This window comes from Anser brachyrhynchus (genome assembly GCF_964034855.1).
Source record: "Anser brachyrhynchus genome assembly, chromosome: 4".
Classification (NCBI taxonomy): domain Eukaryota; kingdom Metazoa; phylum Chordata; class Aves; order Anseriformes; family Anatidae; genus Anser; species Anser brachyrhynchus.
The window spans coordinates 25,641,555-25,780,469 of NC_137698.1; the positions used below are offsets into that span (position 1 = coordinate 25,641,555).

A 138,915-nucleotide genomic window follows, 5' to 3' on the forward strand; every position below is an offset into this window, starting at 1 on the left:
TGTGGATACCACAGTTACATTTTCCTGACTTCTTTCTAATTTGGTATGAGAATCACAGAATCGCAGAATCATCTAGGTTGGAAGAGACCGCCAAGATCACCGAGTCCAACCTCTGACCTAACACTAACAAGTCCTCCAGTAAACCATATCACTAAGCTCTACATATAAACGTCTTTTAAAGATCTCCAGGGATGGTGACTCAACCACTTCCCTGGGCAGCCCATTCCAATGCCTAACAACCCTTTCAGTAAAGAAGTTCTTCCTAATATCCAACCTAAACCTCCCCTGGTGCAACTTTCGCCCATTCCCCCTCGTCCTGTCACCAGGCACATGGGAAAATAGACCAATCCCCACCTCGCTACAGCCTCCTTTAAGGTACCTATAGAGAGCGATAAGGTCGCCCCTGAGCCTCCTCTTCTCCAGGCTGAACAAGCCCAGCTCCCTCAGCCACTCTTCGTAAGACTTGTTCTCCAGACCCCTCACCAGCTTCGTTGCCCTTCTCTGGACATGCTTGAGCACCTCAATGTCCTTCTTGAGCAAGGGGCCCAAAACTGAACACAGTACTCGAGGTGCGGCCTCACCAGGGCCGAGTACAGGGGGACAATCACTTCCCTAGACCTGCTGGCCACACTGTTCCTTATATAAGCCAGGATGCTGCTGGCCTTCTTGGCCACCTGAGCACACTGCTGGCTCATATTCAGCCGACTATCAACCAATACTCCCAGGTCCTTCTCGGCCAGGCAGCTTTCCAACCACTCATCTCCCAGCCTGTAGCGCAGCTTGGGGTTGTTGTGCCCCAGTGCAGGACCCGGCACTTGGCCTTGTTGAACTTCATACAGTTGACCTCAGCCCATTGGTCCAGCCTATCCAGATCCTCCTGCAGAGCCTTCCTACCCTCGAGCAGATTGACACACGTACCTATCTTGGTGTCATCTGCAAACTTACTGAGGGTGCACTCGATCCCCTCATCCAGATCAACAATAAAGATATTAAAGAGAACTGGTCCTAGTACTGAGCCCTGGGGGACTCCACTAGTGACTGGCCTCCAACTGGATTTAACTCCATTCACCACGACTCTTTGGGCCCGGATACCCAACCAGTTTCTAACCCAATGAAGTGTATGCCAGTCCAAGCCAAGAGCAACCAGTTTCTTGAGGAGAATGCTGTGGGAAACGGTGTCAAAAGCCTTACTGAAGTCAAGGTAGACCACATCCACAGCCTTTCCCTCATCCACCAAGCATGGCAATCTGCATTTATGGTTTTCATTGCAAAGGTAAAATGTGACCTCATATAAAGTTATAAATTGAAGAAAGATCACGCCTAGCAAAGATCTAAGATGACCTCAGTGTTATTTCTGTCATTTGCAGTATTTCATCATATCCTTTTCTTTTGATTTTTTTTATTAATTGCACTACATTTAGTCCAGAAATACTCCAGTTTATTGTAGTAATATGCCGTTGTCTTTCTCCCATAATCAAGATTTTTTACAGAAGTCACCCTATAAAAATCATCCAGTTAATTACAATACGGTGATCTCTATCTCATAAGCTATATGTTAGTTTTAACTAGCAACACAGTGACACTCATATTTGAATTGTTAATTTCAGAACCAAAAAGCAAAAACTATCAAAAAGGATACTTTAGACACTATAACAAATATTTCATCTTCATCTTAAAATCTAAAACCGTCTAGACCAAAAGGACCAAGAGTTTTCAGTCTTGCTACCTGATTGCTGGCTTATAACCCATAAAAACATATGATGCTTTTTCATGAAGTTCAGTAATTCATCAAGGAGCTATGTGCAATTATTACATTTCTAACAATTACTTGTCTTGATTGCACTCTAAAATCTGTTTTTCCTATCAGAGCTAACAGCAGGGTTTTGTTTATCATCTAGCTGATCATACTGATATAACACATCTCTTTTAATACTGTCTGTATGTGTATTGATATCAAGTACTAGCCAGCCAAGAAACAATTAGGGACCCTATACTGTAAGCACCCTAGTCCCATTAACCTCAGTGGAAGCCATTTGTGTCTGAATAGAAGGAGAGACTTTGGCCCTGAATTTATCACACAGCTGGAGTGTATTTTTATCTTATTCCTATGGTGTCAGTAGACATAACATAGCAATCTGCATGTTTTCACATAAATCCATCTAGAAATGAACATATTACTCTCTGCAAATATCTTTTTCTTTCTTTCTTTTTCTTTCTTTCTTTTTCTTTCTTTCTTTCTTTCTTTCTTTTCATTTCTTTGGCTATTAAAGTGTTTTGCAAAGACAACGTTAAACTGATATAAGCCAAAAAAAGGGATTAAAAGTTAACTGTACACCAGGCAGGTCAGTATGCACAAGCAAGCTCAGTTTGCACACCAAGTTGCCCAGATGTGACACCCAAGACAAGAAGAAGCTGTAATGGGGTTCATCCAACACTCATGGACATCTCTAATAAACCTGGTTGAGGGGCAGGGCTATTTGCTAATATCAGAAAGAAATTATACCTAGTTCAATTTGTTGTAGCAAGAGTGAAATCAGTGAAATAGACCTATCCCTGTGATGAACCACATGAAGGCCAGGATTCACAATATCGCATAATGTATATTTAATGTGATGTGAATCACCCTCAAATGCATCATATTATTTTGTATTTGAATGTGAAGTGTAAAGATAAATTTTATGTGTCCAGCTTTATCTACCAAAAAGAGTTCCTCCTAATGGTCACTTTTTATAGAAATCCTAAACATTAAGTTTCTTGTGCTACAAGTGAAAGCTTGTAGGAACAGCTGTGACAGTTCCCCCCTTTATCTGGCTGACATGCACACTGTGAGAGGCTGTGAGAAAGGGACTAGAAACAGTTTTCTCAGGGTGGAGTGCCTGTTGCCAGCCCTGAGGATGAGGTAGGCAGTCAAAAAGCTTTGGCAGCTTGACATTTTTGTTGTATTTTACTTTTTTTTTTTTCAGATTAAATACTTCTCTTTATTCATGTGCAGAATTTTTATTGGCCTCTTGGCTACAGGATAAGACCTAATATATCACTATATGCATTTGGTCTCAATAAGTGTTAGTGAATATTTTCTTCTCTTAACTTGTTCTTCATAAATGACTCCATTTTTTCCATTGTGATTATCTAGTTAGCTGTCTCCTTAAGGACATTAATTGTTAGTCTTATTTACTTATCCAATGAAATAAATACATATGTATAAAAAAAAATGTTTGTTATGAGTGACTAGGCAGTTAAATTTCATTAGAAAACATGTTTTTAATCAAATCTCCCTGGAAAAAAATTGAGGTCTCATCCGTTAGGGAAATATTTCAGAAAACTCAAGTGTTCTTTGTTAGTATCCAACATATTTAACTCAAATTTTTCTTTGTTCACATAGCCCTATTTTCAAGAAAATAAGATGTCTTACAAAACACTTTATATCTTAATTTTTCCTTATATTATTGATCTTCTTAAACATTTTTGTTAGATTCGTAATATTATGTTTTTCCTGCTTGTTATAAATCCTACTGTAGTCTCTGTGTTGAGCACAGCCTGTGATACAATAAAACACTCATTTTTTTAAGGAAAAGAAAAATAATCTGTAAACTGTGTTTAAACTGCTTCGGATATTTGATGCACTGTTGCATGCTAACATTTCAGGAGCACTACTGAAATAGTTCTCATCCTCCAATAGTGTTGTTGTTCCAGAGCTCTTATTAATACCGGATTCAAACCTATTACCAAATTGTTTCGTCTTGAACAATTAAACCATATTAGACGAGATGCAGAATTCACACATATATTCACTTAAACTGTGGTATATACAAAGTACTCTTATTGCTACCAGTCCTACCAAGTCTACTGTCCTTCAGCAATAATTACATATCACCAGCAACCTGTCACACCAGTACTCGGCCATCTTCCTAACCATGCTACCAGTATGGGGCTCAATACAGATCCTGGAGGGAGAATCTTTCCAAAATTCTTCCCAGGAAAATATGACCACTTTTTTTTGTCACTTTGACACAGTTTTTTGTCATTTAAGCAGTTGTCATTACATGACACGACCTTCCCTACTCCTCCATAAGGGCACAGCTTCTGTAAGAACATCTGGCAAAGGAGACTGAAAGTCCAGCTATGCTATACCAGCTGTGTTTACCCTGATAAACATGGTAAATCATTCTTTCAAAGAGCCATATTAAGTTTGCAAGTTATGCCTACATCTGCAAAACTTGCTGACTCTTTGCCAAAGCATTGTATCTATGTATGATATTCTATGTTCTCCATTAATTTTTCTAGACTTAGGTAAAGACAGTCTGGAAACAAAATTCTGGATTATTAGCTGATGGAATATCAAAGATCTGTGTCATATTGCCTTATTATCAAGGCCAACTTAAGCACTAGTCAACGCATCCCAGTTACCAGTAGAGGATTTTCCTATCTGGGTACTTTTGGAACTCCTGGAAATATCATTTAGGTCCTGAAAATTTTTCTTCCTTAATTTATCACTTCAGAACAAATCTCCTCTGTTTATGTTTCGGTTGGAAATACTTTTTCAGACTCTTCTCCAATAAAGCATGCTTTTAGTCTATTCTCTCCTCTGTAATGAATACCACTGCAAGGAATTCATCTTGCTTCACTTTTGCAATGATCTGAATTTTCCTTGACAGGCCCTTTTATATCAAGATCATCCCATGCTCCCAACTTCTCTTTGAAAGTCTTTTTTCTTTTGATTCACTAGAAGGAGTTTTTTATTATTAACATTTATTCTTTCAGTCAGTTGCTCAACAATTTTTGGCCTGTCTAACTGTGGTTTTACATTTAAGACTGTGGTTTCACTTTAAAGAGATTATAGGCCAATAACTACACGTGAAGATTTTGAAATAAAATATATTATGTATAAGAATGAGGGAGTTCTGTATCATTTAAACAAGAATTAATCCAATAAAAAGATAGTGCTAGGAAGTTTTAAGGGAAGAATTTCTGCTTATATAGTACATCTCTCAAAGTGCTGGAAATTATTGAAGTATAGGTGCTTTGCTGCCTTATTGAAGAAAGGCTAATGACACTTGAGCAGCAGCACTCAAAACTTACTCCATGAAGGTTTAGGCCTTCAGAGGGCAGCCATTCTGCTTCTTGAATGAAGCTGTTTAAAATGTGTGTCTGTCCTCAGCCCTTTCCTATTCTCTGTGCTTTGAGCAGCTGCACTTTCAGCCTGTGCATTGAGGTCCATTTGTTTTATTTTTTCATGCAAGACTTTTAGATAGTTCAGTACCTTGAACAGGATTCTGGATTCTAATTTAATACTCTCTAAAACATGTATTTTAGGTGCATTTGTCTTTTACTCGGTTATTTTTGCTGCCACATTTTTCCTCAGAAATACACTACATTTTTAGACGAATAGAATTTTTCCACTACCATGCTGTTAAAATAATTATTAAAAAAAAAAAAATCCTAGATTATTTTTAATACTTTGACAATCTTAATAAAGATTAAAAATAAGATATAGAACTATTTATTTATCACTGCTTTCTATAATTATGAAAAAATCAGAATATTACATCCATCACCAGCTCTATTAAGCTCATCATAACTTGAGTTTAACATTTACCTCTATCCTTTGAGCATCCTAGTATCTTTTCAAGTCATGAGGCTGAACAGTCTTCTATTTTAATCACCAAATATGTCTAAAATTCTAGATTTTAATTTATACAGACAAACTTGTTTTTAAATTGTCTATGTTTTGGTGTGGTTTTATTTGCAAAAATGTTCTTAGGTGATGTATTTTAACAGTTGTCCCTCACACTGGAGCAAGAGGCACTTTACATGAAAAAAAAGCGCTCAAATTCATTTCATTTATACAAAGACTTACAAATATTTTAGCAGAACTAGACAAAACCAACTACTTGCATAGATGTTTTTGGTGATAATTGGTGGTGGTTTTGAGGGAAGAATGAATCAGAAATTTAGGCTACTTGGAAAAAAAGAGGAGGTGGTTGTTTGAATAAGTAGAGAGAGTGAGCAGTGGAAAACTGAGGCAGAGCCCTAAATTTTCAACAGCACGGTGTCAAAGCTCAGCCTTAATTAGAAACAGCATTATCTTGCACATATTACTTCAGTGTTAGGTACATTTTGCATTCTAATCCCCTTACTACAATTTACGATATCAATAGCAGTCCACCTCAGTTTTCCAATCAAATTAAATGATGATAATAATATTTAATAACCTCCAGATATTAAATGGATTAAATATATTTCCTGAGCTTTTCTGAGATGCAGCATGCTGTGCAAGTGAAAAAAGGTTTTACAACCAGGTAGCATAGCAAAGAAGCATAATTCATGCTCTTAGAGTTTTGTATGTAATTATCACCTTTCCCAGCCCTCCAACTTTTATTGATAGTTATAGATTATATTTTATAGCATATTGAACATAGATTATTTACAGATGTAAATATAAGCACATTAAATTTAGTATTTAAAAAATGTTATGTGGATCCCTAATGTCCACAAAATTGAGTTTGCTCTAAGATTCAGCCACAAAGCTCAGCTTCTCTAGGCAATTCTTGAACTAGGAGAACATGATCTAAGCCAGAAACAGAGGATATTTCTGACTTCTGTCAGCATCTGCCATATCTTTGCACAACAACAGCTCAATAACAGCCATTTTGCCAGGAGACCTTCAAAATAAACTTTCCTTATATCTTAGTGTAGTTGCTTCCTTGGAAATTCGCATAGGTTAATGTTTCAGTCACAGCGCCTACAAGTAAAGGTTATGTCTGTGTACCACTGTGAAATCAGATATTTTATCATGAACCTCACATTTTTTGTTTGTTTTAATGCACCAACTCCAAAATTATATGAAGTAAAAGCAAACCATTTTTTCTTCAGTCTCTGGAAGCAAAAACAGAAAAAAAAGAAAAAAAAAAGAAAAGAAAAGAAAAGAAAGAAAAAAAAAAAGAGCAGCATGATATTTTTCCCTATCCCTTCCTCCCACTAAAAGCCTTAAAATGCAAACCTTAATGCTTCCAAAAGCAGAAGAAACACAGCACTCCCTACTTTTAAAATGTGGTGCTTTTGAAAACTTGCAATAATGACGATGAGACAGTTTTCTCACAAGTTTTGAATAATTTAAACTAGCAACATCACGTAGACATTTCATCTTTTCTTTGAAATTCATTGCAAATATTCTATAGATTTTTAATGGTGCAAGACTATGGTCAGAGAAAGAATCTCTTTCCTTTGCACCTGACATGGTAGAGACAGCCCAAATAGAACAACTCCTTATATCTGATATCTGATCTTGCTAAAACCACAAATCTAACTTGATTTTGGCATCAGCCAAAGAACTTGCCCAGTGCTATTGCTTTCTCTCCCATGTATATGCTATCATTTTTACTAAATGTTTAGCTTGCATTTTCTTCCAGGTTGAGGGCTTACTTTCCTTGCCATATTTTTTTAACCTCTCTGACCCTTCGTATTTTTTCTGGCTTTAGTTTTGGCAAGATCTTTCAGTGCGACATCATCAGCAAATTTATTTAATATGATCTTTATTCCTTTTTCCAAACCACTAAGATGTTAATTAAAAGCAGCTCTTACACTGATCCTTCTATTGGCTTGAACAGTTAGATACTTTGCCATTTATCATTATCCTGTTTTCTAATCTCTGTGGCCCCATTTACATAAAAGGTTGCATTATATTTTCAAATTATGGTTCATGACACTCTATTAAATACTTGAACTAAGACAATGTATGTTATGCTACTGTGTTCCATTTGTTCAATAATTTTGAAATTCTTCTACTAAAGAGCACAAAATTGCATTGACAAAAATTATTTTATTCACCCAATATTGAATATTCCATATGGCTCTAGTAATATTTTTTTTTGTTTTTCTTTCTTTTCCCCACCAAAACTTAAAACTGAACAAGTATTAATAGCCTTCGTATCATGTTAAAATGAGTATTTTATCCTGTTCTATGGCTGAGAGGAGATAAAATGACTTGCCTGGGGAGGTACGCCTAGACTGGGATGCAAAGAACTGCAGAACTCAAAGACCTTATCATTACAACTGTAACACAATAGTAGTGTTAGGACCAAATTCACCCTTGTGTCCTTCTATTTTTCTCTGTTTTCCATTGTTTAAGTATTTAGCTTGGAGCTGAGATTAATGGCCAGATTTGCCTCCTCATCCAATCAGCCAGTCTAGTCTTTGTTTATTTTTAAATTAATAGTGCATACCCTTACATATCTTTCCCTTGCTTTACCCTGAGAAATATCTATTATTTATTTGCATTATTTTTGCTAAGTATTTGAGAACATCCACATTTTAAAATTTTAGATGAAATACACAAACATGTAATTGAAAACATCAACAAATCATTGATGGTTCAGGAAAAAGATTATTTCCTGAACAGACTAGTATTCCATTTTTTTGATCTCTTTTGGCACTTTTAAAATGTTTTTTTTGTGTTGTTTTTTTTTTTTTTTTCAGCTTAAATTGGTTCTTTTATTGAAGATGTATCAAGTCCTGTGAGAATGTATTATGTCTGAAGTCAGGTAGTGTGTTCTGAGACACAACACGTGAACATGGAAAGAATGCCAGGTTTTCTACTCACCATTTCACTGCAAAGTTCTGAGTACAAACATACAAACTAAAAAACAAAACAAAACAAAACAAACAAAAAAGCCTTCCCTTGTAAGATGCACATACCTATAAAACCAGTATTTCTTGCCTGATGTATCATGTTCAATCAACACTGCAAAAGTTAACAGGCTATAATTATCATCCTGTAGGTGCTCCTTTTCCAGAACAACCCCTGTGCTATCAGACAGGATGCCAAGTGGTTAAAGGACCAGTTGTTGTACTGTATGCAGTCTGCAAGCTAGGGAATGCTAGGGAAAAGTTGGAGGAGAAGGTAGAGGGAGGTGCCTGTCTGATAGAGAGTTGGGATCAAGCAGAGGGAGAAGAATTAGAATTAAAGTTTAGGAAAAACTATTTTGCAGAGAAAGCACAGCAGGGGAAACTTTCAAGTCTTAACTTGCAGACCTCTCCTTACTTTAGGTCAGGGTCCAACAAGGGACTTGAAAAAAAGGAGAAATAGAAGAAGAATTCGAACTGTTCACTACTGTCCTGCTAGACTTGGCACTGAATAGCTCTGCTTTTCACAGCTGTTTGCTTTACTCTTTCTTTCCAATGGACTGTGACATGAAGTGAGTATGCCCTTCCTGACTGTGCTTCTGTTTAGGCTTGCTTTTTTTCCCCTCATGCAGTTTCCCAATCTATGCAGTTGTTCTGATAGCAAAAACTGTGCAAAGAGGTTGTGTATGTGCCATGCAGTAATTAAAATCCTGTGTCTGCCAGAGACCTCTTTATGCCAGCATTTCTGTAGTTCTTTGCACTGCTGGCAACAGTGGTCTACAGAGTGCTACTTTTACTACAATTTCACTACAATTTCCACTGTTAACAGCAGAGCTGGAATGTTATAGGGCAAAATTGCATGTCTTTTCTGTAAGAGAAAGGAGTGTTTTGCAGAGAATAAGCTTCACTAGTATTAGCAGTGATTTTGTCTACCTAATGCATTTTATTGAATTATTTGGAATTTTTATAGCTTTCGGAAATGTGGAATGCATTTCTTTAAATGACTTTAAAATTCTCCAGTGGAGCACATGGCATTACATGCTTTAGAAGCTAGCCAGAGCAGCGGTATTTATGTAGCAAAGTTTGCCCACAGTATATAATCAACAAGCCTGGATATTGGGAAAAAAACAAGCAATGTGGTTTCTTAATATTAATGAGATTATTTGAAGGGAAAAAGGCAAAATGGGAAGAGCCAACAAGACTCTGTAAGAGGAAGTAGAAACTGGAGACAGTAGTTCTGCTCCAGATTTCTTATCATAACAGTCTTAAATACATTTTTGTCTTCCAGTATGGTAATGTGCAAGCAGTACAGCTGACCTCCCTGATCACAAGGAGGAAGTGAGCAAGAAGCACACCTTTCCAGTTCCTGCTAACACTTCCTGATTTTGTCTTGCCAGAGTTGTACCAGAGACAGACTCAGTTAACAGGACTGACTTCAGAAACAGGTAGCTGTGAGTTAGAAACACCATTAACAGCAGGGTCTTTTCTGAAGTGGTGCATAAAAGAAACTCTTTGCTGTAGATTTAAAGGCATGGAAATTTTTCATTCAAAAATAGTTGTCTGGGACACAGTAAGCTACAGGACATTAAATGGGATGTGAATTACTGAGAAAAAAAGTTTTCAAAATATGTTAAAAGAAGTAAAATACAATACAAAGAGATTACATTTCAAAGTTGACTGCTTGAATCCTTTATTTATATGTAATGCATATCTTTTGCTGTTAACCTGGAAGGCATGTATTTATTTTCTAAGAAAAAAAAAAGACATAATAAACTTCATAAAAGTAGAACACCACTAACTAGGAAATGAATAAATAAATAAAAATTTAAAAGATTTTTCAGATAAGGCCAAAAAAACTGAATTTCAAGCATTGTAGTTTATATCAAAACATTATACATTAAATAAGTCAGAAATTAAAGTGGGATGTATTTTGTACATCAGGATAATTTTCTGAAATTCTCTGTAGAGTAGGCATGCTGCGATGATCTGGAAGGAGACATTTAATTCAAGAAATCCCCAATATTTCCTAGTGGTTATAACTGCTCAGCAAAAGTTCAAGTGTTAACAAAACATGTAAATAATTTAGCACAGAAATTATGAAAGCATGCAAATATGTTGAACAGAACATGGAATTTTAAATACTCTTGAATTGTTTTTTCAGAGTTGTGCTCAGGTTGTCTAATACAAATAAACCCTCACAGGTTTTACACTGAAGTCAGCAGATGTTGGGATCACGCTTTAAAATTGTCCTTGCAATGATGAGATCTTCTGGCTTCCTACAGCCTCTTGTAAACTGTTCAGCAAAACACTCCTACAAAAATTCTGGGAAGAATGGGATTGACTTCTCTGCCCTCAAAGATTGTTTTAGTCACTTTTTTAGGATGTTCATGAATACCCTTCTTTTACCTTTGGTGTGAATGGCTTCAGCCAACCTCAATGATTGTCCATGTCTATCTCCAGATAGCCTTGCAGCAGACTCAAGAGGTCTCCCTATCAATAAGCCCTTGAAGAGCCGATTAGGAAAAATATCCTGACAGCATGTACTTCGGAATATGCTGACAAGTCAAGAAAAAACTCCTTGTTCGCTGATGGTAAAACTGGCAGTAGAGCAGATAGCTTTCACAGTATGCATTTTCAACATTGACTTTCTGCGACACACCATTATTTTGCTATGATTTCACTTGAAAAGTGACCACAGTGACTGAAACCAGAACAAGAGTCTCTGAATAGAACAACTTGGATTTTCACTGAGGACTCCTATCTGTCTTTTTTTTTTTAATTAATTAATCTTTTGTTCTTTCTGATCACACTTGCCAATACATACACACCCAACTATATATCCATACGATGGCAATAAAATGGAACATTTCCGATTGTTGGTTTTTTACAAGTGGATCACTGTAGAAGCTAATGGTCATTTAATTTTCAGTAAATTCATCTTGGTTTATGTCATGTTTTGATGTGTACCTGGATTTAAATAAGTCCACCATTTAAACTGCTCATCAGTTCTTGTTTTGTATATGCATGTGTGGTTTTACATAAAAGATGGGGAAAAAAAAGATCTTGCATAGTCATAGCAAGTGACTATCTTAAGATAGTCCCCGGGGAACTATAGGCTTGTCAGTTTGACCTCAGTGCCAGGAAAGCTCATGGAGCAGATTATCTTGAGGGTCATCACGTGGCACTTGCAGGGCAAGCAGGCGATCAGGCCCAGTCAGCATGGGTTTATGAAAGGCAGGTCCTGCTTGACGAACCTGATCTCCTTCTATGACAAAGTGACGCGCTTGGTGGATGAGGGAAAGGCTGTGGATGTGGTTTACCTTGACCTCAGTAAGGCTTTTGACACAGTTCCCCACAACATTCTCCTCAAGAAACTGGCTGCTCGGGGCTTGGACTGGCGTACGCTTCGCTGGGTTAGAAACTGGCTGGATAGCCGGGCCCAGAGAGTTGTGGTGAATGGAGTCAAATCTGGTTGGAGGCCGGTCACTAGTGGTGTCCCCCAGGGCTCGGTACTGGGGCGGGTCCTCTTTAATATCTTTATCGATGATCTGGATGAGGGCGTCCAGTGCACCCTCAGTAAGTTTGCAGATGACACCAAGCTAAGTGCGTGTGTCGATCTGCTCGAGGGCAGGAAGGCTCTGCAGGAGGATCTGGATAGGCTGGAGCGATGGGCTGAGGTCAACTGTATGAAGTTCAACAAGGCCAAGTGCCGGGTCCTGCACCTGGGGCACAACAACCCCAAGCAGAGCTACAGGCTGGGAGATGAGTGGCTGGAAAGCTGCCTGGCCGAGAAGGACCTGGGAGTATTGGTTGATAGTCGGCTGAATATGAGCCAGCAGTGTGCTCAGGTGGCCAAGAAGGCCAACAGCATCCTGGCCTGTATAAGAAGCAGTGTGGCCAGCAGGTCTAGGGAAGTGATTGTGCCCCTGTACTCGGCTCTGGTGAGGCCACACCTCGAGTACTGTGTTCAGTTTTGGGCCCCTCGCTACAGGAAGGACATGGACGTGCTCGAGCGAGTCCAGAGAAGGGCGACCAAGCTGGTGAGGGGTCTGGAGAACAAGTCTTACGAGGAGCGGCTGAGGGAGCTGGGCTTGTTCAGCCTGGAGAAGAGGAGGCTCAGGGGCGACCTTATCGCTCTCTACAGTTACCTTAAAGGAGGCTGTAAAGAGGTGGGGGTTGGTCTGTTCTCCTACGTGCCTGGTGACAGGACGAGGGGGAATGGGCGAAAGTTGCGACAGGGGAGGTTTAGGTTGGATGTTAGGAAGTACTTCTTTACCGAAAGGGTTATTAAGCATTGGAACGGGCTGCCCAGGGAGGTGGTGGAGTCACCATCCCTGGAGGTCTTTAAAAGACGTTTAGATGTAGAGCTTAGCGATATGGTTTAGTGGAGTACTTAGCGTTAGGTCGGAGGTTGGACTCGATGATCTTGAGGTCTCTTCCAACCTAGGAATCTGTGATACTGTGATACTGTGTGATACTGTGAAGATATAGGCCTCTTTAGGAAATCACTTTATGTGGAATAATTAGGATAGATTAGTAAGCAATGCTTTCATCTTGTGTATTTTTTTTTTTGCCTATGTTGCATTTTAAAATAATTAAGAATCCAGATTGTTTCTGTTTTTCACCTTCGTTTACTGGCACCCAGCAAAGAGGCCTACACTTTGATTTTAATCATGGCCAGACGGTATAAGACCTTGGTCTTAAAGGCAAGCAGAGCAACAAGCAGAAACCCTGCTGTGTAATTTCAAAGCAATGTACTTCATGCTGCTAACCCTACAGTATGATTTCTGTTCTGCCAATGGCTCCAATAGCAGACAACTTCCAATTTGCACCTCTTGCATAAATCCACATTATGCCAATAGGTTTAGAAGCAAACCACAAGTTGCCCAGTTCAGCAGTCAGAGGTCTGTTAACAGATCTTTAACTATGATCTATTGTGTAGGAAAGTCTGAAATTATGGATGCAGAGTTTCTCTTTATAGAGCACTCACTTGTGCTATGCAGGTTTTCTTGAGATAATTATAAGTGTTTATTTTGGCTTTTAACAAGTTTAATCACATTATTTAGCATGTTCTGATTTTGTCACTGAGGCAACCATTACTCTTGCACACAAGTTGTGCTTAATTGGCAGCAGGGAGAGAAAATGGAGTTTAAAGCGACTAATTGCACTAGACCTCACAGAGACCAAGAAGTAGCTGTTTTAATTAAACTTTTTACAAGACAGTTTACAAATACAAAAGCACTATCTTTTGTAGGTAGCTGGTATAGCATCCTGCTTTCGGGTTTGTTCCCATTTTAAGTGGCTAAATATTCTGGAAGTTGAAATAAAGGACTGGTGCAAAAAGTATTTCAAAGCACAGAAGATGAAGGGAATATAAAAGTACAGAGTTCAGTAGGGCACTTCACTTACTTATCTGAATTCCAATATATAAATAACCTTGGCTGCCTGTAGAGGGTAATTCAGTCTGTTAATTTCAGGCCACCACTTAAGTATCATGCTGTGCCAAATTGCATTTGATGGTTTTATAATGGCATGACTATAATATACTAAAATGAGATCTATAAAGGTATCCCCTAGTGGGAATTTCAGTCCATGTCTCTGGTGGTAAAAAAGACATTGATATCTATCAGCTCTGCATCTCAGGTATGAGTAACCACCCCATGTTACACAAAAATATATATATATTTTGCATTGTAAATTAAATTGCTTAGAGTTCCAAATATAAATGTTTGTAATTTCTAACCAAGGCTTGTAATGCAATATTTCAAAATCACAGAGTATGCTTCTTGACACACTTCATCCCACTTTAAATCACTGAAGTACGGTACTACAACTCTATATCAGAAGTGATTGAACAAGTAGCACTTGATGGATGATAATAGTTTCCCCAAAGGAAGTGTTACTTCTTGATCTCTGGCATGAAATAACATAGGTATATCTCAGAAAGGTAAATGCTTGCATCAGGATATTGTCTCACGCAAGACTTCTTTGGTCATGGTGGCATTTTCCAGTGAACAAGATATCTTCACCCCTCCTCCAGTGACCCAATGAAGTTGAATGCCTTTTGGAAGGTTAAGCTCTGTACGCAGGGGTCATGGGACAGGGCTGAAGCTGGAGGGTCTGTTTATTTTCTACGTGTGTTGAACTATGTTGTTCTCTGGGTGTGAACAGAAGTTTCTAACCTTCACAAATGATTCCCCAGGAAGAGACTTTGCTGACTAAGACTGGGTTTGTCACTAAGCCATTCCAACAATTCACAACTTTCCAGATGATGTATAGCAGCCAAAGAGAATACTTATTTAAACACTGAATTGTATTTTAAACTCCAGTAACCAGAAGCAATGCCTTTACTGGAGTAATGGTGCAATTACTCAGATACTTTTTCAAACATATCTTGGGGGAAAAAAATGCCATGGATATATCCTTCTAACATCCAGGGAGCACAGCAGTCCTATAAAGAACTTCTTCTCTTCACTTGCTTATAATGCCCTGAATTATACCATGCGAAACAAAACACTGAGAATGTTTTAATAAACTTCCTGGCTCATGTCATGACTCCCACATATTGAAACAGTCACACTATGCCAAATTGCTTGAAAGCAGAGAGATTCATGGAGCACTGCTTTTGTGAAAATGGTAGCTATACAGATTTAACTGTTTCTGAGTCCATGTATGTTAAAACTACCAGTAGGTTTTAAGTAATGTAAGTGAATATCTCCACTTACAGGAGGAGAGGGGAGAAGTGTCCATAGTAGGTAGATACTCTTATTGCATATCTTCTTCAGACAATTTTGAGGACATTACCAGTATCCTATTTTTCTCTCCTTATAATTCCAAGTCTGTTATCACTATAACTCTGTATGGTTTAAAAGCTGTTTTAAAAGTAAACAAAATTTTCCATTAAACAAGTTGGTGATAGATAAATAATGAATATTTGTGTTAGGTTCTTTCACTAGGTTAGTGTGCTGCTTATTGTTTTTGCTATGAAGCTCCAAAGTTATCCTACGTCATATTCATTAATTTCAGCAATGATTTTGTTTGGGATTGTTTTACTTACTTCCCTAGGGAGAAATCTTCACTTAGATATGACACCAGAATGAGCACACTATGATTGAGACTAGATTGAGTAACTTCTGGTTTCAGGTCAGAAAATATCTTCAGGAAGCGTGTACATCTTCTCCCACAAGTCTGACAGTGCAATATGTCTATCCTTTCTAGTAGTCATAATATTTACAATGTATTATTAATAATGAATTTCATAATAATCCTGTTGCTGACCAGACAGTGAACTTCAATAACTCATCGAACACTTATTTTGATAGTTGCTGGAAACTAAGACATTATAACATAATGACTACTATATTTTTGTCAGATTTTTTAGTGTTAGTCTTTAGATGATACAATATGTATTTCATTGTGGAGGTTGTGATGTTCTTGATTTGTTCATGGGAGTAGAGAATCTAACTTCTGAGTATTAATTAAAATATGCCATTAATAATTTAATAAAGTGAAGACATTCAAAACTAAATTCAAAACCAATGATTAAGATAATCTTTCATGTCAAGAGATTGCACTGGTATGAAACTTAATTTATTATATTGTGTTAATCAACTTTAAAAACAAAAAAGTTTTTAAAAAATCAGTTAAAAAAAAAGTTTAAAAAAAATTGTTTTTCCTGATCTTTCTTCTCTTTTGAAGGTTTGTGCAAGTTTAAGATACTCGCTTAAGAAAACATTTTGGAACAAGTGAAAGAGTAAAACATCAAGTCATTTTTGCACCTATATTTCACCCAAATTGCCTACAATTGTTTGATGTTTTACAAAACAAATGGCAATATTATCCTGTTTTCTGGTAAGTGTCAATGTCAAGCCTAACAGCTGATACAATTCTTCTATTAGAAATTGGAAAAGGACACATAAATTATGCTGACAATTCCAGTGGTAGACTTTTCCCCAGAAGGACTTTTTCAAGTCAGGCATAGGCATTCTAATGATGATGTCAGTTTTTAGATAAGATGTCAGACCAGTGTTCAGAGTTCATTTCCAGTTATTTGGAACTTCCTGGCCATTTGGTTTTTTTGTTAGAGGGAAAATATTCATTGTGCCAACTCTGCTAAGTCCAGTTATCTGGAAACCTCATTTGAAAATTTGAGTTGCTTGTTCTTATTACTTATCTTTAACAATAAGTTTTTTCCAGTGGTGACTGAAGCAATTATTTTATATAGATCACATCATTGGAATTGGTTCATGATATTAAGACAGTGTCCACTGGAATAAAACAAGAACCTTAAAGGATTCGTTTCATTTCTCTGATGATGAATTTGAATGCAAAATTTGATTTTGAACTCCTCCACATTCCTTAATTTGGGTCTAAAGAAGGAAGTTTTAAAATTCCACACTCATCAACCCATAGATGTAAACAAAGTGTTATATTATTTTAATAAACGTTCTTATATGCATGACTGTTAGATAGCAGTCAGAAATGGAGTGTACATAGCCTGCCACTGACAAATTAGTATTATGCCTTAATAATTAGTATTATGCCTTAATAATTAGTATTATGCCTCTTGCAAAACAGCTGGGATTGTGAAGCCAGGGCAGTACACACGGATATGAATCATGTATGTTGAACATTGGCAAAAAATGAGACATCCATTATGCCAGAAGCAGGCCATGTGTCAGATTACTCACCAACTATCTTTTTTAAAGCTAGCAACCTTATTTTTTTTTATTTTTTTTTAAGACCTGTACAGGCATGTTTGACAACATAAACATGCATTGCTTGACTTGGGAAAAATATCATGGCTTCTAAAGCCTTTGGGGAGACATATGAACACCAGGAGCATAAAAATGATTTTTCTAGTCTATCTATCTATTTCATATAGAATGAACAGGAAAACCTACACTGCCATTTCTACAAGTCCTGTGAGGTACTATAGGCTTTGGGTAAATGAAATGTAATGCAAAACTGACTTTAGAAAGAAATAGAGATTTTTTTCTAGCAAACCAAAAAGGTATATTTAGTTTTAGTTTTGCAAGTAGGAATGTTTCTAATGGCACTCTAGATTTCCTTTGGGAAAAAAACTTTCATTTTACAGAAGTCCTTTTCTTCAATCCAATTATTCTGAAAACAAATTTCCAAACAGCTTTCAGTTTAAAATGGGGCTGTACATTTTACAAAAGTTACAAGTAGTTCTCAGTGCCTTCTTAAGGGTATGTCTGCTTCAAACTTCATTCTTTTTGTGGTTGCTGTTGTTTCTATTTCTTACTCTCTTGTATTATAAGAAGTTCATTACTTTACCTTTGAACACTGAGAAAAAAGAATGAATTCTTCATTGCCTCCTACTAACTCGGCATCTCATATTTTTCATATGAGTTTGGAACATTCCCTTTTTCTTCACTAAAACCATAAACCTTAGCTTTTGTCGTAGGGTAATTTTAGTTATATCCCTATCTTGACTTTTAACCTCTTGTCACTATGATCTTTATCTTTTGTGGCACTGATCTGAAGTCAGTCACTTTTATTTATTATTTGTAGAAAATTGTAAGTTTTTCAAATTTCTGCCATGACACGTAATAAAGAGCAAAGATACCGCTGCTGCATAAAATTGTGTATTCTGCTAAATGTGCTGGAGAAGTTCAATAACAACAAAAGGGAAATATTCTTTTGTATGGACCCCCATTGGAAGTTTGTTAACTTTCTCTTTATAAATGCACAAATTAAACTTGTCTTTCCCTTTCCAGTTTTCCTTGTGCTCATTCTGAAATCCTTGTATCTGAATCTTTGTTTTAGTTCTTTAAGTAATTTATTGGCTTCTGAACATTTACACTCTATGTGTGAATTTTCTAACCTATTTCAGCCCCCCTTGCTGCTCCCATTCTTCCTGCATCATTAAAATTCTGATGTATGGAGAAAGTATTTTGTAATACATCTTAGTTACACTCTGGAATTGTCCAAGTGAATTATTTTCATGTTGTGTTACATTATAATGATTTTTGTGAATATTGTGATTAAATTAAGAAAATGTATTCAAATATTTGTGTACATACATCCACACAGGCATCCATATTCATAACAGAGTGAGATATAAACAAATGCACAGTTATTACATATAAAAAAGGTGAAAGACATTTTTAAAAATAAATATAAATATTTATATTGTAATAAGTAATTAACTTTTTAGATTTTATTTATCACATTTTTCATCTTTAGGCATCTTTAGACAGTACATTGTCTATTATCCTTGGGAATATCACAGGATCGTGTCAAAAAAAAAAAAATCAAAGTTAGTATTTTGTTTTATCATCAATGGCTACAGCCATTGTAAGAGAAAGTATTAGATTGTATAAGTGCAGTTACTTTGTAAAAAGAAGAAAAACTTCACTAGTATTTTCAGTGCAATGGGAAGGGAGAAGAAAGTTTAATGTACAAGTTTAGCTGCGTCTATACTAGCAATGCTTTGCAAACAGTCTTCTGTTAGTACAGGCTTGTCCTTAGCAATTAACAATTCAGTAAATCATTGTGTATAGAAAAGTAGAGATTTTGCTTGTGAAAAGGACTAATGAGATTCAGCTCAAAGAGCAAACCTAATCTTCATCTACTGAGCATTGATGGAAGAGAAAATAGGGTCTGGAAGTGGCTGAATGGCAGCAGTGGGCATAGGAGATGCAACAGGAACAGTTAACACTATGGACATCCAGAAGGAAAAGTGGCCACAGAGTAATCTAACTGCAAAAATCCCCAGAAATTACAAGGCTATGGATGTGATTTACCTTGACTTCAATAAGGCTTTTGACATGGTTTCCCACAGCATTCTCCTGAAGAAACTGGCTGCTCATGGCTTGGACTGGCGTACGCTTTGTTGAGTTAAAAACTGGTTGGGTAACCGAGCCCAAAGAGTCATGGTTAATGGAGTTAAATCCAGTTGGAGGCCAGTCACTAGTGGAGTCCCCCAGGGCTCAGTATTAGGGCTAGTTCTCTTTAATATATTTATCGGTGATCTGAATGAGGGGATCGAGTGCACCCTCAGTAAGTTTGCAGACAACACCAAGTTAGGTGCGTAAGTCGGTCTGCTCGAGGGTAGGAAGGCTCTGCAGGAGGATCTGGATAGGCTGGACGGATGGGCTGAGGCTGCAGTGGAGACAACATGATCAGGCAGGTGGTTTTCGCAGGGCAAGGCTCATCCCCTACACTAGGGGTGTGCTGACCCCTGTGATTTCCGCAAATGCGGGAAACTCAACTGCATAATTTGTGGTAGTGGGGGCTGTGTTTGCGCTCTCCCCTGGTTTTTCAGGGAAGTGGTTGAGTCACCATCCCTGGAGGTCTTTAAAAGACGTTTAAATGTAGAGGTTAGTGATATGGTTTAGTGGAGGACTTGTTAGTGTTAGATCACAGGTTGGACTAGGAGATCTTGGAGGTCTCTTCCAACCTAGATGATTCTGTGATTCTGTAAGTAAACAATATAGACAATAGTATGCTTTTCCACTTGTTAAATTACTTAGACTGAGTGAACTCCTTTATTTTATTACATATAAAATGCAAATATTTACCTTTTCAATTTTAAATTTATATCATTGGTAGAAGAACACTAGGTAAACATCAGAAAAAGGTTTCGCTTTATGATTTTTGTCACATCTATCTTAAAAAGCAAGAAATGAGGAAGTAATATATCACTAAATCAAAACCTGCTCCCCTTTGCTAATACCTTACACTTCTGAATACTCTGCTTTATAAAAGCAAGGTTCAAATTTGAAATTTTAAGCTTAGAGCATAAGAGAATCATAAGCCTCATACGTCAGATACTGAATGTAAGTATTGTATTTGTTGTAGTAAATATCTGTCTTCACATTATAACAAGCATAGTTTATTTCCACCATTAGCACAAACTGGTGTTGAATTAATGTTTGCTTTATTTAACTATTTTAAAATGTTATAGATGGTACTGTTCAAGAGATCTGTGGTTGGATGCACTGCTTCTACTCACATTACCTGGGAGAGTTCTGCCCTGAAGTTGCATTTGCAGTATAAGTTTAATAACTTATTCCATATTACAGTTGAAACAATGGCATTATTATCAGGAGAAAAAAATCATAGAAGAAAACCAGCAGTACAGTTCTGGATTACAAGTATTATCTAGATCACATCTATAAGCTGAACATGGCAAGCTTTGGGGTGTCTGTTTAATTATCATTCATGTATAATTATTTTTAACGATTTTGTTTTTCCACAAAAGCACAGGGTGTGTGAAACATGCCAAAAGGGCACCTTGACCCCTTTAAGCTCATCTATTAACCTAATAAGGATCTTGTACTGGACAGCTGATGATTGCATAGTGTAATTATAGAAACAGGGATAATTGCAATATATATAGGCAGTAGGGAATCAGTTACTCAACAGCAAGGGCCTGAGCATGATGATCCCACAGTCTTTAGCGCCGCTGGCTTCAGCTTTTAATTGACTTCAAAGAGGGTTAAAACTGAACAGGAACTTTTAGGATAAACCATTCAACAAGCACAAATATGAACAGGAAAGTTGATCTGACCCATTTGACAACCAAATAATTTTCTTTCCCTGTATGCCTTCTACTCTGATTTTTCTACTCAGTCTCCAGCCTGAGGAAGGTTTATTGTTGTTTGGTTTGGTTTGTTGTTTTTTTTGGTTTGTTTCTTTGTTGTAGTTGTTGTTGTTGTCATCATCGTTGTTTGTTTGTTTGTTTTTAATAGAATTACGAACAAGAAAATTTCCATTTTGGTACCACAGTTTAGTAATGCCAGCTTCCATCACTGATGAACTGGGAATTGGCATGAGTAATAAGCTGTGAGGAACAAAAAAAGCAAGACATCTGGGCTGTGTCATGGATGATGAACTTTGGTATTATAAAATCACCTGCTGAAGAAAGGACATGTTGAAGCCAACAGCTACTTACATCAGAAAAATCATTCATTATGTACCAATCTTACCAAATTTGTGCACAAATTAGAGAAAAATATCCTATGTTGTGATTTTAACAGGCACACAAAATGTAAAAAGTCTCGATGTTATTACTGGGACCAAATGTATTGAACAAATATGTATGAATAAGCTAAATATCCATGATCTTCAAAATTCTTTAGCCACTCCTTTGGGGCAGTGTACCAAACAATTTAAATAGTCAGATACATCTGTTCTGTGTTCAGAAATTTGGGGATAAAGCCTGTTCCCAAGGCTTCAAAATAAAAAAGTGGCTATACATTGTGTTACACCTTATTAGATTATAATTAAAAGTGCACAAGTGTGTAAGATAGCAAAGCACACGACATGAGAGTCTGAGGCTGTTTTCATTAGCATCTTGTGTGGCCTGGTAGGAGCAGATGTATAGAGAGAAAGAAGCGGTGCTGATAACACAGCATGAGCAGTACATACCCTTCGGGGTCCCTCTGACTCATGCTAGTCAGATCTTGGGGCTGAATCTCCATCACTGCTGTCAGCGGTGGACCCTCTAAGGACACATCTTCCACTTTCTACTTTCAGAATCTAGTTCTTTGCACTCCAAGACTGCACCACAGTGTAAATTGAAGCCCTGTTGAGTGGAAATGGGAGATTTGCTTCAAAAGTGCACTCCTGACCCAAACTAGGTGACAGGCACCTTTGAATGATGTGCCAAAGTTGTTCAGTCCCATTAAAAGTTAGGAAAACAAAACTATCCAAGCCTTTTGGGTGTTCTTGCCAGTATTAGCTTTGTCAATTGTACAGGTTTCCAATGAATAACTTCTCTGTATAAGAATAGTAACTGTGCCTCAAATTATTTTTTACTGTGTGTTCAATATACAGTTTTCTATGCCATTCTATGTTTCCACAGAGATGTACCATGTTTGGAAGAAGAGACTGCCAAGAGTTAATCTGATTAGTAATATTAAAATGATTAAAACTGAGGAAAGATTAAGTGTGTTTTGCTGACATCTCAGGGAAGGCTACTTTTTTATCTCACCTGGATATGGAGTAAAAAGGAGAGACTCTGGCAAGTCACTGGGGAAGTCTGAGATACAAACCTGAGAGGCAGCCAGCCTTGAGGAAATTCTAAAGCTGAATTCTGCTTATGTTATCATGAGCCTTGCCAGCAAAGTCAGGCCTTGAGAAAAGCTGAGTAGTCTTGAAGCTGGAACAAATTTTGAAGACCACTGAGGAACATTTAAGGAACCAGACCTTGTAGGGGACCTTCCCTCCATTCATCAGGTCCTGCTCCCAGCAAGCACACAAAAAAATGTAAAAAAGAAAAAATGAGAGGTGAAAAGAAGATGCAGCAAAGATATTGAAAGTAAAGAAGCCAACTTGCTTCTTCAAGATTTCACTACAGAGAACGGTGATGAATGTGGGAGCAAGATCAGAACATCTGAATGGGAACAAGGACACCAAAGTAGAAGAAAATCTATAGCAGCGAGGCAAAAAGCCCAGAGAGGTCAACTGCTGGAAACTTCAAATTATTCCTTTAGCAGGAAGGTGAAGACCAGAGAAAGAAGATTATTCTGATGAAGGAATACAATTACAATAATATCTTATGAACATTAATCATGAATATAATGAGGCTTTCTGCTAAGAAGTTTGTAGCAGAAAAGGATTACTATCCAAATAGGGTTATTACGAGCAAAAAAAAAAAAAAAAAAAAAAACCAACATGTTTTAAGATGAAGCTTGATTAATTTATGAGGAGAAATATGAAGAATCATGACTACCTGTGACAGCAGAGGCTGATTTTAAATCACAGAAAATTCAGGCCAGTGTTTCTGTATTCTTGATCCTTTAGTAGCAGACTAAAACTTGTCTCAACAAGTAAATTTAGTACTGAAATTATGTTGTATTTTCATATAAGGAATCGTTTGTTTGTGGTTTTTTTCCATTTTTCCATTTTTTTAATTTAAATTATCAAATTTACTTCTTTTTTTTTACGCATCTTGAGTCCTTTTCACTCTCCAGTAACTCAAAGAGTTGGAAATGTTTTCACCTCCCTCTCCATACATAAGTACACTAATTCCCATTACATTTTTAATTGAAAAAAAAAAAAATGGCAGCAAAACCACTGAGTACAATGCACAGATATTATTGACTTTGAATAATTTTATTGTTTTATAGAAGCTACAAGCTATTTTCTCGTTGCTGGGAACAGAAAAGATCCCACAGGAAAAAAACAGTATTTCAAAATGATTTTCCTTCAGAAAAGGAACAAAAAGTTGAAATATCACAATTTTGTCTTGGAATGAAATGTTCCAAAATAATTCAATTTGGAAATGTCTATGTTTAGTTTTGACTTACTAAATCAAAGTGTTTTATTTTCTTGAACTGAACCCAAACACTGTGTTTCAAGTCAGTTCAACATTAATCTGTATTGGGCTATTGTGCCTCATGGGAATTTGAGTGGTGCCCCCTGGTTCCCATGCTTTCATATGGGCTAAGCTTTTTGGCAAACTTTTCCCCATTGCAGCACAGCATGTGACTCTAATGATGAACCATATGGCTTGGTCAGAGGGGAGCTCATGATGCATAACGGAGCATAGAGTTTTGCAAAGAGAAACTGTTTTTTTCTCTTGAAAAGCATTTGACAGGATTCCCAAACAAACATCTTCAAAAACAATGTGACTGGAAAAGCTAGAAAGGGAGGAATTGGTTTGCAGGTACCCTGTTGAAAATGGTTTGTATGTGAAAAGTGATGGTATTTCAAGAGTTAAGAAACAGGACCGCATTCATGTCTGTCATAACTCCTTTTAGATGGAGAGGAAATTGGCCCCTACATATCTAGACAACATAGTAGAGAGGACTGCAATCTACAGAAGTCAAGGGGAAAAAATGTGATAATACAGCAGATGGGGAATGTGTTCCTATGGTGACTAGATACACTATGTTTTCTCTTAAGATATACAACTGAAAAGCAACATGGACTGCAGTAATGGAAGACCGAGTACTAATTCTTCCTAAGTTAATTATGGTCAGACTGCTGTTAATAGTGATAGCCAATACTAAAACCTACACACCAATTGCTTGTGTAATGTGTAGTATATTGTGATTATCATAAACTTAAAACTAGAGAAAAGAAAGGATAAAAATTAAAGCTTTTTTTTTTTAGCATTTTCCTTTCAGCACACACACACACAAAAAAAAAAAAAAAAGCAGCAATAAATACCAGAACTGTAGTACATTGGGTTACCTGCTCAAGCAGATGGGAATAGCTGGACTGAGAAAGCAAAGAGGGTGTGCTCTGAAGATTTTTTTCATTATATTATGGGGAGATACCTTGTCAAATGAATAATGAGTCTGCAGAGGCAAGGTTTAAGATTAGGAAAAGCCAGCATTAAGGTTGCCTGTAACTTGCTTTTGTTCCTTGAGTGATAATTGAATGGTACATGTTTTCCCCTTTTTATGCAAAATCATCTACAAAAGCAGAAAAGCAGCAGTTCTGTAAAAAAAATTCTGCAGCAAGTTTTTTCAATATTGTCAAATCAAAGCTTAGACAGAAGCATCTATTCTGACATAAACCAAATCCAAAATGCACTTGAATGATAGCCCACTGTTTTTTCAAAAGGTCCTCAGCTACAAGTAGGTATCTGCTTCTCAGTCTTTATTTCAGGAGAGACGAGTTCCTTCTTCTGTCCTGAACAGGATGTCTGTTTCTGACTTTGGCATCACATACAACACAAGTTTCACAGAAACCGGACAGCTAATGCTCAAGACTCTCTGAAGAACTGAGCTGCTTTTTCATGCATATCATGTGACTAGACTTGGCACTGTCTTAATGGCATTAGTAATGTTTTGATATATGATATGTGGCAATATACTTCCTATATAGTAGAAATAATAATGACGATATAATAAAGTGGGGAAAGATCTGTTTGGCAAGTGAAGCTAACTAAAATAATCTTACAAGCACTAAGAAGCCTCTGCAGGGTTATAGTGGAAACATGAATAAAATTAAAAGACACACTCAGTGATATTTTCCTGGATGAGTCACTGAGAATGTGTGTAAATAGTAAGGGACTGCGATTATTGGTGAATATCCAGCTATTCATTTTGCCATGTCTTGAGACGGCTCACTCAACGTAAATGAAAGGCATATTTGCCTCTATGATGGTCTGTTACTGGCTAGATTGCAAAAAGAGCTATAAATTATGTTGAAGAATGCCAAATGTATAGTTTTGTGATGTTAATGGTACATGAGGGAAAGAAGGGGAATGCAAGTCATTTAATTGAAAAAAAAAACCAAAAAAAAAAACAAAAAAAAACTTTTTGTCTGGTTTTCAGTTAGGAAAATATAGATGTAGTACACTCTTGAGTTCTTCTGCTCAAAAATGCAAATGATTTTATATGGCTGCCAAAGAAGGTTCCAATTACCAACTCAGATTGAAAAAAAAAAATGTCACATTTCCTATTGCACAACCCATTATGCTTGCATTTCTCCAAAGCTGCCTCAGCTGCACTTGCTGGGTAGTAGTAAAGGAGCTTGTCTGTAATTACAAAGGTGTTAATTTCAGCATTGCGTGTACTTTTTCTTTTTACTAGATTGGCATGAACATTTCACACTCTAGTGTGTGCTGTAATTGGAACAAACTGCAACACCTACTACTAAAAACTGAGCTCTTTGTAGCCATTGCTTGTCCCTTCCATTTAAAATTCCCTAGCCACACTTCTGCCTCCCAAGCTGCCTTTGAAGGCAGATTTATGTGTTTTAAGTACAATTCAAGCATATTGCAGGCACAGCAGGAGATTGTAAACAATCAGAAACTGAATTGGGGAAGTCCTCAGCATCTCAGTGTGGTAGAACCCAAAAAACACCTGCCGCTTAATGGCTTACACGTACGTTATTGGAAGATTGAGCTTCACTAGTAAACATTATTAAGGAACATCAGGTAAAACACTGAACAATGTAACCATCTTATACGGATGCTCTCTGTGTACATGAATCTTTGCTGTGTTGAAGACAGCTTGTAGAGCTGTTTACTGACAGCTTGTTTACTAGCTTGTAAAGGTCTCATCTACTTCTTTATCATAATCTTTATTTTATGTGACTCACTTCACAAAAGGTTATCTCGAGACTATGTGGGAAATCAGAATAAGTATACTTCACTTTGATCTAAAATGGAATGATTAGTATCTTGAAGGACTTCCACTTGTTAATTCTGTATTAAACACCTGTCAGAAAAATACTGGATTAATCATTAATGTAAGGCTCATTTGGTTTAGTCCATCAGGTTCAAAATTATACATGTCATGTAACCAAAGACAGGAAAAAATATTATGTTTTCCTCATCTCTTTCTGTGCAAAAAGACATTTTTGTCCTTTTACATATATCTAGGACTATGCCAATAAGCCAATATCCTGCAGGAGGAAGAATCGCTGATGCATATTGGATGCATATTCTAGATATGTTATTACTGTTAGGTGTTGACAAGGCTTTACACAGTGGTCTTGGAAAAGCAAAAGTTTCAACAGAAAGCGGAGATATTTTCTATTTCAAAAATTAACCCAAGAACTCATACTGTCTAAAGACTAGAGCCACTGTCAATGGGTTGCTGCTTTTTCAGTTGTATGCACTAATAGAGATATATTTGCTTTTAGTTTTCTTTTTCACTCAGTGAACAACTTCACCAAGCCTATGCAACTTTTTAACACTGGAAGCAGGACTTTGCCTTTCTGCTGAGTGAAAGAAATCTGGATGTCTTGAAGTAGGTAAGTGAGTTGAAATCGTCTCCCTCTTCCTGGGAAAGTGCTTTAATCACAAATTATGCAACTGGTGAATGGTTACTCTTTTTCCAAATTATTATATTAATTGAAAGTAGCTCTGGAGCTCTGTTTTGTGCTAGACTTTTTGCTGCCAAGTGTTTTGGGATTCCTTTACCAATGTGTAAGACACCAGGCTCCTCAAGGAACTTCTAGATATCCTAAACTGGTTTAGAGAGAGGCTCAATTCAACCAAGGTTATGATACATGTAAACATGAATAGAAACAAAACACAGGATATGTAACAATTAACATTGTTTTGGACATGGACACCAAAACTCTGTCTCTACTGCACACTAGACCCAAAAGTTTTTCATGACTTGTAAAGCCAATGTTTGGCAAATGACTATTATTTATAGATACGCACTATTAAAGAAAGAGTGCTTTTCACTGGGGCAGCAGAAAGTCCATTCTGGACTTCGGGCAGCTGATAAAGTAAAGTTACAATTTCTATTAAGAAACTTTCATCCAGGATAATGTTCCTATCTAAACTCTCTGACTTCAGGTGTCTCTCAGTCTGATAGATAAGTCCGTCAGACAAAATCTAGTCTCATTCTGCAGAATGTGGCCATGAGGCTGTCTTCACTTTTCCAAATACATGAGCAACTACAATTTTCCTATCTAAAAACTCTGGGCTAGGAAGTAGAATCACTATAACGTGCATGCTGCTATGCTGCTACAGCTGGAGAAGTCTGAAGAGACAAGCCCTTAAATCTCATACAGCCCGATGAAATAGAGGGTGCTAAGCTCAACCTGATTTATTTTTTGCCTTAAGAATCATACAAGAAATGCGATGGGTGAAACCTCTGCTGGAGAGTTCTAAAAGTCAAACTGTGAAATACAATATCCAAGTTTTTAAACAGGAATTTGCAGAACTAAACTTGTTCTGCTTATCCTTTAAAATGCCTGGTTAATTCCTCTGAAATCCTCTTGGAAAGACTACAGAGAAGGTCGAGAAATGCTGGCTCTACCTGAAACCCTTCCAAAATGTTGTACCATTCCACAAAACATCTCGGGCTGTGAACCTCAGGAAGGATGTGGTAAGTTTTTGAGAATGTATAGTTTCTATAAAAGAGGAAAAGCATAATTTTTCAGTCCAACTGAAACTGAGGACTGAAACTTGCAGAAGATAAGAGACAGTCTTGTCATTAGTTTAATAATAAAATAAAATAAAATAAAAATAATAAAATAGAATAAAATAAAATAGAATAAAATAAAATAAAATGGAAAAAAGTTGAACAAGGAACAACTGTCTAGCTTAAAAATCTTTTTCTATTTCAAGGATGTCAGCAAAAAATTGTGATTTTTCATCAAATGTTTTCTACACAATTTTAATATTCTTCACCCCAGCAGAAATCCATTACAATGTTGATATTTTTTATCAACTCTAAGTATAAAAAGTTGTCGCTGACTTAATGGTTGTATTTCTTCAGATGTTGAAGACTTTTGTGTCTTAATAGCAGTAGCGTTCTCTCTCTCTCCATTGGTGGGTATTTAGAAGTAACTTTGACAACAGTATTTACATACATCACTGAATGGCAAAGGTTGTATGCCTTGCTAATGGAAGAAATTTCCTTATGCCTGTTCATAAATGACCTACATGGCTGATTCACATGACAAATATAGTAATATGCAATAATTGACATCATTTTAGCATTGATATATTGTTCATGTTTTAACTTTGTTTTAATTTTTCCTTGTGATTAAAATTAGATTATGTTCAGTTCACATATAAGATAAAAAGAACCAACAAGAAAAGGGTTTTGTTTTTCCTCCTTAAATCTGCTTAAACCTCATAGGTTAAGTCATGGAAACCTATAAAGCCTCTTTAGAGAAAACACATATACATTGCATGTTGCTGGATTTGTTGAGGTCATTTGATGTGATCTATGTTCTGTAACGTGCGAATACATTTCATACACAGTTTTGAAACAGTGGGCTAAAATGAACATTTTTAAAAATAATTTAAGCAGCAGAAGCATATATCTGCAGCACTATTTACCATTCTAAATAACATAAAAAATGGATATTTGAGAAATAAAAAAGTTAATTTTAAGTACTCCATTCAATAAGTTGACTATTTATTCCATCTTTATTTTTACTATTGTGCAGAATTTTGTCATAAAAGTACAGAAAAGTTCTAGTTTGCAATGTATGTGAGCTAATTAAAGGTAAATAATAGACAAAATCAGGAGAAATATTTAGTTACATGGAACTGAAAAATAGGGTGAATGTGAATGCTGTTTGGTATTAAATTACCCTCATCGTTTAAAAAACACCTGGATGGGTTCAAGAAGTAAAGTAGGGCTGAGCAAAATATGAATTAATGAATAACACATTTCCATGATAGAATGTTTTTGACTACTATATAGACCTATAAATAAAACATGCTATGTGCATAGTTGGCACCCACCAATTGACTAATGTTGATGTAAGTAGACACAGATTTCTAGAGTCTTTTTATATAAAATGTGGCTAGTTTCTGCTTTCTATGCTATGTTAATGAATGCCAGGGAGACTATAGGCTGTATTTTAACTTTTTGTTTACTTCGTCAGACTCATGCTGAGAGAGCAGTAAGTGCCATTCCCATAGCATAGGGCTTACCACATGTACTTAAAAGGTCCATACTTACACAATTAATCACATTTTAAAAATGATTTGCTTTCCCACATTGAACACAATAGGTCTTTGTTATATTTAACAGCTTACGCACAAAAGAAATGCACTAGCTGCTAAAATACTATAATCACATAGCATTGGCTATAATAAATCGCTAAGTTTTAATATGTCTGGACTGCAACAGACTCTTGATTATCTAAGATGGTGGAGGATAATTCCCCAATGAAAGAAGAGAATAGGGAATTTAGCGGCTATTTTTGTGGGGAAGTAAATGTAGTGGAAAGCTAAGCTGAGACGTTGTAGAGAAGAAAACTAGTTGCTAGCAGTGGAGAAAATGGAATTATCCCAAATGTCTCCATATCAGCTGCAAAGACAAATTCCACCTACAAAAATACAACAGAACAATGGCAAAAATCAAGAGGACTGAATTAAGTTGTACAGTAGGTCACGTATGGCAGTAACAAGTAAATGGTAACAGAAACTGAGTGTATTTTTATTTTGCATAGCAGATAATTCAGCAGCTTACGAGTGGATCTGGGATAAAGAATCTGAAGGAATTTCTGATCTTGTTAACATTTAGCAGAAGATAATGAGGAGAAGAAACACAGGCTGAATTTTTCTTATACGGGGGAGAAAAAATAGCATCTTTACCTCTCTTCCTGAAAAGGAGGAAAAGCAGGAGGAGGCAACAGTACTGTTTCAAATGTAATGAAAAGGGCATAGAGGAAATAACTAGCAGTGTGGTGGAAGCAGCCGCTGGAGATGCAATATTCTGCACCTGACTGCCTTTGCTTAGAGTATCAACTAAGCACAAAAGATAATCTCCAGCAAAGAATCAACTCCCTCAATAGCCAAGCCTGGGTAAAGTTTGTATTGGAATAAATTAGCTGAAAAGACTGGTAGGCTGGTGAGAAACTCTAAGTAAAATGCCACCATTAATCATAGTAAATAGATGTATGAACTCTCAACAAATGATTCAAATATAGATGACAACATGAAAATAATCCCATTAGCATTCAAATGGAAAGGAGTAATTTAACTTCCAAGTTAACATACAAACTCTATCCATCAGTAAAATCTTAGGCATGTTCTACTGTTAATTCAGTGTATGAAAAGCCAGGCAGATGACACTGAGACTAGCCAATTTACCATGTTTACATAATGCCTAGGGAAAAAAAAAAAAAAGGCAGGAATCCCAGGTGGATGAGTAGTTTTGACATCTGCTAGTTTCCCTCAAGATAAGAAATAACTGCAGCATTCTCTGAAACCTGTCCTAACAACATCAAACAACCTTTGAGATTAGATGAAAATGAGGGAAAATTCGAGCTTAGCGTATGAGAAAAGAGGAAATAATAAGGTAGAAGACGTGAAACTAAATGAACTACCACAGAAGTACACAATACATGAATTAATCTTTTTAAAGCTATTAGGGACCACATCCAAAAATACTCTGGGATGCCTGGCCTCTAATCTAAATCAGAATTCTGAACCCAAGGTGAGACACAATATGCAGGGAGAAGAAACCTTCTTTATGCTTTCTGAGGGCATGAATGAGTCCTACCCCTCATGTGGCTTTAGATTAAGTAGTTACATCTACATGGGACTTTCACTGCCAAAAAGACTTTCCTGCAAAGACAGAGGGGCTTGAACAGATACAGCAGGTCACAGTCTTTTAAAACTTTAACATGTTCTGTCCAATTGCTTGTTAATGTGAACTGAGAGAGTAGATAATGGAAGTGATCTCTATTGCAGGTAACAGATCCAATGGATACTTCTGCCCACTATTATTTCATCTCAGGACCTATTAACTTTACATTATTTTGTCCACAATCATATAATTTGACAACATTAATTCCAACAGTAGAGAATGCTCCTGCCCATCTTGCTTTGAGTCCCTTAGTAAGGAAACTCTTAACATGTTGGAAGAAATGTTTGCATTTTCTCAGCCTCATAAATCTGCGTCTTCCTTATTCTGACAGGCTACCTTTTATACTGAAGGTAGCTACCAACCTTTTTGCTCTCCTGTGATTGCAGCCACCTTCTGTGAGGAGCCATCCTGTCAGCTTGTGGCTGGCATGTGCTCTCATGATGCCCGCTCAACCAGCCCCATCAGGAGGCTTGAATCTGGGTGTTCCTTCTTCTTGTCAGACTGGCACAACTGGAAACATGTTGCACTTACTGTCCAAGGGCTATAGCCAGATGGGGTGACAGTGGGTAATCTGGCAATGGCATGGAAGAGCAGTGCTTGTGCTGGCACTGTGGGTTATTGCTGGGACACCGAGGGACCAAGAACGCACCACTACACCCAAGAAATACTGAGGCAGACTGAATACAAGTTCCTGAGCCATCCTGGCAGAAAAGTTTTCTTCATGAAGTGGCAAGCAAGCAATTGCATGTATTTGGAATCCCTGTACAAGCAAATGTGGTCAGAATTTGGTTTTGGCTGGTTTTCCCGCTCTGTGCAAGTGAGAGGTAATACTGAGCTGCAAAGCAATATTCTTTGAAAGGTTCCAGTGAATTTACTACGAGAGCATACTCTGAACAGTTATGGGAACTTTGGGATCCATTGCAGCACTGTTCACAGTGACCCCTTCCATTATTTTATGGAACATATGGACCTGGCTGTCAATTTTAATAGGGAAGACAACTTTGTTTAACACAGAAACATATCTTTAATAGCCAAATCTGTAGATGTGAGCATTCTGTAAAAGTCTCACTCAGAGACATTTGTGGAAATGCATTTGAATTAATTTAAAATCCCAGAAAGGACTGCATGTCAAGCAAAATTTTAGATTTATAAACTATCCATGTGTCCATGGATTATAAGATTTTCTGACATCATGGGACTTTGGAGTAATACCGCAAATGGATTTGGCTAACACCTATAAAGAGGGATTTTTTTTTTTACTTTATTTGACTGATTGAAGAATGGGATTAGGAGGTAGGACTTAGAGAATTCAATTCTCAGCTCTGCTACTCATTTATTGTGTGACTGGACAAGCCACAATCACATCAGAAAATCTCAACTCTCTCTGAACACATGCAGTCCCCTAGTAGTGCTCTGAAAAACCTGTGCTCCAGGTACAGCCGAGAGTCAAATGAGCAGACTCAGTCTCTGCAGCTGAACTGGTGACTGTTCATTCTCCATCCAGTATTCTGTGGTCACTGGGGGAAATACTGCTCTTGGAGTCACAAGAAGCTTCTGTAGCTGCAGGTCCCAAGTGGCTCATGGAGTTTATTTTCTTTTTTAATTTAGTGTGGGCTGACAGCCATGGAGGCTACTTTCACCTGGGTCAAGCCCTTAATGATGCAGGGAGTAATATTGGACTGATTAGAAGCCATCACCCAGAATTCACACTCAGTTTATTGGTGGTGGTGAACTCCTCACAGAGTAGTAAACACAGGGTCTAGTCTGCTGTTTAGGTTCCCCACCAGCTGCATCAAATAGGCCATCAAATTAGTTTGATTTTTTTCCCATCATTTTACGGTGATTACTTCCTGGAAGGTATTATCTTCAATAGGATCTACACCAATTATTTTAGATGGGTTTTCATATTTGTTACTCATTGCTCACAAAATTATTTGCATTTAACAGCAGGTCATCAGTATGATTTATTAACAGTCCAATAATTTAGGATGAGTATTTTAGCTTTGTTGCATGTTTAGTTTCTTTATTACACTTTGGAAATGCTGCAATAAAGAAAGCATCCTGGTGCTTTTTCTATTTGTTTTATTAAACCTCTTTGCTGCAGGGTATTTGGCAGTTGTCATGTAGGTTCCCTTTTAATATACCAGCTGTACTTCATGCTTATTCATTTCCTCTATCCTTAAACGTTCCTCAATAAACTAAACAATCTACTTATTAGAAGTAACTTATAATGCAAAATCTGTACACTCCTTTCAGTGCATCAGAAGCTGCTAGACCTTTACTTTCTTTCTGATGACAAAATTACAAGTTTTATAAACATTACAAATATATTTTTCAAAACACTGGCATATACATCATTACATATGCAAATATTGCAGCTGCAATTGTTAGTTTGGAGCAAATAGACTATTTTTGTGCCCTTAACTGGACTGTTGTTTCTTTATTTTCAGCATTATTTACTTGCATTAGTTATCAGATATAACATCTACATGGATAAGCATGTATGAAATAAATTTAAATAAACATGGATAAATTAATTTTTCAGACAAATTTATTTTCTGGCTGGTAGTAATATCTAGCTTGTAGTGCAAAATTCTTCTGATGTGAATTAGTCTGGCCTTTATATTCACTGGAAGCGTACATGTATTTCATATGTATTTCACACAAATGCTACAGTGATATGGATAAGATACTCATGAAATTAAGGGAATAATTCTCATTATATTATTTCCTTAACATGTGGGGCCCATTCTATGAAAAGCATAATATATCAGCCTGCCATCTGCAGAGTCTGAGCTTTAGGCCACATGTACAGCCTGAATGGTCACCTGAGCACGTGCCTCTCCTGCTGAAGTGCCCTCAGGTCTCACCTTGCAGGCCTATGTGGAACCTTTGACCTTCTCCAAGTATACCCACATGGGTACTATATAAAGACTCTATTTATTCTAAAAGTCCTTGAACACCCTTACAGGCATATTGTTTGGCAAGCCCATCAAATACAAGCCACAAACATAAGGGGCAAGGCTTGTCTCGCGTTATTATTTGCCATTACCTTGTAGCAACAGGATGGGACTTTCCAAATTCTTCCCCTAGATCTGTCTCCAATCATCTCAAAGTCACACAAATTACTGGACAAGGTAGTCTTCAAAGCCAGTTGCTGGCTCTCAGTCCCACCTAGAAGAATTTTGCAACTCTGAAGCTCTTCAGCCAAGCCAGAACTGTGTTTCTTCTGAAGTTGCCAGCTTTTTACACAATCCAGGGTGAGAAGGTCAGGAAAGATATTTTCCTCATGCATGTGTCAGGGCTAAACACACTAAGAAATCCGTGCATCATTTCAGTTCAGTTGATTCCTAGTAGAAGAGAGACATCTACCAGAGTCTTCTGCAGGAGGGCAACCCTTTCTGAGTTCCTTCCTCAGAAGACTCCAGTGGAAAATGCAGGTAAGTGAAACATGACTGAGCATCTTTGTCTCCAACCACCTTTCTCTTCTTTTCCAGGATGACATGCAAAATATATTTGGAGCCAGAACATAGTAATTTGTCTAAAGGCAAGAGAAATCCCATTTCAATGGCACCCTGTTTCAGAGCAGCTTTGGAGGAAAATAGCTGCCAGACTTCTCAGTGTAGTCACAGAGCAGTGGGTAATATTCTCACTGTGGGACCAGTACCAGCCTATTTTCTTTCAATGATACTTGTGGGTCCCTTTCTGCTTGGGACGTTCCATGATTCTTACAATTCTATGGTTTTGGGGATCCCCATGACTGAACCCTTTCCCTGAAAATCCTGTTCTCCAAAAGGAGAATGCAAGGGAAATTCTCTGGTCCTTTCTGGATAGACTTTGCTTGGACTGATATATGTATTGCCAGGCCAACATGAGGGTATGAGGGTGAGGATAGTGTTTTGTCTCTTTTGTTACTCTGTTTCTATAGCACAAAAGCATTATCCAGATGTGACTGAGGTCACTTTGACTTGTGTTCCTGACATAGGCATACTGTTTTGGTACAAACAGTCAGACATCAAGTGGCTCTTTCTGGAGCTTTAGTGTCTTGTTCCTTTGAAATACACAGCTGTGGTCCAGGGAAGAGAAAAGGGAAAGTCAGAGAAGTTAGACGTAGACAGGCTTGGGAAGAAGGCTGCAGGGGAGTACAAATACTTTGTATGTGAACAGAAAACACCACTCTGCCATTTTCTTATTCTCTGTGATGTGGGGCAGACCGTTTTCTATCAAAACCTGTCTAACCTGACAGATTTTTTCAGCTTGGTTGGAGATAGGAGTTAGTTGCTATAAAGGAATATGTTTGGGGGATCCTGCGATGAGGCAGTCCGTGTACTCATAACCTGTAATCAGGTAGCAGTGCCCCAAATACTGATATGCAACCAAGTCCGGATATGCAGCTGCCAGAGGAGAGAGAAAGGGTTCTGCATGAGAATGGCATGATGTGATGGTGCAGGCTATCCCACTGACATGTGCTGGCTGCTTCTGGTACTCACGGTCCCTGGAGATCATCCTGCTACTTGTGGATTAACTCAGGATTTCCCCATCAGTAGTCCAGTTACTGGACTTACTCCCAAGTGAGTTCCCATGCCAACGGAATGTGGCCAGTCATGCTTCAAGGCTGCTTAGGGGGAAGCTGCCGCAAGACAGCATGACACAGCACAAGGCAATGAGTCCTCTCAAATTTGAACCGGTAACAAGAATAACTGTGGTGACATTAACAGATTTACAGTCTGATAAAATCCAAGAAATAAAAAAGAGAGGCAGTTCCAGGAACTCTCCATTAAATGTGAAGTCTGGTCTTCCCTGTGCATAAATCATCTCATTCACTTTCTGAATGGACAGATTCTGTGCATCACATTGATGCAAGAAACTGGGGACAACTTCACCTATTCGGGTGTAAAGAGTTTATTTCTCTGCCCTTTCCTCAAGAAATTATCTTACAGTGTTGTTGGGGGTGTTAAATACTGGTAGTGATTTAAATTTGAAATACGTAATTCTGCTAGAATCATCTGCATTACTAGATAGCATGCTTAATTATGCCCAAGTAGGAGTTCTGTTGTCTTACTATATCAGTTCTAGTATATTATGAGTTGAAAATAACACCCAAACATGTAAATTAATAGAAGGTATGTTTTCTGTTGTCTTCCACAACAATAATTCTGTCTAAAAAATAAAAAATAATAAAGCAGACTAGAAGAAACCATGTCCCTGTCCCACAGCAGTATCAAGAGTGTCTTGACCACATCTAGTGAAAGTTTTTCAAAGTGGTTCTTTGACAAGTCTCTCTTATTCCATACTGAGTCCATTCCTTTTGGTTCTATTATTGGTGGAGAGCAATTTTTTTCTTTCCCTCTCCAGAAACTTCTCTATATATATATACTGCTATCCTGTGTATACTGTGCCTTGTTTTGACTCCAGTTCACGTTTTCTGTATCATTCTCTGACCATTCTCATCATTCATGTTTGTCCTGCCAGTACCCTTCTCTTGCTCCAAATTATTTTTATGGTCACTATGCCACAGTCTAAAGTGTAGAGCAACACATATGGAGTCCTTCATATTACTATGTCTTCACAACTCTTTGTGTATATCTCAATAAGTAGGACAATAACTTTTTTTTTTTAATATTTCTACACATTTCTAATCATTTTGATATACACCATAAGGTCCACTGATCATCCATGCAGAACTGCTTATTTTGTTTTTTCATTTCCTGCAGTTACATGACTGATTTATTTTTGCTCCAGAGTAGTTTGGTATAGTATACTTTGTAAATTACGTCCTATTTACACCTCTCCAGTATGTTCAGATCAACTTGAATACTAATCTGGACTCTCCAAGTTACTTGATGGCCTGTACAGACTAATATGTATACTCTTTCCAAAGACTTCCAGAGATGGTAGCCCTGATCCCCAGATAGATTTCCCCAAGCACTAGGTGATAGACCCTTCCAGCCTGACAATGACTCCATAGCTATTCTGACAGGATAGATTACCCGTTGTCCACCCACCTGATAACAGTTTCAGTTGCTCCATATGTTAACACTTTGCTTCTGAGAATGCCATTTGAGACCACATCAAAAACTTCTATTGTCAAACCATACAATATCTACTGCTACTTCCTATTCACAAAACCATTAGCAGGAGGAATCTAATTGGTATTTCTTGACAGTATTTATTCCTGACAAATCCTTTTGAGCTGTTTCTTATCACCTTGTACTTGTATTTCTGCTTACAGACATTATTTGTTCTAGTTTTTTCAGGAAATGGAAGCTGATTTTGATCTATAAATCCAAAAGCCACTTTTTAAAAAATAGTTTCTGTGTTTGCCATTGTCCAATATTCCAAAAAGTTATACCTCTCCTTCCACAAGTTCTCAAATACAATAACAAAGTGCTATCAGAATTGCTAAATTATATTTTTTATAATTTATTACAGCTTGATATCTGAAGAAATCCTCACAGAACACTTATGAACTGATTCTTTTGTGAGCTATTGAAGAAGGTGTTTTAACTCACACTTTCTGGAAGTCTGCAAAATTGACATCTGCTATTTGAGAATGAAAAAAAGAAAAAAAAAGCAAGCATTCTTCTTTTGTTATTTTTAGTAAATATCTGTTGCCATTGCCTTTCATATCTATACAATACTTTAAATGTTAAATAATGTATCATATGCTTGATTGTGCATTTATAAGGTGCCTACCATGCAGTGCACTTTGCATTTCCTATACGCCAGTGTAGATGTAGAGCTTAGGATGGTTTGGACTGATTACACATAATCAGCTGTTAAGATAATTTCCCCGAAATGGCTGAAGAGTGAGTACAACAACCTCTCAGGTACTGTTCTCAGGTAGTGTTACTCCTAGTCCTGAGAACTGTGTGGTTTCTGAGAAAGAAGCTAGATGCCCAAAAGGCTGCATGGGAGCCTAGTTGTGGTAACTGCATTAGCAGTGGAGTGCAGGGATGGTGCTTGCAGTGCGAATCTTCCTGGTGTCTATAGATGGAAACTTTCAGTATGTGCTTGAGTGCAGTTTTCCTTCTGGAGGAACCTGGGTTGAAGTCCTGCTGCTGAGCATGACTACTGTGCAGACACAGCAAGGACATAGCAGCTGGCCCCAACCACGCGAGGACACAGAAACAGCTGCTGCAGTGAGCTTCATTGCCTGTGAAGGGCTTAGGTGGATGTACAGTCATGTAACCATAACCCCTTAGAGGTATCGAACCCCAGCCTTCCCTCCTCATACTACACCAGTCAGCTGTGCAGATGTTGCTTGTGCATGCCTGCTCCTTCACCTTTTGGCCTTCCTCAGCCCTGCTCAGGAATTATCCAATATTTGTTTTGGAGAATACTCATGTAAGATGACCAAAGCTGATATAAAGTCTCCATCCTCCTTAGAGGAGTTATTTACACTTTTGTTTTATTTCATAAGCTTTTTTAGCTCCTTTTTTTTTCTTTTTCTTTTTTTCCTAAATACTTTTGCTTTGTGGAAGGACAGAATCAAAAAAAGCATTTTCTACATGTGACCTGAAAATAACGACTCCTCAAGTTGTTTTTCCTTCCTGGAAAAAAAAAAAAAAAAAAAGGAATTTCATTGTCTCAGGCAGTCTGCCAGGAAACACCAAGCTTCAGTCTATTGAAAACATCACCAAGGACAGACAAAGCTCAATTGCTGAGAAACTGAGAGGGAGAACATCTAGAAGGAAGCTGCAGCTTTGAGAGGTAATGTGGCCTTTTTAGCATCTTGGATTCATTTCCTCAAGGGCCTTAAATACAAGGAAAAAGACTTTAAACGTTCAGTTGCGTTCCAATGAAGAAAACTGAAAATTAGGATGATATCTGTGCTACAATCTGTTTTGGTGAGTAGAGACAAAACAAAGAGGGATGCACAGGATTAAGCTGGTGTTGGTCCAGTCACTACTCATTCTGTAGCCTAGTTTGGGATCTTTTTTTAGGGGAAATTGTAATGTATTTCTTATAAGGTCTTATGATAAAGAAGTTGTAGAGCAATAATGAGTGTCCTTGTGTTACTCATTTTATAATGATCTAGTATACTTTTGTTTAAAACAATTGCTCTTCAGTTGCTTCTAGCCAGAAACAAGGAATGATGATCAATGATTTACTTTGCCAATCATTTAATAAACATTCTCAACCTAACTTTAACTGAATAAATGACTACTGAAATGACTGAAGCAAATGTCATCAATCAATCTCATATACCCAATATGTAAGCTGTTTCATTGGAGTAAAACATATGGTTGTAGTTTAAAAAGAAAATCCTTTGGAAAACTTCATACCATGTTGCTTAAATAGAAGCTAATCTTTGACATAATCCAATATGAAGAGAGTGAGAGAGATTTGTTTCCTTCTGATCTGATTATAGAGTCTAGGTTTGAAAGAGTCTTTTCTGAATGTCTTGTAAGTCACAGTAAAGTACCTTGGTGGAAAAAAAAAAAAGTATATAACATTTAGCAATTGACATGGATAACAGAGATCGTGTGATTGAAAAAGCATTACCTAGGAAGCAAGACTCCCTATTATCCTCTATCTTAGGAAATCAGTTATCACTCAAGACTTAGATCATCATTTAATGTAAGGAGCGATACAAAATTCTGTAGCCGTGGCTGCTGCTTTGGTAGGAAGGCTGGCATCGAGACTTCCCACATCTTTGCTGCTAGAATAGACATTAGAAAGGGCGTGACTGTGCAAGAGAGCCCTCTCTCCAAAATTGCTTGTCTCTAGAGCAGGTTGGGTGAACTACAGCATACTGCAGAAGGCAAGAAAACCAAGTGGAAGAACACTATTACAAAACCCACACTGACTTTTGAGGCAAAACTGTTGTTGACTTTTCCAGGCAGATTGTTACATGCTATTCTCATGCAAACTTTTTTCTTGTTAAGTGAAAGCATCAGTGTGATCTTCTTCTCTTTTATAGGCCTACAGAAAATATTTTTCATGACCATCTGGACCTCACTTCTACCCTCAAACTTCATAGCTCAGTGGAATGAAATGAGAGAAAGTTTTAAATGTTCTCTTTGTTTGGGAGCGGAAGGAGAGCAGAATTAGAACTGAAATATATTTTTAAAAAGATATGAAAACTGCAGTCGTGTGATATATGATGTGCTCTAAAAATGACCAATATTTATATGCACTCTACTGAGAGTTATGTATCAAAGTTGTTACAGAAATTTCCTCTACTATCAAAGGGAACGCATTTCATGATACAATCTCATAAACTGACCCATGCTTTCTTTTTAGACTGCTATTCTTAATTTTATCATAACATTTCTTGGGTATTTTCCCATCTATAAATATGCTATAATGATAATCTAAACAGCTGACAGATTTAAGTTGTTTAGATAAAAATTGCAGTTATAAGAACAGAACATAATAATGAATATATAATTTAAGCATTTTCCTGAAAAGATTAAACAAAGATATTTTCACTGAAAATTCCTATGAGGTCCTCCTCATATTCTAATCTCCAAATTCTAATCTCGCTGTGGATAATGCACAGTGAATTAATAGCAGATAGAAGGTTGTCACCAATTTTAGTTCTGCAACATTTATTGCTGTAGTGAAACAGCAAAGCTGATTTGACAAAAAGCAAAGGTCACTTCATCATACTAAATCAGCGAAATCATAAAAAACAAACAGGGTTATTTTTACATGTTTAGGATTTAAATTTTAAGAATTATTACAGGCCAACATTAGTTAATTTCCCTTCAAAAGTGATTTAGACCCTAAGTAACTTGAAATAAGATCTCTAGATCATTCAGGCTTCCTTGATCAAAATCAATCAACATCACTTTTAAATAATACCTTTAATTTTTTAATCTCACAGTAGCTGTCTGAAAAAGCATTCAGTTCTCCCCACCTCCAAATAGAAAAAAGTAACACGTTTATTTGAAATAAATCAGATGTTCATTATCAGTGCAAAGAGATCATAAATCCTCTTAAGCATAGCTATTTTAAAATGTGTAAATTTGAGAAACACAAAAGAAAAATACATATATGAAATGGAACTTCGAAATTCTTCCTACTGTGAAAAGCAGGGTTGTTCATGTATTAATTTGCAGTCTTCGTTCCAGTCTGATGTTGCACCAGAGCCCCAAATTCTCAGTTTCCTGGGGTCTCAGAATCTGGCTTTTCAGGCAGAACAGAATATATAGTTTTCCTACAAACAAGGATAGAGCTGTATGCTAGCCAGCCTGCTCAGTGAATATGAACACTAGTGAACATCCAAAACACTTGAACTTCTTTGGTGAACTTTGGAAAGCCCTGGAAATCATGATTAATGTCTAATCAGAGTTGTTGCAAAGGAAAAAACAAAAACCCACAGGCTGTATCCAGAGTCTTCTGCCATCCCCCAGGTTGAAAATGCCATTGTAATTGTTGCTTTCCTAAGCGAAGAACCTTCTCAGGAGTGTTTGGGAACAGGGCTGTCTGCCACAGCTAATAACTCACTCAGTATCTACCCCTCCAGAACCGTAATGCTTTGGCTCCGGCCGCACGCCTATTCTATGTGACAGAGAGGCTGATGGATGGGAAGAGCAAGCAGAAATTGTAATGAGTCCTGGGATTCAGGAGGACACTACCCACCTTATGTGTTAGAAGAATTTATGAAGATAACATGACATACTAATATATTTTTACAGCCCAAACAAGATATTTTATGCCAGCTATGGGATCCACACATAGTTCATCAATATAAGTTCCAGGACCTTTCCCCTTTTTTCCCCTGTGCTTGTACACAGTATTATTATCAAAGTAGGTAAAGGCAAGCTGCTAAACAGAAAACTTGTGAACATGAAGAGGAACTCTTTTTCTTCTTTTTTTTTTGATCTTTTTAGATACATTTTGAATAGTAATAAAGAAGGTGCAACACTTCTCATACATAAAATATCTCCCTTGCATTTAAACACTTCTCTTTAACTCTAATTTCCCTCCTGGTGCATTGGTAGATGTAACATATTTTGTACAGTGACATCACTGCATGTTTCACAGATTCTTTGGCAAATTTTAAAACGTTGTGGCTAACATCATCGGAACTGATTTTTGCTAAAAAACTATTGCAGCTGACAGGTTTGGAAATGTTATTTGCAAAACTGTAACGCTAACATGAAGTTCATGTCAGTCCTCTGTAACTGCAGCTGCTGTAAAACACTAGCCAATTATTTGAAAGCTATATGCAATTTAACATATTTGATTTACTTAATGTCAATCAATGAGCCTGTTTTAAAATAACTGACTTCCCACCTTAATGGTAAAAATAATCATTTCGTTCTATTGGAGAAATGCAAAAACACTAGATAATTAAGTACATAATGAGTAACCTGACACTTCTGTAGACGATTTTATCTAACTCATGAGAAGGAGAAACTATCACTGTCCGTATGACAGAAAACAATTCCAAATATCAGAATAGTCATCCAGACAACACTGAAATAAAAATCCACCTCATAGTTGAAAAATAGGGTTGTTCCAAAACGACATGCGTGACAATTTTAAAACCTTCATAACTGTTTTTCCCCCAGCTACTGATTATAAAATACCTCTAAAACAGGCCCATGTAATTGGGTTACTCCGTTTGGTTCGGTATTTATTTTTGGTGTATTTTGGCAGGTTTGAGCTGTGGAGGCAAGTCTATATGTACGATAATAATGCAGCCAAATAAAAAGCAAGGTGCAGAGCATAAAGCTCTCAAATCAAATTAATATGCTAAATTTATCAAAATAGTATTTTAATTTCTCTTTCCCTTCTCCCTATCTTCTATTTTCTTCTCTTTTTTTTTTTTCTTGTAGAAAAAGGGCATTAATGGAAAGGGGGAAAAAAAAAAAAAAAGGAAGAAATTGCTATGTTGCTTTTCAGGTGGATGACAGTAAACATACCAGATAGCCTTCTTTTAGTTAGATAGAAAGGATGCAAGGTTTTAAAGCAAGGAAATGAATAATTCAGCATGACCAGGAAAAATGGATACTTTGATACATACCTAATATTGTTTTATGGTGCTTTATAGCGCATAATCAAATTCCACAACAGTAAATGTGGATTAAGTCAATGGTGAAAACAGATTGTTAATGAAAATATAATAGGTTTATGCTCATTTCCCAGGAGATTACTTCTTCACTGTACAACAGCTTATAAATTTATAGTGATCTAAAGTGAAATTACATTTCTTGGAATTTTCAAAGCCAACAATGGTATTCAGCCCCAGATTTAAAGGAAACCATTAGTCTTGGTCTGTCATGTGCATCAAGGTTTAGAAGGCAGTACACTGTTACATCACTGAACCTCTGCCAAATATCCCAAAAGGAAAGCAGAAGAGCTATACATCTGGATTGCAACTTTGCCAGCTACACTGTCATGTCTGCAGCCTCGGCAGATATGGTAAAATGCGCGCACTGAATACCTTTGCTAGGATTGCAGAGGTGAGAATGTGATGGCAGAATTATGCCGAGGCCCCTACAAATTTCTTCTGGGAAGAATTTCAATAGTAACTGACCATGACCATGACCCCAGTCCCACATCAAGGCTTCACCAGCGCTCAGGAGTGAGGCTACACATTTCTTAGTGTAGGGTTGGAGTCCAAATACAAATTGAAATTTGCTCTGTCTTCCTATGTATCCCGTATGTTTGAACCATATTGTCAGCATCTGTTTAGATGAATCTAGTGAGTCAGGAATTTTCCAACGAAACCGTGTTTTACTAGAAAGATGGCAGTTTATCAAAACTGAAATTTTGTGGCACTGAGCCAGATTTTGTCAAAAAGCTTTCAGGTCCTTGATAGGTTTCAGTGAGAAAAAGAGCCTGCAGCCCTGAATATCTAGTTTATGTTACCACCCCACCTAATACTTATTTTTTGTAAAGATTCATCTACCACAAACTGGGCTGTCACACATCTTTTACTCTGAGGATATGTCATTCTTTTCAGCCTGGTGATTTTATTTGACTGAAGAGTTTTGCTGTTTGTTTGTGCTTTCTGGACATCTGGTACCCTGGGGAGGGAAAAAAAAAAAAAAAAAGAAAAAAAAAAAACTAGCTCAATTGGGCTGTTAAACATCTGGACATTGTGAATGAAGGACCACTGTATGTGAGCAGATCTACAGCATGGCAAATGAACCCATGTTTCCATTGGAGCTTCACCATAGAAATTTGGGGTCTCCAGTTCCCCAAAACAACATCTAGTAGCCATACCCTAATGAGCTGGCTTTGGTATCTCTATATGTCACCCTCTTAAGCTACTTAACTCTTCACAGAGCAGTGCAGCTCCAGTTGGATGGATTGAGAAACCTATCGTGTGCACTCCTGAATGTGGAATGCAAATTTGAGGCTAACTTACGTATCCTACAGCTGTGTGAATACTTCCAAACCACAAGATCCAAGGTGCACTTTCCAGGCAATCTCATGGAAGATGTCTGCTGTGCCCACCATCAGAAGGCACAGCTGTGTATCACCCCAGCAGTGCTACAGCAATCCCATATTTCATACCTTATCAAACCTGTTAAATTCACCACGGTATGCTTTCGTCAATAAATATCCCAAAATTTCATGTTTTCCTGATGTAGCAAATGTTTCAAGTGGGAAAACATTTCAGCTCATTCCAGTTAATTTTATGGAGGAAGAACTGTCTCTATCCATGATGTTCGGCACTGCCAGCAACAGCAGCACTCTATAAATTGATAATAATAACACACATAATAAGAAAAAAATTGTCTTTTTCCTGTAATAAACCACTTAGGAATTTAATATAAATACTTGTAAAAGCTTCTCATACCTCACAGATCTTGAAGTGGCTAATGCCTAGTTGAGTGAAAGAGGATCATTCATTACTGTTGGTGTGTGTTTGGGTTTTAAGTAGTGTGAGCTTAGGGGAAAAAAATAGTCTCCCAGCAAATGTGAAGAGGCTCATGGGTTTGGGGTAATCTGTTTCTGTCTACCAATCCCTGTTAAACCTCATACATATAGAGTCAAGCCTGCACAGGTGCATTATAATAATATTTTTGTTGACTAATTTCCAAAGGGTCTGGAGCCCATGCTGCTATGAGAACATTAGCAGCATCCCTGCATTTCCTTGGCCAAAAGACAAATTCCTTGCTGCATTAGACAAGAGCAGATAGATCTGATCATTATTTCTATACTCATACAGTAATGCATACGATGATGCCACTTCTGTATTACAGCCAGAGCAGTGTTTGTGAGCATGTGTGCATGTACATATGTGAATGTGAAGGCACTTTAATGCTTTGCTACACTAGGTGTAGCAAAAAAATAAAAATAAAAATAAATAAAAATAAAAATAAAAATAAAAATAAAAATAAAAATAAAAATAAAAATAAAAATAAAAATAAAAAAATAAAAAAATAAAAATAAAAATAAAATAAAAATAAAAATAAAAATAAAAATAAAAATAAATATAAATAAAAATAAAAATAAAAATAAAAATAAAAATAAAAATAAAAATAAAAATAAAAATAAAAATAAAATAAAAATAAAAATAAAAATAAAAATAAAAATAAATAAAAATAAAAATAAAAATAAAAATAAAAATAAAAATAAAAATAAAAATAAAAATAAAATTAAAATTAAAATAAAAATAAATAAAAATAAAAATAAAAATAAAAATAAAAAAGAGAATGCTGATGGATAATAAGACTCTGTTGAAATCAGTTCATGTATCAGTATGAGGAACTAAATACTTTGCTGTGATGGACAAGGTTTAGCAATAAGGATTGTTATGGAGTACTGCCAAGTAAGTCTATGCTAATTGACATTATTTATTAAATAACAGACAGCGATGAAGAACACTGTGTTACAATGGATGATGCAAAAGAATGACAAGGTATATATATAATATGAATTCACAGTCATGATAAGAAGTGATCAAGTATGATGGAATGTTTCTTGGAGTATTTCTTAGAGACAAACTCATGGGACAGACCCCTAAAAACACCTATATTACAACAAAGAATATTTTCAAGAGTTTTATAATGGAAGACATGAGCTAGTCATGTGGTTATATTAAAAACAGCAGGACTTTGACTCCAGTGAAATCCAACTGGGTTTTGCCTTTAACCTTGAGGTGAAAGAGAATTAGGAAAGCCTGTATTATCACTTTCAGAGAAAGCTCCAGTGGCACTGATAGTTTTGTCATGTTTCTTTCACACTAAATGGTCAAAATATTTTTTTGAATATTTGAGACACTGATGTTTTTCTGTTAGAGTTGTATTGTGTGAATTTGTTTATTTCCCCGGCACTTGGTTGCCTCAGTTAGGTAACACACTTTTTGTAATAGTGTGCTTTTTTAATTGGCAGGGGCTTCTGCGTGGTAGTGTTTTCACTAAAAGTATAATAAAACCAGTTGTTTTTCAAAGGGAATATTTATCTGTGTACTTTCAATTTTCCCCAGACTTAATAATAGTCTATTCAATTAATAAAGAAAACTGTGTTTTTAAGATTTCTAAAACTGTTAAGGTATCCCATTTATACTTCTAGCTTAGCTTTTCAAAGGAAAAGATGATAAAGTATAATTTCTAAATTGGATACAAGTTTTCTTTCCAGATTTGAGTGGCAGATATAAAGCCATTTTCCTGCAAAGTGACATTTGAGACAAAAATATTTTGATTAGATTATGGTTTTAGATAAAAATTATGATTGGTTCTAGTGATTGTCATCTCTCCTATCTGACTTAGGTCAGCAGATTCATTTAGTTCCAATAGTTGTACCTGATATTTCCTGAATCATCTTCCTACTGTAAGGTGAGAACAGTTTCTCAGGTAATTAAATGTTTCCAACTATAGAAAACTTCTAGTTGAACTTATGAAAGACTACAGCAACCACATGGACCTAGAGCTCCATTCTACACCCACCATAAATTCAATTCCCCTGTTACCTATTTTGATTTTATAAATGTACAACAATATAATATTAATATTACATCTTCTTATGGCAATGACACACTTCACTTGTATATAACCAAAACACAGTAAAACATAAAACACATACACAAGAAACATAAAAGGAATACTTAAAGCAAGGTCAAGCACTAGAAGATTGGAGTAACCAGAATTCAGTTGCCACGTACAAACTTTACTTTGCCTTTTTTTTTTTTTCTTATACATTATCAAATAATATTTAACTAAAAAGTCAGAAATTTTTTTCTTTACAGTATCAGGTCCCAGTCCTAGCCTCTCCATCTTTCTAGTCTATTACATGTACAGTCCTAGATTGGTTCTCTTTTTCATTACAGTGAAATATCTTCTTTGTCTTTATACTCCCTCAGTATGAACAGAAAGAACTCCAGTAAGGTAGTCTCTGCTTTCAGTCCCCATCAGTCACCATCCCAGTGTCCCACAATGGACAGAATTTGCAGTTCAGGGAAACCTGTCAGCCTGCCAGCTCTGGGCTTGAGCAAGCTCAGCCCCAATGAAATACTCAGCAAATTAGCTGTTAAAGTCCAAGGCAGGGTCCCAGGAGATAGTGTTTCTTTGATGCTGCTGTTGGGATGGAAGGTGTTCACTTTGTTTAACTTGGCTAAGTTTAGGTATATCACTAGTGATCCAGTAAAAGGCACTTTCTAAAGAGCAGATGGAATATTTTCCTTTTCCAAATTTTAAGGCTGTATAGAATGGATACAGGAGAGGTTTTCAAGATTTTTTTTTCGTTTATGATAGACTAAATTCTGAACTCTGAGGAACCAGCTAAAATATTCAGCTGAACTTTAAGTATTCCATCAAAGGGAAGGAAGGAAGGAAGGAAGGAAGGAAGGAAGGAAGGAAGGAAGGAAGGAAGGAAGGAAGGAAGGAAGGAAGGAAGGAAGGAAGGAAGGAAGGAAGGAAGGAAGGAAGGAAGGAAAATAAGAAAGAAAGAAAGAAAGAAAGAAAGAAAGAAAGAAAGAAAGAAAGAAAGAAAGAAAGAAAGAAAGAAAGAAAGAAAGAAAGAGAAAGAAAGAAAGAAAGAAAGAAAGAAAGAAAGAAAGAAAGAAAGAAAGAAAGAAAGAAAGAAAAAGAGAAAGAAAGAAAGGAAAGAAAGAAAGAAAAAGAAAGAAAGAAAGAAAGAAAGAAAGAAAGAAAGAAAGAAAGAAAGAAAGAAAGAAAGAAAGAAAGAAAGAAAGAAAGAAAGAAAGAAAGAAAGAAAGAAAGAAAGAGAAAGAAAGAAAGAAAGAAAGAGAAAGGGAAAGAAAAGAGAAAGAAAAAATGAAAGAAAATAATTTTGTGCAGTTACATTGGCAAACGTTGAAAACAGCATATTCTGTGACTCTGCATTAAAAGTAGAGTGAAAATGGAGCTATAGACAGCACAGTCAGTTCTGTTGACAATATTCACAGAGTTAGCTAAGTTTCCTACCTACTGAACTATAACTTTTGGAGAGCTTTTGTCATTTAGTCTATCATGAAGAAAGTTTTAAGTTCCCTTTGGGATCCTGCATATATATGATTCCAACTGATGTACTTTTGGTCTTGAGAAATGTACAGCCTCTGGCAGCTACAAGTACGTTTATGAAACTAGTTGCTTAAGTTGTGACAGGATCATAAAACCCCCAAAAAGCAAATTAAATTTGCCTTGAAACCAAAGACACACACATTCACACTTTCTAGTTAGCTGGATACAGCACAGTGACTGAATAAAAGAGCAAATTGCTTCAAAAACTCAAGTGAAAAAATGCTCCAAACTCTGCATGCCAAGAAGTATCTTAACCATTGTGGCAGTGCTTAAAGGAGGACATAACTGTGAAACCTGTGGGTGAAGGAACCTTGTTTAGCAGAGGTGAAGAGGTATGGTGTGTAAAAGAGAGGCAGATCAGGAAAGACAGCAGGAAACCCTGAGTCTAGCAAAAAGAAAAAAGCAAGGTGCTGACGTACTAAAAATGAAGTACATAGATTAAATGCTTATACAATAGCAAAATTACAGGAAAAGTTCCGGTAAAGACTCAATGAAGGCATTATTTCATATGGATTATTTCTACAGTCATAGAACCAGAGACCAATACTGTACCAGCACTGACTTTTTTTAGTTTTGATCAGGTACATATTCTCATGAAGTTACATACCCTATACAGAATCAGCTGATTAAGCAGACGATATAACAGGACTCTAACAGCTTACATGTACAGCATTTTCAGCCATCAAAAGGCAAAGGGTAGGCATACAATTAGCCATGTTATTGAAACACAGTGCCGTGCACATATATCAAGAAGGTTTTTGAAGATTTGCCAATTTGTTGATCAGAAAATGTTTTTCTCTAGGTAAATAACACTAAGTGAGTACACACCAAACAAGAGTACATTTGTGAACATCCATCTTCAAATAACATTAAAGATACTGGCAAGAATATGAGAATAAATCACTCTTTCGGAGTGATTTTGATCTCCTCACTGGAGTCCTCCCAGCAGTATTTGGGCTTTAATGTCCATCACCGCCTCCAACCTCAGGTCCTTCCAGGCCTCCTTTTCAAGCCCCTTGCTTTTTGCCAATATATATCTGGACCCATCTTATTTACCACTGGCATTATACTTGGGCTGTACCAGCAGCAGCAGTACAAACTAGAGCAAGCAGGAGCAGACAAAGGCTTTGCCTGATGATACTTAGCCATTGCAGGATGCTACAAAACAAGCAGATGGCGTTATTAGTGTGGGTTCAACCTTGCTGCTGTTGATATCCAGCGATATGTGATGTCCACTGGAAGATGAGTGTAGTTGAAAGGATTCTCTGGAAAGCCAAGGGAGCCAGGCATCTAATTCTGATAAACCCTGCTGAAAGACCTACATACATCTTGAGCCAATCAGTTCTCCTACCAGTCTTCTTTGCTACTTCTAACCAGGCAGACAGTCAGGCTGAGAGCAAAAGCCTTTCAGTGGGTGCAGGCTTACATAGTGACAAAAGCAAAAAAAAATTAAAAAATTAAAAAATAAAAATAAAGGATACTGGCACTTGTAACAAGTGCTGACCCCTTGTTCATAATTCATAAGAATTAATCCACTGTGAGACATTCAAATGGCTTGAACTCCATCAAGGTATTTCAGTGTTTAGGGGCATCCTGCCAATATTCATGCCATCTTTTAGTGGTTTTCCTTACTTTTCACTTTCTAACATCCAGAAAACAGGTAAAGATTTCCAAAAGATAGAAATAGACATCAATTCTTTAGCATGAAATGTGTACATTGAAAGTGACAGGCTCTATTCAAATCCCTTAGAATGAGGCATGCCAAGTTTTATCTGGCACTCAACCACACTCATCGATTTAGAAAAGTGGTCTCAGGGATTCCTAACCACAGTCTCAGGCATGGGTTTTGACACAAATCCGTTTGTACCACATAAATCATAAATTCATTCCTTCAAATACCGAAGTCAATTTTGAAATCTTATGTTTATAGAGGATCATTAGTATTCATCAGTACTATCACCTTAAAAAGAAGAAGAAGAAAAAAAAGAACTTTTAACAATATTAGAGTGAGTGCAAGGGGAACAGAACACGAGAGATTTTTTAGCTACAAATCTGAAGTGGAAGTGAAGGTTAAATGTATGCCTCATACTAAAACTTTATGAAAAATGAAATGTACAAAAAGCTGGATCCTTGCCATGACACCCATTATGGTGAAGTCTGAGACTCTGACCCTTCATGTTATACTTATTGTGTTTTTGACACATTTAGTCAATTAAAATGGGTGAAGTGTAATTTGTTTTTCTTAAGTTTAATACAGCATGTCAATAGAAGCTAACCAAAATTTATAGTAGGAACACTAAAACTGCCACTTGCACTTAAACAAATGAACACAATTTATCATGGTTGAAATAAAAAGAACATCATGTGCATTTGACTTTATACTTCACATGAGCATGTTGCCAAATATAGGAAAGCATGTTACAGCTGACACTTCCAATGGAAAAGACATTTTACTTCACATTAAATATTGGTGTGAAAAATTTGGACCCTGTCCAATCCTAAGAAGTGTTAACGTTGGCACTTCCACTGTATACTTTTACTGTAAATTGTTGTAACATTTATTTGACATGGAATACCCAAAGGATTGATGAGTAAAGAAAGGAAGACTTTTTATTGTGCCATGTTCCCTTTTTCAGTCATACATACTAAGCCTTTACATCTTCAGAGTTTAAACAAGTCGCCACCTGTACTCAATCGGTGAAAGTTATTTTTCATGCAACTAGAGTTTGCCTTTTTTATAAACCTATAAAAGCACACATTTTCCATTTTATTGGTCAGCAAAGCAATGGCTGATTTAACCATAAAACTTACAAATGTTGTTTCTTTATGGACATCTATGTTTTTTTAACCCTTTATAATTCCTTGGAATATAAGCCTCCTTCATGTAATTCGTTGTCAGAGACTGAAAACACAAAACAAACTGCAGTATTTTTTCTTTCCATTAAAAAAAATTTGCCTAACACTACTACCACTTATATTATTACCCATGGACTACTAAAGATTTAGGAGGAACAAAGTACTGCTGCGTAAAAGTTTATCCACTTCAATTAAGTACCTGCACAAGAATTCTGGGTTCGTATTATGTGAACAGTAACTACATTTATCTGCAGTAATGAAGCACTGTAAAATGTCGGAAAAGTGCTGAGGGGCACTTCATATGATTTACCGAACTGATCTCTAGGTTAAGAAAGCATGTCTAAGACAGGAGATTTTTTTTAATCCATATTTTTCAAATTAAGAAATTCCATTGCATTTTGAATTACAAAATTTAATTTTAAAACCATGAAAATGATTGGGGTATTTTAAAAGTCTTTTTTAAATACCAGATCCAAGACCTTGGATTTTGATCTGTATAAATACAACACTTTGAGAATTCTGTGTTTGATTATAACTTAAAAGAGTACTGTACATACATAAATACTGGGAAAATAGATTTTACAAAGTAGACAAGCAACACAGCTGTCCTTTACCAGGTAGAAAACTCATCAAAAAATTGACATAATGAACCAGGAGAATTTAACCAGCAGCAGAGACTAGCTGGTGCCTAGGGGTACATCTGCCAGCACCAAGAACATCACACAATGGCATCTCCAGAACATCTCTGTAGAGAGGGATAGGCTATTATTTAAAGAAATTAAATGCTGAATGGAGTATTGCTGGAGTAAATGGAAAATAAATACTTTATACTTTGTGTGCCTACAACCTGCCTGCAATTGAACTGACAGTATGAAAACCAAATCTAAGTTTTGGAATCCAAGTCCTAAGAGAAGGATTTTGAACAGAGGATCCACATATCAGAAACTCAATGAGCACACCTTTCCCTTCTCTCTCTGTAAATAGCAAATATCCTCTCTAGAAAATAAAAAGGAGAAAAAGAGACAGAGGGTCTGAGTAAAGGTAAACTGATGTTTTTGGTAGAATTCACAATGGTAGGATGAAGGCTAATGACAACATCAAGAAAAGAGTGTCAGTAAAAGCAAATTCACCTAATCTCTCAGCCATGTATGAGCAAACTGTGATGCTTCAACAGACTGGGTACAGGCAGTGCCATATATGGTTATTCTATATTATCATATTCTATATTGAGATCTCAGCAGCTGTTCTCCTGGCTAATTCAAAGTAGGCTGAAAGTTACTAGAAATAAGGATTCTCACCACACCTTGATATAAAGGGAAATAAATGTGGACACTTATCAAGATGTATTCAGATCCAGGTGAAAATTTCAAGTAATTGTACAGGGCTTCAAAAAATATTCATCCTCAGTCTTATAGAGCCAGTCATTCACAACAACCTGATCACACTGCTTAGTAGTAGGGAAGGCAAAAAATATCATATTCAAAAAAACACAACAACAACAACAATAAAAAACACTGCCTATAGGCTGCCATTTGCTTTGGAACAAGTTTCCCAAAGAGGTAAGACAGGCTCTGTTCCTTGAAGGTTTTCAAGACCTAGTCTAAATACTCATGAGGTACTCTCTAAAATGACTTAATCTATTATCATATGATTAAATCCCATATTTCAGGTGAGATGAGATAACTTCAAAAGTATTTTTTAAACCATTTGATTGCTAATGATTAATAAACCATAAAAAATTCTTGTCTGTGCTGCTCCCAATGCATTGGAAGAGCACGCCCTACTAGAAAGTGGGTAAAGATGCAGGTGGGAATTTTCTTAGTTCCAAATGATGTTCAGGAAAGAAAGTCTGCAGGTATTACAGGGGCTGCCTGGCTTTTTTCAGAAAAAAAAAAAAATGCTATCTTTTCCTTTTGTGTGGATGTAATGTCAAAATTGGACAGAAGAAGGTTGTGTTTGTGTTACTCCAGTTTCTAGCTGAAGTTAATAATGGGTGTGCGGGAGGAACACTCCATTTTAAAGAAGTAGCACTACCTTTCCTCCCATGTCGTGCTATCATCTTTAATGGCAACAATAATTCACTTAAGCCAGGAAGACATTTTTTCTGTTTTATTTATAGATCATTAGGAAGGTCTGTCTGCTGCATTAATGCCTGCTAAAATGGTATGCCGCTTCCAACTTTATGGCTCTATGTCAAAACTGTCTCTGATAGCTAGTTACTCACTCCACTTTGTCTGTTTTAAACAATCCATTTCTTATTGGATGAACCACACTATCACATGTCAGTTACTTGACTTTTATAATATTCTATATAATATGGGTCTTAGCTCTCTGGAGGACTGTATGTCCTCAACTCCCACTGAAAAAAAAGGTAGATAACACCTTACAGATTGTTGCGACTTTCTGAAGGGCTGCTTAAGATTTTCAGAGGAAAGTGTGGGCATTATTTTCAGTCATGCAGTGCATCTCTTCATTTGTGGTAATTTATTACCGTACAGAATATGTTGCTATGATATGGCCCAAAAAAAAAGTAATAGCAAGGGCAAATCAATGCAAGTATGAATGTAAAGAGCCAGGACCAAATATTCAGTGGATAAAATCTAGCTCTGTTACATTGACTCAACGACTTGAGAATTGGATTTTTGTACTCTCTGAGCCTTTTCTTCTCTGCAGTATAAATGATATTATAAAAAGCCATGTAATGTAAGATCAATCTATTTAGTGAATCCCATTGGTCTTAATCAAATTCACTTTTGTTGTATACATTCTGGAAGTTCCCCACCAAGAACAGTTGTATTTGAGAGAAATAGGGAGTAAAGCTAGAAAGAAGCAGAGGCAGAAGAATAATATTCAAATAAATAAACAAAGAATTAACTAAAAATAATTATACATACCAAGAGAAAATAATAAATCTCTTTGTACAAGTACATACAAATTGCACAGGAACGTTTTCTGCACATGTAGGGTTGAAAGACTTTAGATAAATCATTCATCAGACTGGAGACCATTTTACTGACTTTTTTAAGGAATATAACATACCTAAAGCTTAGCACAGAAATAGTCTTTCTATAAATGACAGATATATATTCCTGTGTGACCTGATCTAGGTGTTCCTGCTCTGGCAGGGGGATTGGACTAGAAGATCTTTCAAGGTCCCTTCCAATCCCTTACATGCTGTGATTCTGTGATATATGTACATGTACATTCTTATTGGTCATCTGTGATCTACATAAGCTAGTTTGCACAAGAAGTTGCCTTCAATGTAAATGTAAGACTCAGAGGTCCAGACTGATATAGGCTTCCTTCAACACAACCATTTGCCAAGGGTATTTCAAAAACAAATTTTGAAACTCATATGATAAACATTTATTGTGCTTCCGCAATTTATCTAACTAAGAGACTTTGAGTATGCATGGCTTACCTGAGTAGATAAGCTGGCTAAAAGTTCCAGTTCTTTATGTGCTGGGCACAGCACAAACATAAAACAGAACTCCTGGTCACTACCTTAATCACTAGTGTGCATCAAGATCAATGTATATTACATTTAGAAGAGGACTACTCTGAATAAGAGAACTTCCTGTGTGTCACTTATTTAGTACTTGAAAAAGCAAATCTGGATGAAAGATTCTGGCTCAATTTTCCAAATGTGAAGACATTTTGTCACTTTTTAAACTAAAATTTTCTTGGTTTGAAAAACTCATGTTTTGCTGGTTACTTGCTGCATCCTCCTCAGCTAATGACTAACACATCAGTAAGGTTTGATATAGATCTTCAAAATTTTAGAGTGAAGGTGAATGAAAAGTCTGGAAAATCACAGACGCAGAGGCCTTTCATCCCTGGGCCTTTTTCTTTCTTATGTTCTTCCAGTTAGCTTATGGACCACCTTATTTCTTATATAAAGAAGGCAAGATGAAGCTCTGATGAAAAAGTGAAGCTTACAGTGAGTCAGATTAAGTAGACTCTGATTATTAGGCTGTAGGCCTATTGGAAAATGGTTTGAGGCTTCTCTTTTCAAGCTAGAGGACAGACTGTTACCTCCCACTTTGGATAGGAATGTCTTGGCTCCGTTTTGGTGTTATATCTATTAGGTGCAGAGTGATGAGTCTATCTTACTGCTGATTCACACAGGCTGTTCCAGCGGCAACATGTGACTGATTCCTCTGTGGCCCAGAGGATATTTTCCATCAGCAGGAACAGATGTTACTAATTCAGAAAGCCAAAAGAAAAAATAAAATTATATGTACATAATACATATAAACATTTCAGTCATATTCTTTTCACCATAGGATCAATAAATGTGAGAGTTAAAACAATGAATGCTGCTGCTGTTTATACTGTTGGAAGACATCAGTGGTCAGGGAGAAGTCCTGCTGAACAAGGACATGCAGTAAGTTAAATTACTGATGGAAAATAGAAAATAAATTGTGTGTGATTCTGTTTTTCTGAAGGTCAGTGTAGAAATAGATGTAATTCATATGAAATAATATATGAGGGAAAGGGTTATGGAGAAATGGTGTTAAAATATAACATCTTAGGTTTCATCTTAAACATTAAAAAAAAGGGGGGGGGGGGAAGAAGTTGTTTATTCCTTGCACCTGCACATTAATTGCATCTCTAATAATTTGAGACAAGTCCTTTAGTTGCAGCTAATCCCTGGCCAAGGTCAGAATCAAAACTGAGGAACTGAGGGCAAGATGGCTGATATTAATTCCAAACAATGTGGCATACTGGAGAACTTATCTAGCAGAAATGACAGAAACAAATCTAATCCCGTCTCCATCTTTGGCAGGAACTCTGTCATTTCTTAATGGATCATACCTCATCTAAATACAATTTTGGCTAGATATTTATTATTGAAAATTATCCTTTTACAATAATCATTATAATATGTGTAATTTATTGGTGCCCATATACTAAATGAAAAAAATATATTAATTCAGCTTTACTTCCTACCTTCTCTATGATCATTCACCACCATGTACCCTTCTTCATCTGAACTGTGTTGTCTTTGTCCTAGGTATAAATTCTTTTCTGTCTCAACCAAAAAAAAAAAAAATGCAGTAAGTTGTATTTTTTAATCTTCTTTCTTTCTGATATAGCAATGAACTCTATATAAAAATAAACTTACATTTCTGTGGATTAATCAAAGTGAAATAGTGATCCATTTAGGCAGAGGGAACCAATCACCTCCAGTTCATTATATGAGCAGGGCCTTTGTAAATTGTTCAGGACAAGGATCATGTCTTAGTCACCGGATAAACTTTGTCATTATATACACCTATGTTATTTCAAGAAATATGGGTTAAATAAGAAAAACATGCCATTTGGAACTTGGCCTGAAACTCACTGAAGTCAAAGAAAATATTTCCATTAGCTCTAGTATGAGCTGGATTAGATTCAAGAGGTCCTATGAACAAAACATCCATGATAATATAATAAAGACTGCACCATAATGTAATCACTCAAGGGGGGCAAATTAAGATACACAGGTGACCTAAACTGTTATATTTCCGTATGCTTTTGAGCACTTGATTTTGCAACCTTAACATTTTTAACATAGCTGTATTGTCTGTGGTACTTGCAGTGTCACATTACACTACAATGCAAATCAGCAGATGTCAAGCTTTTAAATTTTTTTTTGTTTTGTTTTGTTTTGTTTTTTTCTTTTAAACAGGCAACAGCTTTTCCTGCAAGTTACTATATCTGCAGAGTTACTTTTTGGGCAATAAAAGCATTATATAAGCAAATCGCTTCAAAGTCAGATATGATTACACTTTCTATGAGATACTTCGTGGAATATTTATTTCTATTAATATTGGAATCTAAGTGTTTTGTTTATTGACAAAATGAAAGCAATGTCAAATATAGACCTACACAGGGGAATACACTGGAATTCTGGAAATGTTCAATCTAATTCAACATTTTTGCCATACATGTATTAGGAACAATCCCAAGTGCAAAAACTAATGTCTCTGATGTAAAACTGTCTTCCAAAAGTTTGAAAGTCTGTCATCTTTCTCTATATACTCACTTCATTAAATAGTTTACAGCTTGCAAGGGGATCACAATGTTGCAGTAACAAAATGACTGTCCTGACAGATTCAGACAATAAAACAACCAGATTGTTATATGAATGTTTTCTCAGAGACTGTTGCTGCAACACGTAATAAATACAAATATTGAAACACCTGCATGATAAACATAATACTTTTAACAGATGTTAATCCCCCCTGAATGCAACCAGTGGACTTAGATCGCAGAAGTACAACTTGCCCCCTTCAGGTCTCCTTGGAAAACTACAAATCACATGATTGCTTTCTGACCAACTGCTGCACGCTACATGCATGGTTATGTTTTTCAGCTCTGCTCAAGTACAAACATTTTAAAAACAATCCATAAATACAGCAATAGGTATGTATGAAACTGAATCTTATCAACAAGTTATGCTAGTTGTCTGCTGTCAGCATGAATCAGCTATACCATTTTCAGAAAGGAGTGTTCCAAGTGAAATATATTTATTTATTTATTTATTTATTTATTTATTTATTTATTTATTTTTCTCAATAGCCTGGACATGGCAAATAGAGCAAAAAGTTCCTCTCAACTGATAGGACTTAGCTATTCAACCTCACTACCCTCCAATCATACATATCTTCTGCCAACTTCAGACAATGTAATGAATGTTCAGCATCTTTGAAAATTAGCTATTAACCCTCCACAAACACCACTCAATTTTTCATAGCCCTAGAGGAGAAGCACAGACTTAAAATCCATTGGCTCAAACTTAAGCACCTGCTTATCCACTTTGTTGGAAAAAAGCCTGAATCTACATCTGTTTTTTCATCTTCAGGATGTATTTGAATGTTTATTGGTGTAACACAAACACTTCTCTATCCATATCGCCATAACAGCACTACCAAAGATGACAGTATACTTTTCTGCCATAGTGAGTGGCATTATTTAGTGTTAAGCTATCCAGTCAGAAGGTTCTGACCTACTAGCATATGCATGACTGAAAATGAACAATGTCAAAAGCAGAAAATAACTGGGAAATGATTATTCATAGAAATAGAATGACAAAGAAAAACCCATAGACTTGATTTCATGTCTGGACTCCATAGCTGCATTAACTCAGAGAAAGTCGTACAAACAGAAACAGAGGCAGAACATCGTCCAGAGATCAGCATAATAGAAAAATAATCCTTTGTCATGGAAAGACAAAAATTTGCTTTGAAAGCTGGTGGATAAACAAATGAAATTTAGTAAAAGAATTGGCATAACAATTAACAATAACTTTTTCTATCTCCATGCACTACCTAGGGCCATCCAAGCTGACAGAAATGTGGGAAAATCATATTATTTCAAAACAGAAGTTTCAACTGGTGAAGAATTTCGCCAGAGCAATTTATGGGTGTAGAACAGAAGAAACAAATGCAGCTGACTAGAAAGTAATGAAAGTGTTTGACAAATGGCTCCAGCGAATCTCCAGAGTTTCTCTTGGTGACAAAGGAAGACAAATTTATGTCTTAGATGCATACTGGAGAAAAAAATAAATACCATTATCAGAAATTAAGACTCAATTTATTAAGCTTAAATTGTATTCTTGATGAAATAATTACAGGGGAAAAAATGTAGTTGGCCATAATAACCAAGAAAAAAACACCAGGAAGATGGATTGCTTGAGTCATGTCCAGCTACAGGGAGATGCTGTTGAGTGCTTGAAGACAGAGATGGACCAAAGAAAGTCTCCAAAATTTCCTATTCAGGCATGAATAAGTTAATTTACTTGCTTGCAGGCAAAAAGGAGGATTTTCTCACTACTTTTAATTAATTCTGCTATTAATTACTAAAAGATGAGAACAGGGAGCAGAGTAAAAACATTTCTATTGTCTATGAAGTGAAAAATTTAGCTGATTCTTCCACTTTTTAGGATTAATAATCATCATAATTAAAACAGGAAAGGGCATAAAAATTTATAGTCAAACGAGCAAACAAGCTGTTTGGTTGGATACACAATGAATTAAAAGGGAAAACATTATTCTGAGATAACAGTGATGATTATGGCACTCATCAATGGAAATATTTACGCAGTGGTGTTCACCTCATTTTTAAAGGTTATTAACAAATGGGATCGTTAACTTGTCCAAGTATTGCTGTTTGTAGCAAAACTTTCATATGAAGGTGAGGTGGCAATATTCTCTGTGTCATTAAAACACCACAGAAAGGTGATAATAAATACATAGTTAAGATAACTAAGGACAACTTTTCTTCTCATCTTACATGAGATAATGACAGAGAAGGATTGATGAAAGTGAAAAGTGACAACTTCAAAAGAGGGAAAGGGTTTACTCCTTTATTCAAACTGTACTTAGACCAAGGAGTGATTTTAAGCTATAGCAAGGTTCAAAAACTGTTTGTTCTCCTCTATGGTTAGTAAAAATATAAAGAATTTTGATGTATAAAGCACTTTTTTGGGGGGTGGGCAGGATTAGATTTTTTTTGGGAAGAAATTTAACATCCCTCTTTTTTTTCATTTAAGTGTAATTTGTAATTTTTAAAACTAAAGCGTGGGGCTCACTGCAGGGAGGTTAAACCTACTTTGATGCAACTTGTTCTAACCACTTAAAAAAAAGATGAGACCCAGTAGTTATTTTCTCTGGCTTCAAATCTAATTTTTGGCTTGCTATTGCTATAGCAGGTGTTTTCATGCTTCATCTGTATGTTTACAGATGACTGGTACCCTGACTGGATTCATTGCTCTTATCAAAATACAAAGAATGGAAGAGAAATATGATGTCTGGATGTAGATAAATCTTAATTTTGCCAGGACTGTCTCCCTTATTCATTATAATGCCACCAATTTTACCTTTGAAATTTTGGGAACATCCCAATTCATAGCTAGATGAAATGTTTTCTGTAAGTTAATAGAAAATTTACGCACAGTAATGAAATATCTGATGATAACATCACCCAAATAGGAGGTATTTACTCTCCTTTCTCCCCTTGTCAGATTCACATTAGACATTATGAGCCCATCTTTCAACCTATGCTGAGCCTGTGCCTGAGGGTCGATGGTTAGGACTGACACCCTGGTGCTTGGAGTCACATGGGATCAGACAAGCATGCCTGTTTCCACATCTCCTCCTCAAAATGGTGAAAACGCCTGAGCAGACTGGGAATTACTAGTATAAGCCAAAACAAACAGGACCAAATCTCCACTCTGTGTTGGTGGAATATGCGCTGCTTGCATCTTAACTTATTTGTACAAGCTTGTACTAACCAGCCATTGTGGCTCCCACTTTCACAAGGTGCTGAAGTAGCTCTGAGCATTCATTAACCACTTGTGTTTTAAAAATAAAGCTCTGAAGCCTTCTTTGTGTAGCTGCTTGCACCAGGCAGGAGTCATCTGGAAGAATCTCCAGCTACAGCATCATTGATGGCAACTGAAAACTTCACACCTCCCAGGATACAGGTGCACTGGGGCTAGGGTGGGTCATGCTCTCCAGTGCTATTTGCCTGCATTCTCCTGCCTTACACGTCTGCAAGTATCTGTTTTCTCTCATCTCATGCACAAGTGTTAATGCTCCAGGATTAGGTTTTTGCTCTGTGTTTGCAGAGGGCAAGTGTGCAAGGGGATATTGGTATGCAACAATATTCCTAGACTATGTCGTTTTAGTAAACTGTGATTATGATTAACAACAAGCAAATAGCCATAACATGTTAAAAACAACCTTCGTGATTTTCATTCTTAAACCCTGTTTTCACATTGTATTTATGTGCCAGAGTTTCAGCTGAATTTATGTTATTTAGGCATTTCTGAAAAGTCTACACTTTAATGGGTTCAAATGACTAAGTTGAAAATTAAATTTCAGTAATTAAAGTGCAAGTAAGGGGAGGTGTTTCATTTAGCTTTTTGTTTGTTTGCTTTCATCTAAAGGCCTCCAGTGTTTTCGTATCTAAACAGGATAATATAAAATCATCTAGTTACAGAAGAAATGAAAAGTTGAATGATTGGTTATATTTATATGGCCCTGAGACATGTTGCAGAATTGTATTTATTACTCAAAAAAAAACAAACAAAAAAAAAAAACAATAAAACATCTTATTGAGTAGACGATTATATGGCATTACAAAAATCTGCCTTCCAGAGGAATCTTTTGGCCTGCATATGTACAACACTATAAATCTTGCTAAATATTTGTTTCAGAAATTGTCCAGAAGGATGAACAGATTGATTTTCCAGACCTAAATCATTTCAACACCAAATAGTACTCTGGAGAAAACTGTATTTTTCTTCTCGTTGTTTGCAGACCTGTTAAGATCACACACTGAGCAGCAGCAGTTCAGCTTTCTGGTCCCTTTACCTCTTTGATAATGACAAGATGGAAAATACACAGGTTGGAGGTATTACCTAAATAAAAGTAGTTGATGAAGGAAAAAAACACTGTGACAAAATTAAGGAACTAATGAGTCCATTTTATTAATTCTGAATTTCTACCCTACGGATTTGTATGAATTTGAAAACTCAAAGAAGAAGAAAAACAAAGAGGATCTAGGACTTTTTCATAAAATAAAACAGCTTGTAAAGATTTAGAATTTTTATACAATAAAACAGTTTCCCACTTTTATGCAAAAAATCAGTAAAAGCTATACTTTTTTATTAAACTTGTCAAATTGACAGATCAGCATTTTACAAAGGAAATTATTTCAGCTATAAAAATTTTGATGTAAGCTATTTTTGTAAGCTATTTATAATTCAGAACCTCCATTTAATGGTGTTCTGATTAATTTCACTAAAGCATTTTCTGATCTGTTCCGAGCTTGCGGTTTCAATTTATATTCTATAGCTGTGATTTTAAAAGTGCTATAACACATATTTCTTCAACTGAAAGAGTATTTTTTTTCCAAATGCTCTCAAAGGATATCCCATGTGATATACCTTCCTATTAAAGACAATACATACTTACAGCCTAGCGCTTAATATTGTGCCTTTAATTCATCAGCAAAAACCTGATGCCATACTTTTCCTGTTTGCACTGCAGGCTCCCACCCTAAGCAACAAGCTTGCCAAAGAGAATATTCACAGACCTCTAAGAACAGAAAGAAAAAGTCTACATTACATCAGAGGTCATTAAAAACTGAAAAGTAAGGAGTGTTTTTTCTCACTTCTGTCATTCCTAACATGTATCAAATACAATTATGTGTGTGCATGCTCATCAGTAACATTTTACAACTGCAGTTACTAAACTTCTAAGGTCCAGAAATACTGGTTCAGTTTAGACTGTTTTTATGTAGTCTGATCAGTTTTAACAAATCAGGTTTAAAATGTGGAGGCCTGATTCTGTTCTATTTCTGGCAAAGATGAGGAGTTATGCCTAGTGTTTTTAAGCATGAAAACATTGCATGGCTGATATGAGACTGGACTTGGAGCCATTATCATATCTGCTAGATGAAATTCTCCTGTAAAGCTAAATGAAAAGTCCAGTTTATTAATTTTCTAGAGGTTTACACACCTTTAATGCGGGCATCCAGTTAGGGTGCTATGGAAAAGGACTAAAGTCTGTTTATATATGTTAAAGTTTGGTATAAAGGAAGTTTAATACGTAGGGAAAAAAAGACCCATCCCTTCAGCAGGCAAGTAAGTTCTTTGTCTCCCAGAAGATTTATCTTTTTCTGACAGGCTTAGATTAATAGAATAATAATAATAAATGCTGGAAGAAATGTGTCCTTCCAACTATGGAACCTGTGGAACAGAGAAGAGAACAGGGAACCTCTGTCGTTTTTACTCTAAGCCTCTTTGGATCACAAAAAAAAAAAAAAAAAAAAAAACCTCTCATATTTAACCCATACTTCTGAGAGAGAACTGTACCATTTAGATAGATCCTGAAAGTCATGTGGAAAGGTAGGTTTCATGCATCTTTAAAAATCTACAACACCTATTTGTCAAAACTCTCATTTCCTATTAAGTAAGTAAAATGGAATTGTTGGTGTTACGGTGGTTTAGAGGGTTTCTCCTCTTCTAAATGAACACAACCTGCTGGATCTAGCAAATTCATTAAAAATACAATTTTACAGGGTAGAGAGCTTAAGGAACTGCACAAACCCATCAGACTTTATGAGTTTCCAGACCAGTTTCATTCACAGGGTGCGAGTGAATATCTCCCAGTTCCCAGAGAGCCTCCCTTCACAAATAAAAAGAACAGAGATAAGTTGGGAAACATATAAAGCAATCATAAAATATAATTAAAATATAATTGTATTCTCAGTCTATTGTGGCTATCTTACTGACTAGCAGTTCATCCATCTGTAAAACTTCCCATAGATCAATCACATATAATCACAGGGGGTCTGAGCCTAATTTCACTCTAGTTTTGAAGGATGGCAGTGAGGAAATATTCCAATGTAATTCCAAGCAGGCTGAGGACCAGTAAATCTACGTTATGAAGTGGCAAAACATGTGTCTACTTTAAACCTATGTATAATCTCTGAAGTTAATGGGGTCATTTACATATATGTTAAGTACATACAATATACAATTGCTGAATCAGCACCAGGGCTCTTTTCACATGCAGGAGTTTCAAAAATGAACACAAGTAAAGTAGGCAACCTAGCACAGGTTTTCTCCACTTGACATGTGCAAGATACACTTCATGGTCAGAAAGTGAAAATAAAAACCAGGTAAATTCCATGTTACTGCACTAATATCAGACAGCTGACCATAATTTTCCACTTACATCCCAGTTCACATGAGTGTTAAATATCAGTCCTGCTGGTGTTTTATGAACTTTACTCATAGCGATTACAGATGGTACTAAAACCAAGTCCATTGTTTGACTTTTCTTTACAGTCCCTTTCTTGTACATGTGGGTTGTACATCTGTAGGAAAAACATGCCAAGGTAAAAAAACTCAGGGCCAAAAAAAAAAAAAACATAGAAAACAGGTGTCTGCCTGAATATTCAAATAAAGATGGGTTAAACATGCAGTGCAAGATGCTGCTGAATGCTCAAGCATTCAGTTGCCCTCCTCAATTTCAGTCCTACATTTCTGTATAATATGGGTCTATTATCCCAAATTAAATCTTCCAACATGTAGCAGCTCTCCAGCCAGTGCCAGCAAAGTGACAGGTGAATGACTGCCCCAAAAGCCCAGGCCATGTGCTGGTGGTCTTGATGACTGTTAACACCTTGCCTCAGTTCCTGCTAAGCATTGTGAATGGAAATGGCAATGAGACAGTTTCCCCTCCAGATCTGTAGCTGACATACACTTCATTACATGCCAGCCTTTGAGGGAAATCACAGTGTACACTCAAATAAATGCAGCTATATGGGAAATCTAATACGCGGGAGGTTGGCTTGTAGTTGGGGTTTCATGCTGTTTCAATATAAACTGTCTAGGGAAAGTAGACCCACACTGAAGGTCTTTGTGCTGGTTCAATGTTCTGCCTCCTCAGCTGTCATGTAACTGTCTTGTTCCACCACAAAGTGCTATCTGAGGCTGCCATTTTCATGTAATTGTCTTCCATTCACTTGTTTCACTCCTGACTGGAAGACTGAGACTCCTCTCTGGTGTCTCTGCCATCCCTGGGAGGGGAGTTTGAGTGCAGCCCAGGCACATGCTGACAAATCCCTGTCTGGTTGCAAGAAATCTCATGCCAAAACTTTTTCACACTATAAGTATACTTAAGATTTTAGGAATACTTGAGTGGTTATTAAAATCCAAACCTTACAGATAAGACAATACAGACAGCCACCAGCTGAGATAAATAAATGCCGAACGTAGACAGGTCCACCCAGGCATTTCTGGGTTCAAGGATTTATGCCTTCATACACGCATATCAAGGAATGTTTTACATTCCCAGTTGTGAAAACCATGCCTAGTTATTTGTTTGCACGTATATGGTAATGGATCTCCTCATGACGTAAACATTTGTGTTTACAAGATGGGCCTTGGACAGTAAAAATTTTTACAGTTCAGGTCTTCTGTGTCTTAAGTTATTTTAAGTTTTAAAAGTTCATGACTCTTGTTTTTTGTAGCAACTATATGAATGATTTTATCACTGTAGCAAATGTTTCCAATATTTTTTTCAAACACAAAACCACTAAGCAATCTTTGTATTTAGTATGCTTTGCTTTAACACATAAATCAAAAGACAATAACAAGCCTAATGTCAAAGAAATTTTTTGACACTTCATACATTAAATAAAAGCAGCCGATAAACAGTTTAGATGAAATTATGGCTTGAAATGTAGTTCCCAAGAGGACTGTGGTTCATAAATTGTTTTTATACTGCCTCTGTCATTGTTGATTTGAGATATGCACAAGACACCCGCAGTCATTACCAGTGTGACCATTATTTAACCTGCCTCTGCTCTGACTGATATTTAGACACACAGAGACTACCAACCATCTATTTATGTGAAAAATGTGTTGTTTGGTTGTCATCACACATGTAGCATGTTGCCTTCTATTTGAAAGCTTGACATGTAATAAAAAAAAAAAAGGGGGGGGGGAGGGAGGAGGGAGAGAAAATCAGACTTTAAATTTTGGCCATTCCTGAATCCCAGAAGCTTCTGTAGTTACCTTGGGTACCCAAGGCGGGGTGATTTCTGATCTGTGCAAAATACAATTAATATTTGATTGACAATCTATTTAATCTCATTGACTCTCAAAGGTGAACCATTTCAAGCTTGTAGATTCTTCATTGCATCACAGTTTTCAAATTTCTTTGGAAAATATACTTTCTTTTTCTTTTATGCTTAATTTTTGCTGTAGCTAAAAGGGACAACATAGCTTACTGTGTCAAACATTCCAGTTTGATTATTGCCAGAATATTTATACTAACTTGGAAATAAATAGGCCAATGTTCACCTTAAATACCAGAAACGGGGAACAGTTTGTGTGGAACTAACCATTATGGTTGGCACAGTTCAGAGCAAGATCTTAATTTCTTCCTCAGTTTTTCTGGTGGAAGAAAGTGTTTTCCAAAATACTTGAAATTAAATAATATTGCGCCATTCACAAGGTCTTGGTTCTTCAAAATTGCAATCTCCGTGTGATCACTTACCTCTCAGAAGAACAGGATAATAACTCAGCTATGCTCTTTGTTATTTCACCACTGAATACTTCAAAATAAGTTGAGAGAGAGAGCTAAGAGTTGATTCAAGTATCCACTGTAGAAATGTTCTAATAACAATGAATTATAAATAGAACATCCATGGACAAATCCACGAAATGATAAATTTATTAAGTGTACCACTTGTTTTTTTATAGGTCAAGGTACGTCTCTCTGCAAGCAAAGGTGGTAAGCTTCTCAAAGCACCCTTAATCACTATGCTAACTATGTGACAGCACATTTGCTGAAAGCTATACAAATGGAGCATTGTACCTGAATGGCAACTATATGCTTTCAGCACAAACAAAACTAATAGACTTTATGCCTTCATGAGCAACTAGTCTTTAAAGAGTATACATCCTTAGCACAAATCCTGATGATGAAGTATGTGCAAGCAGAGATCTTAAAGAGAGCCTATATGAAAGAAAGTCTACATGGCCCAGCAGATTTCCTATTTGCTGTACTTTCGGTTCAGTATTCTAACACCTCTACACAGAGATTTTACAGCAGTACATGATTATTTGAAAAAACAAATAAATAAATAAAAAGTGGGTCTATCTGAAATAAACCATAAATATATTCCCACTCCTCCACTCATGACATTTAGTTGCCGTTGTTTTGTGAGGAATGGTACAGTTTGTTGATAGCACTATTTTTTTTTTTTGCTCATGACAACTTATACTAGTAGGTGTCACTGACACTGCAGAAAAACTGTAGAAGCTGGCTGGCAGCTAGCAGACTATATTTGTAAAGTGATCTTTGGGCTACTGTGTGCATACAGTGCTGTGGGGACAAACTGAAAAGTACAAACACGTATTGTGCTCCTACAAATCATGAATTTTTCAATGGGGAGATTCACAACAATAAATAGTGTACATAAGTGTAACACATGCAACCAACTTAGAAAAAAAATTAACCTGAAGTGGAAAACTCCTTACCTGTCCTATTTGTATGTAAAGGTTCACATAGCCTTTTTGTTGTTGTTACTTTATTTCATTATTTTTAAATATTATGGAAAGGTTGCTGCTCTACTTCCAGTGTCGTTAAAGCATATAATTCATTCCCTGAAAACCACAGGCTTTTCCTTTATTTATTTTTATTTTATTTTTATTTATTTTATTTTATTTTATTTTTTATTTTTGAGGGAGTGAGTGTAAAGCTAATCATCCAGTGAAAGGTTTATCCTTTTATGGTATTAGGAGTTGAGCTCACCTTTGGGCTGTGTCCAAGGAAAAAATCTACAGAGAAGAAATGTATTCCTTGAGGGCCATTAAACTTGCACTAAACATTAACATCGATAGTATGTTGATCTAGCTTCTGTCCTCTTACTGCCCTCATTAAAGTGACTAACAACCTTTTCTTCATCAAATCCAGTGGCCTCTTACCCACTCTTTTGTGCTGAAATCCCTGCTACCTTCAACATGTGGGTACAAACTCTTCTTAGAACTTTAAATGTTGCTTCCTTTGCTCTTCTCTCTCTTAGCCAAGTAACTCCTCTCCCCACTTCCTCTTCTTTATTGCTGCAAAAAGAGAAATTCATGATGAGATTCAGAGTGTATTCAGACAAACATCTTAGGTGTTCAGGACAGGAATTTAGCTGCCTTGTATCTAAGCCAGAGGTTCAGAAACCCTACTCCTGAGCACAACAAAAAATCTGAAGTCACCTAAATTCATCCAGCACTAACTCCCCTGTGGACCACAGACTTTATCCTCAGGCTTGGTCTCCCCACTTGAATGCAACCAAATTTCAGAAAATAGTAACTGTTTCCCCCCTCCCTTGCTTTCTAGATAGAGTAATTAATGACCTATTCAAGAACCAGACATTAGTCTTTCAACACTCAAGAGGCCATCACTGTTTTACAGAAGAGTAAGAGAGATCCAAATGAAACCAATACCTCCTAGAAACTCTGTTGTCTCCCTTTCCAATGACCCTGTCCTATCCTGGTTTGGCGACACCCATCAATACAGCATCAACACACACAGCTCTGTGCGCTCTGCTCAACACCCTGCTGTACTGAACCCCTTTGGCAAGGGCACAGCCTGTGTCAGGGTCACACTTGGCTCCTGGCTTATTCCCTTAGTGGAGGAGCAGCCTCACTGTGCCCTGGCAGCCTTAACTCAGGGCTGAGGCCCTCTTCCTGGTGTCAGCATCCTTGAAAACCCAGTGTCACAGTGATTGACTTCCTGTTAGAAGGCTGATGCCTAGCATCTCTTATGGGATGGCTTTACTCAGGGGCTTTGTGCTGCCTTGGCTGTGGGACCTCAGGCCTCCATCCCTGTAGCTTGTCAGCTAGCTGTCCACACCCCTGTTACTGTACTTTGTTATCTCTTTTTCTTGCTCCAGAAGGAGATTAAATGTGCACAAAGATAGGCACATTTCATCTCTACTTTCTCTCCTCTGTTTTGTCACTTTTTTATTATTCCATTACATTCCCAGTTATTTGTTGCCCCTGTTGTTCTTTGTCCTATATGTCCTTCTCATTCAAATTCTAGCTCCAAACTGAGGTCCAATTCCTCTGTCTTTCCTTGTGACTATCTAAAGTTTCCTCCAAACCTCCTGACTTCATCTCCCTTTACTGTACATTATACCTCACCCTGAAAATGATCACAGATCATGATTTTCTCTGTGTTCATGGAAATGGTCACAGTTACTCTGTCTTCTAAGTTCCCAGGCCAGGGTTGTTTATATGGCATTTCCTAGGTTAGGTTTCCAACATCAGATAAAATATGCAGAGCACAACCCTGCACTGGGGTGAATCTGAACTCCTGCATGTGAAAGCACCCTGCCCAGGCTTGCAGCACAGTTTCTTAGTTTCCTGACAAAAAGCCTAACAGCCCACTGCAGCTCTTGACTTGAGGGTTAAGATTCAGTTGTTAAATTTTCTTCCTTGCACACTTAAGGATTAATTATTGCCAATGGGCTAAAAAAAAATATTAGTCAGAGAAGAGGTATTCTAAATTGTTTTCTTTTGATGTCAGTTAATGATTTAATTTTTTCAAGGGCTTATGAGAAATGTGCTGCTTATTCTCGAATAGGTATATAAAGTGACTTGCCTATATGTAGAACACAGACAGAAAAGGCTTTTTACACAATCGAAGGACAAACATGCTTGACCTATATTTGGTGCTTCTGTTTGTTCTTCGTATGTGAGATGTAGTGTGACATTACTTTTATGTCTAAGATTTTATTTTATTTTATTTTATTTTATTTTATTTTATTTTATTTTATTTTAAGAAAAGCAACTGAGGAATGTAGGCACACTCACAACTAAAACAACCTCTTTTTATTCCTGACTGTTTTTACCCTCTCCTCTGAGAACAGTCCCTTGTGTGAAGGTTTATAGTCAATCACCCAAAAAAAAAAAAAAGTAGGGGGTCCATTGCCTTTCCCTTTTAATTGTAGGGCAGGGGTCTTTAACTTTCCATGAGGTTTTACTGAGAATTTCTTCTGGGCAGAATTTCCTTGAACCTGGTAATCAAGACCACAGGATACGTGTTAATTGTCTTTGACATGCAGAATTATCTGCATTTACCCAAGCTAATAACATCTCCTCAGACATACTGTTTTTAAACACATGATTTAAAATCATCTATAAATTCAATTACTATTTAAATAGTACAAAGATTGACAAACACTAGAAAAGATTAAAGAAATTAAGAGAAATAAAGTTCATCCTGTTTGAATTACAATCCCTGAAAGACTAACATAATTTGGGAAATCTCTCTTGTCTGTAGTTCTTCTCGTACTAAGGCACAATTGCATCGACTAAAAGTCAAGTTAGAGTCTTAATTTTGGATGGGCTTGCTTCTGTGGGCTGAAGTCACCTTGTACATATCACCCTTAGTGATATGTACAATATTATCAGTTTTCTGAACAGGAGAAAACTGAGTGTATAGTTGTATAAAATGTTAGAAAGAAAAAGAAAAAAAAAAGGTATGCCTTGTAAAAAAGTAGAAATGAGTAGGTGTACTGTTCTGAATCAACATATCTGAAAGTATTTTTTTATAACTTCTACTTTGAAAGAATATCATAGCTGGTAATGAAACTAGGTAGCATTAAGTAATCTATGAAACAATTTAACACAACTTAATTTCATTTTCTCCTAATTTATCCACAAGACAAGATTTATTTAAACAATATTCATTTCTCAAAGTTACTTGATTAATATTTTCTTAAAATTCATAACTCATTTTCTTTACCCATTACCAAGCACATTTTCAGCGTGCAGCATTTAAAAAATAAAAATATTTTTTTTAAAAATGGAAGTTAGTGTACTCAGGCACCAGTCATCTACTCATGACCAAACTACATAATTTTGTAAGAATAACTTATTTTTGTTATCTAGTTTATTCTATTTGCTAAAGTCATCTATTTGACTTTCCTCTGTCTCCCTTATTCCCAACCAACTCTTATGCCGTTTTACACATTTCTAGTGGTGCACAGGTATGACTATTTCATATTTTATACTACAATTAAGGCTTCCCAAATTAGCATTAGTTTATCTTGACATAATTTTGACATTCAAATCTAAAATGTTAATTTTAAAATCATTTTAAGATCATTTTAAAAGTTGTCTTTCAGTAAGTATTCTTGTTCTTTGTTACAACACTCAGTGGAAAAGGACAACTGTGTAGAGAGAGTGTGATGGGTCTTCCTATCCCTACAGCCACAGCTTTCACCCAGAGTTAATGGAAGCAGAATTAACAGGCTTGATATTTAATTATGTAAACATCAAAGCCAACAATCACGGGAAAAAAAATGTCACTGCAATAACAGCTAAACTTTGCTTATAATTATGGTGCTGCATTGGTCTACCTGGAGTCTTTTCACCTGCTCTAAATCAAATCTGCAGAAGACAGCTGTGATATCTTCCTTTCTGCAGTTATTCCTTACCTACCACACTAAGTTGTATTGTTTTATTGTGAGTGGGGACAGCTGAAAGCCAAATGAATAGATATCAAATATGTATTGAAGGTGACGGTATGGAGATGACAGGACAGTGTGAAGATCAAGATAACAGGATAGCGGTTATAAAAAATAAAAATTTAGAAGTAAAATAATGCTTTTGAGATTTTTTTTATCTGCAAGTATTGTTTATTAGAAGTAAAATAATGATCTTGAGATCTTATTTTTTATCAGCAAGTATTGTTTATTACCAAAACTAAGCCGTTTGTAGCTGGTCAGGGGTCCTGCTCATGGGTTAATCAGCCTCAGCAGGTGCTGGTGGGAGGGCTGGAGGCTCTCAAGCTCTCGTGGAGGCGAGTGCCCTGTCCTGGCCTTCCAGCTGCCTTTCCAGCTGCAACTGATCTCTGTTCTATGATCCGTCCTCCTGTTTCATTCCTATCAAAAGTAGAAGGACTGTTCTGACATGCCTGCTAGGGATGTTGGTAGAGCTGGCTGGTAAAGATAGTAGCAACACCATCCTAAGAACAGGAGGGATAAGGGGAACGAGAATGGAGTCACACACTTTGCCCTCGGTCTTTCCTTCTTCCCCCTTTATTTCTTTGTTTCTCATGATGAAGATGCCTGACCTGACAGCTTTTCACTTCACTGCCTTCAGATGTCTCTGAACTTTCTTTTGAAGCTGTGAAAATCATGCCATGAATCACAGCAGCAATGAGACACAAGCGCAGGCTGACAGAACAAGAAGTCAGGCTGCCAGTTCAGTGCAGCAACAGGGTCTCCAAGGTCAGTAAGGTGAATATGCTTTTCAGCAAGGTAAAACTAATGGAGCAAACCTTAAAAAATAAATGCATGGATAGCCTCTGGATCACAGTGCTTAGTGTAATTATCATCTCTCAGTGCTGGCCCTTTTGCCGTGGAGTCTAGGCTTTGCTGCCCTTTAAGCATCAGGAGCCTGAGTGGCAAGGTCTTCACCCCCATTTTAGAAGCCCGGTTGTTATTGCTTTTGTTCGACCAACTTCCTGTTCAGCCATAATTCTGTGGTTTTATACCTCTTTCAATTTGGTATATGCAAATAGGAGGTAATTTAAAAAATGGCTCCAGTTCTATCTGCATCTTGAAGATTTTGTTATTTCAACACACATCTTTGAAATGCATCGGGGGGGACTGTTTTTACGTAAAGAAATGCATAGCTTTGCCCTGAGGACTGTGGTCACAGTAGTTATAAATCCAGGACTGAATATCTTGAAGACAGTAGAAACATTTTAGAGGCACTACAAGTGGCACCAGGAGAACAAGCATTTACAGAAAAGATTTCTACATGTAAAGCAAAGTTGTAAGAACACACTCCAAACTGTAACTTCCACTATCAATTAGTTCTCCTCATTTATATCATCAAAGCTCAAGCACAAAGCAACCTGAATAAAAACAAGCAGTGTGTATGTTTTACCAGTGTTTTATATTCAATTAAACATCTTTGCTGCTATTTACATAGTTGAATGGCACTACATTTACACCATGCAATTTTGCGTTTTTTCTATGTAAATATTTCTTTAAAGCCAGATGTAAGTTCAAATTAGTTGTGAAAGAAACATTAAAATAAAATAAACTTCCATTTGGGGGTGATCACAAATTACTCTAAAACTGAAGAGCAAGCTTGTTAAGATACAAAGTGAAAAGCAAACAATATGAAGCAAGCTGAACAAATGAGGAAAAATAACGGACAAGTATGCCTTTAAAAAAGTTTATCTTATTGCAATATATTGTGAGGATTACAGGTAAATTTAAATTCAATGAGAGTTTTAATTCAAGCAGCATGAAGACACAGTTGTTTAAGATAAAAGCTTGTTGAAATTCCCACAGTGCAACTGGAAGCAGAATTTACCCCTTCTTTCTTTAATTCTAGTTAAATCATAAATGGTAATTTTATTTTTCCATCCTGTTTCCTCCTTGAAATCCACTGCCAAAGTACACACTCCCTCAGAAGCCTGCCAAATTCTACATGATTTAAAAGTAAACCTTAAGAGAAAGAATGGAAAAGCACAATCACAAAACAACTAGCTCATAACCTTTCTTCACTTGTTTGTCTGACATCATGCTTCTCTCAGATGCAATGTTGTACCTAATTTAGACTTAAAAATCCTCAGTGGTAGCCATGGTTTTACTCCTTCTCTAATTTTTTCCATTCCGCAGATGATGTTATGTACAAATAATAAGCCAGCTCTATAAAGCTGCATACTTCAAAATTCCACAGAAGTCTATTGGAACTGCAGGTGTTGAGGAACAAAATCTGAACATTAAAAAAAAAAAAATCAATTTGAGATTTTGGGATGTAGTACATTTTCAAACCACTTTGTCTGAAAGATTTCATGAATACAAGGTTGCAAGCTAGATGTACATGTCCATGTGTCCCAGATTTTCAGATTTCTACTGTTTGGATAATGTTATCCACAGAATACTTATCAGTAGTAGTTTTGCAAATAGAAAGATAGATCAGCTGGTGTTCTGAAGAGATCTGTCCTGGGTCTAATTATCGTCAGCATCTCCATGGATGGTCCAAATCATAAAATATAAAATGTACATAAATTTTGTACATAAAGGATAATAACAAGAACTGCAAGTATGTGGAAGAGAAAGGCCCGAATCCAAAATTATCTTGATGTAAGTGAGAAGTGAGTAGGGAACAAATAGAAAGTTACTACACTTTCTGGAATAATCAACCACACAGTAAGATGGAGAACAAGCAGCTCATGTTAATTTGTTTTAGAGAAGGATTTAGTTGGTTTTAGTTGTTAGCATTATTAGCTGAACATTAACAAACAACATCAAATTACCATGAAAAATAAATAAATAAAAAATAAATAATAAAGGATCGTAGGAGATATTAATAGATGCACAAGCTGCAAGAAAAGTGAGGTAAGCCTTCATTTCTACTCAACGTGGGAGAGGTCTTGTTGCCCTACTGTGTCCGATGTTAGTCACTAAAAGGTAAGCTTAATTAGAGTCAGCAAAACACATTAGACATTTAAGAAGTGTAAAATTTAAAAAAAAAAAAAAAAAGTTTTAAAAATACAGTGTCAAGAAAAGAATACTAAAAATAAACATGCTAATCAAATATATAGAAGTCTGCTCTAAAGAAGAAAAGAACAAGTTGCTCTCCATGTTGATGGTAGCTAGAAGATGCAACAGCTTCAGTAGCAGCAGAAGAGCATTCAGTTAAGATTCAGGAAAAACTTTTGTCAGCAAGAAAGAAATACTGAAATAAATTACCTGGAAAACGAGGGAATCTTTGGAAATCTGTGAGAACACAAACCTCTGCCTAGTATGCTGTTCTTGACAGATGATCACACCTTGCAGCAAAAGAAGAAATATATGCCTCCTCAGATGCCATCCAGCCTCTCTGGCTTCTTTTAGTCTTTACAGTGTAAGCTGAGATTTCTTGACAAATTAACTTTAATACTAAAAGTAATATTTTATTCAATTTATTAATTTTATTAATACTTTATTTTAACAATACCTTTAGAGTCTAATATTTCTTTCTGAAAATATTTTGACTTTGTTTATTCAAAAGAATAATAGAAGGGCCATTTTGTCCTGTCAAAAGCCTAGAAAGAATATTCATACTGAAGAAAAACAAATTCCTGGTCATTTTCTGAGTATGCCACCATTCATCTAACACACTTCTTCAGCTACTTTTCAGACCCACTATCAGGATGAATTTTGACTGTGCCTCTGCATGTGGTTAGGCTTTGTTCAGAAGAATGTTCTTCAGCAAGGGAAGTCACTTTTTTTCATTTTATTATTAAGGTGATCGCTCCTGAAGGTGAAGGGTTAATGACACACACCAAATTATACAGAAATTTCTTTAAGGAAGAGATTCATCTTGGACCCACAGCCACAGAAAAGAACAACAATGATTGATCTTCTCACCACTCAGCAGCGTCTGCAAAGTTACAAACATATATTGTTTTTACTCCTCTTGGAGTTATTTATTGAGCAAAGGGAGGGTGGACAGCACTTCCTTTGAAGTCAAACATCTTGCTTGGATAAGGAGATATGTTGCATGAAACGAAAGTAATAAAAGGACAAAATGCTTTATTAAATCTTCTTTATCACAATATTGTGTTCCAATAGCATGATCTAATTAAAGACGTATATGAACCTCTTTTCATCTGAGGATTAGTTCAGAGGCCTTCATTTATTCTGAAACAAATACACTGCTGAAAAGTTTCCAAGATTTCCAGTGATGTATTCTTTCCATTTTCTGTAATAGGTGTTGATGCTTTAACTACCTCTGCAAGATTTGTTGTGCAAGGAGGGGGGAATGGCAGTTTTTGAAAGAAACAGACAAATGATTTCTTTATTATCAGAGCAGCAAGGAATATACTGGTTAGTCATTTAATATTGTAAAACTTAATAAGTTGCATAGACATAACAGTGGATAGTGCTCAGAGTTTATTTCATTGCTTAGAAGTAGATAACTTCATTTCAGCCCTTTCCTTTGTGTGCAAGAGATGTCAAATCAAATATTTTAAAGATACTTTTGTCCAAAAGCCTTTAAGAAATTTGGCATCCTATGCAATTCCCTTAAGATCAGTCTGACTTCCAGGTAATGAGAGTAGAGGGCGCTGATAATTTTCCTTAGGTGGTGCTAGAGGGAAAAGAAATGTGGGACAAAGCTATTACCTTTCTCCTGAACCACCCCACTAACTTTGTCTTTGATTCTTGCAGTTGGCTTAATCCAGGAATAATATTTTCATTCAAAAAGATCTTGTTTTACTTACAAAATATTTTTCAACAAAGTTTGTTTCCATTTCCTGGTAAATGTGGTTCTGTCATGTTCAGTATAAAACAAACAGATAAATCTGATTTTCACATTCAGTAAGAGTTAACCATATAAACATTATTAATTTGTTTTTCATTCAGTAAGAGTTAACCATATAAGTATTATAAATTTGTTTTTTTATGCGTACTATATTTCAAATCTGTAATAGTAAAGATTGGATGGCAAATAATTCCAGCCATTCTATCGACTATCTACATCTCAGTAACTTTTGTGCTATGAAACTGTAAACTTGCATCAGGCGTATGAATGTCCCAAATTAAAAATCAGGCAAAAGACTATATATGTATTTTGAAGTGACAGAATTGAAGTGTTTTTGTAAAATTTTTGTATTGCTGAGTTTCATTGACCTAGACCTAAAGAAGAATGTTACTTATCTGGAAACAAATATTTAATAAAAGGGGTGTCTCTTTTCTTCATTTCTTTTGATACTAGATTATGCTCTTTCATATTGCATGCACAGGTTTTTTGGCTTAACCTGCACTCACTTTTGGTTGCTCTGTTCATCTGCATTCAACAGTCATCCCAATATGCGTGTATGAAGATTCTTAATTGAGAAAAATAATTTGAGTGTAATTTTTTAATTATGCTCACAAGTATGCTCCTTGTAGCCCTTACCAACTGCCATCAACCCTGTAATAAGTTCTTTACATTCTTTGTAATCGTGTATGAAGTGACTGTAAGAAAAAAAGCAAACAAAAACAAAACCAAGAAAAAACAGCAACAAAACCTTGACACACACGCAAGTGCTTTTGTTCTTATTGATATTAAATATACAAAACCTTTGTTCCTCCCCCTAAGCCCTCTCAGAGGATTGCTCATGACTGTACATTGTACTCCTTATAGTCAAACAGAGCTCGAATTTGACAAACTTAGGACCTCATCCAAGACCATCTGTTTTATCAGGCCTTTTATCAACCCTTCTTAAGCCATTATTTTAAAAGAGAGAATAGGGATGCATTATTAACTTCTGTAGTCTGGGGGGGAGAGAAAAACATTTTCCTTTTCAAGTGATATAATATACCCATGTGCTAAGCCAACTGAAGCTATTGCAAACAGCTTTTAAATACTGTAAATTAAAACTTACCTACAGAATGTGTAAAGCAAAATAACTTTGAAGAAAAACAGATGAAATGGATTATTAAAGTCAAAGGAGCAGATACATTTTGGGGGACAGGGAGCTCTATATTTGTATTTCAAAATGTTTTTTTGACTAGCGATAAAAATTCAGACTACTTGTTAAACTTTTGGGGAAAATGAACTTTAAATAATATATGCATTAGACAAAGAAAGAAGACAATTTCAGAAAGAAAAAAAAAGTATGAGCAGACTGGGACTTCTGTTGTACTTAATTTTAAATATTTTTTAGTAACTTGAAATAATAAAGACCATCAACATACAGATTAATACTGAAATGAACTGGCAGGTTTAGTTGACCATAACAGAAAGTCACAGCAGTAGCAATTCCACATCATTAGCTCCTAAGCAGGTGAAATTCCAGCAAGTCACAGTAAGAACTGAAAGATCATTGTTCCAAAAAGTGAAATCCCTGCCATCTCTGACAAGCGGCTAGAAACTTCACTATCTTTTGTTTAGATACAGAATCATATCTTGTATCCACATTTAAGTTAAAATTTAATTTTTCTTTTATTTTGTGTCCCAAAACTGTTTCAACACAACTGGACATGAAGCAAAGCTATAGAAAAATGGCAAAATATTTTGTGTATGGGAAAAAGGAAAGAAACTGTCCCAGGCACAGATGAGGACATAACAGAAGACACACTGGTGGCAACAGATGGCCTTGAGCTAAGATTAATGCTCAAAAATAGACCAAGAAGACATTAGCAACATCTACAACAGACCAGGGTAATTCAAACAATGATTAAAGCTGAAGAAAATAAAATAACCAATGTTGTTAGTTCTTGGTACATTGGCATTGGATCTTCTTCACTGGGTGCTCAAGAGGTCAAGCTCATAGCTAGCGTAAGAGAGGTAAACTTAGGAATTTGCATATGTCCCTATGTACTCAGTTCTCTACACATACTTGGAACATCCTATATACATATGGCAAAAATGGGAAATCAGTATATATGCAAATACATCATATTACTAAAATCTGAATGAGAGGTTTTTTTATCAGGCAACCTGAAAAAGACAATGTGGTTTCTCCAAGATAATAAAGTATTTTAAAGGAAATATTTCCCCTCAACAAACTAAGCAGCATTCATTTCTCTTTCAGTGAAGGGATGGTAGGTCAGCTTACCAAGGAACAGGCTCATCCTATAGTACTCCATAGACCTACATGTCTTTTATTTTCCTCCCTCCTTGTTGTTTCTCCAGACAAAAGATGGTGGTCATTTTGGCACTACCAACCTTTCAGATTTCCTTCACTCTTGCTTGTATGATCCCCTTCCAAGGAACCAGTAGCAAGGACAGTGGAGAAGTACAGCAGCTCCCCAGCTTTTAGCAAAGCAAGGAGAAAAGAGTTCTGAATCTCCAGGGGGTCCCATTCTAATACTTTGGTGTGTCATCTTCTGGGTATCAGTGGCTGTTGGAAGAGGTTCACAATGCCTAAGAAATTGAGTAGAAAAGGCAAGACACTTTGTGTTCTTTTCTTTTGGACAAGCAGAATACTTCTACAGAAATACAAGTGTAATTTAGAACATCCTTTACAGAAAATAAATAAATAAATAAATAAATAAATAGTCCTATTACAAATAATGTCTCTTCCCACCCTAAAACTAGCCTTCACATTAAAAAATGAGTTTTTTCTTCACAGAGATTTTCCTTTTTAAATTGTTGTTTCCTGCATCATTTATTGCGTTCTTTGATCTTGGACTATACCTTTAAATCTATGTCATCTTTCTTAGGCTGTTTAGATAAGTGTAGCCTAATAACTTCGCAGTTTTATCTTTAGTAACACAGATAACTATCAAACATTCAGTTTGCTGTTCAGTTGTGAACAACCACAAGATACTATTTTTAAACCTTCATAAAAGCCCAAAAAATAGCTGAAATCACTTAAAGTATAATACTAGTAGCTATCACAGTAATTGTAAAGAAAACCTATAAGCTCATGAAAGCCATTTCTCACGTTTTGTTATTTCAAAAAAAAAAACAGATATCAAAGAAAATATCTTTACTCAACAAGGTCTCAGCTATTCAAAAATTCTGTATTTCTTCTGCATTAAAATCTCAGATTATATTAGTAAGACTTTTACTGACAAATTAAGTCCCTCCAGTATTTATATGTATTACTTCTAAAGACATTCTGACTTGTAGATCTCTTTGCAGACAGTAAAAAAATCTGAGTAAAAGAACTAACATAGAGCAAGGTAATTTAAAAATAATAAAGTATAAGCAGAATTTAATACTTAATGTTACAGAAACAAATTTAAGGAGGTTATCAGGAAACTACTGAGTAAAAATGTAGCACCAGTAGACATATTTCCACAGACTTCTAAAAAGACAGAATTTCACACCAAGAGGAGGTGTTGGTGGTTTTACCACCTAAGATTTTCTGACACCAATGTGCTTAATGAATGTTAAGAATTCAAAAAGAAAACTGAAGCAATGCTTAGGTACTAGATTATAGTTTGGAAGATTTTGTTGAATGTCATTTCCACAGATTCAGTGCTTTACATTGAAAATTTATATTCAATATGCTCTTCAATATATTAAAAAGAACTGAACACAGAAAAACAGTTTATTATCAGTTGCAATCTTTTGTTCTGAACTTTGTTCAGAATAGCTCCTGTAAATGTACAGATTCAGTAAGTTTCATTTAAACATGGTTAAGCTCACATTTTCCCTAGCATCATTAATCATTCTTTCTGTTGCAAGTGCATATCAAAAATATTGTGTGAATAGTTAAGAGATCAACTCTTCCAGTAATTCTTTCTTTTAATAGGGCCAAATATATCACGTTTGATATAAATTGTCTCAGGTGACAGCTGAGAATATAGCTACTGTGGAAAATTAAGATACATTTATAGCGCATGGGTGATACCTACTCTACTTAAATCTAGGTGCCCTCCCTGACAGTGCTTGTGAAGACCCTTATATGTTATCTAACCCTTCACTAAATAACAACTAGCAAAATGAGCTGACAATAATTACTCTTTGCTTTCTTTTACAGTGAAGGAAATGTTCAGCTGCAATAAATTACTTTTCTACAAGCAGTAAGGTAGGAAAAAATATGAACATTTTACATGAATGCTGCATTCCTGACGCTGTATGAATAATTTTCTTATGTTGTAAGGATAGAAGAGCTAGTCCAATTTAAACACCTGCATTTACCTCAGTTATAACCTTCATTTGAACTGAATGATAGTGTTGTTTCCTATAGGTTCTAAGTTAAAATAAACTGGTTAAATCAGCAGCTGGATAAGTGGCAGAAGTATGAGCCAAGTGAAAGAGAGAGAAAGAAATGTCTCTCAGAAGAGTTTACCCTGATCAATATGCTCAAGTTCACCTAATAAAGCTACCTAGTAATGACTCAGAAATGAGTGGGAGAAAGTAGTGGACAGGTAGGAACCACAGCTGATAAAACCAATTGAGTCCATCAGAGGGTCACCAAGAATGTGAAGGGGCACTAGACTGTGCAATCTCTGTTCTTGGGGGTTTTCATGATCCAACAGAACAAAGCCCTGAGCAATCTGATCTGACCCCTTAGCTTACCTTGCTTTGAGACAGAGGTTGCCCTCCAGAAGTTTCTTTAGCTTTAAATATTCAGCGATTCCATGGCTGAAGATAATCAAAGGCATCTCAGATTTAGAATGATCATCAAGAAGTTTCAAGCTGTTTCTGACAATTTTGAAATGAAATGTTTGTACCATTCACTTACATGGAAAGTTGTGAGACAGATCAGCTGTTTCACAGATTTTCCAACTCCTGCCAGTTCTCTTGTCTGTGCAAGAGACTAGAAAGCTGTGGGGGAAAAAAAAAAAATCCTTCTAAGTATGTGTCTGCCTGTCCATCTGTTGGTGTACTATGACCTAGCACTCTTCAATCTTTATTTTTTGAACCATGGTAAGACAACAAAGTTCCCATTTTTAAACTATAAACTGGATTTACAGTAAAGATGTTTGGTTTTGGGGTGGAGAATAAATAAGGGATGAGAGAGACCAGTTAGCAATTCACTTTTTATTTTTGCTATAGATAAATATTTGGTGATAAAAGTAGGTACCTCATAATGAAAAAAAATCTCAAAGACAGAATTCTTTAGATCTACCAATTTGTAATGAAGTGGTTATTTCTCAGTTCTTTTATCTTCAGCTTTTTGATTAGCATTGTGTTATACTACTTACATGCCTGCATGCAAGACTGCATCAAAATTATTGATATGTTTTTCATATCAATAAATGAAAAAAGTAGTAAATAGATATATTTTTTTAGTTAATATGACGTAGATTTTGAATTTTGTTCAACCTTCATTGAAGTTAAAGAAGTTGAAGTTAAAGTTAAAGCTGCTTTAACATCTTTTGAGGAAGCTCACTAAAATAAAATAAAATAAAAGCAGATAAAGCAGGTGACAGTGGACATATCCCATGATAAACATATGTATGGGCCTATTACTGTCTATTTGTACATTCATGCACAAACACACACTTTCCAAATGATTCATCATTTTCTCATCATCATAATTATTTCCCTGTGTCTTACCTAACCTATGTTTATTTTGATAAAAGGTGATAGGTTGGTCTGAGAAACAGACTAGGCTTTCAGTTAAGGCTTGTATAAAAAAAGCAAAATTTTTGAAAAGCCCATAGTGAACCAGAAATCTACTCTACCCTGAGAGTCAATGGGGCTTGAGTGCCCGACACTAAAGATCTACTGAGAACTTGCCTCTATCCTTGATTAGATGCACGGGAATGCAAAAGGACTACCAGCCTCCTGCCTTTCAGTTTTGCTTTTACCCTAAATCTGTATCTAGGCTCTTTACATACACACACACTCATATAAAAATAAAGTATATGTTTGAATAGACACGTTTTCTTCACTCACACTGAAATACCACTGTGGTTATTTGACAATTTTCAGGAAAACCACATATATCTGGTGTCCACGTACCAATTAATACATTTGCCTGTCCTTCCAATGATGCTGATTGTTCCTTGGGCTTAACCTTAGACAGTGACTTAGTTAAACGCTATATTGAATTTCACCATTTCCATTTGAACTACCTTTCTGGTAGTTCACTGAAGGGTTTATGGTTATCATGAGTGACCAAAGTACTTGGATGTGTGTACTTAGGTCAGTGTATAGGCCTATACATGTGGAATGGGGGTGAAATCTTTTAAAATAAAACAGCTGCACAAGAAATGGTCAAGCCATTGAAGGCAATATGATAGCTGCTATTAAATCCCACTTTGAGAAGCTTCCTTTAGCTTTGATGATTTTTTTTCATCTCAAAAGTTGCTATCAATTTTTCAGTGACCTCAACTCAACCTCACAAAATCAACCTAGCTTCTAGTCTGTTCACATTTTCCTTATGTGGTGACAAAAAGAATAAAATAAAACTAGTAAATTACACCAAAAATGAATGTGACAAAAAAAATGATTATTTTGGTTTTGAAAATGAATTTTATTTTGTTTTTGCAAGACCATTACCCTGAGTTGGCTCAGATCAGGATCCCTTTTGTCTAAGGTTCAGGGAGGTTTGGATACACAGTTTGAGACTTCATCTTTAATTGTAACCAAATGCCCTGTCTTACAAGCAACTGAGGATTACCATAAAGGTGTTCTCAGCTTTTCAGGAGCTGTTGCTGTGCTAGGAATAAAAATTATTTATCCAGTGCCTACTCAATACAAAGTCTGAATAACTCATAATCTCTATCTATGTTAATAGTGTCTTTCTTAGGCATCCTTGCAATTTTGGTCTCAGATATTCCCATTCAGATGGGAAATGAAGGCATAAAAGCCATGATCTCTGTATCACCTAGAGCTGCACTGCCTACATGATAGTGGGACCCAGCAGCACGTTACGCACTGAGCATCTTTTTCTCAGTGCATATGAGGCACCCTGCAATGAGATCAACAGAATCACTATGTCAAAGAGCAGATTTCTTGTGGCCCTCATGCTGAACACATCTTAAAATATTGCCCCTCCTCAAGACTTAAGTGACTTGGCCAGTATAGAGCTCCTATATTTCAGCCTGGGAAATCTGTGCAGCGTATGTGCACTCCACCCCACACTTCAGGAAGCAACACGTCCTGCTGCACATGCAACATTTCATTGCTCTGCATATTCACAGTAAATCTGACTTACAGAGCCTTTACCGTGCATGTTCCCAATGACTGTGTAGCACATGGGCAGTAGGTCCATTAGACAATCCCCAGAAGTGTCAGTCTTACTGTGCAGGCATGCAGTGACTTTGTCACATGTGCATAATAAATATGATGCTCTCCGAAAGTGTTGGGCTGACTATGAGAGTTCATGCAGTCTTGTGGTTACCACCAGGCTGTGTACAACCTGCTCATAGAGCAGCCAGGGCAGAGCATCTGACCTGCCACAGAAAGCAAACAGCTTGAAATCTTAACAAATGTATAAATTATTCAACAGCTGCCTAAACAATGTTTCTGGGCTGAAAAAAAGAGAATGTGTTCAGTAAATCCAGCTGTTTAGTAGCCTAAAGTCAGCAGTTTACAAAGGTGACTATGAAGCTCATGGTCTTCTCCTGAACATTGGCAACCGCACCTCTGTTCTCACCCTGGGATAAGTGACCTTCTACCTCCATCTGCATGTTCCAAACCCCACCTCAGATAATGAAGGAGCCTGTTTCTTTCATAGCCTGGGTGATATTTCTAAAAAGAAAAAAAAAACCTCTGTGTTTTTATAAAGTCAGTGGAAGGACTTTAAAATATACTCAAATCAATAGCTACAGCAGTTGGCCAGAAATGTGAATATTTATAAACTAAGAATGACATCCAGGTTGATAAGTGCATGGAATACCTGTCTTGAAGATTTATGCACCTCTGTTTTGGCTCGCCCAGAATTGACACAGCTTCTCAAAATTACAGAAAATGTCTGGAGCAGAACTGGGGCATTCGAAGCTACTAATTTTGTTGTCACATGATAAATGCTGTAGGTGACATTTGATTTCTTAGCCAAGATTATCAGCACAGGCTGAGTGAGAGGGATGGTCTCAGAAATGCTCTGCTTTCCAGCCTGCTCTGCTCTTCACAAAGTCACGCAGCCCTCAGCACCACGTGCAGTAGCATGCAGCATTGAGTATTAGGTTAGATCTGATGGAGAAAAACAAGAAGAGAGCTTCCCATGTGGAGTTTGTGAGTTCTCTTTTCTGATAGCTGATTCACTTTCTTCTGATGGGATGTCACCCTATACTCCTTAGTACACATCAGAAAAGTTCTGTCTTTCCCACAGACTAACCTTCTCATGGTTACAGAAGTTAGCATGCCAGGTGAAGGCTTGGGTTTGCCTGCCAGACTGCCTCTTCCAGAGCTATGGTTGCTGTTTTTACATGCAGTGTCCAGCTGTTGAACATCCTGATGAGACATTGCACCACTCCACAGTAAACTGGCAAAGATGGTGGAGGGCACCTAAGCGATATGGCTGTTTGGTGGGGAGACCTGCTACTGCTTAACGTTCCTCACATACCCACATCTTCCTGCTCATCTATGTGGTATTGTTTTACTTCATAAGGAAGATGGAAAAGATGTTTATAAAAAAGGCAGAACCACTGTCCACCAAGATGAGGCAGCCACAAACGAAGTTAGATGTTACACACAGTTACAGCTACATGAAAGTGTCAAGGAATAAACAAGACCATTATTAAAATGTTTTCTTATTTTATTTTATATTTTATTTTATTTTATATTTTATTTTATTTTATTTTTATTATTAAACAACATATTTCAGAAACATCATCCCCAATTTTATCATAGTGCTATGAATTTTGCATTACATGTATGCTCTTGACAAATATTCTTGCAAGTACAATGTAATTCTGCAACCTTTTTACAAAATCTTCAGAAGAGACCAAAAGAAGTGAGCTACCTTGGGGCCAGATTCTGTTCTCAAATGCATTCTGCCTCCTACTGACTTTGGTGGGTGTTTAGATTAAGGATATAACAAAATGCCTAAGCTTTCAGATTAACCATATTAGTTTGTGAGGTACTGACAAGTTTTTAGGGAGTGTCATTCTGATTTTTATGACAACTTTTTCTCTGAAGGTCTTCAGTAGGAAGACATCTTAAATGAGCACTTGTTTTTGTAGCCTTGGGAACCCTCTGAGCCACCATCAGCAGCAGTGATTCTCGTTGATCCAAGGACTAGGGAGTTGAACCACTGTGACTGAAGAGGGGGATCATGAAAGGAGTAACGGTGGTGACCTTGTGACTTCATCACGGCTCCCAGTTTCAGGGTGTGATCAAAAAACAGAAGTCTGTGTGTGGTTCTCAAGTTGGGAATGTTCTTTAGTGTACACAAAGAGTTGTAGGTGACTACATTCATGCAGCCATAGAACTGACTTAACTTACAGGAAGGGCCAGTCAGACTTTGAATAGGAAATATTGTAAAGTGTCTGCTGCTCAGCTGGAACACATGCAATTGTACAGAATACATAGAACAGCATCTCAGTGCTCTGTGGCATGCACAGACATAAGCAGGCTTGCACTGCACTTACACTGGGCACTTACTGTGTCAGGAGTCTTTCAGCTATTTCAATCACTTTCCCGTACTTCTTCCAGTTTTCACACTATGCCTTCCTCTCATGCGTCAGATCTTTTCATCCTTTTGCCCTTTCCCTATAATATTTTTACCTCTCCTTTCTTTAGTCTGCTTTTCTTTCTCTGACCTTTTCCCTCTCTATTCTTATCTTCCAATCCAGTTTTTGATTTAGCTTCTTTCTCGGACTCTCTATTCAAAGTCTGTAATGTCACCCCCACTACCGAGTGCATCCCTTTTTCCTGCTCTTTTTAGATTACTATTTCAATATAAGTTTGTTTTTCCTCAACATTCTTAAAATCTCTCTTCTATATATTTTATATATTTTTCATATTCCTTTACTTTCTAAATCATTACACTCTGGTCAGTTCCAAATGTAACCCTCTTCTCTACTGTTATAGTATCCATTCGTGTGATGCTCTCTCTCACAACTTGCTCTACTTCTCCATCCCTTCAGTTCTTAAAGGAAATGGCATACCATGATAAATCTTCATACAAAACTTCAAAGTTGCTACCCAGTCCTCTGCAGTTTTCTTCATAAACCACCCCATCAGGAAAAATTTATCTGTTGCCTACATCTTCTCACCAGCTGGTAGACAAGAACTCACAGTGCTTGAGAGAGCTAAGGCAAAGGCAGTTTTGGTTCTTTAAATTCATCAGGGTCCCATACATTCTCTATCTACAGCAGAAGGTTTTTGGTTATCACAGGTATTCTCCATTAGAAATGTCTTCATTCTGGAATAATCATTCTATTGCACTATCAACACTAGTTATGGAACAGGGTAATATCAATATTGTTCTTGAAGAACAAGTCTGCTTAGAAGACATGATCTATGAGCATATTCCAAGACTGCAGTTCTTCAGCTGTATATATTTCCACTGAGGATAGGAAAAATACCTGCTCATCTGCTTAGAATTTTAAAGCCAATCCCTCAAAGTCATGTAAAGTGTTGTTTCTTATCCTTCAGCCTACCTACTGCTGAAAATAGGGCATGAATCAATGGAAATGCTGCAAGAACCCAGGTAGCTGACACCATCCTGATAGATTCCTTTTTTTAACATATGTTAGGAAAAGAAAAAAAAAAAAAAGTAGATCAGGTGTATTTGATGGTCTCCAACAAAACCATTTAAAAGCATGTATTACTGTGAAAATTGTTTATCTACCTATATCACTTTCAACCACAAAACTAGTTCCTTCTATACTGCTTTTTTTTTTTTTCTGATATCAGATAATCACTTTCGACTTCCCTAAATATCCTTTAAAACTAGCAACAAGGACACAAGTTACTCATCTTTGCTAGACTTCTTGCAATCTGGCAAGAAATTCTTGGATATTCTGAAGGTAAACTCTTGCTCCTTGCACCACCATCAGTTGATCTTTTTCTCTAAGAGAACGCTTCAGCAATCTTTTTGCTTCTCTCAGATCAAAGCCTGATCAAGAATGCAAATCCACAGTCCTTTCCACAAAGAATGACTGGAATTTTTTGCAGTTAGACTGCTTTTTAGAAACACTAGGAGAAGTCTTTCCCATGTAGAAGATATACTTGCTTACAGAGAATTGTGAATTTTTGTTTTTTTTTTTATGCCACCTAAAAACATGAAGATGAGCAATGTAAACACCTGTTTTGGTACTTTTCTTCCTCTGCTATATAGAATTTTAAAGTTTAATTGGATGATAATTTCACAGTGACCATAAGGATATGTTTTGTATCTACAGATGTATGCCATGAATAACTGCAGAAGTTGCTCCTAGTATGATGACTAAGTAAATGTTAAACGATATATCAAGGAAGTAGTTGATTATTTCCAGATCAAAAATTGGTCTTGAGTAACAAATAACAGTTTTCCACTTCTAAATGGCTATCCTTTCTTTTCTTTTCGTGCAATAGCAGACAGATTCTGCATGGGGAATAAGAGGACCATAAAATCTGTGGACGGATGGGTGGAGGCTAGTGTTAGCTTGGCCTGCATACCTGGGTCTCCTTTTGTTCACTGGCAGAATTTCTCAGGGCAAGTCCTTAAGCAGAGATGAAGGCTGGACTCGGTGGTAGAGGCTTAGTTTGACATGCTGCGGCAGTGAATCCACCAAACAGACTTCAGATAAATTGGTAGGGACTTGGACTAGCAACACAGAAATGAAAGGCTCCATTCTCTATTCATGGTCTCATAAACTATTAACTCCCACTTGAATTGTTCCACTAGATTCTCACTGTAAGGTCTTCAGCCTTTCTTTCTGGTCTTTTCTCTTCACTTTATCCCGTTGATTGTGCAGGAGAACATTCTAGACATGTAGAATTTCAAGCTGAAAAGTCTCTTCCACTGGAAATTTAAATAGATTAGACACTATGAAAATATCTTACAGCATGCACATGTTGCATGTTACAAGGGAGTGCAGTTTCTGCTTGAGCCCAAGCTATTAATAATGATTTGTATGGAGACTAAGTAACAGAAAAAATATTTAGGAAAAGGTTTCTTAGTTCCTATAAGATTGATTCTTTGGTAGGCAACTTTCTTAGTTTATGAAGTAATTTAGAAAGTGCTGTGTTGTAAATTACAAAGTACAGTACATAGCACTCAGGCTAAGGGCAGTTTTGTTATTATGACTGCCTGAGATCTGATAAACTATTATATCTGCCTTTATAAACACTTTATTAAATATCACACTATCGCTAACCCAAGAATGTTGTGTAAAAGCAACTTGAGCAGTTCAACATCCATTTTTTGTCATAAAAAAAAGAAATATTCTCTTGATTAGTTTCTATGAAGCATAATAACTGTAAAATAAACAAGATAATCCTTGTGTAAACAGCACAGGGTACGTGGAGCACAGAAATGGATAGAGGCACAAAGAACATTCTTGGCTTTAAAACTTGAAAGTAAATTTCCTCTTCATTTAACCTAGTTTAATAATAGTTTTAATTGCAGTATTTTTAAGTCACTGGAAAAATAAAAATAAAAATAAAAATAAAAAACTTTCCTAGTTTGTGGTGTTTTTTTTTTAATTTTATTTTTTAATCTCTCCTCCAAGGAAGCATCCCCTGGATAGCAATGAATCTTTGTGTTCATGAGCCGCTTCAGATCTACCCCTAGACTTCAACAGTGGAGTTCTGCCTGGCAACTATTGTTCTCTTCTTCATATATTAAAGAAACAAAATTTGGCTTGCCTGCCCCCAGAGTAAATATCTAACCTAGGGTTCACTGGCAACACGCCTTACTCCATATTAGAAAAGCAGCAAGTGTTTCATGGCTATAACCATAGGAAATACAGACTTGTCTGATAATCAGCTCTTTTCCGTCTTTAAACATTTCCTTCATGTCAGACATAAAGAATGGATTTTATTTTCTTTTTTCTCATTATTTTAATCCCCGATTTTAAAGGCTGTACATTCCCATACTTGACATTCCCACAGTGACCAACGTCTACAACACTGTGCAAATGTTACATAGTGAAACTTCATGGGGCCAGCTGAGATGAAGACACCTGCCTCCACAGAGACCATCATTCATGTGGATGCCAAAGAGAGCAGTATCAGACCTTTTTCAAAAACTAGATAGTTCTCAAATATTACTAATTTTGCCAGATCCTAATGTCTCTTTTGAACTAGAACACTGACTAAGGGGGTTATGTAAATACTGAAAGGAAACGACTAAATCCTGTGGGGTTCTACTTTTTTTTTGCAAATTCTCATATGTGCATGCATATGTGTGTGTTAATCAACTTATAAAACATTTTTTAACTCCTATAATCAAAATATAAGACATAAACAATGTTAGAATTTAAAGTCCTGTTTTGATCTTACTTATAACCTCATAGCATCCATCCTACAGATAGCAGATTTTCGGTTGACAGCAACCATGGGAATGTGTAGTAGCAATCAGTATTTAAAATGGTTGGAGTCCAGGCTAAAGACTGGGGTGCACTGAAAATTCCCCAATGTTTTTAATGGAAGAGGGTGGGGGAGGAAATGACAGTTAGCTTTTTTCCAATGTCTGGTATAGAAACACTGGAAATTCTGAAAGAGTCAGGAAAGAAAGAAACTTATTTAAAATTATTATTTCAAAATAGTGACATAATTCTGGACTAATATTTAAATCATTAGATCATAATTGCTGGATTTCATAGAATTTTAGGTTTTAAAAAAAAAAAAACCTACCGTGCAGTTTCATATTATATTACTCATTTGAGCACTTCCAAAAATAAGCAATTATGGTTCCTGTGATCTTGGAGATATGCAACATATAATTACAGTCATCATTTAATTGGAGATGTTATTGATTTTATGAGAAAACAGAAAAGTGTATGGGGGTCTTTCTTTACCATTTGCTGTTAGGCTTCCTCTGGTGATTCCCACTTTGTCCTGGCACATGAAGGGTAGAGGTTATTGTAGAAAAAATTGTCAGAAAGAAGTAAAACAATCATTGAAAAGGCCTGTGCCAGTCAAGCCTGGGGGTGTTCCAGCCTACTGGAAGATAACCTGTCTCCAGACTCTTACCTATAGTCTAAAGAAGGAAGCAATCCTTCCCCATACAGAAAAGTATTTGAGCATATTATACCTGATCTTTTCTAGAAGGTGGATAAGCATCAAGGTTTTTCACTTACACTAATGCCATCTTTCATCTAATTTACCATTTATACACCATTTCTGAAACCCCAGAATTTAACCTGTGGCAGATTTATGAGGAGTCAGAGGGAGAAAAGAAATTTAACTTCCATTATTAACTGCTGGGTAGCACCGTACACACTCCTATGGCATATTATGCTTTCTTAATCATGCACCACCTCAATATAGATTAGGGCAGTGTCCTCCCAGGGATTATCTTCCTGTTTTTTATTATTATTATTCCTTTATCAGGAGGGTGGATGCAACATTTGCAACATTTATACATCGATATATATTTTTAGACATAGACCAACAGGCAAGAGCAATAAAATGTCTTGCAGATGTACCACAGGGTTCAGTGCAACTCCACGTTTCATACAGACTGCATTTATCATTAGTCTAGAGGGTAGAAGCACAGTTATGTCATTAGCACAGCAATCAACGTGTTATGTGGTAGTCAATAAATGTAATTACTTGTACTTAAACAGATACATACAGTTTAGCTTATACAAGAGAATCTAACATAAGTTAGCAAGTTTTTTTTTCTGAAACAATTTTAAGGGGAACACAAAAAGGAGGAGGTTTTCTCCTCTGGCTTTGCAGAAGAGTTTCTAGCCCACGGTGCCTCTAATCAGGATTAGATGATACCATTTGAAAGAGGCAGCTGGGGCTCTGTTCACCACTCTCCCTGGTCGCAAAGCTGCATTGCTGAGCTGATAACAGACAAAGATTTAAAAGCCTATCCCAGGCACAAGCTAGTCTCTTTGGGAGCTGTCTTGGTGATATGAGGGTGAACCTCTGCCCAGTACGCATGGCCTAATGGTCACAGAGCAGCACACAATAGGAATCCCATTACCTACAAGGGTATTAGGAAAGTGTTCCCAGCTGAAAGCCTTTATCCAATTCCTGTTGTTTGAACAACAAAAACATTAAGGGCACCGTTGTTCCATTCGCTACTGTGTAAAACAATGCAATGACTGTTTAGAATCACATTTTGTTTCACGAGTAGCTGAATTTACTGTGGGAGTAGAGAAGCATTTACATCCAGAAAATCTGCATTCCTCAAAGCAGATGTTTTTGATTTTAATAACATCAGCCTGTAGAAATGAATATCTGAAATATTCTGATCGCTGTGTGCATGTTGCTGTTTAGGACTAACACTCCATCGTGGTGGGTTTGCAGAAAGATTCAGGAGCCACCGGGAGAAATAAACTGCTGCTACCTCAGCTACTAAGAATAATGCTGCATTTTTTTTTTCTTTGAAAGTCACTTAAAAATGCCCTCCTGTGCAGAAGAATATCATTTTATGCACTGTAGATATGCCACATTATAGACCCATAGACCCCTACTTTGAAAATTGCACATGTAAAATTGTTTGCGGTGTGTGCCTTTACTTTTCCACACATGCAGCCCAGATGTGCGCATGCACATATCATACGAAATGGGCATGTTCTGTTTTTACAAGTTAGGACATATCTTTAGGAACTGTACACCAATGGAACTGGGGGAAGCCCTTCACAGGCTCCAGAGTATGCAGGGCATAGCCCCTGGCTTCCAGCTAAGTAAAGATGTATGTATATCCAGGGCTCATTTTTCCCACTGCTCCGTCTATACTGCAGACTGCAGTCTAGCATAGAGCTCCTTGAAGTGGCTATAAAACCGTGCTTGCTTTAGTGCAGTAGCACAGACCTCAGCCCAGGCTAGTTTCTCAGTGAGAAACTGAGTAAAAATAATCTGTGTTGTGCTCTGCTTTTCTGTGCAAGACTGCTCATGGTATTAGAGCCAGCTCAAGTACATATAAATTATTGCTTTTAACAGTACACACTTGCAAAACTTAAATTCATGCAAATGTGTGCCACTTTCCTAAACAATGCTATTGCCTTAAGCAGGAATACTTGTGCTGATAACGACTGTGTCTGTCAGTATTTGTGGTCTTTCTTTTTTCCATGGATATATTCTGTAGGTGTTGTTCACTGCATGGCTAGGATTGGCATATCTGATCTGCAGATCCTTCTACAGCTTTCTTAAAAAAAAAAAAAAAAAAAACAGGGTTCTGAAATCAAGTCTAATCCATTAAAAAAAATGAAAATAGTAATAAGATTTCCATTTAGCAGCATATAAGAACTTTTTAAACTGAAATGACTTACTTTTGAAAGAATACATTTAACTGCATCTGCTACCTCTGCTTTCTGCTTCCATAGCTGCTGGAGTTCCCAGTGACTGGTCACTTAGGGAGCCATGCTGCCTGCATGTGTGTGTGCTGAGAAGGGGAAATAGCTGGACTGTGAGACTACACGTGAAGTAATTTTACTCAAGTGCTGCACTTCTGAATCACAGAAGCCCAGCAGCAAACCACTGGACCTAGCAGCTATTCCTTGCTCTCTTGGTGACCTAAAGTAGGATTTGGGTGATCAGAGTTAAGCCAAATTAGGACTTGATAATAAGAAAGAACTAAAACAAGGCACGAAGTTAGACAGCAAAATATTCCTAGCACCTGAGGAGCAAACTTGCTAGTACTGAACAAAACAGTTTTAGGACGTATAAATGGCTTTTTCCAGTGGAACACGACCCTTAAAAACTATATTCTCTGTAAGGCAGATTTTTAGAGGTACTGAGATGCAGAGAGCTGCGTATTTTGGTTTCCAAACATATCCAGGGCTTAAATCATCAAAGGGATTTATATTCTGAACCTGTACATACTTCAAGGAGCATTAGACCCCTTGCCACTTTGAAATCCTCCCCCTGAAGTATCTATCTTTATTTTAGCATGTGAATCTCTCTATAAACCTGGCCCTGTGAAACCAAAGCTGTGTTTCAGCTCCACGAGTGGATAAATGATCTCAATCGTTAATATTTTGGGAGGAACTGGAAAGAAAATAACAGCCTTACGCGTTCAGCTGGATGGTGGAGCATTAATTCTGGCTTCAGGTTTTGCATATCAGTAAACCATGGGAGGGCACTGCGAGTGGCACCATAAACAACCAGAACATGCCCCTGCAGCGGTCAGACGGGAGCTCTTGTGCCAGTGCCGCTCCCGTGCGAGTCCCGGGGAGTTTTGTCGCTGGACGGGGGGGGGTGGGGTAGGGGCGGGTGTCCCCGTCTCGGCGGCCGGGGGGGATACGGGGCGTTTTTTTCTCTGCAGGCGTCTTCGGATATACCTGTAAAACAGCTGAGTGGTAAACCCGTTGAATCCTCGTGTTTTTGCTGCTAGAGAGGATCCATAAAAAGAGATTTATTGTCATATTTCCATTTTGTGTTGTACCGTTCCCCTCCACCATAAAATATTCTCGTCGGTTTATAGCAAAGCAAATATAGCAGCTTAGTTCGTAAGCGCCCAAGTTTCCCTCTGCTGCACGCCGGGTTTCAGAGGTAATTGAATTAGCTCCTATTTTTGTTGACACCAGCGAGCGGGCGGCTGCCCCGAGCTGCAGCAGCGAGGCTTAGGGAGCCGGAGTTTGTGCCCAGGGCTTGTAATGCGGGGACCCAAGTGCCCCCGAGTCTGTAGGAAACCGTCCAAGCGGTTTTAACTTTTATTCTTCCTGCAGCAGCTTTAAAGCGGCTTGGTACACCAGTCAAACAAGAGCAAGCAGCTGTGGAAAAATCTAACAAATCATAAGGGCGGTTTAACGGGGAGAGGGGGAGAGAATCCCGCAAAGCAGAGGGAGCCGCTTGAGGAGCCGGCTGCGGGGACAGCCTGCCCCCTGCCCCTGGCCGGGGGACACGGGGGTGCGGGGGCACCCCATGCGCTGGGATGCTCAGGGCGTCGCACGAAGCTCGGGCAGCGTTTGGGACTGGCCGGTTCTGCTCTAGGATTTTTAACACACCCGCCCCTAAGCCCCCCTGCCAAGTGCCCGCGGGGCCGTGCGGGGAGCGGGCGAGGGGAGCTGGCTCCAGCGGGCAGGTAGCCGCAAGCCGGCCCGTAATTACAAAGCAAACAAGGGTGAAATATTGGGTCGGCCTCGCCCGTGACAAGATCTGCGCGTTTTGCCGCCAATTTGTTTGTGGAGCTCTATTTAAAGGCGCTTGATTGAGGAAATGTTGAAAATAGCAGTTAGGGTTTCCCTAATGAGACCTCTAGAGGAAAGCAGTGGCATTCAGGGGGCTCGGGGGGGGGGGGGGGGGGGGGGAGCTTAACCCTTTCCAGCCACCCCCAGCCCGGCTGGGCTTCTCCGACCGCCCCATCGCCCCCTGCCCTCCCTGGGGGCGCCTCCGGGGCTCCCCACCCCTAAAGCCCCCCCTCGGACCCCCTCGGCCTTTCGCATCGCGACCCCCGGCAGGCTCTTGGGGGCGGCTTGGGGCAGGGCCGGGGCAGGGCTGAGCATCCCCGGCCCCTGCCGGCGGGGGCGGCCGGGGACCCCCCGCCCCTGCCCCCCCAGGGTGCGCCCCGGCAGGACCGCGCCGTCGGGGCTGTGCCTGCCGGCCGCCCCCGGTTTGCCAGGCCGGGTCGTGGCGCGGCTGCGGGCTGGTGCTTCAGGAGAAGCAGGGGCCCTGAGAAAGGCTGAGACGGCTGAGAACGTAGTGAGCAAGTAACGAGATTTGTCACATTAATATTCCCCGCGCCGGGGCCTTGTGACACTCTTCTCCATGCATTCATTGCTCCCTTTTCCCTCGCCGTGTGAGCCTGCCCCGGCACTAATGCCCTCCCATACACTTCCATGCTCAATTAGCGCCTGTCTGAATCCCCTACTAAATACAAATGAGATCCTTGGTAAAAGGCATGTTGATAATATTTTGAAAGGTGCTAATGCCCGGGAGGGAGCACGGATTTCAGCCCTCTTTCAGGTTTCTTCTTCGAGTGCTAACACTTGAGCGACATTGAAATCTCCCGGCCGGCTCCTGGTTTTATAAATCAACTCGAGTGCCGAAAAAAAAAAAAAAAAAAAAAAAAAAGGATGGCTTCGGAGCTGCCCTGCCTGCAGCCTGCGGGGCCCTCACATGCTACCCAAGGCACGGCTGCTCCTCCGCCTCCCCGGCCACCTCGGCATCACGCTGCACCCTCGGCACTTCTGTTAAATGTATAGATACATACCTGGACCGAGATCAAAATGGTCCTTTAAGGAATACCTAATAAAAAGGGGGCATTGTCTCTTCCTAGAGGGAAGAGAAATGAAAAGCAGAAAAACAACGTGTTGACTTTGTAAAATATGTTCTGCGCGGGGATGTAAAATAGTTTTTTGTTGTTGTCGCATTTACACCCAACGTTTTGGCTACGGCTCCGTTTCCCTGCAGGTTTGAGGAGGTAAATGACACTCGGTTCTGTATTTCTCTGCTTCTTTAGCTACTTTCCCAAAGAAGGCTTTTTTTTTTTGGTGTGTGTGTGTGTGCCGGCGAAGGGGAAGCAAAGAAGCGTTTTGCATATGCACGGCTCGGCTGTGTCATCTGCAGGAACGTATTACACAGGACGGCCGCGCGTTTCCAGTAAAGTCTCCTGCCTTCTATTTATGTTATGCCATTTCTGTTTGTAATTATTTTTATTTTAATTTTATGTCATTTTTAACAGAAGCCAGACCGTTTTTCCCTCCGTGTTTTGTACACAATGCTCTCTTTCTCGATAAGATGTTCTTTCCTATCTTTTGGGTTTTTCTTTTTAAAATGTTTATAGTTCCCCACGAGCAATTCTCCAATATTTCTCTCTTGTATTTTAAGGACTTGTCCCTGTCTTACTTTATTTGTTTGTGTGAAATTTAGTTTGAAAGGAGATCAGAGAGAGCAGGAGGGGTTTGTAATAAGAGAATGACCAAGTGACCTAAAGGCTGATTATATGTCATTAACTGGAGACTCGGTGTATCCAAATTACCAAAAAGACCTCACTCAGCCAGATCAATTACACCGAGATACTCGTAGAGGAATTGCGGTTCAGGCAGCTACACAGGCTGATGCCTCCAACAAGTGTGCAGCCGACTTTTGCAGCAGTCAGCTGCTTAGTTTTAAAGGCCATCCCAGCCGGGCGGGCCGGACAAGGGGTGCTGCAGCAGGTACACGGCGCGGGGGCACCGGGAGGACGACACCGACATTTTGGGGCGAAATTGCCCCTAATTGTCCGCGCTCCGGAGGGATCTTTTTAAGCCAGGCTAGGTTGCCTTTGATCTGTGAACACCGCTTAAAGCCCAGCCTTGTTAAATGGGCTCTTTCCATGAATAACGACAACAGGAGTGTTGAGTTTTGTCAGCCTAAACCCCAAACGATGCCAGCCTAACCTCCAACGCTTCCTCCAAAGCGAGAATTTCAGATGCTGGAGGAAAAATATTCATTAATAAAAGCAATGACACTCGCGAGCTAGTTCACCAGCGCCGAGCTCAAGAGCAGCTTCGAGATGCTCTTTCCCAGGAATGCAAAGAGCATGACACGGAAAAAATATGTGCGTGTCCTCAGACACACGTGTGCGTGGTTATACATGCGTGGATTGAGGAGATGGCCAACCCACCAAATGGAGACACTGCTCGTTCACTGCGGGATCTGAGCAGGTCTATATCATTCTTCCGAAGAAGAAGGGGTCTCGGGTTGAGTTCGTTGTGTTTTTCTTTTCTTTCTGCGATTCCTTTCCACGGTCGAAATGCAACTCTGGATCCTCGGTCACAAATATAAGCAATCCTCGAATAATTGCTTACACATGCAGGGGTAAAACGCGTACGGTCCCGCGCTTACCGCCAATCACTGCGACTCACAAAATGGTCAGTGTCTTGGGTTTTTCTCGTGCCTGCTCTTTTATTTATTTATTTATTTATTTTTGTATACACAACGGCTGTGAGATTATCATGCCTGAAATATGTGGGCGTTCATTCCCGATAATAGTAACGTAAACCAGGGTTCCTCCACCTCCAATGGCAGCAATTAATTCGGGCCTGGTGGGCCCAATTCTGCCCTCTGCCCTAGACGTTGGAATCAAGTTTGCGTGAGCGTAACTGAGAGTATAAGTAGGCCCATTAGGCACAAGTCCTTTTCATTAACCCACGCTGACAGGTTGACCTTCAAATGATATTTCTCCGGTGCCTCTTTAAAAAAAAAAAAAAATACCCTTCCTAGCGGGTTTGCCTCTTCTGCGAACTCCAAAGCGGTGGCCCGTGGAAAGAAAGTGCCGCATCCCTGGGCCAGGGGGTACCTCGGAGTCCCCAAATTCATCCGAGAAGCATCCCCCTCTCCTGCACATTGGCTCGCAGGTCAATGACATCATGCACTCTATAAATTCAAACGCTATTTCAAGCCCTGCGCCGGGAGGCTGAGCGATGTGGTAGGCAGAAACACAGGAGAGGGCAGGAGAGCAGGGCCTGGGGGTGTCCTTGGGGTGCCGGGGGGGGATGCTGCCGGGCTGAAAGGCACCGCCGAGGAGAAGGGAGGAGCCGGGCGCTACCTCCCGGAGCGGGGACAAGAGGGGACGGGCCCCGGGGACTCCCCGGGCGGCCTTGCCCTGGCCAGCATCGTGCCCCCGAAATCGCCCCGTCGGTGTCGGGCACCCCTGGGGAAGAAGGGCCAGAAGGGGAGCGAGCCAAGGCGCTCGCCGCCCCCGCCAGGCGCTTTTACGCCCCTGGGCTGTTGATGAAAGCACCCGGCCCGGCGTGCCTGCGACTCTCCCGCCCGAAAGCCCGGAGCAGATGTGCGCTTCCGACCACCCAGCTCCGGCACCTCTTCCCCGTTTCCATAAGGTTTCGTCCGACTGTGAGAAATTAACTTAATTCGCAATTTAGCTTAATTCACGCAAGACCGGGCTGGGACGGGGCGGGGGTGGGAGCAGGGCTTTATTGTTTTCTTATCCCCAAATTCCTCCCTACGTACGCTTGGCCGGGAGGAGCGAAGCGACCTGACGATAAGCGGCCCCGGCTCCCTGCCCGCTTCGACCCCGCTCTCCTCGGCCCCCGGGCCCCGGGGGCTCCCCGCTGCCGGGACCGCAGCGACCGGGGGCAGCTCCGGCTCCGCTCCGCCGCGGCTGCCGGGCTATGGAGGTGTCAGCCGCGGGGCAGGAGCATGAGGCACCCCCCTGGAAGAAGTAAATAAATAAATAAATAAATACATAAATATAAATAAATAAAGAGCCGGGGGGGGGTATGGTGGAGGAAGGGAGTTGGGGGGGGACCAGCCTCGGCACAGTCGCCACCAAAATTTCTTAATTACGGCGGGCTAGAAGAGTCCTGTCTGGCAGCATAGCCCAGATAAATCCCCGTCTAACGTGCAACCATTTTGGCAGGGAAATAAGTGACATAAGGCGAGAGCTTCTTTTTTTTTTTTTCTTTTTCTTTTTTTCTCCCCTTTTCTAAGCGAATGATTTGTGAGCGAAAAAAATAAATCTAATCAAATCAATAAACGGGAGATAGGCAAAACGCTCGGGCTTTTTAGAGGACTCTTCTAAGCCTCGTCTTGGGAAAGTTACTTCGGGCTGCAGCGGTTTCAAACGCGTTGATCAAACAGACAAGGCTATTACCCCTGATCGGGCAACCTGGGTAGTTAAAAGCTGAGGGAGTACACAAGAGCTGCATTTGCTCTAAAACTCACTTTATAAAATGCATAAACAACCGCTGGGGGATAGGAGGGAAAATTATATGTAAGATCATGCTGGGTGCTTTATCTAGAGACCCTCTTTCTCCAAAGCCAATTAAGCAATAACGATGCTAGCTTTGGAGACTGGTGTTCCGATCGATATCTCCTGTATCTTTTATTACTTTTTCTCTGCCTGATGTTTTCCGTTTCCTTCATCGCAGGAGATGTTATCGAAGTCACCGTAGCTTGGCTTGCCACGGAAACTGTCACAGTTACAATCCAGCCCTCAGTATTTTGGAAAGCTCCTACACAAATAAGGAGTGCAAAGAAACACGACCCTATTTGCAAGCCAATATACCTTTCCGGCCTTGACAATGCCCGCTTCTTCTCCACATGAGGGAAAACACCGCAGTAAAACAAAGCCGGAGAACCGCTGTAGAAACTCGGTGGGTTTGCAGGCTGCTCACTGCAGACCTGGTACCCCGAGAGGCTGGGACACGGGGCTCTGCGGCACGACGTGCCCACGGCCTCCCTGCAATTTCAAGATCTGCGCCGGCGATTCGTTATTTCCTCGGGGTGATACAACATGTGTGCGCGCAGATCGACACAGAGATATTTATCGGTCTTTTTAAGTGCCAGCATGTGTGCGTACGTACGGATGTCCGCGTATTTACATACGTCCTACATCTGGACTAGCTTTTCACTTTCATCCTCCGTTTACACCCGGCCGCAGACGCATACGGGCGCACGTTTAGATGCCTGTATGCCTGCGCTCCTGTCCCCTGGGCACGTCCCGGGGCCGGCCCCAGCCCCGCTCTCCCCTCGAGCTTCGCCCCGGGGGTTCCCCCAGCGCCGCGGCCCCGCGCAGCGCACCGAGGCCGCTCCTCCTCCGCCGGCCTCGGCCGCGGAGCCCGCAGCCTCCCCGCCGCTCCTTCTCCCCGGGAAAGCCCCCAGCCACCCCGAGAGCCACCGGGCCCTCTCGGCCGAGGGCGGCAGCCCTTCCCCGGGCCCTCGGGGGCAGCCCGTGTGCTTGCCGCCGGCGCGGAGCTGCTGCCCCCCGAGCAGCGTTTTGGCCGTCCTTTCCCCCGCCCTCCCCCCCCCCCCCCCAGAGGCGTCTCCGCAGCCCGTGCTGTGGATGCGGAGAGCGCACGGAGCTCCTGCGGGAGCGGGGCTTGCGGTTCCCGCTGCCTCCTTTGCAGGCTGCTCCATCTCTTTCTTTCTCTTTCTTTAATTTATGACCTCTCAGCTCCTGTTGACACAGTTTTCCACACTGCCTATATTGTAGGATCGCATTGTAATATACGCCAAATCAGCTCAGCCGTCAGCCAGCACACGGAAGGGTGGGTATTTGATATTTCACAGCTATTTAGGAACGCTCGGCTCCGTCTGAGGATGACAGCAATTCGCCTCGCCTCCAAGTTATCCGTGAATTACAGCTCGATATCCGTTTTCATTTCATAACGTCTTCGAGATTAGCAAAGCAAAACACCTAAAGAGCCTCGGCTGCTCTCCTCCTGGCCCGCCTGTTAACCCGACGTTTAACTATTCCCTTTCGATAGCTAAATCTGCTTTCCACAGATGCTGGTCTTTTTTTATTGCAGAAGCAGGAGCGCGGAGAAATTTTTATATATTTGTTAGTAAAAGCTAGAAAATAAGCTCTGAACATGCTGTAAAAAATATTCGGTTACTTACCAATCAGCCTAGTTAAACAAGCATGAAACTGATTTCAGGAGCATAACTGAACCGGGTGAACACTGGTCGAGGTGCGTGCGCGCAGCCGGCAAGCTGGAAGAGAATCGTTTAGAGTCGGTTTTATTGCTATTATCTCAAAGCAATTCTTTCTGGAAGAAAACACCGTCCCTGGCCAAACCCCGAGCCCTCTGCTCGGTCGGGGCGCCAGCAGCCGCGGAGCCGGAGCCAGTCCTCGCTAACGTGAAAGGCAAGCTCGGTGACAACGCAGAGCGACTTCGTCTCCCTCCTCTCGGAACCTCGTTACTAGTGATCTCTTTGTGTATATTAACCGGCAATAAAAGTATAAGCCCGAGTGTTACATGAGGCATGTCTAGCACAACCGGGCAATCGATAAAGTGCCCTCCGAAGCTGTTTTTATGTGTTCCTCTACCGGACCGGCACAAAGCACTTTGTAAAAGCAACGACGGAGCTTACCAAGCTCTCACACAGATTTTTGCCAAGAAAAATCCTCGCATCCATACTGTACCTGGGTTGAGATTATCCGATATTTAAGTTTTAATGAGTTTGTTGCTTTTTTTTTTATATATAACGAAGATTTTACAGTAAGGCATCTGTTAAACACTTGCATTAACCTCTGCCTCCATGATAATTTTTCCCCCCTTGTTTTAATTACATTATGGATGCGGAGGGGCAGCCAATCCTAAAAGAGGAGCTCGGCAATTAGCAGGGCGAACATCAAAAAGTTTTATTGCGGAGGCCCGCGGGCCCCGCCCCAGCCGCCAGCCATTGGCGGCCGCCGCCTCTGACGACATATATTAACCCGAGCGGCCCTAAACATGTAGCTGTACATGGAGATCGGGCCGGGGAGCCCTGCCAGTGCCCCGCGCCGCGCCGAGCCCCGCCGCCCGCCCGCCTTCGCCTCCGCGCCCGGCCGAGCGCCGCGGATGCCCCGGAGGAGCGGGGGGCGCTGAGCCCCGCGGCGCGGCGCGCAGGGATGCTCGCTCCCGCCCGGCACTGACGGCCCCCGCCGCCGCGCAGGGCAGCGGGGAGCGCCCTGCCCGCCCTGCCCTGCCCACCCCGAGCGCCCCGAGCCTGGGGGCGCATGGAGGGGGGCCGCGTGTAAGTACCACCCGGCCGGGCCGCCGCGGACTTGGCGAGAGCGGAGGGAAGCAAGAGGCGAGGAAGATATCCCGGGCTGGGAAGCCAAAGCCGTTTTGTTTGGTCGACTTCTCTCCATAGCCTTTTTTTTTTTTTTTTTTTGGTGGTGTGTGTGTGCGCGCTTCCTCGAAGACCCGGCCCCGGGCGAGGAGGAGGAGGAGGTGGAGGCACAACGCATGAGCGGCGGCGGCGGCGTCTGGGGAGGGGGGATCGCTCGGGCACCCGCGGGGACTCTGCAGCAGCGCCCTATGGAGAGGCGGCGGGCAGCGGGGCTGTGCTGAGGGGTGAGCGGCGGGCAGCATCTCCCGCCGGAGCGGCGGGGGGTGGGGGCGGGCGGGGAGGGGAAAGCTTTGTTTTGGGGCCCCGGGGGGCGGGGTGGGGCGCGCTAGGGTGCGGGGATGAGTCTAGTGGGCGGCTTCCCCCACCACCCGGTGGTGCACCATGAGGGCTACCCCTTCGCCGCCGCCGCTGCCGCCGCCGCCGCCGCCGCCACCCGCTGCGGCCACGAGGAGAACCCCTACTTCCACGGCTGGCTCATCAGCAGCCACCCGGAGATGTCCCCCCCCGACTACAGCATGGCTCTGTCCTACAGCCCCGAGTACGCCAACGGGGCGCCGGGCATGGACCACTCCCATTACGGGGGGGTGCCGCCCGGGAGCGGCCCGCCCGGGCTCGGGGGGCCCCGGCCGGTGAAGCGCAGGGGCACGGCGAACCGCAAGGAGCGGCGCAGGACTCAGAGCATCAACAGCGCCTTCGCGGAGCTGCGGGAGTGCATCCCCAACGTGCCCGCCGACACCAAGCTCTCCAAGATCAAAACCCTCCGCCTGGCCACCAGCTACATCGCCTACCTCATGGACCTGCTCGCGAAGGACGACCAGAACGGGGAGGCGGAGGCCTTCAAGGCAGAGATCAAGAAGACAGACGTGAAGGAGGAGAAGAGGAAGAAAGAGCTGGTCAGTGCTCCGCCACGGGCCGCGACGGGGCGGGGGGGCGAGGCGGCTCGGCGCCGGCCGCGGGGGGGTCCCAGCTGCGGGGCGGGGGTCCCGTCCCATCCCGTCCCGGGCCGGACCCCGACGGCGCAGCCGAGCTCGGTGCATCGGGGGCGGCCCCGCGGCCCCAAACGCGCGGCTGGGGGGCGCGGGTCTCTGCGGCTTGAGCGCGCTGCTGCGGGGCGAGAGGCGGTGAGAGGCGGCGGGGAGCCGCGGCCCGCTTCCAGCCCGGCCCGGCGGCACCCTGGGGCCGCCCTCCCCCGGCTTTCGGCGGCGGCTCCTCCGCCGCGGGGCCGCATTTTGCCCGGCGCGCCGGTGCCCGCCTCCCCGCGGGCCCGCAGGGGGAGGCTCGGCGCGGCCTCGCCGCGATTCGGCGAGCCCCGAGGTCCCCGCCGCGGGCCCGCACACGGGCGGCGGAGGCCCGGAGCGGGGCGAGAGACCGCGGCGAGACCCCGCGGAGGCCGCCCCGAAAATGCCCCGCAGGCCTCCGCCGGAGCCCGCGGCTCCTCCTCGCAGCTCTCTCGCTCGGGCGCAGTAGGAAGCGGAGGAAGCTCTCTAATCTGTTTTTTCTCTCCTCTCCCCGCTTTGTTTCTCTCCCCTCCCTCCCTCTCTCTCTCCCTTCGCATCATGCCTCCCCAGAACGAAATCTTGAAAAGCACAGTTAGCAGCAACGATAAGAAAACCAAAGGGAGGACTGGCTGGCCGCAGCATGTCTGGGCTTTGGAGCTCAAGCAGTGAGCACGGCAGGACTGGAGGAGCCGTCCTCTCAGTCTCGGTAGCGAGCTCTCCTCTGAGGACTCTTTGTATTTGGAATCATCCAGTTTATTTATGTGCAATTTCTCCCCCCACCCCCCCAAAATGTGGATATTTGAAGGAGAGGGAAAAAGCATTCCATATATGAATATGAAGAGGAAACTCCAGCTTGGTAAGGGGTAACGTCTCTAATGGTTTCGTGAATGTTATTTGCTCTGTATAAAACACACGGGGAAAACAGAACCGTAGAAAAGAAAAGAAAAAAAAAAGTCCCTCCCTGGCATTAGTGTGTATGTGAAGTGTATCTTTAATACTTGGCCTTTTGGATATAAATATTCATGGGATTATAAAGTTATATTTCAACAGAAGCAGTTGCACCAATGTTTCGGTTGATTCGGTATTTAGTGTTGTAATTTTGTTGTGGTCGTTCAGTATTTGAAGATGTTTTCAGCAGTTATTGGTTATGTGCACTTCCGTCCGTAAGGGAAAAAGTGGAATCTAATTAATATTGAAGGTGTAAACGTTGTAAGTACTCAATAAACCACTGTGTGTGTTTTTTACAAAAAAAAAAAAAAGGAAAAAAAGGAAAAAAAGAAAACCCAAATCTTTTTATGTTTTATACCTCAAAATGTTTTGAATAACAGCGTTGTTTATGGCTTTTTTTCATAATATTTAAAATATTCGGAAGTAAACTAAATTATAAAGATGGCTCCGAAGTTTATTTTTAAACAAGTGACTGAGGGAAAGGAGGGGTAGAGGGAGGGATCTCGCCAGCCCTGTGAGTGTCGAACATGCAAACGGCAGTTCGGCAGAGGAGAAATGCCTTGCGGTGGTGTTCTCCAGGCAGGAGACCTACTGCTAACGGGAAGCGGACAAGGCTGCAAACGGGCCCGGCAGCGCCAGCCGCGCCCGTGCGGGCTGCTCCCGGCGGCGGTGCCAGGCGGAGGCTGCGGCGGAGGCTGAGGCTGAGGCTCCGGGGGCAGGCGTGGGAGGCTTTTAGGGCTTTGCTCGGAGCGATTATGTAACAGGTAATTCTACGTCAAGCACCAAAGAGCGAACAAGGCGAGGGATTTGCGCGGGGGTGGGGGGAGGACGGAAGATTTACAATGAGAGACGGTGAACTTAATATTAACTTTGTGGTTCCCAAAACTCTCCTGGGTTGCACGTTTCCAGTCAGCAACAGCGAGCTGATTTTTTTTTTTACTTTTTTTTTTTTTTTACCTTTTTCTGGTTGCAAACTGCCGCAAGCCGTGCCACGGTTCTGCTGTGCGTTCATCTATCTGCTTCCCCAGTATGACCGCTCTTCCCCTATGTTTGTGTAGCTACCTGTCTGCAGGCTCCTTTGCAAGGCTCCTGGTGCCAGGCCACTGGGTTTTCTGCTCCCCGGCGTCGGCGCGAGCTGCAGCGGTCCACCTAGACGCTCGGTGCTGGGAATCGCCTGGCTTCCCCCCGTGTGGTAGGCAGGCAAGGCAGAAACTTAAACTTTTTGCGAAATAATCTTGTTCTAGGTACGCTCGGTCAATTCCCGGTTAGACGCGAGGTTTTTACACTTTTCCCATAATAGAATTCGAGTTCGTGTTTCTGCGCCGTTGAAACCCTTGCTTAACTCAGCTCAACCTAAACCCAGCTGGCTCTCTCTCCAGGTCCAGGGCTGCCTACCTGCCTGCCTTCCCCTGCCGCCGCGCCTAAGGAAGTGGCTCCCGAAGCGACCCGACAATAAGCGTAGGTAGATGTGCAATTGCCCATAAAAAGATAAGGGAGTCCCCGCGCCGCTTCGCCGCCCCCGCTGACAATGGGAAGGTTGCGGGGTTACAACAACCAGACAAAAGTGATGTGCCCTCTCTCCCGGCGGGTCAGGCAGCCCGACTCTGCGCTCCGCCGTGGGTCTGTGTTTACCGACACTTGCCTTTGTTTATAACACTCGCAGAGAAGAATCTCCCCTTGTTTGCTTTTCCTTGCCTGTTAGTTGCCCAGCTGATAAACCAGAGGACCTCGCAGCCCCCCGCTCCACCTCCGCCCAAATCTCTTTTTTGCACGCAAACGGCGAAGGAGGATGGCTCCAGGGGGGCGAGGGGTGTAGGGCGGCAGGGCCAGCCTAGCCTTCCCCTGCCCCAGCAGCCGAGCTGTTGCTCCCCGGGCCTCGGGGGACAGAGGGAAATCGCCCACCCCCTGCCCCCCCCCCGGGCTGCACGGCCGGGCGCGGGTTGCGGAGGCGGCGGCCGCGCCGCTGGGGGAACTCGCCGCCGCCCCGCGGGCTTTCCGATCGGTACCTCTCCCCTTTCCTCTCCTGAATTTCTCAGGGATATCCCCCCCCCCCCCCCCCCTCCCCGGACCCGCTGAGAAGGATTTCTTTTAATTGCTCGGTAATGAGAATGTTGCCATTTTCTCAGGAGCAGTCATTCCCGGAGCTAAATCACAAGAGCCCTAGACAGGCCGGAGCCGACAAAAATGTAGGTTTTGACGTTAAAAGCTAAATGGGGAAGCAGGGCGGTAGAAGGTAAATTGATGGTAGACGGGGATGTCAGTGCCCTGGCCCCAGCTCCCGGCGAGCGGAGCCGGGGGCTGATAAGAGCGGAGCGCTGTGCCCGCAGCCAGCCCGCACCCTGTGGCCGGGGCCGGCGGCTCTGGGGGGGCTTTTTTTCGGAGGTGACAAGCACGTAGCAGTCCATGGGACCGGGGAGCGGGGGTCTGTCCCCTCCGCAGCGTTTCCCTGCGCTGTGCCGGTGGGTAGGGATGAGAGGGAGGCGCAGGGGGTAGGTGCGCTGCAGCCGGGTTGCTCTAGCCGTGTCCCTGCAGGCGCACGGCCCGTGTGTACTCGCCGCTTCTTTTTGTCGCTGGGGGAGCCTCTGCTGTGCCTCCAGAGAAAATAACCTTTTTTTTTTCATTTGAAAAGAAACAGCAGCACAACTACCCCGGCTGGCGTGCCTCCTGCCCTGCCCTCCCAGGAGGCCTCCCCTCGGCTCCCCGGGCCCGAAACACAGGCGGCGGTCGGCATCCACGGGAGAAAGTGGGGGCACCCACCCCTCGGGGGCACGGTCCGGCGCGGCCCGGCTCTGGTTTAGGCGGAAAACAGTGCGGTTTTGGCTGCTCGGCTTGCCCTCTGCGCCATCGGGCGCGCTGGACACCCCTGCAGCTCCACAACGGATTTCTTAATGTTATTTTATTTTGTTGGTTTATTTATTTATTTATTTATTCGCCCGCTCGTTCCCGGGAGCGCCAAGAGCTGATTGCAATAATTAGCGCTGATTTGCAGTCGTTGTCAAAGCGGGGCAACGGGGCCTTTCTGGGCCAGCCGCAGACACCCCTGGAACAAGAGCTGAGACATCCGCGGGCAACTGTAAGGACATAAACACGGCCGGGGGATGCCATCGAGACAACGTGATCTTGAAAGGTGGGCGGGGAGGAGGGGGGGAAGACGGTTAATAATAAAACCTCTAAGCAAAATATCCTCCTCCTGCGCTGGGAAACCTAACCTTAATCCTCCTTTTTCACACGTACTCGCCCAGCGGCTCGCAAAGGCACCCAGAAGAAAGCTCCAAGTAGCGGTGGGAAGGAAACGCGTCCCGCGCTCCTGCAGACATAATCCCCTCTGGTGTAACGAGGGGCTTGTCAATGCTTTATATATTTTTAATTCGGAGCCTTTTGTTTTATTATTATTTTGCGGGCCGTGAAATACGGGCCTTCGCAAGCGAACGCTAATCTTTTCTACTTCTAATTGGCCAATTACTGATCAGCTGTTCCAGCTCGTCCTGCACACGGGAGATTAAAACCGAGTTGTTATCTGAATTATACATTCACATAAATTCTAGCAAAGCCTGCCGATACGCGGGGCCAGCGCCTCGCTGGGAATCCCTGTGGCCCTTTCTCCCCCTTCCACGCCAGCGTGGTGTGTGTCTCCCTCTTCCCCAGCTCCCCCCACCCCCATTTTCCTCTCGAAATGTCGCTGCTTTGATGATCCGATTGTAGAGCATTGATTACAAATTTATTCTCAGACACTATATAAGTCTTTATATCTGCTATTAGGGACATCTGGGAATGATTAGAGCCCTCCCTCCCCCGGCTCTGCTCCCTCTATCTCGCAGCGAGGAGCTATAGACATGTTGACGTCAGATCAGACGGCTAGGAGCCATCCTGCTCTCGACTTGGGTGTAATCACGGCAGCGCTTTCCAAGCTCCAGCCCGGCCGCGGCCGCCAGCTGGAATGCGGGTGCAGCGGGACGGCCCTCGCCGGGGCTCCGCGGCGAAGCTGGATTTTCAGCCCCCGGAGGTTCCGGCGCTTCTGGAGCCCGCCGCCGGGGCTGCTTGGTCGGTGGGTTGAAAAGAAGCAGCTTTGCTTCCCGTGGGGGTGCTCGCCCTGCTCCTTCCCGGCCGGCGCTGGCTTTATCTTCCATTTCTCCCGGCGCGCTCGCCCGGAGCACTGCCTTCCAAACCAAACAGCAGGCCAGGCAGATCTCCACCTTGTGTCTTGGCAGGAAGAAATGAGCGAAGCAAAGTGCAGCGCTTACGTGCGGGCACCGCGGGCTGCCTTCCCCGCACCCCCGCAGCCCGCTATCCGAAGCGGCGGTCGGGTTTCCAGCGAGCTGGAGGCCGCCCTAAATCCGGAGCAATCCCGAGGCGAACGGGCGTGCTGCCGGCGGGGAGATGGCTTTGCACCTGCTATTAAGTCCTAATGCTAATTGAGAGCTGGGGCTGCCTCAATGTCGCGCCGAACACCTCGGCGGGACCCGAGATCATCTTTGTCAGACTCGGTTTTACAAACTCTTTACTTTATTGTTTTGTACATTTCTTTCCCCCCTCCTCCGTCCAAAGAGATAAAAATAATAAGTCGATAAATACAACTTGAGCCTCCGCCGCCTGCTCGCGAAGTCTTGGACGGCCGACACTTGTCCAGCTGTACGTTGCACTCGGTGCTGCTACCAGGAAGGGGGGGGCGGAGGGATGGGGGTGAGAAAGCAGTTGATCTCGTCTCCAGAGAAAAGAGATAATGTTAGATTATTTGTCTGAAGGATTAAATTCTCTGGGTAAAGCACTCCTGCCAGGAGTAAAAAGCCCTGTGTAACCCTAAAGGAAAAAAAAAAAAGTGTTTCCATTTCTTTGTTCCAGCAAAATAAAATGAAATGAAATAAAAACATATAAAATAACCCCCCTAAGATACCGCAACTCTCCGCTGTGTCTATGTGTAATCTCGAAAGGAAAAGGAACATTTCCTTCCTAAACCAGTGCAAACAGTGCGCTGTGCGCTCGGCTTCGCACCGCATTCCCCAGCCCAAGGGCTGGGGCAGGGGTTGGGGAAAAGCGAAGAAAACTGGCAAGTGAAGGCAAAGAACAAAACAACCCCACGGACACGAACGCAATGGGAAAACTCCCAACAAATCCCATCGCAGAGCTTAGTGGTCGCTGCCCTGCACGGCCGGAGGGAGCTGTTGCCCTGGCCGGGGACTGTAGGGCCGGGGCTGCCCGCAGCAGAGGGCAGGGAGCCGGGGGGCTGGATCCTGCCGGCCGGGGAAGGCGGCGGGGACCGGGCTGGTTTCGGGGCTGTGCCCAGGGACAGGCGGGAGCAGGGTTTGGGGAGCAGCGGTGATGTATCGGAGGCACAATGGGGATCGGAGCGCCCGCCTCCGGGAGCCTTTTATCCAAACGCGAATGCTGTTGGAGGGAGAAAGAAGCCCCTGTGTTGCCCAACTTTTTCAGGAGAAAAAATGTGGTATTGTATTTTAATGCAGAGCAGTAGAGTCGTTTTCCCGGCCACGTCTATCGAACAAACATGTGGGGATAATAGAGAGGACGATTCTCCTATAGGGGTCTCTATTTGCATGCCATATGTGGCTATAGGCTAAAACAGCTGCGCATAATGAATTTTTAGAAAGCTAAATGCGTATGCAGACCCATGGAAGTTTTCTAAAAGCGGCCTGAAAGACAATGAAATGTTCTGCCAGAAAATACAGGAGACGGAAGAGATTAAAACTAATAATAATAATATCAGGCCCCCCACCCCCCCCCCAGCCCAGCCCAAGCCCCAAGCCTCAAGACTTTGCTGGGAGCCCTGCCCGGAGGAAGACCCCGGCAGCCGGGCGGGGGGTCCGTCAGGGCTGTGGGGCCGTGCCGGGCCGTGCCGTGCTGTGCCGGTCCGGGGTGCGCGCCCGCGGGGCCGCGCAGGGCGAGCCGAGGCGCACGGCCCGGCCTTGACTGCCTCTCCCCCCAATCTGGTTTTCATAGAGCCGCGCGGTAATTACCTAAAGCCATAACTGTCTCCGAAATTATTCATTAAAGTCATTCTCAGGAATCTCGCGGCGCTGGCGCTTACATTTACGGCCTTTGCACCATCAGAGTATGACACTGCCTTTTCGCCCCGTTTCCTCGGCGGCGGCTTGTTTAAAATCGAGGAGGGGAAGGGGGGTACTGCTCCCTCTCCCTCTCCCTCGGTGGGTTTGTTTGCTCGGGATTCAGGTTGTTTTTCCCCTTTTGGCGAAGGAGCGCGATGCAACCCGGCAGACACCCTGGGAGCGAGGAGGGTATTTTGGGGAGTTGCAGTGTTGTGCGGAAGATCATGTCTGTGCCCTGTGGTGCTGTCAGCAGTGACAGATCCCAGATGCAGCCGCTACTGTATGGCAGATTGAGTTTCTCAGCAGAAAACTCTCTCCCTCCCTCCCAAACGTCTTCAAAAACCTTCTCCAGATACTGCGGGTCACTTAGGCTCAAACGGGGAGAGAAAGGGGGAAAAAAGGCTTTCCCTCCACCCCACCCTCTCTCTTCCCCGAGCCTGAGCTCTCCGGGGTGCGGGGAGGCCATGCCTGCTCCCCTCCCCTCCCGGGGTGTCCTCTGCCCCCCTCCTCGCTCCCGGCCCGCCGCGAGCCCGCCGCCGACCACGGGAAGCCTCGTCCAGGTAAGCGGGGGGCGGCGGGGAAGGGGACGGGGCAGGAGCCTGCGGCCGGGGGGGCCCCGAGCCCGCCCCCCTCCCTCGGCCGGGTCTCGCTGCCTGGACGGGGCGAGCCGGGGGAGCCGGACGGCGAGGGGATCCCGCTGCCCCAGGCAGGGCCGGGGATGGGGGGGACTTCGGGTCGAAACGGGACCCCCCCAGCCCGGATCGGTTCGGCTCTGCCGGTGCCGCAGCCTCCTGGCAGCGAAAGCACAACGCTGGGCCGAAGCGGGCTGGGGGATTCTCGCCTGCCTCCCGGGAGGGACCCCCCGGGCTTAGGCTCCCGGGGGGGCTGTAAGCACGGAAAAGGGACGGGGGGGCGCGGCTGGAGGACGCGGGCGGGACGGGACGGACTGGCGGGGGGGCGCCGCTCCTGGCACTGGCACGGGAAACAGTCGGAGGTTGGGACCCCCCCGCGGCCCCCCAACCTCGTACCCCCCCGCTTTTCCTCGCCGCTGCGAGGAAGCGGTAGCGAGCCGGCTTTAGCAGCTCTGCAGGGGCTGCGGCTCCCGGGAATCTCATCCCGCTCTTCCACGCGTGCCCTGGGCCTCCTGCCCCTCCTGCCCGCACCCCCGTCAAGTATTCACCCCCCCACCGAGTGCCGAAATCGGAGGCCGAGGCTGGGCTGTTTCCTCCTGCAGCCTTTCTCCCACCTCCAGCGAGTATTTGGCGCTTAAGGGCTCTAATCTGTCTGGCACCGGGCGGGTCCCACGCCCGTGGATCAGCCCCGAAAGCCTCCGCACCGGGCGGGCAGAGACCCGCTGCCTCCGGCCGAGGGGGGCTCCATGAGCCGAGCCTCGGGCTTCGGCCTCCGAGCAGCGCCTGGATGAAGACGACCTGGTTTCACGCATGCACATGCCTCCTGTAAACGATTCCTGCCACCCTCGCTCTCGGTCCTTCTTTCCCCATCTGAAGTAAAAGGCTTTAATTCAGCCGCTCGCCCAGCCCCCTTCCCTCTCTCTCTTTTTTTCTCTCTCTCTTTTTTTTTTTTTTAAAGCTCTTGCCTTTAGCAGAAGTATAATTGTGACCCTGCCTGATCCACAGAGCCTCCTGTTGGGAGCAGTTAGCTGTGGTTGCATTAGGCCGAAGGACCTCCCAAGTGGCGGTGGCCTGGGTGTCATAGGAAGGGACTCTGCACATTGTCCATTCTTTCTCATCAAAGTCCCAGGCACCGTGGAGCCAACAGTTTGGTGGAGCAGGAAAATAGTAAACAAGCCTCCCCCCTCCCTTCCCAAGCCAGCAGCGCCGTGATCTTCCTAAGAGGCAAGAAAATGTAACAAACTTTTTCATAACTTCAGCTCTACGGTGTGATTTACATTTCCGGCTCCCCTGTTGGAGTGGCAGTAATTTACAGCGTGATAAAAACACTTTTACAACGCCAGAGCATGTTCGAGTAGTGTCTCAGTGTGCAGAAAGGTTTTAAAAGAGGACACACATCAGAAAATGTTATTTTCTCTGCCTTTTTTTTTTCCACCGTGGCTTTCTGAAGAGACAAATGAGTTGAAATTGCAACGTAGGCAAAAAAAAAAAAAAAGTAAAAAGTAGACAAGGGCTGAAGCAAACGTGGATGAAATCAATTCCCTGCTTTTGTTTGTATGGTGTATATTATATGTCCACATTTCTCCTATTTCTGCAAGGCTTTCGCTTAATGCATGCTTCTATTTTCGTGCTTTCGGGCCAAATCCTGCTTGTCTTGCCGCGGGGGATGCTTTCATTCGGTCATGGATCTATTGTGTTTAAACAATTTCTTTTATTCAATAACTCATTTCTTCTCCGGAGTCTTAAACCGAGTAGGTCTGTTAGCGTTTATGAAAGGGAAGCATCTTTTATTCAGTTCTAATTTCCCTAATCTGATATAGGCAGCTTTTCCAAATACCGGGGTAATAGGGTTACCCCTTCTCCAGGAGCATCCAGTTTGTTCCAGCCACGCTCCTCCACCAGGGAGGACTCCTGCGGCGGGGCAGGACGGGTCTGGAAACTAATGGACACCATCCCTGTCCTAGGAGAGACGATAAAGTTTAGTAAATTACAAATATGCGAATTTGGCAAACAGTTAAGGATTAAAATGATCAAACGATAAAAAAAAGGGGGGCAATGAATAAACCACATGTAGCAGTTGCCGCTTTCATGACTTCGGTAATTATTTACACCTGAATCGTAGTTTACTCCAGCCACGGTTTCAAAAGTAAACCTTTAAAGAATTTAATTATTTCCAGTTTTCGGCCACAGAGATAAAAACAAAAAAAAAAATCAAAATAAGAAGTGTGGGTTAGCGAGCAAATGCTGTCTCCCGGCTCTCCTAAAAGTCTTTCCGTGCTTTTCCGTCTCGAAGACCAACGCGGCCCCTCCGCGCCCCCCAGCCCGCGCACGGGGGCGCGCCCCGCCGCCCGTGCGCGCCCCCGCGGCCTGAAGCAGGGGCACGGGGGCGAGCCGGGTGCCCGCACGGTCTGGGCGCTTGGGGCTGCGTGCGGGCCAGGCGCGCTATTGAAGCGTGTGCGGGGGGACTGGCCGGCTCCTTCCCTGCGCTCTGTAATAGCTCTGTTATTCTTGCTAAACGAGCAGGATGGCTCTGCGTGACCCCTCGGCATTTAAAACCGTTTTCTATCACCGCAAGTGTGCCGGTGGGGGGGGGGGGGGCGGGGAGGGCAGGAATCTACAAGTCATTGAGAACAAGCGGGGAAGCCTGTGATGTATGGCACGTTTTATCTTTATTTAGGCAGCGTGTCGTTCGCAGGATGGCCCGGGTTTCCGTGCGCGGTGGGGGGATGAGGCACATCCATCCTTCGGCAGCACCGGGAGGGAGGCAGGGGCACATCTCTTTCCCCTTCTCGCCGTTTTCTGCGTGTGAAGTCGGCACTTTTCGGAGAAAAAAAAAAATAAAAAATTTAAAAAGGAGTTGTGGGGAGCAGGGCCGGTGCTGTGGGGCCGTGGGGCATCACCCCGTGGGCATCCCTCTGGGCTGGGACCTCTTGTCCCGACCGGACCCCTCGTGGCTGTGGGCACCGCTGAGCGCTGCAAGCTGCGAATATTTTCAGTATTTCACTGCTCGCTGCCCTTAAATCTCCGTTTTCCCCCCTCCGGGGCTGCCTTGGCATCCTTCCCGCAGCCGCGCATCCCTCCGTGCCCTGCGGCCGCAATGGGATGCGCAGGGCTCGGGGGCGCCCGCTCCCGCGGCCCCTTCGCTCTGCCCAGCCGCCGCCTGCCAGGATGGGGTGGGATGCTCCTGGAGGCCAATCCGTGCCGGGATTTTAACTTTCTGAAGCTTCTCCGCACCACCAGCAGCCGCGACCTGTGCAGGTTTTAGACGCTATCCCCGCCCCGAGCCGCTGCGTTAGCTGGGGGACACTAGGGACAGGTGGGGGCGTAGAGAAGAGGGGAGCTTGTGGCATAGGACTCAGTCCTCGGCTTCTTTAGGGCGCTGGCTCCCACACCGTAAAACATCTGTAAGAAGTGTCTCGCTCCCTTCCGTAAAACGAGCTGGGAGTTGTATTTTTATTTTGATTTTGGCAACGGGAAAGGAAAACCATGCTGGGTGCAGAGAGGCGAGGAGAGGAGGCACATGGGCTCTAGCTCATTTTCCTACAGAGATAAAGCACCTCAGCCATGTGCTTAGTCATACTTCGCATTTTTGGTGGCCGGTCGTGGTCGTGGATTTCAGTGCTGTTGTATTTTTCACCCCATTTGCGATGACTTTACTGGCGCGTCTTACTCCTTTTCGAGAACAAAGTTATTTCGGAGCTGGCCAGCTCTGAGAAGACACGCACCCACCTAGGATGGAAAAGAGCATAGCCTATGGAAGCCGGGACACGACCGTTCCCACTGCAGCATCTCATTAAAAGCAACAAGAAAACAGAGGCTGAAACATGATAAGGTCATATAATATATTCGGACTGAGCCTAAGCCGTATAAGCACAGAAGGTGTTTAAAACTTGAACGTTTCTCTGTTATTTCTTTCGCAAACATATGGTTTAAAATAGACAAAGCAGTCGTTTTATTTAATTGGGCGTATATATAGACATCCATATATAACTCCCCCCAAAGAGAGCTCCGACACCTGTTATAAGCTCCGAAACAGGAGATCACAGAGCAAATGCTTTCCGCATTCTTTAAATGATAAACACCGTTCTCAGGCAGAATAGCTACAGGAAAGCTTTGCTAAGTAAATACGCTACGAAAATATACTTGAGGTTGAATTAAGCTTCGGTCGGGACGAAAAACGTGTCGGATTCGCCCTGCGTTTCCCCAGTCGGACACATCCGCACAGACCGCTGGAAATGCCTTCATTATTTTCTTAAATTCTGGAGGGAGTAGTTTGCTGAATTTGCTGGGGTTTATTTTCACTTGCTCAGTAGCGGCAGGGAAAGACCGGGAAAAGGCGGTCAAGTGAAAAGGGCTTGTTGCAAGGATGGCCAGGAGGAAAAAAAAAATAAAAAATTCTCCATTATGCCAGAGCGAAGACAGGCTGGGGGCTTCTGCCCCGAGAAGCTGGGGCTCTCTGCGTCCCAGCAGGGCTGCCCTGGCGGCAGCAGTGAATTGCCCCCGGGCACCCCTGTGCAGGGTGCGGGGCCGGGGCCGGGCCGGCCCGCCCGGGCCATTAGCGAGGCAGCGCGGCGGAGGGGGCCGCGGCCGCCCTAATTGTTTTCCCTGCAGATGTTGTCCTGGTGTTTAAAGGACTAAATCCCAACTTCCAGGCGCAGCTGGGGTATGTTGTATCCTATCAATTCATAACAGGGAGGCATTCTGGAAAGACTCGTAAGAATATTTATTTTAAAATGTGTGCTGAAAAGATATATGCCGGGGGGAGGGGGGACAGGGTTGGGCGTCTCGAGTTTTGTTTCGAAGCCAAAATGGCACAGTTCGAGTTGTGAACAAATGGTTTCCAGAGAATAGTTCTTTTCTCTTTCTTTTCCCCGAAAAAAGGTTGTTTGAAGTTCCTGGATTTTTAAATGTTAAATAATATTAATACCAAAAGAATACTTCGGGGCTTCTTGTTTTAATTTTGAAGGGCTGGCATGTGTTTTTTCTTTCTTTCTTTCTTTCTTTCTTTCTTTCTTTCTTTCTTTCTTTCTTTCTTTCTTTCTTTCTTTCTTTCTTTCTTTCTTTCTTTCTTTCTTTCTTTCTTTCTTTCTTTCTTTCTTTCTTTCTTTCTTTCTTTCTTTCTTTCTTTCTTTCTTTCTTTCTTTCTTTCTTTCTTTCTTTCTTTCTTTCTTTCTTTCTTTCTTTCTTTCTTTCTTTCTTTCTTTCTTTCTTTCTTTCTTTCTTTCTCTTTCTCTCCCTCTCTCTTTCTCTCTCTCTCTCTTTCTCTCTCTCTTTCTCTCTCTCTTTTCCTTCCTTCCTTCCTTCCTTCCTTCCTTCCTTCCTTCCTTCCTTCCTTCCTTCCTTCCTTCCTTCCTTCCTTCCTTCCTTCCTTCCTTCTTTCCTTGCTCTCTTGCTCTCTTGCTCTCTTGCTCTCTTGCTTTTCTCTGTCTTTCTTCTGTTTGGAATCTCCTTGCAAACTGACCGTGTTCGGGTTATTGTTGTTATGCGTAAAAGAAATAAATAACCCAATAAATAAAGCAGGCTCCTGTTATGACAAGTTCCAAGCCAGAGCAACATTTTACAAGTTAAGAAAAAAAAAAAAAAAGCCCTTGAGGAAAAGGGAAAAAAGAAAAAAAAGGGGGGGGGTTAATAACAGAAGCACTGTCAGTTGCCGGGGTGTGGAGCCCCGGCCCCGGGCAGGCGCTGCCGCCGCCGGCCCTCCTCCGCCCCAGCCCCCGGCCCCAGCCCCCGGCCCCCGGCGCTCGGGGCCGTCCCGTCGCGGTGCCCGGGGCACGGCGGGGGCCTGGCGGCCGGGCGCCGCTCCCAGATCCGCGGGTCTGCGGGATCAGCCCGCAGCGTTTAGCACCGGCAAATCCTCCACGGAGCAGCCGGCGGCGCTGGGAAGGCGCAGCTCGCTTGGAGGCTCCCAGAGGATGCCCCGACAGCCTTAAAACCGGCGAGGAAAGGCGGAGGAAGGGCGGCAGGGCCGGCTGCTTCCCAATCCCACCCAGCTGGGAGCTGCCCCTGGTCCCCCCCGGTGGGGCCGGGCTGTCCCATTAACCTGTCTCAGCATCTTGAACCGCAGCCCGGGCGCTTTTTCCCCCCGAAATGGAGGGGCAGAAAAAATAAATAAAATAAATTTGGGATTTTGGAGGGGGGTGGGAGTGGATCACATTGACACGGTTCGGTGGAAGGGAGGCTGTTTTTTTTGTCTTCCCTCCCCCCCCCCCCCCCCTTTTTTTTTTCTTTTAAAGCTGTTAACTCCTGTTTATGGTCGAAATGTTACTCTGTGTGTTTTGGTTCGTTCTGGCTGCCATTGGTTGGCCTGGGTTTAATCAGAGGGAAAAAATGCTAGCCGCAAATGTAGCTATTGTTTGGCTGGAGAGGAGGAGAGCCGAGGGGACGGGGGAGCAGTGCTACCGGCAGGGGTGACAGGGACGGTGGGAGCAGCTCCCCCTCTCCCGCAACTCCTCTTCTGCTCTCAACCCTTCCCAAAAGCGAGCTCCCTCTGGCCCCGACCTGCCTGCAGCGGTGTGCAGAGGAGCCGGAGGCACGTTATCTCGGGAACATAACGCTAATAAACGTGCTCATATGTTGGACATTCCCCTTGCATGTTTTATAGGGTTTCACTGGTGGTGCTTAATGGGCTGGGTCACCGGGACTGATGCTAGCGAGGCTATTAGGATTAAGTAACCTAATGAATCGTAGGGCCATTAGCGGGCTTTGAAAGAAGGTAGTTTTCCCTGTAACCTGGTCTTCTGCCTCTTAACACGGGCAATTATTTTTAACTGTCCCTCAATCACGAGTCGGAGGGGGGGCTTTTTTTTTTTTTTTTTTTCCTTTCTTTAAAACCCCTCTCTGATGCCTAGCAATGGATTTCTTTGCAGGAGGAGCCTCTCTTTTTATCCCGGGGTTCCTCGGAAGCCGAAAACCCCGGCTGCTCCCTCCCGGCCCGGCCCAAGTGAGCGCAGAGGGCAGCGCAGGAGCCCCCGCGGCGGCTCTGTGACTGAGGGGGAAGACACTCCCAGTTTGGCCCCAGCCAGGTGCCTGTCCCTTTGCCCTTCTCGCCTAAGGCAGGTAAGAAAAGCAATGTAAGGTCCCTTCTGCAGCTGCTCGCCCCGCATCTCGCCCCCACGATGCGGGCAGGGGGCAGCGGTGCTCGGGGTGGGGGGAGCGCAGGTTGACACACGGGTGAGCTCTTGCGCCATCCACCGTCTTGTCTGGCGGGGAGAAAGCAAACTTCTTTTTTTTTTTTTTTTTGGCACCGGGATTTAAGATTTGCGCCGCCGAGGATTTTGCAGACCTCGTTGATTGCCCGCCGGAGAAGGGGGAGGCTGGATGCGGCCCCAGGTTACGGACCGTAAGGCTCACTCGGGGCGGCTGTAAGGGCGGTGAGGATCTCCGCTTTAACGGGAACGAGTGTTAACGGCTCATTAAATGGGATCGGAGCTGAAATGTTCTTCCCGTGGGTTTGTTTTTCAGGCCGTTCGCACTGAAAAAAAAAAAAAAAAAAAAAAAAGCAGAGCGGTGTGCTAGGTTAACAAAAAATAAAATAAAAAGAAAAGAAAGGAAAAAAAGAAAAGAGAAAAAAAGAAAAAGAAAAAGAAAAAAAAAAAAAGGAAAAAAAGCAGCAGGAGGATGCTGGGAGCAGAGGAGAGACCGCAGGCTTTTGGCTGGGCGCCCCTCGACGGCTGTGGGCGGCGGGGCTAGTGGCCACAGGGGATGCCCGATTTCCCGATTTTCTGGCTACAAGGGGGCAGGGGGGCACCGCACCTGTCTCGCTGCTCGACCCACGGCTCCCGGGACGAGGCAGCTCTTTTTTGGGGGCCGGGGCACGGTCGCGGCGGCGGGAGCAGCGCAAGGTGTCCGCCTGCAGAGGGGAGGAAAGCTCCAGTCTGGCTGACTTTGAAAGCCTCCACTTTCCCACAGCTTTTTCAATCCCCAATACTTTTCACACCCTGTTAGGAGTTAATGCCGCCGAAACCGCTAAACGCTTCCATGCCTGAAGGTACGCCCCGACGGGGGCTGCGCCTCTCGCCCCCCGGGGGCCGGCGGGGCTGCAGCGGCGGGCCGGGGCTCGCTTCCCTGCTCGAAATTCCTTGGATGCTTCGAGGCTGGGCTAACTCCTCCGGCCTGCTGCCTTTCTAGGGGAAGAATTCCCGGGATACCTTTTCGGGAAGCGCCGGGGGAAGCTGCCGGAGCCGCCCCAACTCCCTGGGGGTATGGCAGACGGCAGCCCCCCGACGGCTTGGCTGCGGGGCCGCAGCCAGCCCCTCCGTGCGGCCGGCGGCGGGGAGAGCTCCCGGGGGGCGGAGGGGGGAATAGAAAGCAGGTGAGACCTTGCCTGCAGTCAGCGGATTCTCTTTTTAATTGATTTTTAATTTAATTTTATTTTTTTCGGGAGCCCAGCCGGGGGACAGGGGGCAGTTTTCGGTGTCTGGCACCTTTCAGCCAGACCTCGTCCTTGGTGTGCCCCCAGCCTGGCCACTCTCTCCTCAAGGCCGAGGGCAGGGAGAGGACAGCTCCTTCCCTCATCTCACCGCGACGGTGCCCGACCTGCACCCACGTCGCAGGGCAGAGCCTGGCGGGCACGTTTTCTGCCCGTTTTCCCACTGAAGCCCATGGGGAAGTTCTGGGGGACGTCTCTTGCCACTTCTTTGCCAACCTGCCAACCGCCTCCCCAGCCAAACCGGCCGATTTTGGGGGCTGGCTCTGCCTCGCCTGGCTTTGGGGCCACTTCGGGCCGCAGGAGCATCACCTGGCGGATGGGGCTCCCCCTTGGGGTGGGCTAAAGGGGTTGGAAGCAGCATCCCTCAGCTCCGCCTGTGCTTCCCTCGAAAGCTTGTGGCGGGGAAGGTAAATCCGTCAGCACCGTGCACTTGGCGGAGGGAGGATGCCCGCGCCCCAGCAGCGCCCTAAACCCGCTTCGGGACCGGCACAGGAACCAGGAGGATCCCGCCCTGCTCGGTGTGACCTGGGGCCGGGTGTCGGCCGTGTCCTGCCCGGCACTGGGAGGATTTGGACCTCCTGGCGGTTATTCACGCGGGACAGAGCCCCTCGGGGCTACAGCCGGGAGGACCCTCTGGAAGGGATGCTCCGGGCGGGGACTGGGATGCGAAGCGAGCGCTGGAGGGGCCGGCAGCTGGGTGGCCACGGCGGCCCTCATTACAAGGTGTCACCCGCGGAGAGCTGTCACCGCCTGCTGTCCGCAGGCACAAACCCCCGGCAGCCGCGGGCAGGTAACAGGCGGCACTGGAGAGCTGCAGATGCCGGCGTGACCCTTCTCCGGTGGCCCCGATGGCTGCCCCCAGCAGCCGCTCCCCTCCGCCCTCGCCCTTCATCGGTCCCCTCTCCACGCCTGCCTGTCCCCCGCCGCCGCCGCCACCGCCCCGCTCCTCCCGCAGCGGAGCGCCGCAGCACTCGGAGAGAGAATAGTACCAAAGCCATGGTGTGCACAAAGAACGTGTAATTTTTTTTCTTTTTTTTTTTTTTTTTGCTTTAGAGGCATTTCTATATTTTATTATTTTATTGTTTTATTTTATTTTATTTTATTTTATTTTTATTTTATTTTATTTTATTTTATTTTATTTTATTTTATTTTATTTTATTTTATTTTATTTTATTTTATTTTATTTTATTTTATTTTATTTTATTTTATTTTATTTTATTTTAATTATTTTTTATTTTATTTTTTTCATTCCTTTTCATTTCATTCCTTCTTATTTCATCCTTTCATCTATCTATCATTCCCGCGCCGGCTCTGTTTCTTTGTCCGTGCTTTCCTGCGCAGGCAGCGGCTCTGCCTGAGGAGGGGCTGTTTCTTAAAACCTAATCGCGCCCTCCCCACGGGTCCGAAAGCAGCAGAGTGGGAGCCATTCCCCCCCCCCCCCCCCCCCGGCCACATCTGTTCCACTCCTCAGGTCTTTCCATGGGTGCACGGCGGCTCCGCGTGGGCTCAGCGCGGGGGGAAAGGCGCCCCGGGCTGTGCACGGCGAAACACGTGGGGGTGCGTGTGTATAAGTGGCTATACATCTCTGCACGTGCGTGTATAAATACCTGCGCATGTACCATTAATATATGCTTAATTAATACAATCGAATGTACATGGCATTATTTTAGTTACCTTATTAAATAACAGGGAATTAGTCCTGCAGTTTCCCTTCATTTGCGTCATGAGCTCCAAGATCCTCAACAAAAAAAAAACCCTGGGGAATATTTAGATATGCTTTTACATATTAAACATATACAAAAGACATTATACTGTACGTATAACCGCATATGAACATGGATGTATGGACGCGCATACAAATTTTATCGAAATACTCCGGTATTTAATACGGCAGGATAGGACAAGTGATGTACTATGACGTGATATGACAGAGTGTTCCTTGGCCAGACCACCCCCTGGGCTGGCAGCTCTGACCGACCCCCCCGATTCCCGGCGGGCTCCGGCCGCCGCGGCCCCGGCCCGGTCCGGATGCAGCCCGTGAGAAAGGGGCCGTGATTTGCCCGCCGCTCGGCGGGGTGTGCGGCGCTGCTGCCCCATGCTCGGGGAGAGCGGGCCAGTGGGAAACGAGCGAGCTGAAAACCGAGGTGGCTTCGAGCCTGGGGAGCTTCTGCACGCCCGGAGGATCGGGGGGGTCCGCGGCAGTTTGAAGGAGAACGCAGCGAGAGGGTGTCTTTGCTGATAGCATGTGATGTACGGCTTTTCCCCGCAGAAATAAATCTTATCCCAGGAGGCAAGGGGCGCCTGGAGTTATTGGCATATCTCGGTATCCCCTCTCTGCTCCCTCCAAAAAAAAAAAAAAAAAATGGACTAAGAAGGAGAGGGACTACTGTGTAGGAAGTAAGCAAAGGAGCCCCGGGATGAGGTCCTTTCCCGGTGCATTGCGGAGAGGTGAGGGCTGCTTTTCATTCGTACTTCCTTTTCAAAACAGTCCTGTGCCTCCAGCAGTAAGACGTCAACTCAAAACCGCCGTTTCCAAAATTCACGTGGCACAGACCAGATTTTTCAAACACCTTGAGAAATATGAAAGAACAGGCATTTCCCCACTTTTTATTTTTTCTTCTTCTCTTTTTCTCCTACAACTGCAGGCTGCGGAATACGAAAAACTTGGATAAATGCGTCCATCCCTCATGTATAACATGCCAGGACAGCGATTTCAAACCTGAATCAGTAACTCAGCTGATAGAAAAAAATAAAAATAAAAAACAACAACAATAAAAGAAAACGGGGAGAAAGAAAACCGCAGTCATTTTGGCTATTTGTTGATATTTTCCCATCGGTTTCTTGCACGAAGAGCCGAGAACGGGTACGCAGCAAGGCAGAGGGAGCTGCCGAGCGCCTGGAACCGGGAGCTGGGAGCTCCCCGCCGTGAGTCAGAGGGCTTTAAGGAGCTCTGCCTTCCCTTTGGGGAGCTGGGGATGGCGTTTCGGGGCAGGTACGGGGCCAGGCGGTCGGGCAGGCCAGCTCTCCGCAGGGCAAGGCTGCCCCCCCCGTCGGGGCCGCGCCGCCGGCTCGGCCCCGGGCTGCACCTCCCGCGGGGCCAGGAGCGGCAGGCGAGGAGGAAACGAGCGGGCTTGCGGAGGTGAACAGGGAAAGCTCTTAGACAGCAGCGGGCAAATAATGATAATAAGAAGAATAAGAATAAGAATAAGAAAAAAGAAAAATTAAGAAAAAAATAAAATTAAAGAAATAAAAAGAGAGAGAAAAAAAGGAAAAAAAAGAAAATAAAAAAGAGAATGGGTGGGGAAAAGGAAAAGAATAAAGGGAAAACGGCGCCCTGTGCACTGGGGGCTGCGGGAGCGGCGCTGGGGCGGGCTGCCCGTGGCCGCGGCACGGTGCGCAGGGTGGCACCGGCCGTCCCCGGGTGAGGATCCGGCCCCACGCCTTCCCATGAACAAAACCCGACATCAAAGGGCACGCAATAAGCAATGTGGAGCGCACATGGGAGGCTCGCAAGCCTTTTCTGTCAAAACGGGTTTCCTGGTGTTTTTCTGCCCCCACCCCACACCCCCTTCCCCACCCCGCCTCGTCAGCCCTCACCCCCCGCGACGCTCATGGGACCAGGCAGAAGCAGTGGTGATGTGCAGACCCATGGGATGGGCTGTGCCTGGTCACAGCTCCCAAACGCAGCCCAGGGAGACACTCCGTTCCTCTCTTCCTCCATGGGACGCAGTGACTGGATGCAAGTAAATAGCCGTTGTCATCCAGGGGTGTTTTCAATTATCTTTTTGGGCCTCTGCAGACTTAACTCGTCTTCTGCCACTTTGCTGTGTAACCTGGGCACCAATCCAACATCCACTGTCAAGCTCAGCCTTTGCAATCCGTACCCCACCTGCTCCATGTCTACCCCACCAGCCAACTCATCGTGCAGCCAAATGCAGCGACCTCAGGTCCGACGCCATGATGGATTTTCCACTGCTCCCCCCTTTTTGTCCCTCCTTCTTCGCCACAGCTTGTGACCCCCCTGTGATTTGCCAAGGTCTGGAGGCACGGTGAGATCTGAGGTGGGTCGTAGTGGGAAACTGAAGGGCATTTCAAGGCTCTGGGCTGTCCGGGAGTGGAAAGGAGGCAAGAAATGAAATTAAGACCATTCAGCTCTGTATGAGTATTCATGAAAACAGTTTCATAAGCATTTTAGGCAATAAATTAAAGAAAGTTCCTATTTGGGAGGGAACCAGGAGTTTGTAGTATATTCGAATGACAATTTGTTTCTATCATTTTTTAGATTTCTTTTCATTTGCTCACACTGATGTGTAGGGAGATTATAAACAGAGCAGGAGGTGTGTGTGCACCCATTTTTACACTGTAGTATACTACAGCAAATACTACATATTAATATGTGTGCATTCATTTCTCATTGCCACAATGAGTCTCGGGAAAAACTTACATTCAGAGGTGGTTCCAAGATGCTGTATTTAAGAGGAATTACTGCACTACTTCATACCGTCTACATCTAGAAAATTGCTATTACGTAACTGGGACACAAGTCCAGCTCACAAACATACCATCACTGGGGATTAGGTGGAAATCTGGTGTTTAAATGCAAACTGTCTTTTTCATATCATCGTGGCTTTACCAAGTAACCCCCCAGGCACCAGGGAAGTCTCTGAGATGCCTGAAGTTCTGCTCTGCACATGCACTGAAGCCTTTTGGTCTTGACAGGGCTAAGTGCATATCTCACACCTAATCCCATCCGGATTCACAGACAAAGCATTCCTCCTCTGGAGGAGCCTGCTCTGACAGTGCACATGCAATACGCGCTCACACAGGCGAGCTCTGCGCAAAACACGGTGGCACCGCAGTATGGAAGGAAAATGCCAGCAGGGAGAGTGCAGGCAGCCCCATTTTGCACAGCAGCCTGCTAATCATGCACAACTCGAGTCCAGGAGTAGGTCTGCCTCCTTCATCTGCTTTAGGGAGTTAACTGCCACATCTCCTGTCACTGCGGCATGTAGCTTCTGGGATAGCAGGCAACCAAAGGGTGGGAGAATAAATAGTTCTACCCCATGTGTAGGCAATCAAGTGGGGAAGGCAGGAAACCAACATTACTGAGCAAGGCCCTGCTGGTCAAATTGAAGTGCAAGAAGGAGATGCACAGGCAGTGGAAGAAGGGACACATGGCCTGGGAAGAGTACAGGGATGCTGTCAGGGTGTGCAGGGATGGGATCAGGAAAGCCACAGCATGGATGGAACTGAGCTTGGCAAGGGATGCAAAGAATAACAGGAAAAGATGCTATAGGTGCATTGGTCAGAAAAGAAAGACCAAGGAGAGTGTACCCCCTCTGGTAAACAAGAAGGGAGAACTAGAAGTCAAGGTATGATTGACTCGAGGGTGGACAGAGGAATGAGATTGTGGAGGCACCTGTGATTGTGCAACCTGCATCTGGGTATATTTTCTAAAATGATCAACTTCGTGTTTGAATCTGTGGCCACTACTACTTCACTCCACAGACAAGGAGAAAGCTGAGGTACTCTATGAGTCCTTTGCCTCAGGCGTCACTGCCACTCAGGCTTCCCACACCTCTCCACTCCCTGAACCTCAAGGCAGGGTCTCAGGGAGCAAAGTCCCACCCACTGTAAGTGAAGAGCAGGTCTGAGGCCACCTGATGCAACTGAGCAACTATAAGTCTAGGGGGCTTGATGACATGAATCCCAGGGTCCTGAGGGAATTGGCTGATGGAGTCGCCAAGCCTCTCCCCATCATATTTGAAAAGTCCTGGCAGTCAGGTGAAGTTCCTGGCGACTGAAAAAAGGGAAACACTCCCATTTTTAAAAAGGGTAGAAAGGAGGACCCAGGGAACTACAGACCAGTGAACCTTACCTCCGAGTCTGGAAAGATCGTGGAAGAGATCCTCCTGGAAGCAATGTCAAGGCACATGCATGAGAAGAAGGTGATCTGAGATGGTCAGCATGGTTTCACCAAGGGCAAATTGTGCCTGACCAGTCTGGTGGCCTTCTATGACAGAGTGACTGCATTAGTTGACAAGGGAAGACCAACTGATGTCATCTACCTGGACTTCTTCAAGGCCTTTGACATTGTCCCACATGACATCCTGATCTCTATATTGGAGAGATAAGAATTTGAAAGGTGTACTCTTTGGTGGATAAGGAATTGGCTAGAAGGCCACAGATGGAGAATCGTGGTCAATGGCTCTATGTGCAGGTGGAGGCTGGTGACATGTGGTGTCCCTCAGGCAGCCCGTCCTGGGACCAGTGCTGTTTAATATCTTTATCAACAACACAGACAGTGGGATCGAGTACACCCTCAGCAAATTTGCAGATGACACCAAGCTGAATGGTGCAGTTGATACAACAGAATGAGGGGATGCCATTCAAAGGGACCTGGACAAGCTGGAGAAACGCGCTCATGTGAACCTACTGAGGTTCAACAAGTCCAAGTGCAAGGTGCTGCACCTGGGCTGGGGCAGTCCCAGACAGGAGTGCAGACTGGGAGAAGAACTCACTGAGAGCAGCCCTGCAGAGAAGGACTTGGGGGTTCTGGTGGATGAAAGGCTCAACATGAGCCAGCAGTGTTGGCTTGCAGCCCAGAAGGCCAACTGTATCCTGGGCTGCATCAACTGAGGAGTGGCCAGCAGGTCAAGGGAGGGAATTGTCCCCTCTGCTGTGCCCTTGTGAGGCCCCACCTGGAGTGCTGCATCCAGGTCTGGGGCCCCCAGTAGAGGAAGGATGTGGGCCTGCTACAGCAAGTCCAGAGGAGGGCCACAAAGATGATCAGAGGGCTGGAGCACCTCTCCTATGAACAAAGACTGAGAGAGCGGGGGTGTTCAGCCTGGAGAAGAGAAGGCATCGGAGAGACCTCACTGCAACCTTTCAGCACTTAAAGGGTCTTACAAAAAAATGGAGAGCAACTCTTTGCTCAATCAGATAATGACAGGATGAGGGGGAATGGTTTTAAACTAAAAGAGAGAAGATTTAGGTTAGATGTTAGGGGAAAATTCTTTACTCACAGGGTGGTGAGGCACTGGAACAGGTTGCCCAGAGAAGCTGTGGATGCCCCAATCTTGGCCAGGTTGGATGGGGCTTTGACCAGCCTGGTCTAGTGGGAGGTGTCCCTGCCCATGGCATGGATGGTCTTTAAGGTCTCTTCCAACCCAAACCATTCTGTGATTCTATGATATGATTCTTCAAATCTGCTTTACTCTGCATGGCACAACTAGAGGTTCTGTGCCTCCTGCCTTCCCCCTTCTTCTGTAACAATGTAGGAACATCTTCTACCCAGAGGTCAATACACCTTTACAGAGGAACAAAAACGAGCCCCTCAGAACCTCTGGGAACATCTAATTAACCATCACACCATTGTTTTCTTTTTGCTAGGAAAAAAAAAAAAAAAAACAAAGAAAAAAGGAGTGTGGGGTTTTTTTTTTTTCAGTTTCTGATAGAAAAGTTTTATTCTCCACCACCACAACGCAGGATAGCAGGATGCTGCTTAGGTGGATATCGCTGGCATGAGCACACTGCAGCTGGGGACCCAGGGGAGTGCATCTGTGTTGCTTATGTGGAAGAAGTCAAAGGCCAAAAACCTCACACCTATAAGCTCCTGAGGCTATTGGCACTTCTGCTTGAATAAGGAATAGAGCATAGGGTCCAAAAAGTGCAATTTTAAAGCAGTCCGAGCCAAGTTTTCCTTCTGTACATGTCAGTACAGCCTGTCAAAGAAATTTATTCCAATAAATATTTTAAGAGTCCGGTGATGGTGCTGAAATGGAAATCTTAGCTCGTTATGCTTTCAGCCACGCTGGTGTTTCCTAGAATCCGCACAGATGATCAATAAGGGATGTTTGGATGTTTTTTGAGGAGGTACAGTTTCTAGTAAAGAAAGGAAGAGGAAATGCAACAGTATAGTTCGTGCGCCCAAGGCCTTAATCTCCCCCAATCCCTCCCCCCATAAAATTAACCACACAATTTGTAATCATTCATAACAGTTGGAATTGTCTTGACTTTTAAAAGGCTTTTCTCATTAACCAACCCTTTTTTCCTTGTAAAGCATATTATTGATCTTAATATGCAGAAAATACCATAGCTAGCAACTCATAATGTCTGTGCCATTTTTGTTAAACAATGAGAATTGATGAGGTTTGGCAGGACATTAAAATATTTAACATTATAGCTTTGAGAAGGCTTTTATGTGTCTGTACTAATAGGAAAATCTTTTAACAGGAAAAATGTTTTTCTCTGCCTCTCTAAAATCTTCAGTGAGGGCTGATTCTATTTGTATTAAACCCAACGGGAGGTTTCTTACTGACTTCAAAACAAGCCAAGAGGAATTCCAGTTTGGAAAATCATTGCTAGACACAAATCTGAGCCTTTTAGTCACATGACCAGTGCCATTTAAGTTAGCATTTTGTTACACACCCCAACACTTGAGGAAGCATCTGGGGCTGGCATGTTTGTCTTTGCCCAGAGAAGCTCGGGTTGTGCAGCTCCTGCACCATCCCGTCATTTGAAACATGTGAGATGGACCAGGTGCCGCTCCACGTGGAGCTGCCAGCCTGTATTACACCCCTCAAGAGCCTGATTTTGAGACATACTTTTATTTATTTTAACTGTCCAGCTCTCTGTTCTTGCTACCCAAGAGATGACCAGCTTTGGGGGATTCAGCTGTCGCACTGTGGGGGCTTCTCTGTCTTTGCATCATTATTTGTAGGGTGCAGGACTCAGGGGAAGCACTACAGGAGGCAGGAGGGCATTCAAACACCAGGCCATTGCTTCATAGATCTTTACAAGGGGTATTTGCCAGCCAGCTAATTTGCCACACCTCGGTCCATGGCTGCTGAAGGGCTTTGGAAGAGCACCTGCAAAATAGAGTCATCATCACCCCTGGGGCTGTAAGGACATCTCCAGGTGCTTCTCCTTCCTGGCAACCCAGCCAGGTGCACACCACCACTGAGTCTGTCACCTGCAGTGTGTCTGTCCTCTGTCTGTGTGTCCTTGCATTCAAAATGCAGTGGTAGATGGGCAGGAGGAAAAATCTTTAGGCTAGCTGGGTAGCTTTAAAGAAGGATGTTACAGACAGGAGACTGCAAAGTCCATGCTTATCCTTGTCTTTCAGTAATGAACTGACACTCACGTGAAGGCACTCCAGTCCTCTGGGCACCTCAGACATAAAGGTCCTTTCCTCCGCTCTTCTAAAGGCTTTATGCTCAGGAGCCCATTCAGGCCTCTTGGACATTTTGCAACTTAAAAAAAAAAAATTGGCACCAGTTCCCATACTCCATTTTATCCATGAACCTCACTCACAAATCTTCCAGAGGTGAGTAATTTAGTTATGAGCATCACATTATTTGTGAAGGTCAGATTTGCTCTGTCATTTGAAATCTTCCCTTCACCCCCAGAAGGACAGCACCTCTTACAAATGCCAGCAGGAAAAGAACGAATGTGAGATTGGTAAGCAGTAATCATATTTATTCCCATACATAACAAGCTCAAACGCTGGGATCTTTTAATAGCTTTTTCCATATTGGACTCTTTGTTTGGATGTGGTTTTCCTGATGTATCCTAGTAACATGTTTAGTTAATTTATATTGTGTGTATGTGTAGACAGATATACACACATCCATATGTATGCACACACATAGTCCTCATTAAGTAAGTGTTAAACCTCCCACAGCAGAACTGGGTTTGGGGGGCAGTCAGGCTGGAAACTCACAGTTTGTTCCCTTTTACTGAGGGGTACCGTAGGGATGGCTCCAGTGGGTCACACGCAGCCCCCAGGGGGAACCCGGACCCCGCGCCTCAGTGCAAAGGTTGCTCTGAAGTATGGAATCCAGGTGGGATGGATATCCCCATTTAACACTGGAGTGACCACACTGCCGTGCTGTCAAGCATTCTGGAGGGGGTGCGTTCACAGCCCCCCTGCCTGACTGGCATGTGCAGAAGGCAGCGTGCTTGGCCAGCCCCCAGTAGCAGAGTGGCCGCTTGCTTGTAGCGTCAGCAAGTACACGGGTGGCATGAGGACTCGATCCTTAGCTTGTTAGAGCATCTTGACTGTTGCAAGACAACCTCCAAACCCAGAAACACTTGGCAGATGATGAAAAGAGGAGTGATTCTCCATATTTCATAGCAAAACATAAGTATAACCTACTTATTTTTTTAGAAGATTCTCCCTTGAAGCTCTCAATACTGGACTGTGTGTGTCTCTATAAACAAAGAAGAGCTGGTTACAACATGCGCTCTTGGAAAGCCCACGTACTCCTTATCCTCTTTTTATCCAGGCCCACAACTGGGTTGCAGAGATGAGATGATGGAGAACGAGGAACCGGCTGCGAACAAGCTGCTTCCCAGGCACTCCTGGCATGATCACCCTGTGTCTGTGAACAGTGTTTCTAGGCAGTAATAAAATGGTGTGGTACGTAAAGCTGGAAGCACCAAGTCCTGCACAGTCATATCTACTCAACAGCAAAGCTCCTATTTGCTCCGAGGAGAATTCTGCCTACATAAGGACTTAAGAGCCAGGGCTAGGAGCAAAGAAAAGAGCATTCATAATTTTCTTCTTAGCTGGTTTAGAGAAAGCCAACTGCTTTCTACAGCCTTGCCAAAACTAAGAGGAGATGGTCTGAGGTTAAGAAACATGCGGGATGATTTTCATACCAAATGTGAAAAATGAGAAATTGCTTCAACATATAGTAACTTGCCATAAAAATGTGATCCGTGTTCCCTTCCAACTTTAAAAGGAGACTTTATAAACTCTACAGCCTTTGATTTGTTAAGGTAACTTTATACTTATTTTTTTAATTCACAGGTTTGTGAGAAAATATAATGGAACCCTTGATGTTTTTATGATCTCGATTATCACTTCATTGTATAAGTATTTGCTTAATGAAACATACAGTAAAACACTGTAAAACCTGCTACAATGTATTCAATATATTTTGGAATTAATAGAAAAATTACAAGATTGAAAAAAAGACACTAATTTTTATTTTATTTTATTAAAAAAAGTTACTTGACTGCACTGTTCTTTGTCTTATTTTCTCATTTATTTTATATGTATTTGAAGAAAAGTGTTTGTTGCACTATCTAACACTAAAAACTGATGCTGTTATTCATATGTTAACGAGAAAAATAAACCTGTTTGCACTTTGATTTCTGTCATTCCTGTTGAGTGATTCTTCTGGAATAAACATAGCTCTAACACATGTAAACAACACAGGAAATTAATAACAAAATTCTTTGGATTTATTTCAGATGTCACATACTTTATGTAAATATATGTGGCTTTCAATTTCAATGATTTTCCAGTAAGTAATAAACTTTGCTCATTAACCTCCTTTTAAACTAAACATTTATTACTTTGTAGGTGTTATTTCAACTAAATCAAGTGGATATGCTTGGTAAATTAATGCAACAGATCTGTTCAACCAGAGAAGTAGGATGGCTTCTTTTGAGTTGGGCAAACCGTGAGTTTCTATTTAAACGTCAAGGGAGCAGGATGCAGTTTAATATGTTGATTTTTTTAATGTAAAAAATGTTGATAATATCTTTTTAAAAATTATTTATTTAAATTAACCTACCTTTTCCTCATTAGCTCAGTGGCAGAAAATGGGAAAAATCCCCAAAGTCGAATAAAGTTACATATATCTGCACTGTGAACCTTGTGCTAGTATTTCACAGAATTTGCTTGGTGGATTATTTTTCTTACCCAACGTGATCAGTCAACATTTTCCTGGCATGATGAGTGGGGTATCCTTTACTGAAATGGAGTCTTCTTTAGTTTATTGTTTTTACAATATAAAGACAAAAATGTTTTGCATTTTCTGTATGGAAAAAATGCATACTAAGAAGCATTCTGCTTTCATATTTATGATCATAGAGGTTTAATTGCTGAAAAGTTATCAGCATTGGCCTCTGTGGTGACGCTTGGAAGTCCCAATCCCCGGGGTGTGGAAGAAGCCCTGCCGTGCCATGAAGGTTTGGTATGGGACAAAGCAGGACCTTGTAGCCCCTTCTTTACCCAAGAAACTAGGAGCAAACTGGGTTGACCAGGGTCCTGTGGGAGTCTGCCACTTCTGAACCCGATCTAGATGGAGGTGCTCAGGCAGTGTCAGCTCTTTTTCCACACAGGATCCCCAAGGAGGCAGGTGGTGGCGTGGTGTGGACATCTCCACTTTCGGGGGCTGCGAGCACGTGCAGGGGCTGCCAGCTCTGGGGCTGGTGGGAGTTATTTCCTTGCTCTGACCACGTCAGATATCAGCGCACAGCTGAGTATTCAACATGAGTACTAGGCTTCTGGATTTTATCTCTTAATGAGGCACAGGCTATCCTGGGGGGACAGTGAATCATCACATTTCTCAAGCACCAGATCACAACCAGCAGCGCTCATTTCAGGGATTGTGTTGGCCGGGATTCTGCACGAGGCGACATTAGCTCTGATTACAGAAGTCAAGCACTAAAATCTATTAACTCAGCCATAAGAGTTTTCAGTTTCTTTTGTTATTATTTTGTTTGGTTCAATTGGATTTGCTTCAGACATGACTCATTTCCACTTCCTGCATCTCCACAATAGTTCCTGAAAAACCCTCAGCCATCGAGCATGGCTTGCACCCACTTCAAACGCAAAGCAGTCTCATTTCAATTTTTCATACTGAGGCTTCATCTAAATTAAACATGGCAGGCCAGAGGGTATGCAGTACACATCTTTGGTTCCCTTAGTAGACTGAAAAAAAAAAAAAAAGAACTCCAAAACAAGCAGAGAGAGAGAGAGAGAGGAAGAGACGCAGAAAGAAAAAAAAAATCCTCTGGATATATAAAGGAAGAAGTCAAATTCCAAAAGCTCACAGGAAGCCAAATTCTCCAGGCAAGAGAAAAGTGACATTATCCAAACCAAGCCTCAACACAGCGTGGAAATGTGATGAAGAGTATGGCTGGTATTCTCAGCAAGGCTATAGACATGTATGTAAATACAATCAAATTGGGAACACATTATAGGGATTAGAGATCTGCGTAGCACTAGAAGAAAGAAGCAGCAGATGTAACTGTTAACAATAAAGGAAGGGATTTCTGGCTGAAGTTCAAGATTTTCTTGCACCCAAGCTCATTGTTGCAAATGAATCTGGACACCGTAAATAATTTGTAGTGACTTGTAGATCCAACAACTTTCTGTTGTTGTTCATGAGCTAGCTACCATTTACTAACATGCTGATTTTTATAAATGAGTTCCTTCAGCAAACACATAACACAGATGTATTTCCATCTAGGCAGTGTCACTGCTCTATTAAACTAAGCCACTACAGTGGCTGCGAGATGAGTGGTGACCAAAAAGTGTTGATGACCAAAGATGCCCCAAAACTTCTGAGCCTTGGGCGGCCAATGTCCAGCAATTGAGAGGCATGAAAACCCACGAGGCTGATCTTCAAGCTTCAAAGAGTCCCAGGCATCCTGCCTCACATCAGCCTCTCTCAGTGAAGGTGGAGAGGCACCATACAGGGAAGGGCACCTCGGTGGAGCACTCTCTGGCCTGGGAGCTCCACCAGGATAGTCCAACATTGATTTTAATTTCTTGGTGTCTCTGGCCAGAGGTTTCTGGCCCACTTAGCAGCTGGTATTAAAGTCATTAAAATAGGTCAGTGTAATTAGAAAACCTTGCCAGGCCAAGACAGGCATTACAGAAGTGATAAATGTCATTTCAACTTTCATATATAGTTGAGAGCATCCTTAACATACGAGAAGAGTGCTCAGCCAAAATCAACCTGGAATTAAGACTCATCTTGACAAGCCTTTTCCTTTTACTAGTCACCTGAGAAATATCAACATTTTCCACATTTTGAATTTCATGTTCCTGTCTGTACTTTGTGAAGACCAGAAGCCTGATGGCTTGGGGAAACACAATGAGAAATTTTATTCAGTATCCAACACACTTCACTGGTCCCCACAACAAATGAATGACAACAAATTCTGATAACTTTAAATTAGTGAAAAACAGGGATGCCAATGCTGATGATGGTACTCTGTCTTGCTGCCTGTGATAAGGGAGTCTCTCTCTTGTGATGTTCAGTGATTCTGAAGGACAGAAAGAGCCACTGGGAGACAGAGGAAGAAATACCAAATGTCTTCTGTCCATACTTGTTTTTAAGGGAAATAAGCCTTATTAAGGGCAGCAGCAGACCTTCCAGACCTGGGGAAAAAAGGAACAGTGGAGAAACTGCTTGCATTAAATACAGAGGATCCATGAACAAATAAATGAGTGGGATATTTATCACTGAGTTAGTTGATTATCTATCTCTCTCAAGCTGTATGAGCTAATTTTGCTGGCTGCACACAGCTTTTTGGCAAGGTTTTCAACCTTTTTCCTCTGAGATATCCACAGAAGATCCAGTTATATTAGCAACTGATATCACATTGACTGCTTAGCTTGGTGTGAAACTTTATGGCTGTCATCAGGAAAAGTGGAGAAGTTATTTTTGCAGGTGATTTTATAAGAGCAACTGTGAGCTAGGATGGGTGAGAAAAATGAAGGTTTCACACCTGTGCTTGCACATGAGAAACAGGTGTGCTACTGCACTTCAGGCGAAGCAAGTGGAATTTCTCTGGTTCCCAGGAGGGTTTTCCATGCTGATGCCATATCCCATAATGGGAGGTCACTGGCACCCTGAGCATTTGGTGCTGTCCTAGCCCTAAGAGACTGCTGCAGATCCCCACCCATCTGCAAACTCCCTGGGCAGCCACTCCATCCTGCCTTGCTTGCTGCCAGCCACAGTGTTGTCTCAGTCTGAGTCTCTGCCACAGCCTGAGCTCTCCTCTTCCTCACCCTGGGAATGGCAGTAGATAAAACATCAATAAGGTATGACTATTTGTTCTATTTATTGCTCAAAAGAAAAGTCCCACTTTGGCACACAGTACTTTTATTTTTGTAAGATCCTGTTCTGTAGAACAACAAAAAAAAGGCAGATAAATGAATCTGTATTATGTATAGATTTGCATTGCCCTTTTTAAGCCTTAAGGCCTACATTCAAGTGTTTCTAGTAATGATCCAGGATGCTAAACAATTTTTAATATCTTATTACAAAAGCTTTTCAGCTTGCTTTTAACAAAAGAAAAAGCTGGATTAACATATGAAGCCTGAAATATTGCCAGCTGTGAAAGAACATCACTCTTTTTTTTTCTTTTTTTAATTATCTGAAATGCTTCTGAATTCCCAACATAGCTATTGGGATCCAAGGTTATGATCTAAGAGAAAAGATACGTTCATTTAATTAAAGTAGGCCTTTACATTTTTTTTTTTAAAGTTACTTTCAAAACATTCATATCACTGTTTATGAGCTTTGGGAGGACAAGGAGCTCTGGGGATTGCTAATGACATACAGATAGCCATATGGTCCTCTCACCTCCGCTGTTTTCCCTGGGACTGATCCTTCCCTGTCTGTGCTACACGCAAAGTAATAGCAACGTATGTCTCTTTATGGAACTTTGTAGCCTTTGGCAGCAAAGCATCGAATGGTTCTGTCACAGATAGGAGATGGAGGCACAGGAGATGAGCTGGTTTGACACCCACTGTAGATTGGTGGCAAAGCTCGTCCCAGAGCAGCGCCATCCAGAGTGACCTGTGCTAGGTGTGACACATTATCACCTGATATTGCTGACTCCTTCACAGCCCTTTGCTACTGCAGATGTAAAGAATGGGGAAACATCTATGGATTTCAGTGATTTTTCACCTTACTGGGAAGTTGGGCATATCATCAGCATGATTAAAACAGAGCAATAAGAATTTATCATGTAATTAGTATTTAATAAGAGATTAGTTTGGTTGCAGCTCACCTTCAAACAAGTAAGTGCCTTCAAAGCAATGCTCCGGTCACTCTTTGGGGGCTGTGTGCTACAGTCCCAGCATGGAGCGCTCTCACCTGGAGTTCAGTTTTACCTGTCATACTGGCAGAGCAAACAGCAGGCTGAATAAAAGAGCCAAAGCAACACGACAGCACAAAGAAATCCATACAAAGGGATCTCTGGCTTTCACCAGTCAAATGGTGGAACAGTTTGATTTTCTTTTCTTCCTCAAAAGTTAAACCATGCTGACCTCCCTCAGAGCCACAGCTGTACTCACGAGGTCTAGCTCCGTGCCTAATTACCAGAACACTGTCTATGCTGGAGCCTATTTTTAAATAACTTCCCTTCCATATTTGAAATCAAAGAGAGAGTATGTGATGTAAAGAACAGTTTAGGTCCAAATAAAGTTTTAAAACTATAAGAGAGGAAGTAAAGAACAAGTAAAGGAAGAGAAGGATGGTCTAGCGGCCAAGATAAGGCTCATAAATTCCCTAGGCTTAAGGGCAGAGAAGTCATTGGAGAGTCAGCCCTGCACATATTGCAGGCCACCAAATTTCACCCTGATAGGCCTACAGTGAACTCAGGCTGACTGCAGCAAAGTGGGTATTGCAACAAAGGCTTGCATTGCTGATTTATTTTGTCACATCTTCAGTGAAATACTAACAAAATGGTCATTGCAATGAAAAAAAAATTCAGCAGTTGGGGTGGAAATACAGTGAAAGTAAATCAACTTTTAAAAAGCTTGCCTTGAAACTGTCTTGGATAAGAAGCAAGGCAGGGTGATAGCTGGAGGATCAGTGGTTGTGTCTGTATCATCTTGTTGACTAGAGGCTTGGGCCAGCTTTGCTGGTGTCCCACGCGGTCACCACTGGAGCTCTGGATCCTCACAGGGAAACATGTCTTCCCTGCCAACACATGGAGACCTCAGCTTGCCCAGGGAGGCAGGACGGGTGCAAACACCACAGACCTCCTGGTCCAAGGGGGCTGAAGCGCCCACTTAGGCAGTGTGGGTATGGCCACGGGCATGGAGCTGCCCATCCTCCTTACACCTGAATGGTTCCACGGTACTGGGAAGCTTGGGCAGGTGCTGTGGGGAGCATCACTCTTCCAAAAAGGCTGTTTGGGTAGCAGAATAACCCTCTCCTCAACTGGCACCATTGCGACTCTTTGCAGAGAAAAGAGCATGGGACATATCAGATGGAGACAAAATGGCAAGAGGAGACTGAAAATTAAGACACCTCTTGAGTGTAAGCAGGTTTTCCTTCTCTCTACAGGCTCACTGTCTCCTTCCATGCTAAATAAAGCACCTGGTGCGAGCCTGGCATGCAGATGGCCCCGCCGTGGTTCGTGCAGCGCACAGCCCGCCAAATCTGGCATGCAGCTGTTTCGGTTTATTTTTGCCAGGCTGCCAGCTCGAGATTGTTTTTACTTTTCTTTCCCCTTTTCTGCTCCCTCTGTACTCAGCCTTACCCTCTGCGATGTAAATTGGAAGAGCAGATGTATAATCTGGGAAATTTTCCACATCCATCTTTTAAAGAGGAAGGTGGATAAGCTAACTCAGCTCTTTAAGTCCCCAGTTCGGAAAAGGCACTTTAAGCACATGCTTAAGTCCTGTTGATTTAGGAAAGGCAAAAAAGGCTGGTGATTTCATAGGTCTTAAACACATGCTTATGTGTCCTTCCTGAAGAGCAATATGCACCTGAACAGTGGCCCGATTATGCCAGTGCAGAAGGCACAAAAATGAGTGTTCTCTATAAAATACACAAACCAAGTAGTGCCCCAGCTTAGCTCTTCAAAACAACCACAGTTTCATTGATTTTTAAGGTCAAAGAAATGTGTTTACCCTAGACTCTTGTTAGTATCAGAGCAATTGAAATCCATAGCAAATATCTAAATCCTGGTTACCCCAAATCTTTCAAGCTCTTCCTCTGCCAATAAACCCCTACAGCTGTTATCCCTTAATAAAAATATTGACAGAGTTTCCTTAGGGGGTACATTCGGATTTTAGCAAGGAGAAAAAGAAAACAGTGAAGGCTTCTACATGGAGGATGGCTTCCACCACATGTGGGGGTTAAATATTCTCCTCAGCTGCTGCAGCACCACAGAGAAATGTGCTGCAGCACAGGCAACTTTGCTGGTTGATCAGCTGTGCCTGGGAACACGCAGAGAACTGGAGAAAGCTGTTCCCTGTGAGAGCCCAGTGAGCTGCAGCGGTTTCACATCACACATGCTGGTTTTTGCCCTTTGTTTTCTCCTGCTCCCCATCCCAGCACCACTCCGCAGGCTGCTCTGTATGCAGGCATTTTCTGGCACCCTGGTGGGAGGGAAAGGTGGGCAACCCACTCCAACCCAAGGAGCTGTTGGTGGCATTCCCATAGTCCTGTCACTGGCTGTCCCCTTTGGTCCCAGTGTCTGTTGCCAACTAAGCTCTGAGTTCCAGCCCCCCTGTAGCACAATATGAGCCCAGCATCTGCACCAGCTGCTTTAAATGAAACAGGCAGAAGTCCCTCCCAGGTGTTGCTGGCATCATCTCCCAAAATAGCTGATGAGCAAAGCAAACCAGTGAAACAGAGCTAACCATTGAAGCTAATGAGCAGTCATCACTGCTGTCTTCAACATCCCTTTTTGAGGGAAGAACGTGCTCTCTTGGGATGACTTGTGGACTTCATGACCACTGAGCCACAGATCAACAAGCACCAAGCACCGGGGCACAAATATGGTGATTTGGCCTTTGTTGGCTTATCATTTCCGCCAAGAGGTTTCTGCAGAGGTCTCCATATGAATCCAGGCTTGCTTTGCCCTCTCTTTCAGGAAGAGCTGAAGAGATCAGATAGCCAAAAGGCTGAGGATCACCTCTGTGTTCCTGGTGCACTCTTAGCTATCAACAGGCAAAAGTCACAGAAAGGAAGGAAGAAGAAACAGGGCTGGAGAAATTAATGAGGAGGCAGATTTGCCTTGCCTTTTCCCTTAATCATGGTTTGTGGCAGATTAGCAGAGATCAGCTTTCATTGCAACTGCCTATGTTGTATTTGACCCTATGGAGAAAGAATGAATTTTGTCCCCAAGCCTGGAAGTCAGGCACCCAAGCCCAGCTCTGATTTCTCTTAAATAATTTTAATTAAACAAGGGGAAAAAAAAAAGTGAACTGACAGTTATGAATAATGACGTGAAAATGGGCTATGAATACAATAAGAACTAATTAAACAGTGAGGGTAAGACCATGTTGATTTATTTCCTTTTTTTTTTTTTTTTTTGTCGTAAGACTTTTAAATGAAATACATGTGCATTAGGCCTAAAGAGGGATTTAAATCTGCTGCACACACTTTCCTTCAGAGCACAACACATGACAGATGTTAGTCACATCACTTAGTGCACTACTGCCTTGGGTTCAGGCCCTAGTGAGCAGTGCGGCATAGGAACCCATATTGGGAGGGCATAGGAAATGGTGCTGGAGAAGTACATTTTACCTTCTGCTATGGATGTACTTGAACAAGTGTACAAGGAACCTCTAGCACAGCAACCACCGTAATGCCAAATCATTCCCAAATGCTAAGATGCTTCAGCTTG

At 41.5% G+C, this 138,915-nt stretch overlaps 2 protein-coding genes and 2 long non-coding RNA genes across 5 annotated transcripts; 2 read left to right on the forward strand and 2 right to left on the reverse strand.

Moving 5' to 3' along the window:
- The first annotated feature begins 39,221 nt into the window (after window positions 1-39,221).
- On the forward strand, window positions 39,222-121,203 carry LOC308195191 (uncharacterized protein). Of its 2 annotated transcripts, none has more exons than XM_080592199.1 (5): window positions 39,222-39,481; window positions 62,230-62,323; window positions 62,962-63,064; window positions 117,950-118,139; window positions 118,339-121,203. In XM_080592199.1, exons 2-5 carry the CDS (start codon window positions 62,302-62,304, stop codon window positions 118,486-118,488), a joined length of 465 nt encoding a protein of 154 aa, XP_080448325.1. In that variant the 5' UTR covers window positions 39,222-39,481; window positions 62,230-62,301; the 3' UTR covers window positions 118,489-121,203. The 2 variants fall into 2 exon arrangements, with proteins under 2 accessions (XP_080448325.1, XP_080448324.1); XM_080592198.1 differs by having other exon boundaries at window positions 39,280-39,344.
- On the reverse strand, window positions 85,576-102,669 carry LOC308195192. The gene is made up of 2 exons (XR_013951318.1): window positions 101,755-102,669; window positions 85,576-101,321 (listed from the first exon to the last, which is right to left on the reverse strand). It is a non-coding gene; the product is annotated as an uncharacterized lncRNA (long non-coding RNA).
- Window positions 102,725-104,836, forward strand: HAND2 (heart and neural crest derivatives expressed 2). Its single transcript, XM_080592197.1, has 2 exons — window positions 102,725-103,339; window positions 104,015-104,836. The coding sequence occupies exons 1-2, from the start codon at window positions 102,785-102,787 to the stop codon at window positions 104,111-104,113; spliced, it is 654 nt and encodes a 217-aa protein (XP_080448323.1). The 5' UTR covers window positions 102,725-102,784; the 3' UTR covers window positions 104,114-104,836.
- On the reverse strand, window positions 108,878-113,350 carry LOC308195193. The gene is made up of 2 exons (XR_013951319.1): window positions 110,362-113,350; window positions 108,878-109,189 (listed from the first exon to the last, which is right to left on the reverse strand). It is a non-coding gene; the product is annotated as an uncharacterized lncRNA (long non-coding RNA).
- Window positions 121,204-138,915: the final 17,712 nt, after the last annotated feature.

Bases quoted from the DNA above. Each gene is read 5' to 3' on its own strand.
- LOC308195191 (XM_080592199.1), top strand. From the start codon at position 62,302: ATGGAAAATACACAGGTTGGAG. The intron at 62,324-62,961 runs GTATTACCTAAA...TTTGCACTGCAG, and splicing joins GGAAAATACACAGGTTGGAG to GCTCCCACCCTAAGCAACAA. The intron at 118,140-118,338 runs GTAAGAAAAGCA...CCGGGATTTAAG, and splicing joins GCCCTTCTCGCCTAAGGCAG to ATTTGCGCCGCCGAGGATTT.
- HAND2 (XM_080592197.1), top strand. From the start codon at position 102,785: ATGAGTCTAGTGGGCGGCTTCCCCCACCACCCGGTGGTGCACCATGAG. The intron at 103,340-104,014 runs GTCAGTGCTCCG...ATGCCTCCCCAG, and splicing joins AGAAGAGGAAGAAAGAGCTG to AACGAAATCTTGAAAAGCAC.